The 120,800-nt window shown below is 62.9% G+C and overlaps 10 protein-coding genes across 12 annotated transcripts in view; 7 read left to right on the top strand and 3 right to left on the bottom strand.

Annotated features, from left to right (window-relative positions):
• Positions 1-6,703: 6,703 nt before the first annotated feature.
• CABIN1 (calcineurin binding protein 1) lies at positions 6,704-44,614 on the bottom strand. Its single transcript, XM_056821164.1, is given in 36 exon segments — positions 6,704-6,903; positions 6,990-7,192; positions 7,290-7,439; positions 8,164-8,377; positions 10,181-10,255; positions 10,348-10,833; positions 11,039-11,135; positions 11,216-11,379; positions 17,171-17,284; positions 17,462-17,829; positions 18,008-18,186; positions 18,415-18,566; positions 18,650-18,910; positions 19,428-19,689; positions 20,825-20,970; positions 21,059-21,265; positions 21,352-21,513; positions 22,394-22,509; positions 22,935-23,094; positions 25,562-25,798; positions 26,199-26,393; positions 27,359-27,493; positions 28,020-28,207; positions 29,055-29,133; positions 29,481-29,698; positions 29,848-29,987; positions 31,110-31,281; positions 31,360-31,502; positions 31,504-31,617; positions 31,810-31,959; positions 32,332-32,461; positions 32,532-32,712; positions 33,016-33,150; positions 42,974-43,087; positions 43,164-43,256; positions 43,352-44,614. Coding segments are annotated over 36 exon segments (6,087 nt in total). The 5' UTR covers positions 43,355-44,614; the 3' UTR covers positions 6,704-6,759.
• A 150-nt stretch (positions 44,615-44,764) lies between these two features.
• DDT (D-dopachrome tautomerase) lies at positions 44,765-46,050 on the bottom strand. The gene is made up of 3 exons (XM_056821171.1): positions 45,345-46,050; positions 45,091-45,266; positions 44,765-44,876 (listed from the first exon to the last, which is right to left on the bottom strand). Exons 1-3 carry the CDS (start codon positions 45,450-45,452, stop codon positions 44,804-44,806), a joined length of 357 nt encoding a protein of 118 aa, XP_056677149.1. The 5' UTR covers positions 45,453-46,050; the 3' UTR covers positions 44,765-44,803.
• Positions 46,051-46,381: 331 nt separating this feature from the next.
• MIF (macrophage migration inhibitory factor) lies at positions 46,382-47,417 on the bottom strand. The gene is made up of 3 exons (XM_003342241.3): positions 46,909-47,417; positions 46,602-46,774; positions 46,382-46,514 (listed from the first exon to the last, which is right to left on the bottom strand). The coding sequence occupies exons 1-3, from the start codon at positions 47,014-47,016 to the stop codon at positions 46,448-46,450; spliced, it is 348 nt and encodes a 115-aa protein (XP_003342289.2). The 5' UTR covers positions 47,017-47,417; the 3' UTR covers positions 46,382-46,447.
• Positions 47,418-47,501: 84 nt separating this feature from the next.
• LOC103106824 (uncharacterized) lies at positions 47,502-50,790 on the top strand. Its single transcript, XM_056821169.1, has 2 exons — positions 47,502-50,372; positions 50,659-50,790. Exon 1 carries the CDS (start codon positions 47,823-47,825, stop codon positions 48,729-48,731), a length of 909 nt encoding a protein of 302 aa, XP_056677147.1. The 5' UTR covers positions 47,502-47,822; the 3' UTR covers positions 48,732-50,372; positions 50,659-50,790.
• On the top strand, positions 50,088-53,066 carry VPREB3 (V-set pre-B cell surrogate light chain 3). The gene is made up of 3 exons (XM_007506710.3): positions 50,088-50,334; positions 50,635-51,288; positions 51,907-53,066. Exons 1-2 carry the CDS (start codon positions 50,088-50,090, stop codon positions 50,964-50,966), a joined length of 579 nt encoding a protein of 192 aa, XP_007506772.2. The 3' UTR covers positions 50,967-51,288; positions 51,907-53,066.
• Positions 51,213-67,307, top strand: RAB36 (RAB36, member RAS oncogene family). Its single transcript, XM_056821170.1, has 11 exons — positions 51,213-51,288; positions 55,973-56,053; positions 56,603-56,694; positions 63,450-63,515; positions 64,248-64,349; positions 64,430-64,494; positions 64,652-64,703; positions 64,787-64,868; positions 64,990-65,080; positions 65,397-65,522; positions 67,083-67,307. Exons 2-11 carry the CDS (start codon positions 55,985-55,987, stop codon positions 67,145-67,147), a joined length of 810 nt encoding a protein of 269 aa, XP_056677148.1. The 5' UTR covers positions 51,213-51,288; positions 55,973-55,984; the 3' UTR covers positions 67,148-67,307.
• Positions 67,308-68,995: 1,688 nt separating this feature from the next.
• Positions 68,996-86,178, top strand: BCR (BCR activator of RhoGEF and GTPase). 2 transcript variants are annotated; one of them, XM_056821165.1, is made up of 23 exons: positions 68,996-70,547; positions 76,197-76,354; positions 76,680-76,784; positions 77,411-77,596; positions 78,173-78,280; positions 78,385-78,445; positions 78,924-78,976; positions 79,061-79,201; positions 79,277-79,401; positions 79,488-79,656; positions 80,167-80,286; positions 80,589-80,664; positions 81,067-81,171; positions 81,262-81,336; positions 82,543-82,640; positions 82,787-82,918; positions 84,086-84,145; positions 84,227-84,336; positions 84,433-84,572; positions 84,811-84,945; positions 85,033-85,138; positions 85,221-85,383; positions 85,547-86,178. In XM_056821165.1, the coding sequence occupies exons 1-23, from the start codon at positions 69,488-69,490 to the stop codon at positions 85,634-85,636; spliced, it is 3,576 nt and encodes a 1,191-aa protein (XP_056677143.1). In that variant the 5' UTR covers positions 68,996-69,487; the 3' UTR covers positions 85,637-86,178. The 2 variants fall into 2 exon arrangements, with proteins under 2 accessions (XP_056677143.1, XP_056677144.1); XM_056821166.1 differs by having other exon boundaries at positions 69,002-70,547; positions 79,280-79,401.
• Positions 86,179-87,724: 1,546 nt separating this feature from the next.
• Positions 87,725-103,040, top strand: SPECC1L (sperm antigen with calponin homology and coiled-coil domains 1 like). The gene is made up of 15 exons (XM_056821167.1): positions 87,725-88,455; positions 88,547-88,697; positions 88,821-90,265; positions 92,092-92,299; positions 94,938-95,011; positions 95,197-95,372; positions 95,944-96,113; positions 96,243-96,337; positions 96,430-96,520; positions 96,643-96,726; positions 97,049-97,205; positions 97,971-98,073; positions 100,777-100,893; positions 101,158-101,217; positions 101,303-103,040. The coding sequence occupies exons 1-15, from the start codon at positions 88,336-88,338 to the stop codon at positions 101,390-101,392; spliced, it is 3,141 nt and encodes a 1,046-aa protein (XP_056677145.1). The 5' UTR covers positions 87,725-88,335; the 3' UTR covers positions 101,393-103,040.
• A 12,185-nt stretch (positions 103,041-115,225) lies between these two features.
• Positions 115,226-119,886, top strand: ADORA2A (adenosine A2a receptor). Of its 2 annotated transcripts, XM_056821163.1 has the most exons (3): positions 115,226-115,313; positions 118,185-118,697; positions 119,205-119,886. In XM_056821163.1, the coding sequence occupies exons 2-3, from the start codon at positions 118,366-118,368 to the stop codon at positions 119,863-119,865; spliced, it is 993 nt and encodes a 330-aa protein (XP_056677141.1). In that variant the 5' UTR covers positions 115,226-115,313; positions 118,185-118,365; the 3' UTR covers positions 119,866-119,886. The 2 variants fall into 2 exon arrangements, with proteins under 2 accessions (XP_056677141.1, XP_001379347.1); XM_001379310.4 differs by lacking the exon at positions 115,226-115,313 and having other exon boundaries at positions 115,343-118,697.
• Positions 119,887-119,930: 44 nt separating this feature from the next.
• UPB1 (beta-ureidopropionase 1) overlaps positions 119,931-120,800 on the top strand; it is a 3,463-nt gene continuing 2,593 nt past the window's right edge. The window contains exon 1 of the mRNA XM_001362364.4: positions 119,931-120,371. Coding sequence (XP_001362401.1) covers positions 120,268-120,371 — 104 coding nt within the window. The 5' untranslated portion in view covers positions 119,931-120,267. The remainder of the gene's footprint in view (positions 120,372-120,800) is intronic.

Raw genomic sequence — 120,800 nt, 5'->3', positions numbered from 1 at the left:
CACCCTTCGAGGCTTCCCAGGCAGCCTGTGGCTCCCACTGGCAGCGAGAAGGTGACTCTTGTTCCAGGGACAATCTCGAGGTCATCCCAGGCAGCTGCGGGTGAAGCAGAAGAGTGGCTTCGCGGAGTAGCCCGGGGCGAAGTGGGCCACAGACAGGCAGCGTGGAAAGACTCCCCAGCCTCCCACCCACACCGGGGTGCGCTCAGAATGAGCACAAGAGGCCAGAAGGCTTCCTGGAGGAGTTGGGCTGCAGGGAAGAAGCTGAGAGCACTGTGTTGGCCCGTCTTTGTTGGAAGGAAACTAACAGAAGCAAGATGGCAGGAAGGAGGGCACAAGTTTGGCAGGGTCGGACAAGGGCCCCATTTCTCCAGGACCCCAAGAACTAAGGCCAAGTATCAGGGTCGAGGGGCACCAGACGCAGCTGGAAGTGTAGAGAAGAAATCCTTGGGGTTAGGGAAAACCAGCCCCAGGGGCCGCCTCCCCCCCCAGCAGTGAGATATGGGAGGGGGGAAGCAGCACAATCCTGCGCTGATGCATTGTTGGTGGAGCTGCGGAGGGAACTCTGCCCAAAGGACTTTCCAAGACTGCCTGCCCCTTTGGCCCAGCCGGGCCACTGCTGCGTCTGTGCCCGAGACCTGCACCAAGCACTCGTAGGGCTCTTTGTGGGGGTGAACTGGGGGGCCTTGGTCGGGGAGCAGCTGGACAAGCTGTGGCCGGGGTAGGAGGGAGTGAGGAAGTGCGAGCCTGGCGTGGGGGACTCGGCGGCTCTCCTGTTCCCCAGAGAGGACGGCGCTGCCCGCCCTCCAGTTTCATTGAGGGAGACAGTTTGGGAGGTGCCCCATCCCACCCGCAGAGGACAATGCGGAGGCCGGCTCGGCAGAGGGCCTGGGGGGGCCCCTCTGGATCCCCCAATGGGGGCAACGAGTGACTGTGGAAGCTCTTCGCACTCTGCCCCCCCTTGGCAGAGCCCGATCTGTTGGAAGGGAAGCAGCAATAGCGTGCTGCCTGCCTGGTGGCCCTCCCCTCCCTCCTCCAACTGCTCCTAGGCCCACAGGGTGCAGTGACTTGGCCAGGGTCACACAGCCAGATCTGAACTCCAGCCCTCCCTGCTGCGGGTTCCAAGCCTGCTCTCTGCCCATGGTGCAGCCTGGGAATGGGAGAGCTCCTCCTCCAGGTCCAGAGTCTCCTCATTGGCTCTTCTCCAGCAGGGGGCAACCAATGAGGAGCCGGGCCAGGGCAGGGAGCTGAGGGGGACGTTCCAGTATCCAGGCTTGAGAGCTGAAAGGTTAGGAGACCCCTTCAGGGTCACACGGCCAGGAAACGTGGGCCGGGCTCCCGGGGCACAGCATGACAGGGTGACCCTGGGTGGGTCACTTCCCGCCAGCAGCGGCAACTTCGCTGTTCTCTGCACAGGGTGTTCCCCGCACCCACTAACAGAGGGGGCTCCTCTAAGGGGTTTAGGGGGAGACAGAGGCCCAGAGGGATAGTGGGGTGAAGGTCTGGGGTCAAACTTGAATTCAGGACCTCCTGGCTGCTGCCCTGGGCTCCTCCCCCTGTTGCTGTGGGCCCTCAGGGCTCCTCTTGGGGTGGGGCCTCTCCACAGGCCCCAGCCGAGCCAGGGGAAGTGACTTGTCCAGAGTCACACAGCCAGATGCTCCTGGCTCTGCTTCCCCCATCCCCCCCGCTCTGCCCTGGCTGGCAGTGGCACTCATCTCTGCCTGTCTCTGGCTGCCCGGGGCAGCCACCTTCTCTTTCTCAGCCTGCTGTACGGATTCCCAGCCGCTTTGGGCTACTGTCCATGGTTGGGTCGGCCCACGCCTCCCTTTGCTCCCCCCATGGCTGCTCAGCTGCTGCTCTGCTCTCTCGTCCTCCTGGACCAATCGGGTTCTTCTCTCCCAGTGTGGCCGCTGAGGCCGGGAGAGGCAACCTGGCCGGGGAGGAGGAGCCTTTCTGAGTGCTGGCTCGGCCTGCCCATGAGCAATGAGGACTGCCCGGCTGTTAGAGCTCTTTGTGGCCTTTTTCTACTTCCAGGCCCTGTTTGGGCCTCTGCAGGTCTCCCTTCTGTCCTGCAGCTGTGCTTGCTGAGCCAGGGCTCCGGCCGCCCAAGGCAGCCCTTCCGCCTCCTCGTTGGCTCTCCCCTACTGCATCACCTCGTTGTCCCCCCATCTCAGCGCGGAGGCTTCTGGGAAAGTCCCAGCACAGATCATCCTGGACGGAGGCTTTGGCCCGACGCTCTTCCTCGCGGGAGAACATTTGCTTGTTTCGCAGCAGCCGGCGGGATGACGCTCCTGCCTTCATCGCGGGTGTCCTGAGCAGCACCCCGAGGTAGGGAGCCGCCTCGCACCTCCAGCGCAGACCCTCCGCCCAGGAGCCTGCAAGGCTTCCTCTGCCCCTTCCTGCGTCCACTTGGCGGCGGATCAGAGTCCGCCCTTTCCCGCTGGCCTCTTCAGTGTTCCATTTCCCCTGGAGGTAGCTCCCAGCAGTCCCGTTCTCATCTGAAGTAGCAGCCGGGCACTCGGTCCCTTTTTGCAAATCAAATTCCTCAGTGGTTTAGCCATTCCATTGGTTGTTTCCATGAAACCAGAATTTCTAGTCTGGTGTGTAACTGGGATTTCCTACGCCTTCTTTGGTGGGATGTTTTGGGGGCGCGCTCGCGTGCTCCGCGCTCAGCTTCCCCCAAGCACTGCTTCGACGAGGGTCCACACATTTTGGCATTTCAGTGTGTTCTCTTCATCTTTCATGAAATTATTCATTGTTTCTGATTCCCTCTTTGGGGTTAGATCGTTTAATATTAGTCTAATCATTGCAGTCTCTGCTTCCAATATCTTTTATTGAACATCATTTTCATGGCATCGTGGGCCCAAAAGGGTGCAACCATATTAGGTTTTATGCCCTGATACAGGGTCCCCTTTGGCGAAGGTGCCACGTGCTGCTGAGGAAAAGGCACACTCCTCTATTCCCATTCAGCTTTCCTCAGAGGTCGATCATACCCAACGTCTCCAAAGCTCTACTCATCTCTTCGCTTCCTCTCGTTTACTTTAGGGCGAGATGTATCTAGTCCTGAGGGGGAGAGGGGGGCCCTGACTAGTCGAGCCTGCTCTCGTTCCTTCTGTAACTCAGGTAACGTTTCCTTCAAGAACTTGGATGGGGTGCCATTTGTCACGTCGTGTTGCTCTCGCTTCATCAGCGAAGTGTCGTTTCCCTGACGGTCCCTTTGAATTTGGTCTCCTTTTGCTTTGCTTTTGTCTGACGTCATCATTGCTCTCCTGTAGGCCGAATACATTCTGCTCCAGCGCCCTGCTTGAACTCTGTGTGTGGGTGAAGGTGTTCTGGTTGCGGTTGCCTTTTCCGGGTGAGTTTATGCCATTCACATCACAGTTACGCTTCCTCTGTCCCTCCTCCAGCGTGCGTTTTGCCACTTCCAGCCGCTGCCGGTTGTCCCGGTTGGGACTCCGTCACCAGTGCTCGTCCCCCTTTGCTCCCCGTCTCTGGTGGGTCACGCCCGGGGGAGTGTGTGTGGATTCTCCCCCTTTGAGCTTTGGATGAGGGAAGCGCAGTCGATTCTGCCCTTTGTTAGGGAGCAACCTCGCTGCCTCGCCCTTCAGGTGGTGGATTCAGGACACAAGCGGAGGCTGAAAGCGGGAGCCTCCGTGTTCCTTGTAAACTTGCTCGTAATGATGCACTCGAAACAGTGGCTCTGGAAACCAGGGCGGAACCGGGGGAGTCTGGGACACCGCAAAGACCCTCCATTCTCGCCACAAGCTTGAAGCCGCTTTGGACAGCTCACGGCTCCGTGGCTGGACCTGCGTTCAAATCCGGCCTCAGACAGTGCCTAGCTGTGTGACCCTGGACAAGTCACTTCACCCCAATTTAACCCTTCCCGCTCCTCCGCCTCAGACCAATATCGTGTCGATCATCAGGCAGATGGGAAGCGTTTAAAAAAGATTCCTTTCCAGACGTGCTGTAGTTCACAACTGACTGATTTGGGTGGGTTTTGGTCATTTCATCAGTCACGTTCACCTTCTGTGACCCCATTTCTTGACAGACATACTGACGGGGCTGGCCATCGCCTTGGCCAGATGAGGGAACTGAGGCAGAGGGACACGCTTTGCCCAGGGTCACGCAGTTAGAAAGCACCTGAGGTCACATTCGAACCCAGGACCTCCCTGCTCCCGGCCCGGCGCTCTATCGGCTGACCTACCAAGCTGCCCCCGACCTGACTTTTAAAGGGTGACACTGAGGAGATGGATGCGAGGCCAGGTTGGATGGCGAGCAGAGCTCGACCCAGGCTGCGGACCGTCAGGGATGCTGAGCGGCCGAGCGACGATCCCAGGACAGCGGAGGAGCCACGGGACGAGCGGAGAGGGGAGCCTCGAGGCGGAGCGGGCAAGAACGGGACAAGAACGGCTCGCGGGCTGCCCAGCCCCGAGAAGAGAGCACGAGAGACTCGGCGGGTCCTGGCAAATGGAGCTGGCGGACGGGGCCCTTTCACCCCACGGGAGAGGCCACGGGACGGACAGACGTCGGCCCAGTTCTCGGAGGAGGAGGCCGGGGGCTCGTTCCTGGGGAAATTCTCGAGCAGCGCCGAGCCTTGAAAAGATGGCGGGGGCCACGGCGACGAGGAAGTACGATCCGGGCCCAAGAATGGCACGACACGCATCGGACGGAATCCTGAAAGGGAGGCCGAGGGAAACCCCAGCGAGGCAGCACGGCGAGCCAGTGAGATCCCCCTGGGCGCTGGGCACGGCGCGCTGCCGGCTGGCATTCCAGGGAGTGGCAGTCCCAGGCCCCAGGCCGGGTCCTGAGCAGCAGCAGAGTAAGTCCAGACCTGGCAGCCCCCTTCAGTGACCCGGAACGGACAGCGTTGGCGGTGGCCGAGCCCAGAAGGGGTCCGCCCGGTCTCCAAAGGGGCCTTTCTCGGCGGCAGAACCCAGGCGGGGGGAGCAGGGACCAACGTTGCCCCGGAATGAAAGAGCAGCAGGGGCCGGGCCTGGCTCTGACGGGCAGACCGAAGCCAGGAAGGCGGCCGGAAGAGCGGCCACGGAGAAGCCGAATCCCACCATGGTGGCGGCAAGGCTCACGGCCGGACCCAGAGAGGGAGACGCCTCCGGACGGCAAGCACGGCCTCGGCACAGACGACGAGCCCGAGAAGCCGATGACGTTTGCCAAGTCTGGGCGAGGGAAACGAGGGTGCCGGGGGAGAGCCTGAGCAAGGAAATGAGAACTATGGGAGAGCAACTGAAGAAGGAATCCCCGGCCGGGGACAGGAAGCACAAAGCAAACTGGACCGCAGAGAAGCCCCCGCTATGCAAACAGCCAAACGGTGGTCCGAAGAGGAGACGAGGTGAGGGCCCTGCGCAAAGCCGTCGCTGCGCCACGGGGGCCCCCGAGCGAGCCGGCCCCGATCTCGCCCGTCCCCACTCGCGCCCTCAGGAACTCCGCAGCCCAAATCCGGAGCTTCTCAGTCAGGAAGACGCCGCCCCACAGCTAGCGTTAGCATCGACAGAGCCTGGAAGGGAGCACTGCAGAAGGGAGGGGCGCCCGCAGAGCTGGGTCCAGTGCTCGGGGGGGCAGCTAAAGAGGACGTCCCAGAAGGCCTGGGGCGGGAGGGAGTGCAGGCTGGGCTGCACACGCTTGCTGCCGGGGCGGAGCTCGCGGCTCAGGCCCGTGGCCGCGGCTGTCCCCAGAGCTCCTGTTCCAAATGGCTGGAAGCCCCCAGTGGGAGGGCACCAAGGTGTGCCCGGGGCGGACCCCACTGTGGAACACTTTAGCCAGGCTGGAGCCTTTGGGGAAGAAGCGGAGACGTGGCAGGAGTAAAAGTCGATCCCCGGATACGTGATGGAGGGTGAACGGCTCGCAGAGGCGGAGAGTGACTGAGCCGCGGGAGCCTGAGGCCGGGGTCCCGCGGTGGGGAAGGTCCCAGGCCCGGCAGGCTCCATCTCTCTCCCGGAAGGGGCTTTCTCCCGAGACCGCCAGAGGAGCGTCTCTTGGAGCCGGCCGCCGTGACTCGAGAAGGCTGAGGGGGCCGAGGATCCCGGCCCGGACTCCTGGCTACGGGGACTCGCCGCCTAGCGACGGATCCCAGGACAACACGGCCAAGTCCCCTGGCCCGCGCCCCTCCCCGCCAGGGGATCTGCATCATTTCCGTGCTGCTTCCTCGCCCCAAACCAGAAGGTCTGGGAGCCCGAGTGGCCTGCGTCGGGAGGGAGCGGGCAGCGGCGGGCTTCAGAGGGCCACCGAGCAGCTCGAATGGGCCGTCTGCAGCCCCAGAGCCGCGGGGTCGGGCTTGTATCGTTTGGCCCTCCTCTCCGGGAAAGCTGGCCTGGCTGCTTGGGAGGGAGGGAGTTCCCCATCCTGGCAGCGGCTGCGAGTGCAGATTTCTCCTGGGATTAAAGCAGTTCAGAAGACCCTCTGGGCCCCTCCGGCCTTTTCTCGGGAAGGATAACCTGATTTTACAAAGGAGGAGACCGAGTCCCAGAGAGGAGAATGGGTGCCCGAAGGGCACCTGGGTTCAAATCTGGCCTCAGACACGTGCTGGCTGTGTGACCCTGGGCAAGTCACTTCATCCCGTTTGCCTAGCCTGCCCCCTTGTGTCTTAGGGCTGTTATCGGGCCAGAAGGGGAAGATGTTTAGGGGGCCCTCTGGCCCCCAGACCAGCAGCCCCCCCAGAACGGAGCCCGAGAGGCACAACCCGGAGGTCAGGTGACGCCGGCACGCGGCCACATGCTCGCGCTTTATTACAAACAGGCTGCAGCGCCGTCAGATGTCCATGTAGTCGTCTTCGTCGTCGCTCTCGCTCTCCAGGGACGACTCCTGGCTGGACAGCTCGAGGATCTCCAGGGCCGGCTGGCAGAGGCTCTCCTTCTTCACGGTGGCGGCGGACTGCGCGCTCAGGATGGCCGACTGCGGGAGGGAGCCGGCGGGCGGGTGAGGCCGGGCCGGGGGGGCCGGCGGGGAGCCCCCCCCCCCCCCGCGCCCGCTTCACTCACCTTCAGCTTCTGCTTGGTCTCCTCCGAGACGCTGCCCTTGGGGGACAGGAGCGTCGGGGTCGGGGGGGTGACGGTGATCTCGGGGGGGAACTTGGCCGCGGCCGAGGGGATGACGAGCCTGGGCATGGCGGGCGGCGGGCGGCCCTTTACCCGGGGGGGCTCTGCGCGGGGGGCCGGGCTTCCCGAAGGCCTGGAGCTGGAGGCTGGGGACAGAGTGCGGGGTGAGGCGCCGCCGGAGGCCGGGAGGCCCCGAGCTCGAAGCCGTCCGCGTCTGGGGTCCCCCCGCCGGGGCCCCCTTACCCTGGCCACAGGCGCGTCCCGTGACGGGGCCGGTCCCAGGCTCGGCGGGCCCCGGCTCGGGGCGGTTGGCGGTGACGGCGTCCACCTGCGGCCCGAGGAGGCTCTCCGGCGGCCGAGGTCCCGAGTGGCCGCCCGCTGCCAGCTCCTCCCCTGACGGCAAAGAGGGCGTCAGGGCGTCCCCCGGCCTCGGACACACAGGAGTCCGGATGCCTCCCCCTCGGGGGGGCCAAATGCCCCGGAGCCAGCACGGGCCCACGGAGAGGCACACACCAGGCGAGAGGAAATGGGCGGCTCTGCTGGCAGACAACGGCGCAGCCCCGCGAGGTCGGGCCGTGGGCACGGGTGGACGGCCAGGGACGGGGCTCTGGGGCTGGGCCTCCCGGAAACCGAGCCTGGGGTGACTCAAGTCCTGGGTTCGAATGCTGGTTCTGTCCCTCTCTAGCTGAGGGCTTCTCACCTCTCTGGGCCCTCGAGCCCACTGCCTGCCCTCCCGGGGGAAGGGGGAGGGGGGAGGCCCTCTGTGCGCTCCCCGGGAGCCTCCGTCTGGGGGAGAAGGCCGGGCGCCCTGCCCGGACCGTGCTCCTCGGCCCCGCACAGGCTTCCCCACGAGGGCAGGCCCGGTGCTGGGGGGGGCCAGGAAGAGCCCCCAGATGCTCGCAGGCTCGGCCCAGGGTGGGTTCAAGCTGAGCTCCCCCAGCCTCACGGCGACACCTGGGCCAACGCCCAAGTTCTGTGGTCCCGGCGGGCCCCTCGGACGCCCGCCCAATCGGAGGCCGTTTCCTCGGGCCTCCCTCGGGCTTCGCTGTCATCTCTGCAGCAGGGACGGCCCATGTGGGCTCATCGGCCCCCCCCCCCCCGCCCGGCTCCTCCTCACCTGGGGCCGGACAGGCCACGCTCGGAGGCGCCTCGGGGTCCTTGGAGGCCGCGGCCGGCTTGGCCTTGGGCGTCGCGTCGCTGGGCCGCGGCAGCACATCGGGAGGGGCCGCGTCGGGGTTCGAGGCCGCGGGCTGGGGGGCCGGCGAGGCCCAGAAGCAGCTCTCCCTGCCGTCCTTCGGGGGCTTGGGCGTGGTGGGGGCGTCTCCTGTGGCCTGCGGACCGAGGAAGGAGGTCAGAGGGGGGCCCTGGCTAGTCCCGTCCCCCCACCGAGGCGCCGCCCGGGCTCGTCGGCCTCCTCTGCTGGCCTCTGCCGGGTCTGCGCTCCGGGCCTCACTGCACCAGCCCAGGTCTCTGGGATCCCGGCAGGGCGCAGGAGTCCCCCAGACGCCCGGGCCCACCCTCAGGGCCCACAAAGGCAAACAGGAGGCCTCTGGGAAAACCCCGGGCACGCCTGTGGGGGGAGGGGCCGATGCCAGTCTGGAAGCAGGCCTGGGGGAGGCCAAAGGCCAAACAGCGCATTTCCTGTTGGGTCCTGGAAGCCCTAGGAGCCAAGGAGGGTTATGGAGCAGGGGTGACACGGGCCAAACCCACATCTTAGGATCGTCTGGAGCCGGACCCACTAGCCCCCGTAGGAGGGGATGAGAGCGAAGGGAGAGCACCGGAGAGATGCTGGAGGGGTGAAATCGACCAGGGGGGGCCAGAGGGGTGAAATCGACGGGGGGGCAGAGGGGTGAAATCGACCAGGGGGGCCTGAGGGGTGAAATCGACCAGAGGCTCTCAGGTGAAATCCATTAGAGCCACAGAGATGACACTGACCGGAGGTCACGGCAGGGTGAACTCTACAGGTCGGGGCTCCCATCGGTTGGGGATGAGCCTCGGGCTGGAAGCCTGAGGCCCGGAGCAGGGTTGGGGCTGGCAACCATCCAAGCAGCTGGACGGTTCAGGGGCATCACCTAGGACTGACCCAGCAGGCTGAGGGGTGGTCGGAGAGGGAGGAGGAGGAGGAGGAGTTGAGGCCAGGAGCCCCTCAGGAGAGAGCAGTTTGGGAGCCACGGTGCATCGGCCTCCAGGCCGCCAAAGGCGGTGCCCCTTTGTGCCTCGGTTTCCCTGGTGGAAGCAGCACTCTGCTGCTATGGAGGGGTCATCCGTCCGCACGTCCCCCGACCCGGTCCTGGTCACTCTGGGGCCGCCACTCCCCGAGGTGCAGCCCCGGAGGAAAGGTCTTTGTGCGGAGCCTCTAGCCCGGGGCACAGCAGTCGGGGGCTGTGGGCTGGCCATGCTCTTCAGGTCACAGGAGAGGATGGCGGAAATCTGGGCTCCTCGTTACCCCCGTTTTGCAGATGAGGAGACTGAGGCGGGCGGAGAGGCGGGTCTTCCTGAGGCCGTCGTACTGGACGTTTCTGCACCTCCTTGATGGAGGCCGGAAGCCAAGGACGTCGCACGTGCCGCGCCAGTCCTCCGGGGGCCCGACAGAGCCGGGTCTGGGTAGAGACTCTCGCAGGCTCTCGTGCTCTCGGCCCTCCTTTCTGCCCGCCTCTGGCAGACGCCTGGACTCGTCCTCCCTGCTCGGCGCGGTGGGGAAGGGCGGGGGAGGCGGGGAAGCGGCCGCCGGGCAGAGGGAAAGCGGCTCGGGGTGCCGGGGCAGGGCAGGGAGCCCAGAGGCGGCCGGGGGCTCCCGCTTCCTCCTCCACCCGATGCCCCTCCGAGCCCATCGCTGCGCGGGGTCGGAGGAACCTGCCTGGCCTCCCGGGTTTGAGCCCCTTCAGAGCACGGTGCTGGGCTCGGGGTCGGGAAAGAACCAGCTTCAAATCCTGCCTCAGACACGCCTCGGCTCGTAGTGACCCGGGCAAGTCCTGCCACCGTAGCTTGCCTCGGTTTCCCCAGATGTAACAGGGGGACCCCAAGAAGCCCCCGGGGCCAAGGCTCGGCTCGGCTGAGATCCTGGCGGAGCCCCGAACGCCCCGGAGAGGAGGGCGGCCCGGCCGGGGGCGCCGAGAGCGGGGGGAGGCCCTTACCTGTCTCTGGGCCGACGTCCCCAGCTGGACCTGACAGAACTTGACGGCCTGTTCCAGGGCTGCCCCCTCATCCACCTGGGCAAAGGGAGGGAGGAGCGGCTGAGAGAGCCGCTGGGCTTGGCCTGGCCCGGGCTAGGAGGGCTGCCACTGGCCGCTCCGGCAGGTACCTGCTTGATCAGCATGTAGGTGTCGGCCATGATCTTCTCAATCCGCCCCAGGTCGTAGGCCATGACCTTCTGGCCGTGCTGCCACACGCGGTAGGCGTCCAGCAGGAGGTTCTTCCCACACTCGGGGTCGTCCAGTAACTTCCTCTTGCGGCTGGGCCTCTGGCCGGCCTCCCCGACAGGCGCCTGGGCCGGGCCCTTGGCCGGGGGCGGCTGCGGGGACGGCGGGGGCTGCCGGGAGCTGATGCTCAGGTCCTCCAGGGAGAGCTCGGCCGGCCGGCCGGGCGGGGGCCTCTCGGGCTCCAGCTCCATGGGATCGGCGGGGCTCGGCCGGGGCCCCTCCTTCGGGGCGCCGGGCTCGGCCGGGTCCGGGGGGGGCGGCCCGTGGCCGGGAGCCACCCCCCCGCTCCCTCCGTCGCAGGCCTCGCTCCCATCCTCGGCGCCCGGCTTGCTGGACACGTCGGTGGTCATCCCGTGGCCTTCGGACCCCTGGGGAGGGGCGGAGGACGGTCGGGGCGGCGGGGACGGGAGCTGGGGGTGCCGAAGGGGGCGTGTACCCGAGGCCCGGCTGCAGGGGATCCCGCCGCACCCACAGAGAGACAGAAGGAGCTGTGGAGGGCACGGACGAGGGGAGGCCCTTCAGGGGCAAAGGCCTGGAGAGGGGAAATGAGGCGGAGGCGGCGCCAAGGCCTACCTCGGTCAGCTCGCTCAGCGTCTCCTCCAGCACCTTCACCGTGAGGACGAAGGCCCGCTGGGCCAGGACCTGGCGGTCGGCATCCCGCAAGTATTTCCTGGGGCGGACACGGAGTGTGTGTGTGTGGGGGGGCCGGCCGGGTCTGAGCCCCCCTTCCCCCCGGGGGCGGCCACTTACTTGCCCTGGTCGGGCGTCCTCTGCAGCATGGAGGACACCCTGAGCAGCGTGCCGTAGTCCTTGAGCTGCGACAGCACCTGCAGCAGCAGCACGATGGAGCGGTTCATGTGAGACGCGAAGCTGCCCGGCCGGTCGATCTCGTCCACGGGGATGCGCCAGATGCCCTGCGGAGGAAGCGAGCCCGAGGCTGCGGCAGGGACGGCCCGCGCGCTCCCATCTGGCCTCTGCCTGCCTCAGTTTCCCCAACAGTAAAGCGGGGATAAGAGCAGCCGCCTGTGAGGAGGGCAGAGCTCAGCAGGAAAGACAAGGGTGGGTGAGCGGAGCAACGGAGGCGGGAGCCGAGGGCCGCCCAGAGGGGCCTCGACACAGACCGGCCGAAAGCCGAGGGGAGGGCAGCACCCAGGGGGCGCCCCGGGCACAGGACCAGAGTGAACTCTTGGGGCTAAGAAAGGGCCCACCATGGACAGGGGCAGACGGAGAGAGACAGGCAGGTGGGTCCACAGCCAGCCAAGCAGAGGCCTTTGAGGGTCCCCTCGAGGGCTCACAAGGGCGCAGTCCCAGGCTCGGGCGGGCGGCCAGTAAACGCACGACTTAAAGGCCCGAGCAGAAGGGGAGAAGCGCCGGCAGGGACGAGAGCTCTGCCACTGGCAGCTCCCCACGAGGCCTGGCCTGGGCTTTCTGCTCGGGCCAGAGGAAGCCAGGGCGGGTTGGACTCCTAGGCGGCCGGAAGCTCTCCTTCCCCGTCTGGCCTCTCCTCTCCTCCGAGGGGGCATCACACGGCCATGACTCCCCTCCCCTGGCCCTGCCAACCCCGTCTTCCCCTTCCAATGGCCACTGATGATTAGTAGTAGTAATAGCCACCTTTCTACCCCCCTTCACAAGTGCTCCCTTGAGCTTGCAATAACCCTGTTCTCCGGGTGTTCCGGGCATCGGACTCCCCATGACCCCATTTGGGGTTTCTATGGCAGATACTGGAGTGCTTTGCCCTTTCCTTCTCCAGCTCATTACAGAGAAGGAAACAGGCAAAGAGGGTTAAGTGACTTAACCAGAGTCACACAGCTAGGAAGTCTCTGAGACTGGATTAGGAAGAGGAATCTTTCTGACTCCAGGCTTAGAGTTCTATCCACTAGATCAGCACTTCCCTCCATCTCTGGTCAGTTTCCCCTCTCCTCCATCTCTGGTCAGTTTCCCCTCTCCTCCATCTCTGGTCAGTTTCCCATCTCCATCTCTGGTCAGTTTCCCCCTCTCCTCCATCTCTGGTCAGTTTCCCCTCTCCTCCATCTCTGATCAGTTTCCCCTCTCCTCCATCTCTGGTCAGTTTCCCCTCTCCTCCATCTCTGGTCAGTTTCCCCTCTCCACCATCTCTGGTCAGTTTCCCCCTCTCCACCATCTCTGGTCAGTTTCCCCCTCTCCACCATCTCTGGTCAGTTTCCCCCTCTCCACCATCTCTGGTCAGTTTCCCCCTCTCCACCATCTCTGGTCAGTTTCCGGCTCCTCCATCTCTGGTCAGTTTCCCCCTCTCCTCCATCTCTGGTCAGTTTCCCCCTCTCCTCCATCTCTGGTCAGTTTCCCCTCTCCTCCATCTCTGGTCAGTTTCCCCCTCTCCTCCATCTCTGGTCAGTTTCCGGCTCCTCCATCTCTGGTCAGTTTCCCCCTCTCCACCATCTCTGGTCAGTTTCCCCTCTCCTCCATCTCTGGTCAGTTTCCCCTCTCCTCCATCTCTGGTCAGTTTCCCCTCTCCTCCATCTCTGGTCAGTTTCCCCTCTCCTCCATCTCTGGTCAGTTTCCCCTCTCCTCCATCTCTGGTCAGTTTCCCCTCTCCTCCATCTCTGGTCAGTTTCCCCTCTCCTCCATCTCTGGTCAGTTTCCCCTCTCCTCCATCTCTGGTCAGTTTCCCCTCTCCTCCATCTCTGGTCAGTTTCCCCTCTCCTCCATCTCTGGTCAGTTTCCCCTCTCCTCCATCTCTGGTCAGTTTCCCCTCTCCTCCATCTCTGGTCAGTTTCCCCTCTCCTCCATCTCTGGTCAGTTTCACCTCTCCACATCTTTTAAATATACCCCCTTCTCTCTTATGCGTTGTCACTCCCCTGGGGCAAACCCTCATCACCTGTTAGAGAAGTTGCTGGGAAAATCTGCCCACTTCTCTCCCCTGCCTCCATCTTCCATTCAGTGACTAAAGTGGTTTTCCTAGAAGGAGGGATTGGCCCTCTCACCCCCTTCCTACTCAGTAAACTGCAGTGGCTTCCCATCGTCTCCAGCACCAAACACACACTCCTCTGTTTGGCATTCAAAGTCCTTCGTAACCGGCTCGCTCCCACCTCTGCAGTCTTCACAGACCTCACATCTCCCACAGTATCCTCCATCTCCAGACTGCTTGCTTTTGCACTGGCTGTGTCTTCCTGGGTAGAAGGCACCCCCTCCCTCCTCCCTTTCGCCTCCTGGCTCCCTTCTAGACTCGGGGGAACTTCAGCAGGAAGCTTTCCCTCTCCCCAAACTACCTGGCAGGCATTTTAAAACCATTTGGCACGCACACACATGTGCATCCACGGGGCCTTCCCGCCCTCTTTGGTTCCCCACCAGCCAGCACAGTGCCCAGGAGACTCGACCTCAGAAGAGCCTCTTCACAAGGGCGAGAGGGAGGCCAGGGGGAGAAGGGCATCCCCAGACTGAAAAAGACTCCAAGGTTTCAGTGAACCCCAAGCCAAAGAGGATTCCACAGGGTAGAGTACGTGGCAGCCAGAAAAGCTGGGGCATTATGGGATGGGTCCCCCCCCTCTGCCCGTGCACACAGGTGCCCCGCAACAGCAGCTTCGCAGGTTACCATCTCCCCTTCCTCTGTCTCACTGGGCAGACGGACATGGGCGTACTCGACATGGAGGAAATTCATTTCAGCAGGAACAAGTGGCTGCCGTGCTTCTCGCAGCCTCCCCACAGGGAGAACTAACGTCCCTGTCTCTACTCCCACCCGGTGGACATCCAATTAGTCACTGAGCACCTACTGGGTGCCAGGCACTATGCTGGTACGTTCCAGAATCGTCCCATTTGACCCTCCCAGATACGATCCCCATTTTACACTTGGGGACACTGAGGCAGAGATGAAGTGATTCGTCCAGGGTCACCCAGCTAGGCGGGTGTGAGGACAGATTAGAACTCGGCTCTTCCTGCCTCCAAGCCCATGGAACTGCCCAACAGGAAACCCTGACCAGCCGCCAGCACTCATGAAGCCCTACTGGGTGCCTGTGCCCTGGAGCACAAAGAGGATGGGGGAGCCCTGGCCCGCCAGAGCCTCTGTCCCTCCCGAAGCCACAAGGCCTGCCTCCCTCGGGCCCAGCTCTGTCCCCTTCCTCCCAGGCTCCCTGGCCTGGCAGAACTCACCATCACAGGAGGCAGCTCCTTCCTGGCCCAAGTCCCCCCCGCTCTGGGGGCCCCGCTGGGGGGGCAGGGGCTCCCCCTCCCCTCCCAGCCGCGGCCTGGGAGGCTGCTTCCTCCTCTGGCTCTGCTCCGCTCCGCTCCGCTCCTCTCTGGCTGCCTCTTTTCTTTCAGGCCGCCCAGGGGCCGGCGGCGGCCAATCAGGAGAGGGGAGACATCCACCCGCCCACGGGCCGCCCCCGCAGAGGCAGCAGCGGCAGCAGCAGGATGGGGAGCCGGAGGAGGGAGAGGCAGCAGCAGAGGCGGCGGTAGCGCCTCTGAACTCGGCTTCCTGCCCCCCCTAGCCTGGACCAGGATGCGGCGGAGGGAGCCTCCCCCTTGGCCAGCAGCCCATCCATCTCCAGCCGCCAGACCTTTGCAGCCCCTCCCAGCCTGTGTGGCAGAGCTAGAAAATGGAGGCCCAGAAAAGGGCCTCAAAGGCCTCCTCTGGGAGCCGGCCCTTCCCAAGTGGCCCTCAGTGTAGGGCTCTGGGGCCGGGAGTGTGGCCGAGCCCCCCCAATCGTCCCACCTGACCCCCACTTTCTGCTCTCCTGGAAGCCTCAGCCATCCCCCATCAATGCTCGGCCTGTCCCCAGGTGGGGCCCCCCATTCCAAAGAAAAGGATCTGGGGGTCATGGGGGGCTCCGTCGGACCCTCTCCCCCCAGCATGGCAGTGGCAAAGGGAGCCTGGCCAGACGGGGCAGTGTAGACGCCGTCTGGGAGAGGCGCCTCTCCTGGAGCCCCCCTTTCCACCCTCCTGGCCCTCCTCCAGGCCTTCGCCCCCCCTCCCTGCCCCAGGAAACGTCTGAGGGCAGAGATGGCTCCTGGGACAGTCCTGGGGAGGCCGAGGCCGCCTCGGTTTCCTCCCCTGTAAAATGGGGCCCCGACACACAGCTGTCTGCAGAGCTCCCGGGAGATGCCGCCATGGGTGGACTGCAGGGCCTGGAGGCAGGGAGGCCCGAGTTCAAATCCAGCCCAGGGCACTCGGCGGTCACTTGGCCCTGTTTGCCTCAGTCTCCCCTGTGTGAAATGGGGCTCTGACAGCTCCCCCTCCCGGGGCCGCAATCAGGATCAAACAAGGTGGAAACGCACGTCCTCACCCCAGTCTGGGCTCCTCCTGGCAAACTTTCGGCTGTACCCGTCACGGCGAGGGTGTGCAGCCTCCTCCTCCAGGAAGCCCTCAAGGCACGCACATGTGACTCAGGTCAGGCGCCGTCAGGGAGGGGCCAGCGCAAGCCCCATGTTACAGCAGGGGGAACGGAGGCAGGTGGTGGGGAAGTGATTCGTTCTGACTGAATTTGAACTCGGGGCCTCCAGTCTGCAGGAGATGCTGCGGCCACCGAGAAAGAAATTTGGGCAAACGGAAGCGACCTTGACGCGGGAGACGAGGAAACGGGGGGTCCTTCGGCCAGACGGTCCCAGAGGAGGCCCACGCTGGGGCGGAGGCGCGGGGAGCAGGGAGGGCACGGCCTGGGCAAAGGCAGGGAGGTGGGAGATGGCAAACGGGTGGACGTGAGGCTGGGACGGCCCCGGCACACTCGGGCACGAGCAGCCTCGCCGCGGAGGCCGAGCAGAGAGGAGAGGCTGCTCCGCCCCAGGTTTGAGGCCCCCCACCGGGTGCCGGAGAGACCAGGGGCCACAAAGGGCCGAGCAGGACGGGCTGCCTCGTGAGGTGGTGAGCTCCCCGACCTCGGAGGTCTTCAAGCATAAGCAGGGCCGCCACCCCGGCAGCCAGCAGGCAGGAGGTCCCCCGGGATCCCCCCCCGCTGGGCCCCGAGACCGAGATCCGCTGCCAGAAAAGAGGCCCGAAACGAGCCCCGGCCGGGACGCCCCCAGGAGCTCGCTTGTTCCGGGGAGGGACGAGAGCCCGGCACGCGGCGGGCAGGCAACGGGCACCCCGACAGGCCACCCTTCCCCGCCGGCCCCCGTGGAGGAGGCCGGGACACCCGAGTTCGAATCCTACCTTGGACGAGGGCCGGTCCCTGGGGGCCACCTCCGGCCCTCCTTCTCCCCCTTCCCCCACGCGTGCTGCAACCCCCAGAAGCGACGAGGCTTTGGGGGGGAAACGGCCGCCTCCGTCCCCAAAGGCGCCCCCCGAGGCTCCCCCCTTCCTCCGCTCGGCCCTCACTTCCCAGAAGAGACAGAAGTTCATGCGGAAACGATTCCCACCGAGCGGGGGTGGGGGAGCCCCCCAGGCAGCAGAGCCATGCCCGGCCTCCCCAGCTCGAACCCGGGACCCAACGCAGGGGTGCTCACCGGGGAGAGCCTGGGCTGAGTGAAGGGAATGAAAATGGCGCCGCCGCCCCCACCAGGATCCACGTGCGGGGGAGGGGGAGGGGAGGGGGGGAGGGAGGGGGAGGGGAGGGGAGGGGAGGGGGAGGGAGGGGGGAGGGGGAGGGAGGGGAGGGGGAGGGGGAGGAGAGGGGAGGGGAGGGAGGGGGAACGAGCCACCGGACTCCGTGGATGGCCGTCAGGCCGCAGGGCGCCTCGGGGACCCTTCCCGGAGGGCCACTTCACAGGCGGGGAGGCCGAGGCAGGGCCGCTACTCACGTTGAAGAAGTTGGTCTTGTTCCTCTCGCAGAAGAGGCCCTGCGCGGGCATGTGCGGCAGCTGCTGCCACGGGATGCCGCTGCCCAGCAGCACGTCTCGGGCCCAGTGGAGGTTCTGTGGGGGAGGGGCCTGTGAGCGCGAGCAGGGGGGGCAGGGCTGGCAGGGGGGTCCAGTGGGGGGGGCAGGGCCGGCGGGGGGGGGCAGGAGGGGGGGGTCCAGTGGGGGGGGGCAGGGCCGGCGGGGGGGCAGGGCCGGCGGGGGGGGGGCGGGTGGGGGGGGGGCAGGGCCTACCTTGTGCGTGTCGCTGTGGGCGTAGAGGAAGGCCAGCCGGTAGAGGCTCTTGTAGTGCTGCGGGAAGCGGCTCAGGCACAGGCGGAAGGCGGCCACGCAGCGCTCGGTCAGGAAGTCGCGCCGGCCCTCGGGGTCGGCGGGCAGCCGCTGGCACGGCTCGGCCCTCCTCCTGCCCGGAGACTCGGCGGCCTCCGGGGACTCATCGCTCCTCCCCGGAGGGCGGCGCCGCTCGGCGTCCGCGCCCGGCTCGGGCCGCTTGTCCGGGGGGGGCCTCCGCACGCTCTCCTGGGGGCCGCCGGCCTCGCCGAACACGTCCTGGGTGGAGCTCGAGTCGGACAGCGCCACGGCCGAGCCGTCCTGGCTCCTCTCTGCGGGGGGGGAGGCCCGTGAGGCGCCCGAGGCCCGACAAGCTGCGGGCGGCCTCCTCCTCCGCCAGCCCCTGCGCCCGCCCCGGGGAGCCCCCGCACGATGCCCGGCCGTCTCCCAGGAAGGCCTGCGCGGCCCCCCCAGCCTCCCCGTTTCCGGGCGGCTCCCGGCCCGGCCTACCGTCCGGCGGGGGCTGCTGCCGGGGCGTCTTGCACTTGATGTAGTCGTGGTCCAGCGGGGTGGCCGTGTAGGGCGGGGAGGTCAGGCCGGGGCCGGAGGAGGCGGGGAGGGCGGGCCCCGGGCCGGGCAGCGTCCCCGCCGAAGAGTGCGAATCCTCGTCCATCGCGCAGCTCTTCTCCCTGTCAAAGCAGGGCAGCGGCGTGACGGGGGGCGGCCGGGGCTCCCCGAGGCTTCGCCGGCTGCTGCCTCAGTTTCCCCGCCATAGGGTGGGGTCGTGGCGGCACATCCTCCCTGGGGCAGCCCGAGGCCCCAAAGAGGGGAGCGGTGGGCGGGGGAGGGGGTGCTGCGGCTGCCCATCGCGTGGGACGAGGCCCGTCTCGAGGCGCCGGAGCCCCCCCGGCACTCACTTCTCCGAAGCTCTGGGGGCGTTCTTCTCCTCGCCCCTGGCGAAGGGCCCCTCGGCCGCCTCCTTCATGAAGGCCGCCAGGCTCTCGGCGTCGATGCCGCTGCCGGCCCGGCCCGCCAGCTTCAGGATGGACGCGTGCAGGCGGAAGTAGACCTGGCGGGCCGAGGCCGGGCGTCAGGCCCGCGTGCTGGGGGGCCCCTCCCGCCGCCCCGCCCCGGGCCGCCCCCCGAGCCGACCTCCAGCGCCTCCATGGCCAGCTCCGGCGGGTTGTGGTAGTGGATCTTCTTGGGGTAGCGGGCGGCCTCCTCGTGCAGGTAGTGAGCGGCGCGCTGGTAGTGCTGCAGGTAGACGGCCGGCGGCTGCTTCTGCTTCTCGGCCACCTTGCCCAGCATGTAGTGCAGGAGCCACTCCTCCTCGTCGCCGTCGCCCTCGCAGCGCGCCGCCGACGTGAAGCACAGCTTGGCCGTCTCCAGCATGCTGTCGCGGCGCTCCTCCATCTGCGACGGGCCACACGCCGAGCTGCCCGTCTGCCCGCCCGAGCCCGGCGCCCGCCCGCCCACAGGAGGAGCCCGGCGCCCGCCCGGGAGGGCCCGGTGCCCGCCCACAGGAGGGTCCGGCGCCCGCCCACAGGAGGAGCCCGGCGCCCGCCCAGGAGGGCCCGGTGCCCGCCCACAGGAGGGTCCGGCGCCCGCCCACAGGAGGAGCCCGGCGCCCGCCCAGGAGGAGCCCGGTGCCCGCCCACAGGAGGAGCCCGGTGCCCGCCCGCCCACAGGAGGAGCCCGGTGCCCACCCGCCCACAGGAGGGTCCGGCGCCCACCCAGGAGGAGCCCGGTGCCCGCCCACAGGAGGAGCCCGGTGCCCGCCCGCCCACAGGAGGAGCCCGGTGCCCGCCCGCCCACAGGAGGAGCCCGGTGCCCGCCCGCCCACAGGAGGGTCCGGCGCCCACCCAGGAGGAGCCCGGTGCCCGCCCAGGAGGAGCCCGGTGCCCGCCCACAGGAGGAGCCCGGTGCCCACCTGCTGGACCACCTCGGCCGGCAGCTCGGCCCTCCACTGCTTGAGCTGGCGCGAGGCGAAGGAGTGCAGGGCGTACGACATGGTGCCGTACTCGATCCACAGCGACAGGTTGGAGGCGTCGATCTCCAGCGCGCGGCGGAAGCAGTTGAGCACCGGCAGCGAGTGCCGCCACACGGGCCCATCGCTCTTGAGCTCGTTGGAGTTCAGCTTGTCCTGGATGCGGCTCGCCCTGGCCAGGGCCATGCCCGCCCACGAGTCGAACCTGGATGCGGGAGGGGGCCGGGTGAGCAGGAGATTGCCGCGGGGCCTGGCACACCCCCGAGGGCACACACACTGGCACATCCCGGCACGCACACACTGGCACACCCCGAGGGCACACAGTGGCACACCCCCGAGGGCACACACTGGCACACCCCGAGGGCACACAGTGGCACACCCCGAGGGCACACAGTGGCACACCCCGAGGGCACACACTGGCACACCCCGAGGGCAAACACTGGCACACCCCTGAGGGCACACACTGGCACACCCCGAGGGCACACACTGGCACACCCCGAGGGCACACACTGGCACACCCCGAGGGCACACAGTGGCACACGCCCGAGGGCACACAGTGGCACACCCCCGAGGGCACACACTGGCACACGCCCGAGGGCACACAGTGGCACACCCCCGAGGGCACACACACTGGCACACCCCCGAGGGCACACACTGGCACACCCCGAGGGCACACAGTGGCACACCCTGAGGGCACACAGTGGCACACCCCGAGGGCACACACTGGCACACCCCGAGGGCACACACTGGCACACCCCTGAGGGCACACACTGGCACACCCCGAGGGCACACACTGGCACACCCCGAGGGCACACACTGGCACACCCCGAGGGCACACACTGGCACACCCCGAGGGCACACAGTGGCACACCCCCGAGGGCACACTGGCACACCCCGAGGGCACACTGGCACACCCCGAGGGCACACACTGGCACACCCCCGAGGGCACACAGTGGCACACCCTGAGGGCACACACTGGCACACCCCTGAGGGCACACACTGGCACACCCCGAGGGCACACAGTGGCACATCCCCGAGGGCACACACTGGCACACCCCGAGGGCACACACTGGCACCCCCCGAGGGCACACAGTGGCACACCCCCGAGGGCACACAGTGGCACACCCCCGAGGGCACACACACTGGCACACCCCCGAGGGCACACAGTGGCACACCCCGAGGGCACACAGTGGCACACCCCGAAGGCACACAGTGGCACACCCCGAGGGCACACACTGGCACACCCCGAAGGCACACAGTGGCACACCCCGAGGGCACACACTGGCACACCCCGAGGGCACACCCCGAGGGCACACACATGGCCCGGCCCAGCGGGGCACCTGGTGGGGCAGAAGCAGATGTCGTGCATGTAGAACTTGATGGCCTTGGACTGCTCCTTGTTCTTGAAGTGGTAGTCGGCCAGGAGGTAGTAGAGCTCATTCACGGCGGGGGCCGAGGGAGCGGCGCCGTCGGGGAGGGCGGGCACCTGAGGGGGCAGGGAGCGGTCAGAGGTCAGAGCCGGGGCGGGGCTTAGCGGGGGGGGGGGGGGGGGGGGGGGGGCCGCGCAGGCGCACCTGGCTCAGCGTGCCCTCGATGTAGGCCGCCACGCTGTCCAGGCTGAGCGCCGGCCGCTCGCTGCGCGGCACGATGGTGGCCACCTTCTTGAGCAGGTTGGCCAGGTCGGCCGACACCGTGCTGGTCTTGTAGCTGTCGAACTCGGGCAGGCTCTTGGGCTTGAAGTAGTCCAGCATGAAGAGCGCGTCCTCCCACACCAGCTCCACCTGGGGGCGGGGCCAGGGTGAGGGGGCGGGGCCTCCCGAAGCCCCGCCCCGCCCGCCCCGCCCCGCCCGCCGCCCGGCCGGCCCACCTGCTGCACGGAGTGCTCCTCCAGGTAGCGCGCTTTGCTCTTCTTGCTGGGGAAGCTGTACAGGCAGTAGAAGCACTGCTCCAGGGCCGTCTCCAGCTCCTCCTTGTACGGGTGCGTGTCCTCCGCCGCCGAGGCCGCCAGCTCCTTCTGCAGGACTCGCACCTGCGACCAGGGGACGGACCGCCTGGGCCTCTCACCCCCCATTCAATTACACACCCGAGCACGCTCACTAGAAGCGCAGGAGGGCCCACACTCGCTTGCACACTTGCTCACACAGGGCACTCACTTGCACACTCACGTAGAAGAGCAGGAGGGCCCGGGCCCGCCGCTCGCTCACACGCTCGCTTGCACACTTGCTTGCACACTTGCTCACACAGGGCACTCGCTCACACGCTCACGTAGAAGCGCAGGAGGGCCCGGGCCCACCGCTCGCTCACACGCTCGCTCACACGCTCACTCACACACTTGCTCACACAGGGCACTCACTCGCACACTCACGTAGAAGCGCAGGAGGGCCCGGGCCCGCCGCTCGCTCACACGCTCGCTTGCACACTTGCTTGCATACTTGCTCACACAGGGTACTCACTCGCACGCTCACGTAGAAGCGCAGGAGGGCCCGGGCCCGCCGCTCGCTCACACGCTCACTCACACACTTGCTCACACAGGGCACTCACTCGCACACTCACGTAGAAGAGCAGGAGGGCCCGGGCCCGCCGCTCGCTCACACGCTCACTCACACACTTGCTCACACAGGGCACTCACTTGCACACTCACGTAGAAGAGCAGGAGGGCCCGGGCCCGCCGCTCGCTCACACGCTCACTCACATACTTGCTCACACAGGGTACTCACTCGCACACTCACGTAGAAGCGCAGGAGGGCCCAGGCCCACCGCTCGCTCACACGCTCACTCACACACTTGCTTGCACACTTGCTCACACAGGGCACTCGCTCACACGCTCACGTAGAAGCACAGGAGGGCCCGGGCCCGCCGCTCGCTCACACGCTCACTTGCTCACACAGGGCACTCGCTCGCACACTCACGTAGAAGCGCAGGAGGGCTCCGTTGGAGTTGCAGCACCAGGACCTCCTGCCCAAGTACTCGTGCGCCGTGTTGAGTAACATGAGGGAGGACGGGAGCAGGGGGGTGTCTGGTCTCCCTGGAGGGAGGGAGGAGAGGCGACAGGAAGTGAAGGCCCGGCGGCCAGCTCCCACCCTCGAGCCAGGGGCACCCCCGCCCCGCCAGGCCCCGCCGAGTCGGGACACGGAACTGAGGGCAAAATCTTTGCCGCCCAGAGCGCCCACGCCGAGGGCGGCTGTGCCCGGAGGTGCCGTGGCCACAGATCCCTCTGCCAGTGTCCCCAATGGATGAAGGAGGAGCGGGTGGATGCCACGCCGGCACAGTCGAGGCTCCCTCCCAAAGGCTCCTCCCCTTTCCTGCCCGTCACTGCCAGTGGGCACAGCCAGTGCCCACGTACAGGTCTGGTCGGGGGTCTTGTTCAAAGTGCCCACTAGAGAGAGCTCCCACATGGTCGGGGAGGCCACTGGGCAGTGCCCGGGGTAGGGACGGGGAGACGAGCCCCACCTTCGCCATCGTCGGGGCTGCGCGGCGGCGGCGGGGGGCAGCGGGCACGGAAGCCGCCCTCCTCGTGCCGGATGATGCGGTGCAGGATGACCCAGGGCAGGACCGACGCCACGTATGGCTCCTTGGGCTCCTCCTGGACCGACATGCTGGAGTCGATGACCTGGTCCGGGGGAAAACCGGAGGCCGTGAGGCAGGGGCCGAGGGGTGGCAGTGCCCGGCTCCGACCCCCCGGGGCACACCACGCTCTGCTCCGGGTCTGCCCTCGGGTACCCTCCCCAGCAGAGCGTCTCCGGGCCGGGCAGACCCCACTCCTGGGGGCCCTGACCTCATCCTTCCTAAAAACTCTCGAAAGCGGCCTGAGGCCCTCCCCGGAGGCTGGTGGTCTACTAAGACCTTCTGTCTTTGCTCCTGCCCCACTCCTGGTCCTGCTGTCCAGAGGCCTCACTTCACAACTCCCACAAGGTAGCAGCAGCTCTTCCTTGTCACCATTTCCCTGGATGTTCCGGAGCTTGTTTCCCCAAATGACTGCCTCCACTTTATCAAGCTGTGCCCAAACAGAGCCTCTTGGCAGTCCGACAGGTCGAGTGGCATTAAAAGCACAGGGTCGCCGCGGTGATGTTGGCCCAGACTGGCCGTGAGCACGGACGAGCCGTCCCCCTCGCTGCGGTGTTCTTCTGATCTTGACCCTGCACGAGGCCTAGATGAGCTTTAGGCAGTGGCTGTGAACACCGGAGTGGCCCGCGACGCTGTCAAAGCCTTCGACGGGCGTCTCGGCTCGGCCAATGCTCTTTAGCGAGTGCTTGTGTCCCACAAAGGTTGGCGTTCTGCATGGTGCCAGGTGTGGTCCAGATGGCAGCATTTTAGGCGATTTTACAGTCCTGGCACATTGGCTTCGGCACTGCTCTCAGCCACCTGAGGCACCCATGTGGGTCTGGAGAGCTTGGCCCAGCCCTCCGTGAAGTGCTGAGTGTCTTCCCATCATGGAGTCACCCGGGATGAATCTCATGTGACCATACCATAATGGAGGACTGCCTGGATAAGTCACTGGAGTCTAAGGTTCACGAATGCCATTGCTCTCTAGTTTTCTTGCCTCATTTCCTCTCTGCTGTAGGTCTCGGGCCCCCATTTTTCTCTTAAAAGAATTCTGGAAGGGTGCCTTCTAAACACGGGGGGATGATCTGGGAACAGAATTCCCTTTGAAATGCATCAGGTCGGCTTTGTTTGGGGCTCCCCCCGGCCCCAGTAGTTCTTTGGCAGCTGGTTCTAGTTCCTTCTCCAAGATCAGGTTCTTCAAGACGTCCTTCCGGTCTTCGGGTAATTTGGGTGTTTTCGGTTTTGGAAGGCATTCCTCTGCTTCTTTTGTGCGCTCACTTTTGTTAGCACGGCCCTGTGCAGAATAGGCTCCACTTAGTCTTTCTGAGTCCTTTGGATTCTGAGGTGAATTTGCCTTGGAGTTTACGTGCTCTTTTAGTTTCTGTTCAATCAAATTAGCTAAGGATTTCTCAATTTGGTTCAGAGCCAACTTTTACCTTTATAGCAATCTGTTGTCCTCCAGTTTGTAGTAGCTCCTCTTTGCTCCTGATTTTAGGGATATTTGCTGATTTTCTCATTTTGGAAATGCATATTCAGCTCATTAATCTTCTCTTTCTCTGATTTATTAACGCTCGATTGTCCCACTGAGGACTGCTTCCACTGCATCCCAGAAATTTCAGTGTGTCGTTTCAACATGATCATTTTCTTTCAGTTACCGTTTCTATGGTCTGTTCCTTGACCCATTCGTTATTTTTGATTGTCAAGGCTCCATTCGGATCTGCTGCACCTTTGTTTGGGGCCCCTGAACCAATTTCTGCTCTTGTGGCTTCATGGTCTAGAAATGATGTATTGGCTAGTTCTGTCGCTTTACGTTTCTGTGCAAAAGGCCATGGTCAGTTTTTGTAGAAGTTCCAGGTGGTGCAGGGAAATATGTATATTCTGTTGCTGTCCCATTTAGAAGAGAAGATGCTCCAGAAATCTGGTCAGTTTTTCTTTTGTTTCTCTGCCATGTCACTTTGGTGCTACTGGTTAGTTTCTTGCAGCTTAAGTGGTGCTTCTTTTCGGAATCTGGAGCACATCCATTGATTCCTGGCTTTTGGCTTCTTTCCCTTTTGTTTCTGGAGGGCTTCTTTTGGCTTTGGCTGAGAGCACGGTGGCAATTCATGCTGTCTTGGACTCAACTTGAGGAAGACTACATTTTTTTTCCGTTCCTTTGGTTGTATTTTGGGTGTGCCTTTGTTGTTGTTGTTTAAACCCTTGCTTTCTTTTCCTAGGATACTAAGTAGGGCTTTCAAGGCAGAAGAGCAGCAAGAGCCAGGAAATGAGTCCTAAGGGACTTGCCCAAGGTCACCTGGCGAGGAAATGTCTAATGCCAGACTTGAACCCAGGACCTCCCAACTCCAGGCCTGGCTCCCTCTCTGCTGAGCCACTCAACTGCTCCACAGCTTTGTTTTCTGGATTATTAATCATCTTTGCCCATTGCAAATGAGGGTTGTGTTTTCTTCCATCTCTGTCTCCAGTTGAGTTTCTCCCCAGTCCTTTCCAGTGCTAGACAGACAGACAGACGGACAGCCTGTATACATCCCCCCCCATACCTGGATGAGGTTGCTGGTGAGCCGGATGAGGCTGGGGGTCCTCAGGGTCTCCTCTAGGATGCTGCTGTCCGCAGACAGGGCCTGCTCGATGCCCAGGAGGAGCTGAGTGACCGTGGCTACCCACTCCTCCTTGGCAGCCGTCTCCGTCAGGTTCATCATCTGCTGGATGGCTTCGTGGAGGGCGACTTCAGAGCACTCAAAGCAACGGCTGTAATCCTTGAGTTTGAGAAGGGAATCCTGGGCAAGAGGGAGGGAGGACAGAGTTGTGGGGGCCCGGCTCGGCCTCTGGCCAGGCACCAGACGGCCCATGCTGCCCCGAGGGGTGCCAGTCCCCACACACCAGCCTCCACAACGCCCTGGCGACGGGCCTCGAGACCCTCGGATTCCCCCAAAGCCCCTGTGGGCCGGCGGTGAGGTCCTGTGGGCAAACAGAGGCCGGCTCAATGGGCCTGGGAGCCACCTCCTGTGGGAGGGAGGGAAGCGACTTCCTATTCTCTCCCTCGGAGCAGATGGCTCTCGGGCCCGGAGGTCCTCCCGAGCGGCCTCGTCCACCCCCGCCAAAGAGGAAGAGAGGCCGAGGACGGGTTGGGGCAGGGTGGGAGCTCGAGGCTCCTGACCGAGATGTGGGTGGCCTCACCTGAAGCAGGAGCAGCTGGGCGGGACGCTCAGGGATCGAGGTGACAAACTCGAGGTGCTTCGTGCGGTCATACCCGCTCAGGCACAAGGTGGGCCGCAGCAGGTGGGTCACGGCCTGGTAGTCGCCCCCCTCATAGAGCCTCTGCAGCTCCTCCAAGGACTGGCACCTTTCCAGGGACTTCAGGTTCTTCTCGATCTGAAAAGGCCACAGCCCAAGGAGGGGTTGGGAGGTGGCCCCTACCCCGGCCAGAGAGCCTCCCGGTGTGAATTTCAAAACTCCTCCACCCTGTTCAGACCATTCTTTAGAGGATGGGATTTGGCTATTTCCTGATCAATAACAACAGAGATACTGACAGAATCAGGTCTTGGAAACTACAATCTCCACCCTACGCAGGGCAGCAGGATTTAGGAAGGGCTGCAGTAAAGCTCAAGATTTAATTATTTGAGACTATGACCTTCAACAGACATGTGCAAAGGGGCAGACCTCTGGGTGGTCCTGGGTTAAGCTAGAGCCACCATTGGCACAGGGGAGACACAGGAAGTGAGGTAGAGGACAGCTGAAGAGGCTGGGATTTGTGGTGTGGAGGGAGAGTGTGGTGGTTGGAGCCTGGTGCTTGGAGTGGAGGCCCTCAGACTGTTTCTCCATTTTGGTTACGTGAGTGATAGGGACTGATCTCTTTTCTTTGCCTCAGCTATCCAAGGCTTTGGGCCTTTGGCTCAGCCTAAGCAGAGGGGGTATTTAAGCCCTATTCCGTCTCCCCTTTCTCTTTCTCTCTCTCTCTCTCATACTTTTCTTCCTCCTGTTTGTAATTAAACTCTATAAAAGGTTGACGGCTGACTTGAGTTTTCATTTAGGAATTACATAGCTGAATTCCTTGGCGACCTTAAATTAATATATATCAGTCTTTTAAAGTGATTTCCTTGTCACACCGGAGGCCCGGGAGCCTGGCGGACAGAGCGCCGTGCTGGGAGTCCCGAGGCCCTCAGCTCAGACCTGGCCTCGGGCGCTCCCTAGCTGGGAGACCCCGGCAGGTCGCTTCCCTGAGGCAGCTGTGGCCCCTCTTGGAGCCTTCTGTGAAAGGGCCCCCACCAAAGAAGGAGGACCCCCCAGGGTGTCTGGGCGACCGGAGGGGAGCCAGGGAGCGCCCGGGATGTGCCCACCTCCTCCAGAGAAACCACGGAGTCCAGGTGAAGGTTGGGGAGCCGGAAGAGCGGGCTCTTGGCCTCGTGCTGGCCACCAGCTTGGAGCAGCTCCGTGCAGATGTCGTAATTCTCCAGGGCCTGCTCCGTGTCTCCCTGGTGAGGCACCATGATGGCGTCAGGCCGACGTCCCCATTTGTGATGTCTGGGCCGGCTCTAGGGGACGTCCGACCGACACCCAAGGCCCTCCGTGCCTGGGACGCAGCTCCCCATATTCCTCCCTCCCCGTCGCCATCCGGGCGCCCCCAGGCCCATCTGTTCCCCTCACGCCTCCCCCTCCAGCCCTTCCTCCGTTTGAACGCTGAAGCGGGCTCCCAGGGCTGGCTGGGTCCCCTCGTTCCCCCCATCAAGCTCAGGGGCTCCCAATGGCCTCGCGGGCCAAAGCCACAAAGTGCTCCACCTGACCACGCCTCTCCCACCCCGACTCCAGGAGAGCATCCCTCCTCTGCTCCACTGGCTGATGGCCCTGGCCTACCCCCACCTCCTCCAGGAAGCCCTCCCGCTCAGGGAGTGGGACCTCCCCCATGGCCTCTGCCTCGGCTCGGAGCATCCGCGCCCCTTTCCTGGAGGGGGCCCATGAGGCTGGAAGTCTCGTGGCCCCCCCAACCCGGCCCGGACGCACCTGCAGGGCCAGAAAGCGGGCCTTGAGCCAGTACACGCGCACGATGAACTCCAGCCAGCCTTCCTGGAAGAGGTCCCGCTGGGCCGAGGCCAAGGACAGCTGCAGCAGGTCCCCCAGGAAGTGGGTCCCCGGGAAGTCGGGTCCGAAGCGGCCATTCAGCGCTCCGGCTGGGCAGTGCCGCGGGGACACTGCAATGAATGGGAGGGGTCACGCCGGGGGGGGGGGGCACTCGGGGGACGGCCCGGCCAGGCAAGCAGCCGCGTCCTTGTGCCTCCACCCCCCCCGCCGCGGGGATCCCCAGAATCGGGTGGCCGGCTTGGGACTCCCACTTCCTGCTCCCGAAGGTCGGGGGCCCTGAGGGGATGGCCCGGGCGCAGCCGAGGAGCCGGCGGGGTTTCCCGGGAGGACGTGCCAGGCCTGCCAGGTGACGGCAAAGGGACTCCTTGGAAGAGACGCGTCCGGCGGCCCCTCTCCTCGCGCTCGCGTGGCCTTCGCTCCAGAAGAAGAGCCGAGCCCCCGGCAGCCCCCGGGGCGGGCGCTCCTGGAGGGCTCCCGAGGCCCGCCGGGCAGAAGTCAGCCGTGACTGCGCTGGAGAGGCAGCCCTCGCGTCTTCCGTGCCAGGCAGAGGCTGCCCGGGCGGCACAACCGCGGTCTAAGAGAGGGTCCCGGCAGATGGGAGAAGGCCTGGCCGAGGGCGGCAAAGAGGGCCGCCAGGCGCTCGAGCGAGCCGATGGCGGGGAGGGGAGGGGAGGCCAGTCTGGCGGGGAAGGTTGAGGGCTGCGCCGGGCCGTCTCGCAGCGGGAAGGGCCGAGGCTGGCACCCGGCCAGGGCCTGCTCGGAGGGACTCGTCCCGGCCCAAGCAGGCGTGCGGGCGAGGGCGGGGCTCCCTCTGAGCCTGCCAGCGCCCGCTCGCAGCGCCCTTCCCCCGGCGGCCCCGGCGAGGGGGGGGCCCCAGCTGTGGCCGTCCTGGCTCAGGGAGGGCCTGCGCGGCCTCCTCGGCTCGCCACGGGAGCAGCCGCCGTCCCCGGGACTCACCTGCACAGCTTTTGCCTTTGGCCAGCAGCCACTGGTCCAGCTGCAGCTCCATGCACGACAGGCCCACGAGCATCATGTCCTGGCGGGAGAAGCCCGGCAAGGCCTCGTCAGAGGCGGGGCCAGGCCGGAGCCGGCTTCTCCCCTCCTTGGTGGGACACCCCGGCTGCGTCTGCCCGCCGAGCGCCCCCCCGCGCCGCGCCACAGAGGCGCGGGCTGCTCGCGAAGCCTCCCGCTCAGCGGACTGGCAAAAGCACCAAAGGCAGCGCGCGGCCCACGGGGGCCGGCGAGACGAGAAGGGGGAGAGGGAGCCGGAGGGCCCAGTGGAGGCAGGCGGGAGAGGCTGGGGAGGGGCGGCCCGGAGAAGGCGGAGACGGGCTCAGGCCCCAAGCCCGGGCGCCGGCGGCAGAGCCAGGCCGGCCGGCCTACCTTGATGTGCTGCTGGCCGCAGTCCCGGAGCAGAGGGTTGGGCAGGCCGCTGCTGTGCCTCCGCCAGCTGCTGTAGATGCTGAGGACCACCTGGCCCAGGCCCGGCGGCCACTTGACCAGGAACTGCAGGCTCATCACCTTCAGGTACCTCATCATGAGCTCCAGGAGGCCGCCGTTGTGCACGTTGTCCAGCAGGAAGGCGTGCACGTCCTGTTGCTCTGAGGACAAAGCGGGTCCCCTCCGATGAGAGGGGTGTCCGAGCCCGGCCGCGGCCGGAGGCCCCCCGGCGGCAGGCTCGAGGGGGAGAGGCCAGCCCGGCCGGAAGAGGCCGAAGGGACGCGGCGCCCGGAGGAGCCCCTACTCCTACCCGTCTCCATGAACGTGGTGGCGTCGAAGGACAGCCTGGGGGCGCCCGCGCTGGCAAAGCTCTCCGGCTTGGCGTCCGACTGGACGTCATAGTTGCCGAAGCCGTCGTCCTCCTCCTCCTCGGGGTCCAGTTTCCGTAACCTACGCAGGAGCCGCCCAGGACAGCGAGTGAGCCAAGAGGACGTCGGCCCCGCCGTGCGGCCCCGGCCAGCGCCCGCGCCTGGACTGCTGGGGCCGCCGGAGCCTGCCTGTCCCCCCGACGTGCCTCTGCTTGAGGCGAGGCCGGCGCACGCTGTCCAGGGGCGCCTCCCGCCCTTCGCAGCCACAAAGAGGAGCTCGTCTCCCCCCTGCCCAGAGCGGACCCACTTCCCTGCCAAGTCCTGGGCTCGGGGAAGGGGGGACCCCGGGACCCCAAACCCAGGAAAACAAGTCGAAATCCTCGTGCAGGGTGGCCGCTTCTCTCTTCCCACATTCACCCTTGGGTGCCTTCTGGCCGCCTCTGCTTGGCTGGCCCTCCGAGCCCCGGGAGGACCCCGGCCTCCCGCACGCCTCGGGGGCTCGGCACGGGCTCCTAAGACACCCCGCCGCTCCCCGCGAGCCCGCGTTGTCCGGGGCCGGCCGGTCAGGAAGGGGCCTTTGGCTTCCAAGGCCGGGCCGCCCGCGCGGGCCACGACACCGTGCGGGGATTCCGCTCCGCAGGCTGGGCGGCTTTCACGGGCGTTTCCGTGCTCCGCTTGCCCGGCACCATCGCAGCGTCCTGTGGCCTCCAGCCGTGCCCGGCGAGTCCCGCCTTCTGTCCCGCGAATGGTCCGGATCCGCCGGGCCGGCCCTCCTCCCCGGGAGAAAGCCCGGTCTGGGGGTCCCTTTCCAAAGGGGCGCCGATGTCGGGGACGTGGCGATGCGGCGCGCCCGGCCCGGAGTAGCCTTCGCCGGCCGCTCCGCGGAGCCGGGCCAGACGCCCGCGTGGGCCTGTATCGGGGTCTCCGCGTCCGGCCGCCGGGGAGGTGGGGGGGGGGCCGCGGTCCCTCGGCGTCTCTCCGCCTCGGTCAGCACGCGGGACGTCGCCAGGGCCGGCGCTCCTTCCGGCAGAGACAAGCCGGCCTTCTCCAGCGAGGACCAGCTCAGGCCGGCCCAGACGGGGAGCCCCGGACAGACCGCTCTGGCTCGGGCCGCCCTTCCTGTCTGTGGGCGCCCGGCCTCCCCGAGCTCCTCCCGCCCCACCGCGGAGGGGAGCCCCGGGGTGGCCCCCCGCCGGCCCCCTACCTGGGCGGCAGGAACTTCAGCAGCAGCTCCTGGAAGTCGACCTTCTCCTCCTTCTTGCACTTGGTGTTGCGGACGCGGGCCGAGCGCCTCTTGGCCGTCTCGCCGCTCTCCTCCGGCGCCGGCCTCTTCCTCTTGACGCCCTTCTTGCACTTGTCGCCCCCGGAGGCGTCCCCTGCGCGGCCAGGCACGAGTCGAGCCGCGGCTCCTCCGGCCCCCCCCCGGGGCCCCCCCCCCGGCCGGGGAGACTCACCGAGAGGGGCCGCGGCCTCCAGCAGGCTCTGGCTCGGGAGGGAGAAGCCGGGCGCTGCGGCGGCGTAGGGGAAGGGTGGCTCGGGCGCTGGGGGGAGGGGCACGCTGGGGGCGGCCGGCGGGGAGCGCGGGGACAGCGCGCGGGGCGGGGTCCCGGTACTCAGAGAGCTCGATCCTCCGGCCCAGGCTGGGCTGCGGGGCGTCGCACGACGTGAAGTGGCCGTAGGTGGCCAGCAAGCTCTCGCCGAGGCACTTCCACCTGGAGCACGAGAGGGCGCAGCGATGCCCGCGGCGCCTCCCCCTGCCGCTGGCCGTCTTCCCTCCCGGGGACCCTCCCCGCCCCCAGCCAGGCCCCCGAACCACTTCGGGAGCTTCCCAGAGCGCCCCGCCTCTCCCCGAAGAATGGGGGCTCGGGGCCCCCTCGGGCGCCCCCCCATCCTGCAGGACCTACGTGAAGTAGGGGATGGGCTGGGCGAGCCGCAGGTCGGCCTCCTTCTCGCGCACCAGCAGGGCCCGCCTCTTCCTGCGCAGCTCCAGCGCCTCGTCCAGGATGGCCTGCGTCTCGGCGGCGCCGACACTCGCGTCGTGGATCGACATGTCGCTGAGACCCGGGCGGAGAGAGGGAGGAGCGCGGTCAGAGGGGGGCAGAGCTGAGAGACGCCCCGGCCCCTTCCAAGCCCCGCTGGGCAGCCCCAGGAGGGAGGGCCCAGCAAGTCGGGGGGCCGGGCGGAGGCTCCGGCCTGAGGCGCCACAAGCAAGCCCATGAAGGGGGCAGCGCCGGGGCGGAGACAGGGGACCCCGAGGAGGGAGGCCGTGGGGAGGCTGCGGGGGGGGCCTGGGGGAGGGAACGGGGGGGGGGGGGGACCTGGGGGAGGCTGCGGGGGGGACCTGGGGGAGGCCGCGGGGGGGACCTGGGGGAGGCCGCGGGGGGCCTGGGGGAGGCCGCGGTGGGGGGAGGCGGGCGGGGGCGCACCAGCGGAGGAACATGCGCAGCGAGTCCTGGCGCAGGCAGGGCTGCTCCTGGAAGATGCGCTCCTTCAGCACCAGCCCCTTGCTGTAGCGGCAGTCCTTCTCCAGCGCTTTGCAGATGAAGTACAGGCCGGCTGCGGGGCACACGGGGGGGCCGTCAGGACCGGCAGGGCCCCCGCGCCCCCCCCCCCGGGCCGCACTCACTGGTGTAGTCGCTGAGCGTGTACAGGACGGTGATGAGGTTGTCCAGGCAGGGCCAGTGGTCGGGGTTGCAGCGCAGGCCCTCCTCGAAGGCGTGCCGAGCCAGCGGCACGCGCACCAGCCGCAGCGCCAGGCGGCCGATCTTGTACCACAGGTTGACGTCGGTCGAGTCCAGCATCACCGCCTGGAGAGGTGGCAAGCGCAGGGCCCACGTGACCGCACCGCAGGGGGCCGCTGGGGGAGCGTGGGGGGGTGAGGGGGGGAATGAGGGGGAGAGCGAGGGGGGGGACAAGGGGGGGACGGGGGGGGGGGGACGTCAGGCCCCCGCGGGCTCTTCCTAAAAGGAGCTCCGGGTCCTCCAGGCACGACCGAGACAGCTGCAGCGTCGTGCCGGGACCCTCCCCAAAGGCCCCCGCTCTGTCCCAGGGAGGGCCGCGAGGGCCCCCAGCCTTCTTCAGCGGCAGGACCCCCACCCGCGGGCCGCTACCTCCAAGTAGAAGTCCATGGCGGTGTCCAGGTCCTCGCGCTGCGCCGCCAGCTGGGCCAGGTTTTTGTAGGTGGAGTACTTGAGCATCAGGCCGGGATGCTTCAAGCCCTCTCGCTCATCCCCGGACAAGACGGCCTGGAAAGACAAGCGCCGCCGTCCAAAGAGCGCCCGGCCCGGTCAGCCGGGCCCTCCTCGAGAGGGCCGCAGGGTGCGGCAAGCCCTCTCCGTGCGTGCGTGCGTCCGTCCGTCTGTCCGTGCGTGCGTCCGTGCGTCCAGGCTCTCTCTGGCCCGTCCGGGCGCCCCCGAACGAGGAAGGGAGGGCGCCGCCCGGAGCTCGGCCGAGGCCCGCGCGCTGGTTCAGACGAGGCGCACGGCCGGCCCGGCTTCCGAGGGCAAAGGCCGCTGCTCGGACAGGAGGAGCCCCTCTCGGGGCGGCGACTCAAGCTCTGGGGCAGGTGAACGAAGGCTCCAGCTCGCTGGGAATGGCGGAAGCGGACGCCGCCTCCGGCCCCTCCAGGGGGCCAAGCTGGGGGGACAGACGCGGCCGAGGGGCCCCTCCTCGTCCAGAGGGACAGCCGCCACGGGGACCACATCCCCACACCCGGGCCTCGTGGCAGGAGCAAGACCGGGTTCGTCCCAGCCTCAGCTTCTTCCGGGGCAGAATGCCAATCGCGAGCGCCGCCCAGGGGGCTGGACCAAATGAGGCCTCGCGTCAAGGCGCAGCATCGGGTGAGCCTGTGGGAGCCTCGAAGGTCCCTGGGACCCTCCTTTCTTTCCTCTTCCTGATCAGTCCCGTGTGCTGGCTCCCAGGCAGAAGAGCAGGAAGGGCTGGGCCACGGGGCTCAAGGACTCGCCCAGGGTCGCCCGGCTGGGAAGGGCCCGAGGCCAGACGCGCACCCAGCACCTCCCAGCTCCAGGCCTGGCTCTCCGTCCTGCCACCCAGCTGCCCCCGGGGCCTCGTCTCCTAGGAGGGGTTTGTTTTCCTCGTTCGGGGGCAGGGCAGCTCGGCGAGCAGAGCCAGGCCCGGAGACGGGAGGTCCCAAGTTCCGATCTAGCTGGGTGACCCTGACCAAACCACTTAGACTCCATGGCAAAGCCTTCCCACTCTTCTGTCGGGGAACCCATGGGCAGGAGTGGCTCTGAGGACAACCTCCAAAGAGCCTCCATGAGGGAGAATCCGGGGCTTGTTTCCCCACGTCAGGTGAAGCCACAAAGGACGCATCAGGGCATCTGGCCCATCAGGGGCAGGAGGGAGCAAGAGCCCCACTCAGCGCACACCACCCAGGGGATGAGTTCCAGAAATGGCGCTGGTGGCTCTCAGGGCTGGCCTCGAGCCCCACGCCGTGACCGGTACGCACGAACCAGGCCAAGGCTCTCCGACCAAAGAGGACCTGCCAGGTCCGACGCTCGAGAGGGCTGATGGAGGCCAAAAACGCCCCCCAGGGGCAAGTCGAGAGGCTCTGAGTGGCTCTGCGCCACCATGGAGGAGCAGACAGTCTGAACACAGACGGAAGCACGCCACCCTTCGCTTTGTTTCCTCCAGAACAGCAGGACGAACATGGAAACATGGCTGCCTCAGATTGGCTAACATGACAGCAAGGGAAAGTAATGAATGCGGGAGGGGACATTAATGCTGGTGGAGTTGTGAACTGATCCAACCACTCTGGAGGGCAATTTGGAACTATGCCCAAAAGACTGTCTGCCCTTTGATCCAGCCATAGCACTGCGGGGTCTGTACCCCAAAGAGATAATAAGGAAAAAGACTTGTGCAAGAACATTCATAGCTGCTCTCTTTGTGGTGGCAAAAAAATTGGAAGATGAGGGGCTGCCCTTCAATTGGGGAATGGCTGAACACATTGTGGTATCTGTTGGGGACAGATAATAAGCTGGAGGGACTCCATGTGAATTGGGACGACCTCCTGGAATTGATGCAGAGTGAAAGGAGCAGAACCAGGAGAACATTGTATACAGAGATGGATACATTGTGGCACAATTGAATGTAACTGACTTCTCTATTAGCAGCAATGCAATGACCCAGGACAATCCAGAGGGACTTATGAGAAAGATGCTCTCCACATCCAGAGGAAGAACTGTGGGAGCAGAAATGCAGAAGAAAAACAACTGCTTGATCACATGGGTGGAAGGGACAGGATTGGGGATGTAGACTCTAAGCAATCACCCTACTGCAAATAACAATATGGAAATAGGTCTTGATCAATGACACACGTAAAAAGCCAGAGGAATTGCTCATTGGCTATGGGACAGGGGTGGGAGGAGTGGAGGGAAAGAACATGAATCTTGTAACCATGGAAAAACATTCCAAATTAATTAATTAAATAAAATTTTTCAAATAAAAAATAAAAATTTTAATACAGAAAAAATAAAATAGAATCCCAGGGGTAAAAAAAAAAACTGGCTATCTCATCCTACCAGCCATCATGGGGAAGGCCTGGGAGGGAGAGAGGAAGAGAACACAGATTGCAAAAACATCAGAAGGCAACTGAAACCTGCACCAATGTGAGATCTAGAAAATGAAATGGAATTAGAAAAAGAAGGCAGGGAGCTGACAGCATCTGAAGTCTCACCACTTCCTAGCTGTGTGACCCTGGGCAAATCACTTAACCCCCATTGCCTAGCCCTTTTACCACTCTTCTGCCTTGGAATTAATACACAGGAATTAATACACAGTATGGATTCTAAGATAAGAGAGAGAGAGAGAGAGAGAGAGAGAGAGAGAGAGAGAGAGAGAGAGAGAGAGAGAGAGAGAAAGAGAGAGAGAGAGAGAGAGAGAGAGAGAGAGAAAGAGGCTGGAAGAATGAGCAAACACCAAAAAAGGAACCTGGCTCCCAAGAGCTTGAGACCCAAATTCCACAGAAAACAACACCACAAAAACAGCTACCAGCAAAGTCACAAAGAGAAATGCAGACTGGACACCGACCTCACAAGAATTCTCAAAAAACCTAACGAAAGAATTTTTAAAGGACTGAAAAAAATGAGAACTGAAGAACAAAGTTAGGAAAAGAGAATCAATTAAAAGCTTAGAAAAAGAAGAACAAAACTTTCTGAAGAAAATAACTACCTGAGGCAAGCAAGGTGCCTCAGGACATAGAGCCAGGCCTAGAGAAGAGAGATCTTTGGTTCCATTCTGGTCTCAGATATTTTCTGGCTGGGTGACCCTGGGCAAGTCATTTAACCCCCATTGCCTAGCCCTTAGCACTCTTCTGCCTCAGAATCAATACTTAGTATTAATTCCCAGATGGAAGACAAGGACTTTTTAACTACTTGTAAATTATAATTGGCCAAACAGAAGCCAATGAGTCCATGAGACATCAAGAAAGAGTAAAACAAAGTCAAAAGACTGAAAATATAGATAAAGATGTAAAATATTTCATGAGAAAAACAATTGACCTGGAAAATGAAAAATCTAGGATTTCAGACCATTTAATTTGGACCCAAAACGCCACAACAAAAAGAAAGAAGAGCCTACCTATCCCATTTCAAGAAATCATCAAGGAAGACAGCCCTGCTCTCCCAGAACCAGAGTAGGGAGAAAGGCTCTGCTCTGTTCAAGATATCAATCACTATTGATCGACCATTTCTATCCCAGAGAATTTCCCATCTAATCTAGGTTGGCAAGTTTAAGGGGCTTCCAGGGGGACAGCAATCAGCTACTTCTCTTGAACAATCAATCCCACACACATGGAGATGTGCCAGGCAGTCAGCGAGCAAGTGATCTGTTCCAAAGGAATCAGGCACTTTCCTCTCATGGAACAGGGCTCTCGCCCTGTCAGAATAACTTGCAAGGTTGCAGAAAGACACTTTCATGCTGGGCCTGAACATGGAGAGGCTGCATGAAGATGTCATGGGTTTCAGGGAAAAGCTCCTCCACCAGACATCACCAGATTTGGGGGCAGCCTAAGAGTTTGGAACCACTGCTGAAAGGCCTTAATGGGTCCTAATGCTGTCTGGACTCTGTAGGCACAAAGAAGTTGGGGAGCCTCCTGGAGAAAAGGGGCTAATCCAGAGAGCTGGTGGCCTGGAGGACTTTCCCACTCCCAAAGAATCCACCAACCACTTCATGAAAGAGAACCCCAAAGAGAAAAGACCCAGGAATGTGACAGCCAAACTCCAGAGCTCCCAGGGCAGAAAGAGACTGTTCCAATACCATGGAGTCATAGTCAGGATCACACAACATAAGGACTGGCAGCTGCCATGGTAAAGGAATGAAGGGCTCAGAAAATGAGGTTCTGGAATGGAAAAGAGCTGGGATCACAAGCAAAAATGACCCACCCAGTTTGTACCTCAAAGAGATAGTGAGGAAAAAGACTTGTACAAGAATATTCATAGCTGCGCTCTTTGTGGTGGCCAAAAATTGGAAAAGGAGGGGATGCCCTATGGTTGGGGAATAGCTGAACAAATTGTGGTATATGTTGGTGATGGAATACTATTGTGCTCAAAGGAATAATGAACTGGAGGAATTCCATGGAGACTGGAACAACCTCCAGGAAGTGATGCAGAGGAAGAGGAGCAGAACCAGGAGAACCTTATACATAAGAGATGGATACACTGTGGTACAATGGAACGTAATGGACTTCTCTACTAGCAGCAATGCAATGATCCAGGACAACCCTGAGGGACTTATGAGAACACTATTCACATCCAGAGAATAGAACTGTGGGAGTGGAAACACAGAAGAAAAACAGCTGCTTGATCACATGGGTCGAGGGGGCTATGGCTGGGGATGGAGACTCTAAATGAACATCCCAGTGCAAACACCAACAACATGGAAATGGGTTCTGATCAAGGTCACATGTACTACCCAGCGGAATTGCACATCAGCTATGGGAGGGGACTTGGGGGAGGGCAGGGAAAGAACATGAATCTTGTAGCCATGGGAAAATATTCTAAATTAATTGAATAAAATTTTACAAAAAGAAAAGAAGAAGATCCTACCCAGGGGAGGGGAGGGGTAGCTAGACAGCTCGGTGTGGATACAGTGCCAGGCCTGGAGTAGGGAAGACCTGAAGTCAAATATGGTCTCCGATACTTCCTAGTTGTGTGACCCTGGGCAAGTCACTTAACCCCAAATGCACTTCCGCCTTAGAAGCGATATACAGAATCAATTCTAAGACTGAAATATGGGTTTAAAATTTTTTTTAAAAGAATTACCCAAGGGGGCAGCTAGGTGGCTCAGTGGATTGAGAGCCAGGCCTAGAGATGGGAGGTCCTAGGTTCAAATCTGGCCTCAGCCACTTCCTAGCTGTGTGACCTTGGGCAAGTCACTTGACCCCCATTGCCTAGCCCTTACCACTCTTCTGCCTTGGAGCCAATACACAGTAATGACTCTAAGACAGAAGGTAAGGGTTTATTAAAAAAAAAAAAAGAATTACCCAACCAGCAAAACTGAGTATAATCCCTGAAGGGGGAAAAATGGATATTTAGTGAAAAAGAGAACTGTTAAACATTCCTGATAAAAAGCCTAAATAGAAAACCTGACGTTCAAACACAAGGCTCAAGAGAAACACCAAAAGGAAGAGAAATTACAAAGAAACACGATTAGGTTAAACTGTTCACATGCTTACATGAAAATGATACGTGTCACCTACCAGAACGGGTCTTAGGAGGAATCAACCCATCTCAGCAGCAAGAGTTACAAAGAGAAATTCCATTTAAAATCACCCGAGACAATACCAATACTTGGGAATCTATCTGCCGAGACAAACACAGGAACTATATGAACACAACTACAAAACACTCTCCACACAGCTAAAACTAGACCTAAACAATTGGAGAAACTTTGATTGCTCATGGGTGGGACAAGCTAACATAATAAAAATGATAAGTCTGACCAAATTAATTTACTTATTTAGTGCCATACCCATTGAAGTACCAAAAAACTTCTTTACGGGATTAGAAAAAACCATAAGTTCCTTTGGAAGGACAAAAGATCAAGGGTATCCAGGGAAATCATGGAAAAAATGCAAAAGAAGGAGGACTTGCAGTCCCAGATGTCAAACTATACTATAAAGCAGTGGTCATCAAAACAATTTGGTACTGGCTAAGAGACAGAAAGGAGGATCAGTGGAATAGACTTGGGGTAAATGACCTCAGCAAGACAGTCTATGACAAACCCAAAGGTCCCAGCTTTGGGGACCAAAATCCACTATTTGATACAAACTGCTGGGAAAACTGGAAGACAGTGTGGGAGAGATTAGGTTTGGATCAACACCTCACACCCCACACCAAGATAAACTCAGAAGGGGCACATGATTTAGATATAAAGAGCGATGCCATGACTAAATTAGGGGAACACAGAATAGTTTACCTGTAGATCTTTGGGAAGGGGGAAGAATTGATGACCAAGCAAGAGATAGAGAGCATTAGAAGATGTAAAATGAATCATTTGGATTATTTTAAATTAAGAGGCTTTTGTACGAAGAAAACCAATGCAACCAAGGGAAACAACAAACTGGGAAAATTTTTTCTAACAAATGTCTCTGATAAAAGTCTAATTTCTCAAATTCACAAAGAATTAAGTTAAACTCATAAGAATACAAGCCATTTCCCAATTGACAAATAGTCACAGGATATGAATAGGCGTTTTCAGATGAAGAATTCAAAGCCATCAATAATAGAAAAATGTTCAGAATCCCTTTTGATCAAAGAAGTTCAAATTAAAACTATTCTGAGGTGCCACCTCACACCTAGCAGATTGGCCAATATGACAGGAAAGGAAAGGGATAAATGTTGGAAGGGATGTAGACACTGGTGCATGGTCGGTGGAGCTGTGAACTGATCCAACCATTCTGGAGGGCAATTTGGAACTCTGCCCAAAGGGCTGTAAAAGAATGCAGACCAGGCATACTACAGAGGTCTGGAACCCAGAGAGACCAAATAAAATGGGAAAGGACCAACTTGTACAGAGATCTTTCTAGCTGCTCTTTTTGTGCTGGCAAAGAATTGGACATGGAGGGGACATCCATTGGGGACTGGCTAAAGAAATTGTGGTACTTTTCGATGGCGGAATACTATTGTGCTCTAAGGAATGATGAACAGGATGATTTCAGGAAGAGCTGGAAAGATCTACAGGAACCTATGCAGAGCAAGAACATCATACACAGGAACAGCAACCTTGGACGATGATTACCTGCATAAACGTGGCTCCTCTCAGCAGTGCAATGATCTGGGACAAGCCTGAAGGACTTATGCCAGGGAAGGCTCTCCACCCCCAGGAAGAGAACTACTGCAGCCTTCTTTCCCATCAGAGTATCTTTGGTTTTATTTGGGAGTTCTGGTTATGTCTGACTTTGCTTTAACAACAATGACCAATACAGAAGTGTGTTTTGCATGACAATAAAAATGAAATTTAAAAAACCCTGAAGGGCAGTTTATGGCTTAGTGGATAGAGAGCCAGGCCTAGAGGCAGGAGGTCCTCAATTCAAAGCTAGCCTCAGACACTTGCTAGCTATGTGACCCTGAGCAAGTCACTGAACCCCCACTGCCTAGGCCTAACCACTCTTCTGCCTTAGAACCAATACTTTAGTTTTTATCACACAGAAGGGCAAAAAAATTAACTGGAAACTAAAGAGTGGGTTGAAGAACAAATCACTGAAACAATGAAGACTTTCATTAATGCTAATGACAACCGTGAGACAACTTACGAAAATGTATGGGACAGCCTAAAAGCAATACTTTGGGCAAAGGAATTTGCCTGGATATTTCTGTCACTAAACAAGAGAAAGACTAGACCAGCTAAAAGAAACCAACATGTTTTCAGTCTCCATCGTCAAATTCCCAGGCATCAAAGAGTCCAAATGCCAGGAGAGAGGAATAAAATTCAGTGAAAAAAAGTCATTGGATTCATAACTAAATCTAGGAGTTGGGTTTGGGGGGGAGGGGGGGAAGACAAACTGTTGGCTAATTTGGTTTTTTAAAGGAAGGAAATCAAGGTATCAGTATCAAAAATGAAAAGGGGGAATGCACCACCAAGGAAGAAGCAAGTAAATAAATTAATTATCAGGAGTCATTTTAGGAGCAGCTGAGTGGCACCAGATCTAGAGTTGGAAAGACCTGGGTTCAACACAGACACCGACACTTCTGACCTCTGTGACCCTGACAAGTCACATAACCTCTATGTTAGAGTTGTTGGTAAGACAGAAAGGAAGAGTTGTTGGGGTTTTTTAATGGGGGAGGGTTGCCCAAAAACAATCTAAGTGAAAGGGATATTCTCAGAAATAGAAATTGCCCAGATTAACAAAAAAGAAATTAGAACTTTTGAATAATCCTCTCTTAGAAAAAGAAGCCTTAAATGAGCCCCCAAAGCTGAAATTCTCAGGACCAGCTGAATTTACCTGTGAATTCTACTGAGCATTTGAGGAATGATTAATCCCAATATTTTATAAACTATTTGAAAAGACAGTTAAGGCATCCTGCCACATTCCATCTGTGACCTATTAGTGCAGTGCTGACACCCAAATCAGGAAGAGCTAAGTCAGAGAAAGAAAACTGGAGGCCCATTCCCTCCCTAACAAATCCTGAGGCAAACATTTTAAATCAAGGCCATTACCACGATGCGCCTCAAAGGTTCCACAAGCTAACCAGGAAGGATTTAGAGCAGAAATGCAGGGCTGGTTTGATATTCAGAAAACAATGACAAAAACAACACTGATTAGCTGAATGATACAGAAAAAGCTTTTGATAAAATCCAGCACTTGTTCCCATTCAAACCAATGGCCCCTTTCTTCAAGTCAGGGGCAGCATCTCTGTAAAAGCAAGAGCAGGCCATATCTTTAAATGCCAAGGCCTTCCAGTAAGAACAGGGGGCAAGCACGGGGCCTACGATCACCACTGTCATTCGAGATCATACCAGAAGTGCTAGCAATAGGGAGAAGCAAAAGAAAGTGAAGGGAATAAAAATAGGGGATGGGGTGAGCTAAGCCTTTGCAGCCGCTGTGAGAATCCACTAAAAAATCAGCAAGTGCAATAAAAACCAGAAATCATCAGCATTTCCTTCTACTGCCATCAAAACCCAGCCGGAAGAGATAGCGAGAGAAAGTAGAGTTAAAGCCACCCTAGATCGCAACGGAAAAGCGCTGCCCGTGCCAAGACTGCCCCAGAACCACAGGAAAACAAGTACAAAACGTTCTTCCTGCAAAACAAGTTGAGAAATTGGAATTGTTCATGGGTAGGCTGAGCCAACGTACTAAAAGTGACAATTCTACCAAAGCGAACTAGCTTACTACTCACTTACAGCACGCACTAAACTCCCCAACAGAGCTAGGAAAGATCATTAGCGAATTCACCTGGAAGAACAAAAGGTCAAGCACACCCAGGGCCTCAAGGAGAAAAGCGGCCCGTGTCACCCAGAGGAAATCACGCAAATGATCTGGGACGGGGCAGCTACAGGCTCACACCACACAGCAAGACGACACAGTGTGGCCGCCTGGTCTAGACCACAGGGAAGACGTGACCGGCAGCAGTGGAGGAGGGAAGAAGGCAGACGAGAGGTCTGGAGGATCCCAGGAGGGAAACGGGATCATTTTAATAACAAAAATGTACGTTTATGCCAACAAGACAAGTGCAAGGAAAGCACGTAGAGGACCAGGCGCTGGGGGAAGCCTCTTGGGCCACCTGTTTCTCTGCTACAGGTCTCGCTGCTCCTGTTTTCTTTGAAACGCTTCCCTTCGGTCTGCAATCTATACGGGCATTGGCTCTAAGGCAGCAGAGGCCTGGCCAGTGATGGTGAACCTTTGAGATGTGGCGTGCTGGGCACAGGGGCAGGGGGAAAGAGGAAAGTCCTTGGCTAGGGTAGAGAGGGGGAGCGGAGTGGCCCACTGCGGAGGGGAGGGAGCAGCTGTGCTGGGCCCCCTGCCTCGCCAGTACCAAACTCTGCCATAGGGGTGAAGTGACTTGGCCAGGGTCACACAGCTGGGAAGTGTCTGAGGGCTGCGGGTCTCACCTCCCGCAGCAGGCGAGTGTCCAGCAGCTCCTGGTAGGCTCTCTCAGACTCCTCGCAGCGGTCGTGCTTCTGCAGGTCCAGGGCTTTGTGGTACAGGGAGAAAGCCTCGGCCTCCTGCCAAGCCACAGACAGAGGCTGGGAGCGGCCCAGCAGGCAGCCGCCCCCCGAGCCCCGCCCCCGCCCGCCTTACCTGGGCCTCCTTGGTCTGGGACTTGTGGCTTTTGAAGGTGCCCTCGTGGTCATCCTCCACAGTGGAGCTGGCGTTCAAGGCCGCGATGCGGATCTGGGGAGAGCAGAGCCAGTGGCGGGCCAGGCCAGAGACCCGCCCCCCGCCCCCCGCCCCGTCACTAGGGCAGCCGCTGCGGCGGCGGGACTCACCATCTTCTCGGGCTGGGCCGAGCCCCCGCTCCAGCCGGAGGTCACACCCGAGAGCCTGAGCCGGGCATTGCCTGCTAAGGGCTCCGGAAGCCACGCCCCCGCCCGAGCCCCAGAGAAGAGGGGCCTGACACACCGACCGCCGCTCGGACCTGCTTTCCCGGGGCCAAGACACTGCCGCGAGGAGAAACTGGGGGGCAGGGCTGCGGGCTCCGGTGACTGGAACAGAGCAGGGGCGGGGCCCCGTGAGACTCCGGAGGAAACTGAGGTCTACCGGGGGACCCCGGGCCCTGGCACTCCCACCCACCCACCCACCCGGCTTTCTTGACAACCGCTAGATCGGGCCCTTCCGCTCGCGCAGGCGCAGAAGGGAGAGCAAAGGCGGCCGCGGGAGCCTGTCAACAAGGCCGGCGTTCATTGGCTACTGCGCCAGCGCCTTCGGCCAGTAGTGTAGGGAGGGGCGGGACTTCCTCTGGTGACGTTCTACTGCGCCGGCCGGGAAGGCGGGACCATACGTTCATGGGTCCCAGGTGGAAGGGGGTTACTTCCCATGAGCCTCTGCACAGGAGGCGGGGGCGGAGCTCGCTGACGTCCCAGGAGTGGGCGTGCACGGAGGGAGGAGCCGGGCAGGAGCCGGGTATTTCGGGCTGGCGCTGCCTGCGGGACCTGGGCGCCTGCGCTTTACCCGGGCTGTAGCCCCTCGGAAGGCCCTCCCTGACCCATTTCGATTCGCCGCTCGCGCCGGGCGTGGTCTCACTTGCAGATGCTGTGATTTCCCCCATTTTAGAGCCGAGTAAACTGAGGCAGGCTGGCAGGTCGCCTGGCTAGGACCGATCTAGGGCTGGCCGCAGTGTGTGCGGCCTCAGGAGCCCCCTTTGGGCGCCTGCGTTGAGCCCTGGGTTTCTCCACCGGCTGGGTTTGCATGGGAGCAGGGGGTGATGGAGGCCGAAGGTCTCGGGGTCGTCGGTGGAGACACTCCCAACCCCCTCCGCACTAGCGGCAGCCATGGGGACGCTTTACCATTTCCACCCCCGGCCCATTTTGCAGATGGGGAAACTGAGGCCGGATTCGAGGCCCATCTTCCCTCCTCCAGCCTCAGAGGTGGGTTCCCCTGGCCTTCCTAACACAAGTCATGGCTCTGTTCTGGGCCCAGGGGCCGGGATTTTCCGCACACTCCTGGGCGCAGGCTCAAGGGAGGACCGCAGGGCCCGCGGGAGCCAAGACGAAGACAAGGGGGAACGGCGAAGGCCCGGGACGCAGCCAGTCTGTGCCAGCCCCAGCCCCAGCCCGAGCCACAGCCCGAGCCCCAGCCCGAGCCCGAGCCCGAGCCCCAGCCCGAGCCCCAGCCCCAGCCCCGGCCCCGGCCCCGGCCCCGGCCCCGGCCCCGGCCCCGGCACGGAAAAAGGAGTCGGGAGAGCCAGGCGGGCCGGGCCTTTTAATGTGCCAGGGCGCCCCTCACAGGAACGTCATCACCGTGCCCATCTTGCCGATCTGCCAGGGCTCCAGGGGGTAGAACCGGATGGTGATCCTGCGGGAAGAGAGGCACCGTCAGCCCTGCCGCCCAGGCCCGGCCCAAGCAGTCGGGATTAGAGCCGGGCTCCCGCCACCAGCAGAGGGATCGGGAATCGGGACCCCCCCATCCCCCACAGGGGTCGGGAAGCGCGACTGCCAATCTGCCTCAGTTTCCTCATTTGGGAATGGGGGCAGTGCTTGGGAAAGGCTGCCCCGGGGAGGGGACCTACCGCTCCTGGCTCAGCCCCAGCTCCTTGGTGAGGAACTCGAAGAACTTGGCGCTGTGCTCGCGGTTCTGCTCGGCCGTGCCCACCACCCCGATGGAGGCGACGACCAGCTGCGCGCAGGGGGCGGCCGAGCCGCTCAGGACCATGGACAGCGCCGGCCGCACCGTCACGTTCACTCTCTGCGGGGGGAGGAGCCAAGTCAGCCGGGGCTGGGGTGGGGGCGGGGCGCGGAGGGGCGCCGCAGGGCTCGCACTCACCTCCTCGGGCTTGGCCAGCACGGCCGCCGCCACGGCGCACAGGCGCTGGCTCAGGTCCTTGGGCAGCCGCTCAGCCGGCAGGCTCGTGTCCAGCTCCACGAAGGGCATGGCGGCGGCGGCGCGGCGTGAGCTCCGGGGAACGGACAGCGGCTAGTCGGGGTTCACCGAGCCTCAGCTGACTGGGACGGCGGGTCAAAGTTCCTCGCAGCAGAGCAGCGGAAGAAGTCTGGACTCCGGCCGCGGGGCGGGCCAAGGCTGCGATTGGCTGGTCGCGACGCGGGCGGCTCCGATTGGGCGGGGCGGAGGGACCGACGGCCAATCCGCAGCGGCCCCACGTGCCCCTCCCGCTCCGAGCACTGATTGAGCACGTTGCCAGATTAGAGCGAGGAGGAGGGGCAGGCGCGGACGCCCCGGGCCAGGCTCCAGGGGCCCTCGGCGTCCCTCCCCCGGCTCGAGGGGCCCGCCGAAAGCCAGCTGGACTCCAGAAATGCCGCGCCTCTGGGCGGGGCCTCCGGAAAGCCGCCGTGATTGGCGCCCGGTGCCAGGGGTGGGGGGACCCATAGAGCAGGATCCCGCCAGGCCTCCAGCCATCGTGTGCGACTGTCAGTCTGCCCCGGGCGCGGTGGCCACCTCCTAGCCCGCTCCCTTCAAGGCACGCAATGCGGGACGCGTGCGGCGGGCATAGCGGCCAAAGCCCATCCCTAGCCTCGTGGGGCTCGGCGCCTGCGCAGACGGGATCACTGTTCTGAGCCACTTTTTACAGGGGAGGAAACCGAGGCAGACGGAGGCCAAGCCGCCCGGCGGCTGGCAGAGCCTACATCCGAGCTCTGGGGCAGCTCCGTAGTGCAGCGATCACTGGCCCCAGGGCAGCCATGCCTCAGTGTCCCTGATGGCGCTGGCCAGTTGGCCTCTTCTTGGGGTCCCCCCAGCCACTTGGGGCGCTTTCCCGTAGGCACGTGGCCGGTAGCCTTGCCGCCCTCCCCAGGTCCGATCCGGCGCTAGCCCCGCCCCTCCCCCAAGACACAGACAGAGCCCGCTCCGGTTCTGCAGCCTTTATTGTTCAGCAGCACCCCAGGGCCCGGGAGCGAGGGGGCGGGGACTCGTCAGGCGAAGGTGGTGCCGTTCCAGCCCACGTTGGCCGCATTCATGTCGTGGTAGTTGATGTAGATCCTGCGGGGAGGAAGGAGGAAGAAGCCGGGCACTCAGGCCTCGCCCCCCCCCAGGCGCCGCCCCCCCCCCCCGGCCGGCGGCCCTCACCTGTCCCCGGAGATCCGGAGGTGCTTGGTGAGCAGCTCGCACAGCTGCTTGGTGTAGGCCTTGTTCTGCGGGCCGCTGATCTTGCCGATGCTGTGCAGGCTGCAGAGGGCGCACGGCTCCGCGGAGCCCCCGAACGCCATGAGCTGATCCGTCGCGATGTGCACGGCGATGTACTGTGGCGCGTGAGGGCGGCAGGGTTAGCCCCCGCCTCCTCCGGGCCCCGCGCCCCCCCGGCCTCCCCGCGCCCCCCGGTCGCCCCCCCGGCCTCCCCCGCGCCCCCCGGTCGCCCCCCCGCCCCCCCGCGCACCTGCGGGGGCTTGCCGGTGGCCTTGGCCAGCTGCGAGGTGAGCTCGCTTAGCAGGGAGTCGGGCACGGCGGAGCGCGGCACGTTGGTGTGCACCACGAACATCGGCATGGCGGCGGCGCGAACGGAGCTGAGCACAGAGGAGCCGCTGCACGTCTGCACTGGCCGAGCACCGCGAAAGAAGCACGTGCCCAGGGGGCGGAGCGCCGACGCCCCGCGTGACTCTCTGGGGCCCGGCCCCGCCCGAAGCCCCGCCCCCTGGCAATAGCGTGGGCCTCGCCCCGGGCCACCCGCTGCTTCTTTCCGCCCTGTGGGGCTGCTGTGGTAGAGCGTAGCGCCCCAGAATGGAAGGGGCGGTGGCTCCCCGAACCCGGGCCCCCGAGGGCTCCCAGCCTGCTGCTCCTGAGGGAGGGGCGCCGCGGCGGCCCCATTTCCGTCCCCTCTGGGTCACTTGGTGGGGCCGCCGCCCCCACTTTAGTCCGCTTGTCCCCCATCCAGGCGCCCCTTGGCCCCGCCCCTCTCCTGGTAGCCATGGCGATGCACTAAGGGGGGGGGCATGGATGCCCTGCGCATCTGAGCCAGCCTCCAGGGGACAGCCTCCCCCCCTCCCATTTTTAAGCTCCCTTTCGGAGCCTGGGGGCTTCCTCTCGAGCCCCCCCCCCACAACGAGGGCGCCCACTCCCACCCCCGAGGATGGGGGTCCAAGGGGTGAGGGCCCAGGGCAGTCACTTCCTGGGGGCGGGGCGCTCCAGTCAGGGAGCCCCCGCCCCTCCCCCTCCTTCCAGAGGCAACAGAGCCCAGACCAGCTCGCCCAAGCTAGGCTCCCTCTAACTGCCTCCCTGGTGGCAGAGGGGGTGGGGCATCTGGGCCATCCTAACCTCTGGTTTAGCCACTCCTGCTGAGGGACCCCCAAAGCCATGGGGGCAATAAGAGGACCGGGGCTGGGTGGCAGAGCGAGATTCTGGGCTTTCTCTGCCTCCTTTGGCCCAGGCCCGGCTTTGTCGCCCCCCAGGCTGGCCAGACTGTGGCTTGGGCTCCCTCAGACAGTCCTGAGGCTGACTGGGACTACCTCCAGGGGTGGGCAGTGCCCCTCGCCAGGGCTCTCCCAAGGGTGGCAGAGTCTGCAGGGTAGCAGGAGGCCCAGCCCAAGCCCCCCAGTCCAACGGGGAAGGAAGGGCATAGCTCCTCTGGGCCAGGGAGTCTGGGGGCCTCCACAGAAAGGAGGGCTGCAGGAGCTTGTGCCCTCTGCTGCCACCCTCCTGGAGCTGCGAAGGGAATCTGTGCCCACCACCAAGGAGCCCCCCTGTCAAACCCTGGGGGCCCGACTTGTCCTCGGTGCAGAGCCCTCCCCTCGCTGGCATCGGGGAGATGGGCCTGGGGCTGGGTCTTGTCCTCTGCTGCCAGCCCTGTTCTCAAGGCTGCCCCTTCCTCTGTGCACTTTATTTCCTCAGGTTCGGACCCCTCGGGCAGCCACTCCCCCCGCCAGAGTCCCCAACACCAGGGGCGTCCGAGCCCTCGTCTTTCTGGGCCTGTCCTCCGCCGTCCCCCACCCTCGGCCCCCTCCAGGCTCAGTTCGTCTTCCCTGGGAAGCCTCACACTCCTTCCCGCAGGTGGTCATTTCATCACCCCCTGCAAAATCAGCCCCGGCAGCCATCATTCAGCAACCCAGCGTCCACCGAGGCTGGTGTGCGCCTCCTCCTGGCAGGGCAGCTCCTAAGTCTGCGGGCAGGAAGGAGTGCGATGGGCCTGGGTATCGGGCATGGCTTCCCAGATGTCAGGGTGACCTGCTGAGAGGCTCCGAGCGGGGTTCTGCCCCCTTGCGGTAGCTCCCGCCAGTGTTCCTTTCAGCCTCCTCCTAGCTCACCCGGCAGGAATCAGCACCCGCAGGCGGCCCCGGTCTGGACAAATGCTCGGAGGGCAGCAATGCCCCAGCGCCAGGCACGGGATTTCTGAATGGATCCCTTCTCCCATGAGGCACCCGGCCACGCTCTTTAGCTGCCACGGGCCACACTGGCTGGGTCGGAGCCCCCTTGGTGGTGCCCGGCAGTGCGATGGGTTTTCAAAGAGCATCAAGGTGTGACATCCTGGGCCTTAGAATCTGGGTCTCTCCCACTCGGGGTGCTTTCTTGACCTCTGGAGCCCTGAGCTGCTGCCCCAGGAGGGCTTGCTAAGCATCCGGCCATCAGCACCACGTCCGTGGTCCTTATCCTCGGTCCCTGGATCACCAAGAGGCACCACAGGGGAGGCCATGTCTCCTCTGGGCCCTTGGATCGGAGCGTTCTCTGGGAGAGAGCCACAGAAGACGGACCCCGGGGTGCTCTACACTCTGCTCCTGTGGCTCCCAGCGACGCCTCAGCCTCTCTCCTCACCGGTCACCCGTGGCATCTGGGGGGAGGCCGGTTCCCTGTGGGCTCCCCACGAGAAGTGCTGGAAAAGGTCACTGGGCTCCGGGACCCTCCCCTTCTCGCTGCGGGACCAGCGCCATGGGGTCCCCACTTTAGCCTCTGGCTCCTGGGGGCCTCTCTTGGACTCTGGCTCCTGGGGGCCCCCTTTGGTCTCTGGGTCCTGGGGGCCCCCTTTGGTCTCTGGGTCCTGGGGGCCCCCTTTGGTCTCTGGGTCCTGGGGGCCCCCTTTGGTATGTGGGTCCTGGGGGACCCCTTTGGTCTCTGGGTCCTGGGGCCCCACTTTAGCCTCTGGCCCCTGGGGCCCCCTTTGGTATGTGGGTCCTGGGGGCCCCCTTTGGTCTCTGGGTCCTGGGGGACCCCTTTGGTCTCTGGCCCCTGGGGCCCCCTTTGGTATGTGGGTCCTGGGGGCCCCCTTTGGTATGTGGGTCCTGGGGGACCCCTTTGGTCTCTGGGGCCCCTGGCAGTTGCAGCCCTCCCAGCTGGCTCTTATTTGCATGCATTGTGGGGGGCGGGCCCAGCTGCCCCGAGGCTCTGGGCGTCCCTGTCAGCCACTCTGCCTCCCTGACAGCCATGGCCCCCCACCTGCTGGTTCTGCTCTTGATTCCTGTCCTCCTGGCACGTGAGTGATCCTCCATCTCTTTGGCGAGCCAGGCGGGAGGGGCACCCTGGGGGCCACCCGCTGGCAGTGGCCCTTTCTCCTCCCCACCAGCGTGGGCTGTCTCCGAGGCTTGGGCAGAGACAGTAGCCAGGAGGGCCACCAGGTGACCTGGAAGAGGGATGGGGAGGGGAGGAGGGCCTTCTCAGGAGGCTGAGAAGAGGCTCCGCACCAGCGGGAGTGACCGGAGGAATGCCAAGGGGCCCCATCAGGGAGGAGGGCTGCCCACAGAGGAATGGGCTGGCTCGGGAAGCCTGGTACTGAGCTCCTCATCCCTGGCAGTGTTCAAGCAACGCACAGAGGCCCGGTGCCTGCTTGTTGGTGTGTGCTTGGACTCAGTGGCCACTGAGATCCCCAGCTGTGGCATGGGTACCCTTGATACAAGGACGATGGCATCAGGCTGGTGGGTGGGTAGGCCTTTGGGCCCTTGGGCGGGCTGTTGGGCTGGTGGGGGGCCAGCGGGCCTTTGGGCCCTTGGGCCGGTGGGCGGGTAAGTCGGTGGGCCTTTGGGCAGGCTGGTGGGGGGCCGTTGGACCGTTGGGCAGCCGTTGGCCCAGGAGCTCCGGGGAGCGGGGGGGGGGGAGGGGGGGGAGGCCCCTGTGGGCACTCAAGCTTCCCCACACCTGGGCTCCCCAGAGGGGGCCAGGAAGGAGGTGCTGCCAGCCTGAGGGCATTGGGGTGTGTCTCCCCCAGAGTCCCAGCGGGCACCCAGCCAGCCCGAAGCTCTGGTGGTGTTTCCGGGCCAGACGGCCAGGCTGCTGTGCTCCCTGCAGCCAGAAGTGGCCATCTCCGAGCGGGGCATCTCGTGGTTCCAGCAGTTCCCCGGCAGCGCCCCCCGCTTCCTGCTGTACTACTACAATGAAGAGGAGCAGGAGCGCCGGCCGGGGCTCCCAGAGCGCTTTGGGGCCTCCAAGGATGCCACCCACAATGCCTGCATCCTGACCATCTCCCCGGTGCAGCCAGAGGACGAAGCTGACTACTACTGCTCCTTGGCCTACTAGGGCCCTCCTCTCTTCTTTCCCAGCTTCCCCCCTCCCTTTCCCAGCCCTGCCCAGAGCTCCCTGGCCTCTGGCTGGGTGACCCTGGGCCAGTCTCTTGCCCCAGCCCGGACCCACACAACCAGTTTGGGACATTCTCACCCCTGGGCACCCCCCCAGACCTATCCCCTCTGGGTCTTCCTCCTGCCTGGCCAGCTCCCCTGGGGCCCCTCCCTGCTGCTTCCTGCCCCTCCCCTCCAAGTGTGTAGGCTTGCCTCAGCCCCGCCTCTTCCTGCGCGTCATCCCATTGCTATGGTGATGCTGAGCTTCTGGAGCGGCTGCCCGGGTGAGTCAGGGTGGAAGGGGCTGCGCGCCTGGGGGGAGGGGAGGCAGGCTCTGGCCTACCTTGGTCCAGGAAGGCCAGGATAAGGGATATCCTGGACTGGGCTAGATGGGGGAGGGGAGAGATCCAGCTTCTTGGGGTTGGATCCATCCACTGGCCACCAAGCAGGAGTGCCCCAGGAGCAGAGTATGCTCCCTGCACATCCCACCAGTGTTGGGGAAACTGAGGCAGGCCTGGAGCCACTGCTGCCAAAGGAGAAGAGAGCTGGGTGGAAGGGGCAGAGGAAGCAAAGCCAGGCGCCTGCCTCTCTGACATACAGTGACCTGCCCAGGGTCACACAGCCACCCGGAAAGGCAGATGGGATGTCAGAGCCAGAGAGAGTAAGGCTGACAGGGAGGGCTGTGGATGAGCAGTGAGCTCTCCAGCCCGGAAGTGAAAAAGGACACCCAGAGATGCCCAGGGACCGTAGGACAGCCCATCGTGACGACAGTGATCTTCCCAGATTGCCATTGCCTCATTTCCCCCTCACAAGGACCCGGGAGGAAGGGGGGCTATTATCATCCCCAGTGACTTGCCCAGGGTCACGCGGCCAGATTGAAACTCCGAGCTTCCCGGTTGTAGGCCCAAGACTCTATTCCGTGCTGCCAGGAGCACCAAAGCTCAGAATGAGCCGAGGCCCTTCGCTGGCGTGGCCGCCCATGAGTCGTGTCGGTGCCTGGAGTGTGGAAGGGGGCAGAGAGCAAGGGCTCAGGCCCAGGGGGGCTTCGCTTCCTGGGGCCTTGTCCGGAGCACAGTGGGAGGGAGCTGTGCCCGATGCCAGGAAACAAGGGAGGCAGCCCAGGATTGAGAGGGCACGGCTGGGGGGCTTGCTGGAGGCAGCCCAGTGGGCGTCATCAGCAAGAACACTGGCTCGGAGCCAGGCCACTGCCCAGAATGGGCTCAGGGCCCTGGCAAGAGCGCCGCAGTGTCGGCACGCTCCCTCTCTCTCCCCGGCCACGGGGATTCCAGGCTTGCACTTCCCGTCTCCCAGCAGCCTCCTCACTGGAAGAGGCGATGGCAGCGTCTGCACAGGGCCGCCGGGCATGGACTCAGGCTCCCAGGAGAGCGTGGAGCCGGGGGGCACGGTGCCCCAGGAGGACCCCCCGGCGAGCCTCTTGTGCCTGGGCTCCGGCCTGGGGAACGTGGGCGCTGGGCCGCCTCAGCAACACGACCCTCTCTAAAAGCTCGGTGTGGCCGACTTCCGCCAAGTGGCGACGGTCCCAGCCTGCGAGCAGCTCTCCGCCCGGCCTCCTGTCTCCTCGGGGACCCGCCGTGGGTCCTCTGAAAGCCCCAGAGGCTGTGTGTGCGGCCATCTTGGTCCTCAGGAAAGAGCCGCTGGAGCCGCTGGCCAAGCAGCCCCAAGACCTGCCTCCCGGCCTCAGGCACGCAGGAGCCCACGTTGAGCGCCAGCCTCGGCTGGCTCACCCAGACCGTTCTCAGAGCCGTGAGGGAGGCGCGTGGGTCACCCGCCGCCATCGTCCTCCGGGGCAACACCCCCATTCTCTTGCAGGCCTCTCCCACGTGGACCGGCCACTGGGGCGCCAGAGGAAGGCCACGAGCCTGCCGTGCTCCTCGGGCCCCCTCTGGATCGGGCCTGGGGGAAGGGGGCGCCTGCGAGAGCCGCTGTTCCACCAGCTCCACGGAGGCTGGTCCGGCCACCCGAGGCCCCCGAGGAGCCCCAGAAGGGTTGTTAGGCCCCCCGCGATCTCTTCTCCCAATAAAGTGCTTCGCTTTCTTCTGGACTGGACCGTTTGAGTCTCCAAACCTGGCTGGGCTTCCTCCACAGCCCCAGCCTGACTTTGGCTCCCAGCAGAATTCCCGGACTGTCCCGAAGGTGGGCGGCAGCTTGAAGGAGAGGAAAGTGGCGCCTCCCAAGCTGCCACCGGCCTCCTCAAGAACAGAGGGAGGGCCCCACCGGCTCCCCCATTTCCCTTCGGGTCCAAACAGGCGAGCTCGCCAAAGAGCTCAGTGCTTAGGCCGGCGCCCAGGCCTGGCAGGCTGTCGGCTGATGCAGGGGGAGCTGGACGGGATGGCTCAGGGCACAGCCTGACCCCAAGGGGCGATGAGAGTGGAGGGGGGTGCAGGGGCGGGGCTCTGGGATATGAGTTTGGCCTCCACGAACACCGAGGAGTTAGGCTCGAGCGTCAGGCTGACCCCCACAAGGCCGACATCCCTGAGCAGCCACAGAAAAGCTGGCGTGTGGCACAAACACTTGGTGCCACGCGTGCAACGTGGTGGCGGCCCAGCAGATGACAGTCCTGGTGACAAGTGCCAAGGGTGTTGGGTGAGTCGGGAGTGCAGCCAGGGTAGCGGGCGAGATCTGGGCATCCTGGCGAGGGACGGCTGCCAGGGCGCGGAGGACATAGTGGCCCACGCTGTGCCCTCCCCTTGCGTGTTGGGTCTGGATCCAGGCTCCTCGGAGGGCAGCAGGGCCCCGAGGCGCTGCCATGGGCTGAGGACAGGCACCCTGGGCATGGAGAGCTGCCTATTTGCCATCAGGGATTGCCCTGGGGCATGGGCCCATGGGCACCCGTAGAGCACCGCCTCTGCAGCACCCCAGGGCTGAAGCTGCTTCCCCATCAGCCCTCCAAAATCACGCCGGCTTCCACACTGCACCGAGGACGTCTCCCTGAGCCCCTGCCACAGACTTCTCGGCAGCCTGTATCCGCTGCTGCTGCTCGGGCTTCCTGGCTGGCCAAAACGAGGCCACAGAATTCCAGCGGCTGGGCCAGAGAGCCGCTTCCTGTGGCCTGTGGCAGCTCTCCCCAGAGCCTCTCTGATTGAAGAACAGAGGCCCCCCTCCTCCCTCCCAACGTGGCGGCCACCGGTGGACCTCGTCACCATATCCAGCCCTGCTCAGGAGCCCCTGGTTCATAGCCCATCCCTGGGGGCCAAAGAGCCACTTCTCCCTCAGATCCCAATTCAGTGTTATCTTCCACAGTGTCATCCATGGTGGTGCCCGGGGGGTGGGCAGCTTCCTTCCTGGGATGCCCACGTGGGTTGGTCTGTCTGGTGGCGCTTTGGGCTTCACCTTGGGCCCAAGCGAGCTCTTCCCCTGGTCTGAGAAGTGCCCCGATCCAATGTTCCCCCTTAGTGGATGCCTTTAGGCTTTCTTATTTCGTACCCAGAGCTTTGGACTTCTCATTTCCTCTGATGGCTGCTGTAAACCTTAAAATTTCACAGACTTATGAATTTTACTCCACATTGAGGAATCCTCTAATTCCCTGCTTGAAATAATTCCCTACCAGATAGTGAGAACTCTACTTGAATGTGAAAACTCCTTGCTATGGGAGGACCCCTACTCCACCCCTACTTAAGACTGCTTTAGGGGAGAAAACTCCTTGCTAAACAATGAAAGTACTTGAAAACCATACTTATAAAGGAAAGGAGTTCTTTGAGCCATGAATTGATACAATGGGATGCTAGGTACCTATAAAGGTGGGGCAACTTGTAAACTACTTAGACCTAAAAGGTGAAAACTTACTCAGAGGTTTTCTCTTAATGAAATTAGTCGACACAGCAGCATTTTTTTCTGACTTACTAAAGAGATTAATCTACTCAGCTGTGAATTCAAAATGGGCTGTCTTTTGGAAAACATCTACAGTGATTGGTAGATGGAAGAACTTAGGGGAGGTGACATAGGAGATTTTGCCCTTAAAAATTACAGCTCAGAGAAGAGCTGGAGGTCATTCTGAAACATTCAGATTGAGGAGGGAGCTGGTGAAAGCAGCTGAGATGATGCTGGCCTGGTGTCACTAGAATCCTTGCTTAGACAGATCTTGTGTTGAGTGTTAGAAGACTGACTGATCTCTCTCTTAAGACTCAGGTCTAGGCCATGTTGGCTTAAGGCCCTTCATACTTATTTCCTTTTTCTCTCTTTTCTTTAATTCCACATTTGTATTAATTAAAATCTCTATAAAACCCAGTTGACTTGGGTATTTGAATAATTGGGAATATTTCCCTGGCGACCACCTTATATTTGATTTCAAACCCAAGACACTGTAGTGAAACATATTTTCTGCGGTCAGATTTACTCACCCTCTCTTATATCTATCACAATTTATATCTTCCACCATTTTAACTCACTACAGTTTATGGGCTTCACTATTTTAAATCTCACACTGCTTCCTTTTGAAAGCCCCCTCCCCCCACCCCATCCTGTGCCATCTTCCCTGATCAGTTTTGCTTCACTTTGCCTGGGACCCAGAGCTCTGGGCTTGGAGTCAGGAGGACCTGTGTTCAAATCCAGCCTCGGGCACTTGCTAGCCAGGGGACCCTGTGTGTGCCTCAGTTTCCTCATCTATAATGGGATCCCTGAGAGCCCCTTCCCCGCTCCAGGGTTGTTGGGGGGTCAGATGAGGCTCACAGCACACAGTAGGCCTTCTGCAGCTCCTCCTTCACAGAGTCATTGGCAGGTCGAATCCCCAGGAGTCGGGTGAAAGATGGCACGAGGGGGGGGCAGGGAGGCCAGCTCTGAGGGCTGCCCCAGAAGCTCTGAGAGCCAGGGGAAGGCGAAGGCAGGGCAGATTGCAGCAGGACCTCTGGGGCGCAAGGCTCTGTGGGCGGCCCTCCCATGCGTGCCCACATCCTGCGTCCTGGTGGGGCCCTCGGCCTCTGGCGCCTCCACTCTCTGCCTTGTGTCTCTTAGGGCCGTGCCAGGATGAGAGCCGACCCGATGCCCCTGGGGCTGCCCGTCCGCCGAGGCCGAGTCATCTCCGACTTTCCCAAGGTAAGCCCCAGGGCAGCCCTCAGCCTCTGCCCTTCCCATCACCTGGGGGCCGGCCCCTTCCTAGGCATCCATGCCGCCTGCCCTCCCCCTGCCCGCTGCCCCCTCTGTGGCTGGGCAGGGGGGCCTTGTGCCCTCTCCCATGGGAAGACTCTCCTCCATGCCCTAACGCTGGACGACGGCCTCTCGCCCCCTCCGACCCATCTTCCTTTCAGGGGCCAAATAAGCCCATGCCGGCTGGCTCTGGGGCCCAGGCCGTGGGAGGCATGCAGGGATGTCCTTGGACTCAGGCCACGCCTGGGGCCACCAGAGTCCAGAGCTTTCTGAGCAATGGGGTGGATTTCTTCATTCCGCCTTGGAGCCGGTGGGGAGGACCGGATCAGGGAGAGCCTCCACCCCTGGCGGCGCCCAACCCCCTTGAGGGTCCCTGGCGATGACTCAGGGGACGATGGTCCACCCAGTCATCAGACGGGGCCACAGCGGGCAGAGCAAGACAGGCTGCCCGGCCTTCCTCTCATGACCCAGCCACAGCCCCGCGTCTGTGTCTTGCAGTGGTACACGCCCGAGGCCTGCCTTCAGCTCAAGGAGCATTTCCACGGGCAGGTGCAAGCTGCCTGCCGGGAGAGAAGGACGGGCACCGTGGGGTGAGTGATAGCGCCGTGGCCCGGGACAAGCACAGCCGTGGCCTTGTGGACAGCCCCGACTGAGGCAGGAGCGCCAGCTGGCTGAGCCCAGGGCTGGGAAGCCTGATGCCAGGGCCGTGCCCCATTAGCTATCCTCCCGAGAGGGAGGCTGAGCCTTCTTCTGCTGGCGGTCCAAGGCCCGGGGACATGGGCACCGCGTGTGCCTTGTGGCAGCCTGCCTCTCCTGTCCCCGGGGCTCATGAGGAGAGGACTGCCACAGAGGGGAAAGGCTGGCCTCTCTGCTCAAGCTCTGTGGCCAGCTTGCTTCCAGGCACCTTTGGGTGCACCAGGGAGAGGGAGGCAGGGCCGTCACTTCTCTGGCTCCTTCGCCCACCTGTGAAGTCAAGAGAGGGTGGGGCAGGCACACCCCGTACCCCTATGCTTGGTCAGGCCGCCACAATTGAAGAAGGGCTTGTGTGCACTGGGCCTCCTGCTCAGCACAGTCCCTGCCTTCATGGGGCGCCAGCAATGAAGGGATGGCGAGAGGGAGGGGACCTGGAGAGGGAGGCCGAGCTCCTTGGGGTGTAAGGAGGCTGGGGCTGGGCTCTGGACACCAAATGGGGGTCACGCCAGAGTGAGACCATCCCTGGAGCCCAGGAGAAGGGAGAAGCCGAAGCTCCCACAAAGGGCCACCCTCTATTCCAGAGAATGTGAGGCTGGCTCTCTGCTGAGGTGGAGGGGGTTTATAAAAGGGAACTGAGGAGGAAAGGAGGGCCCAGGAGACCAGCAGAGGCCAGGAGTGTCAGCCTGCTGTCAGGCCCACACAGCTTCCCTCCACCCAGGCACCTCTAGGCAGGTGGGCTTCCACAGGGACGGAGGGTTGGAGGTGAAGGGCTGGGGCCTGGGAGCCTCCAAGGCAGGCCTAGCAAGATTCCCTTGCCCTGTGGCCCAAGGTAGGGCCGCAGGACCAAGGCTAGCGACAGGCAGGAGGCCCTCCCAGCCTCAGCATTCACCAGCTGCCTGCTGTGTGCCAGGCATGTAAACCAGGCCCAGGCCTCAGGCTGCCCTCCCTGTGGGGCCTGGCCATGGAGAGGCATGAGCCAGTGGAAGGGGGTCCGAAACAGGAGAGGGTGCCGCCGCCCCATAGGGGCTCAGAGGAACAAGAGGAGGCTGCAGCCAGGAGCTGGAGGGGTGACGGTAGCCTCAAGGCAGTGGGGAGCAGCAGCAGATGTTAGGGCCCTGGATGAGAGCAGGAGCAGCAGAGCCTGAGAGGTAGATATTGGGCCCTGGCTACAAAGCAGACAAGTCTGCAGCACTGATGGGCCAGGCCCAGGGCTAAGCACCCCAGCGGTCAGCGGCACATCGGGAAGCTTTCATAAGGGCTCCTGAGTGCGAGCCATTGGGCAGCCTGTGAGCAAGGCCTGGGGGGCCATTTCTGGGGCCCCCCATGGCTTCATAACAGGCCTGGAAAGGAGGAAAAGAAGCTGGGCAGAGTCTCCCCCTTCCCTGGGCTCCGTCCTGCCCAGATGCTAAGGTCCGGCCACTTTCCATGCTCCCATTGCACAGAGCCCACAGCCGGCCCCAGAGAGCACTTTTCTGCTCGCAGTGCCACGGGGCGCTCTCCTGGGTAGGAAGAGCGGGCTGGAGCTTCACAACCCCTCGATGGGTGACCTCTGGGCTGCCTGGGTGTGGGCCAGGGCAGGGGGGCTGGCATGACTGCCCCCTGCCCCCTGGCTGCTGGCTTGGACCCTTTGAGAGAGGAGCGGGGTGGGGGGGGGAGGAACAGGCATTTAGGTAGCACCTACTGGATGCCAGGCCCTGGGCCAGCTCCTTTCTGGCTTGGTTTTTTTTTTTAACAAATAAGATCTCATCTGGTCCTTTTGAAGATTCTGGGAGGTATCCCCATTTTACAGCTGAGAAAACTGAGACAACAGAGGCAAAGTGACCCACCCGGAATCACTGAGTCCTTAGCATGAGGCTGGATTTGAGCTTGGGTCTTCTTGACTCCAGGCCCAGCGCTCCATCCCTGGCATCTCCAGCTGCCCCCAGAGAGACGCTTCAAGCCAGAAAGTCCCCTTCATGCCCTTTCTTTTTAAAAGCCCTTCCCTTCCGTCTTAGAATCGGTACCAAGGATTAGCTCCAAAGCAGAGCCGTAACAAGGTCTAGGCAATGGAGGTTGAGTGACTTGTCTAGGGGAATGCAGCCAGGAAGTGCCTGAAGCCAAATTCGAACCCAAGACTTCCTGTCTCCAGGTCGGGTGCTCTGGGCCCTTTCACACCTAAAAAGCATCACTTGTAAGCCATGACCTCTCCGAGGAGCGCAGGAGATCCATACAGCAGATTTCACTTCCAGGCCCTGCTGCAGTGGCCACCAGGGAGCATCCCCGGATGTGGCTTGTCCTCACACCCCTCTGGGCAGCCAGCCTGGGGGCCTCTCAGAGACTCCACAAGGCCAAGTGTGGGAAAGCCCATCTCTCAGGGTGACGCTTAGTGCCCAGGGAGACCCAGCCTCGGGCTCCCCTGAGGTCAGCACATGCTCCTAGGGTGCGTGAAGGGGGAGGAAAGAGAAGCCACATCCTGCCATCCTCCCTCAGCACTCTTCCAAGACTGCCCTCTCCAAGGTCCCCAGCCCCCCTCATTCTCCTTGGCCAGCAGGTCCCTGTCCCCTGATTGGCTCCTCCCTCTTCCCCGGGTGGCCCACCGAGATGTAGGATTTTCCCATCTGCCTTTCCTGCTGACCTTCTGTTGCCCACCTCCGACTGCCTCCCAGACATCTCTCACTGCACGTCCAGGAGCCATCTGAAACTCAGTGTCCCAAACTGATCTCATTCTCTTTCTCCCCAGCCCTTCCCCCTCCCACTTTCCCTGTCACTGGGGAGCCAACCTTATCCTTGCAGGACTCCATGCTCCCAACTTAGAGGCCACAGGTTTGTCAATTTCACCTCTGTAGGTCAGACCTCCCTGGTCAGTTTCCCCCTGTAGGCATCTCTGATCAGTTTCACCTCTGCCACCTCCCCCTGGTCAGTTTCCCCTCTGTAGGCATCTCTGATCAGTTTCTCCTCTGTCACCCTCCCCCTGGTCAGTTTCCCCTCTGTAGGCATCTCTGATCAGTTTCTCCTCTGCCACCTCCCCCTGGTCAGTTTCCCCTCTGTAGGCATCTCTGATCAGTTTCACCTCTGTCACCCTCCCCCTGGTCAGTTTCCCCTCTGTAGGCATCTCTGATCAGTTTCTCCTCTGCCACCTCCCCCTGGTCAGTTTCCCCTCTGTAGGCATCTCTGATCAGTTTCTCCTCTGCCACCCTCCCCCCCTCTGGTCAGTTTCTCCTCTGCCACCTGTTAGGAGGGCCATTTAGGGAAGGGGATCAAATGGATGTGTTTAGGTCAGTAGCAGAAGATTAACAAACCGGCTATCTTTTACTTTTTGATTTGCATCTTGTCATTGTCTCTTTCAATCTTCAACACTAGAATCTTTATGGCCTATGTCTGCTGCAAACCCCCAACAGCTTTCCTCTTGAATTCCTCCAGACTCACTTTCTCCCAGTGAGGACAGCTGTTTCTAACAATTTCTTCCTACAGTACAGGCACTCCTCAGAGAGCACACCAAGCCCCAGTGACAATTCAGCAGCTTCCGGCTGCAGGCGACTCCCCAACATCCTGCTTTATACAAAGCCCAAATTTCGACAGCTGTGTGTCAGGTCTCTCAGCATTCCTCTTCATTACTTCTATCAATGACTGCCCTGCCTGTTTTCATGCTCTGTAATTATGGACTGGATTCAAATCAAGTTCCTCCAAATCAGCTGGCCATGGTGTTAGAGCAGGATTAGTCTGGGCTTCTTCTACAAACCCTTCGCTCTCTCCTCATGAATAGCTCTTCCATCAGAAGAGAGAAATCTGCAAAATCAGGGTCACAAATCTTTATGGCCCTCTTATCCTCTCCGATCACAAAAAAATCTGTTCTTTTGATTGCCTCTCATTCTGCAGCTGAGAATTGCTTGTGTGATTTTAAATGAATGATTCCATTCTCTGGAGAAACAAAAGGCACATCTCTTAAAGGAAGCAGGTTTTGTGTTTAGTGCCTCTGTTTCCCTTTTTAGCCTACTGGGAATCTTTGGGGTTACATCACTTCCTTCTGCTAATTGCCCAATACCATTTCTAGCAACATGCTTACGATCAGTATTGATACATTTTCCATGGACAGCAGCATTAGCCAGAGCTGGATCATAACTTTTTTTGTTGTAATAACAACATCATGTACCTGTTTCATCTCAGAATCTCTAAACAACATAGTAGAAACACCCTCGATTGTATACAGAGTAGCCATGACGAGCCACCTAAATCTGTATGCCCAACCAAAAGCCAAACACACCATCTGCAGTGTAAATCTCACCTCAGGTCTTATTACACTCCAAGCTAACAATGGCCAAAAAAAAAAAAGATTCTGGGCTCCCAGTCAAATACCACATAAGGTATATACAGCACTTCCTTCCATGATCGACGTTAGTAATCAGGGAACAGAATCTTATACAAAAATATCTTTGTGACATTTCCAACCACTTTGAAAAGCCAAGCCTCTAGCAAAGATCTTAGGTGGCTTAAGTGCTGGACAGCAACAGCTAGCTTTGATTGACAGCCCTCTGTCAAAGGGCTAGTGGACTTGAGTGCTGAAGGGACAGCTCCTGCCAGTTAGTCTCTTAGAAGCTTACTTAGCTGCCAGCATTTGAGTGACAGGTGCCTGACTGGACAATGTGGTGTCATTACCTGACACCACTGACAACCAGGCTTGAAAACTCCCTTCAGGCCTTTCCCAAAACCACCCCAGACTGTGGGGAGGGTGATTTAGGGATGGGACCAGATGGAGAGGTTTGGGCCAGGAGCAGCAGATTTATCAGGCTTGGGAAGGCCAACAGAGCCTGGCTCAAAGATGACACACAAACCACTCAATGAAATACGAAAGTAGGTTTTAATTAAAAAAAAAAAAGAATGAGGTAGAAGGGCATGGGATAACCTAAACCCAATTTCCTGACTAATACCCCAGTGCCAGGGCCATCTACGGAGTCCCCAGAACGAAAGACGGACTGGAACATTATCAAAGAGGGATCATGAACGTTTATTGTGAGCAGCACCCAAGATTTAAGGCTCTCCTCAGAGGAACAACCTCCCCTCCCCAGAATGTGAACAGGGGAGCTGCCCGATCTCAGGAGTTCTTGGATCTGTTTATGCAGCCTCTAACTGAGATTTCTATGTTTTGGCGGACTCAGCAGGAACAGTATGTCACAAACACCTGGGAAGAGGAACTCTAGTCCATGAGGTCATGGAAGGTTCACTGCACCCCAGGATCTACTATCTCTTCAGAGATTTCTTCAGTGACTTTCCCCTACTCTAATCCTCCCTAACTGCCCAAACCCCCAGTCCCTGATCTTGGCTAAACTAACCCCCCCCCCCAGCTGGGTTTAAGGAAAGGGTCTGTGTGAGCCTCATAGAGCCCAGGGGAGGTCTAGATCCCAAAGGACCCAGGCCTGGTCTCACAATCAGATGCCAGATGGTTCAGGATCGCCAGGAACTGCAGTGGATAAAACAGATCAGCAGAGAAGCAGAGCAGGCAAGGCAGCCAGACAGCAAGACAGGACAGGGAATTCAGAGTGTGAGCCACTAAGGAAAAGCAGCCCGAATCTCTAGGTGAAAGCCTCTGGAATCATCTCTGGTCAGTTTCACCTCTGTAAGCAGCTCTGGTCAGTTTCGCCTCTGGAATCATCTCTGGTCAGTTTCACCTCTGTAAGCATCTCTGGTCAGTTTCACCTCTGTAAGCATCCCTGGTCAGTTTCACTCCTGCACCATCTCACTTAGAGTGGAGCCCCCTTCTCTCCTCTGACCCTTGCTGCTCCCTAGTAAAGACCCTAATTCCCCGAATCCTGAACCATGGCAGCAGTGCTGGGGCGGAGCTCTGCCTACAGATCTCCCCTCCAGTCTGTCCTCTCCTCAGAGGTGAAAGGCAGCATTTTCCCAAGCCTGGATCTGAGCATGTCCTAATGAATTCTGTGGCTCCCTATTTCCCTCAGGTGCAAATGTAAAATGCTCCATTTGGCCTATCTTACTCCCTGCCATGCACTTTTGGGTCCGTGACCCTGGCCTGGGGCATTCTCTCTGGCCATCCCCCACGCCAGGAATGCTCCCCTTAGTCTGCTCTGTTCTGCCAGCTTCACATCTCCATCGCGGCATCCCTGTCCTCTCCAGAGTCTGCATCTTGGTCGGCCCTGCTGCTTTCCAGAGCCAGGCTGTGCCTGCATGGTGAGGCTCGGCCGTGCTCCTGGGGCTTCCCCGGGTGCTGTGTGCACTGCATCGAGCCAGATGCCAGCTCCCTGGGCGTCTGCCGAGGGCTCCCCGGGCCGCTCCTCAGCACTCTGCTCCGCTCCCACGTTGCCGTGCGGTGGTCGCGGTCCGCTTCTTTGGCTGGTGGGAGGCGGGTTTGGGTGTGCTCAGAGCATTCCTTACTCCACCACCTTTGCGACCAGAAGCAGCTTCTCCCTCCTCCTCTCCGGCATTCTTCAAGTTCCTCTCCAGGAAGCCTTCCTCAGTTTCCCCAGCTGTCCTCTGTAGCTTGTTTGCAGCTCCCCCTCGCCCGCCCTGGGAGCTCCTTGAGGGAGTTCCTGGCACACAGCAGGGCCTGCGTCGGGGGCTCCTGGTGGGCAGAGGAGCCATCCAGCTCCAGGGCAGGGGCAGATGGCGGCGGGATGGTGGGCTGGCCGGCCACCTTCTCACCGGGCTCTCGCCGTGCCCCCAGGCTGAAGGTGTCCAAGGTGGTGGTCCTGGGAGACCTCTACGTCGGCAAGACCAGCCTCATCAACAGGTATCTCTCCCGGCTGCCCCACCGGCCTGGGCAGAGGGTGAGCTGCCAGGGCCGGGGCCCCATTCACGCTGCTGGGGCTTCCTGCCCCGTCGGCTCCCCTCTCCCATCCGGTACCCCCAAGGGGCTGTGTTCTGGTTCCGAAGCAGACGCATGGGTGAAGTGACTTGCCCAGGGTCATGCAGTTAGAGGTCTGAGGGCAAATTTGACCCAGGCCCTCCCTTCTTCAAGTCTGGCTCTCTGTCCACTGAGCCACCTGGCCGGGCCCCTCCAGCCTTCTGGGGCACTTCAGACCCCCCTTCTGCCCCCTGTGCTCTCAGCCCCTCGGGGCTGGGCTTGGCTTCACCCTGGCCCAATGGCTCGGGACTGGCCTCCCTCCTCCTTAGCCTTTGTCCTCAGCCCGACCCCCAGGTCATTTCTCCCTCCTCGGTCACTTCCGGAGACCAGAAGGGAGAGGCGTGTCCCATGGTGGCCTTTCTGAAACAGATCTGGGGGGGCCAAGTGGCCCCCAAGCACGGGAGAGGTCAGCCGTGGCAGGGAGCAGAGGCGGGGAGATCTCCCAGACCCTCGGGCCACCCTAAGTGGGGCGGGACTCCCTGGACAGGGGGAGGGGACGGGGTCCAGGAGGGAAGGGCCCGGACGTGGCCTATATCCACGTGGGTGTGGAGGCCAGTCCCCCTCGGTGCCCGCTGCTGGCACCGTGCCAGGCAGCTCGAAGCCCGGGCTCACCCCCAGGTTCTGCAAAGATGTGTTTGACCGTGACTACAAGGCCACCATCGGGGTGGACTTCGAGATGGAGAGGTTCGAGGTCTCGGGGGTCCCCTTCAGCCTCCAGATGTGAGTGGGCGGTGCAGGGAAGGGGAGGGGAGGTGCCCACGCAGCCCCTCCCCACCCAGGCACGCCTCGTCTCCCCACAGCTGGGACACGGCCGGCCAGGAGAAATTCAAGTGCATCGCCTCGGCCTACTACCGGGGTGCCCACGGTGAGCCTGGCACGGAGGGCACACCTCGGCCCAAGGACCTAAGGCTGGAGGCGGGCAGGGGCATGGGCAGAGTGGGCAGGGCGGGCAGGGCAGGCACGGGCACGGGCAGGGGCAGGGCCTCGGCCTCCCTCGAGCTCCCCCTCTGGTGCCCGGGCAGTGATCATCACCACGTTTGACCTGGCGGATGTCGAGACCCTGGGCCACACCAGGTGAGTGCCCGGCGCGCGGGGGGTCTCTGCGGGCCACGGGCCTCCTGGCTGGGCCCGGCTAGCTCCCCTGTCCCTGGTACCAGGCAGTGGCTGGCAGAGGCCCAGAGGGAGAACGAGCCGGGATCCAGCTTTGTCTTCCTAGTGGGGACCAAGAAGGACCTGCTGGTGAGCCACCGGGGGTCAGCGGGGGAGGGGGGTGGCCGGGCGGGGTCATCCTGGAGTCCCAGCAAGGGGCAGATCTGGGATTCGAACCCGGGTCCAGGGCCGGCCCCTTTCGCTCCCCCAGTCAGGTGCCGCCTGCGAGCAGACCGAGATGGACGCCATCCGCCTGGCCAAGGAGATGCGGGCCGAGTACTGGTCGGTGTCGGCCAAGACCGGTGAGATGCCGGCTCTCGTGCCTCGGTTTCTGGATCCGTAGCATGCGCGCCCGGCGCCAATCCTTGTAGACCCGAGTCAATGGGCCCCATGCCTGTGCCTGCCACCCACCGAGGGCCTCCACTGTGGGCCAGGAAGCTGAGGGGGGCGGGGAGCAACGTGCTGGGCAGGGGACAGAGGCCTGGTGTCGGGAAATGATGGAGGACGGGAGGCCCCTGGGGCTGGGCTCAGGCCAGGAGCGTCTCCCTCGATGGAGAGCTCGGGTGGTGGGTGCGAATCCTATGGGCCCCACTGGTCACTCCACCCGTGCCTGCGCAGGGGAGAACGTCAAGGCCTTTTTCACTCGAGTGGCCGCCCTGGCCTTTGAGCAGTCTGTGCTCCAGGAGCTGGAGAGGAAAGATGGCCGCCACTGCCAGATTGGAGCCGGCGCTGCCATCGTCATGCGTACGTGTCTGCAGACCCCTCTGGACCTGGCCTGAGCTCAGAGCCCACCAAGACCCCCAGATCTTCTTCAGAACCTCCCCATCTGCCCTGGTGCCCTGCTGGGCCACCACTTGGGGCGGCCCCGGCTATTCCAGACTCCATCTCTACTCTGTGGGTCCTGCCCAAGCAATAAGGGGGTAGTGAGGGCCTGACCTGGGGCCTCCTGGGGAAGGAAAGAGGGAAGGAAGGGAGGGAGGGAGGGAGGGAGGGAGGAAGGAAGGAAGGAAGGAAGGGAGGGAGGGAGGGAGGGAGGGAGGGAGGGAGGGAAGGAAGGAAGGAAGGAAGGAAGGAAGGAAGGAAGGAAGGAAGGAAGGAAGGAAGGAAGGAAGGAGGGAGGGAGGGAGGGAGGGAGGGAGGGAGGGAGGGAGGGAGGGAGGGAGGGAGGGAGGAAGGAAGGAAGGAAGGAGGGAAGGAAGGAAGGAAGGAAGGAAGGAAGGAAGGAGGGAAGGAAGGAAGGAAGGAGGGAAGGAAGGAAGGAAGGAAGGAAGGAAGGAAGGAAGGAAGGAAGGAAGGAAGGAGGGAAGGAAGGAGGAAGGAAGGAGGGAAGGAGGGAAGGAAGGAAGGAAGGAAGGAAGGAAGGAAGGAAGGAAGGAGGGAAGGAAGGAAGGAAGGAAGGAAGGAAGGAAGGAAGGAAGGAAGGAGGGAAGGAAGGAAGGAGGAAGGAAGGAGGGAAGGAGGGAAGGAAGGAAGGAAGGAGGGAAGGAAGGAAGGAAGGAGGGAAGGAAGGAAGGAAGGAAGGAAGGAAGGAAGGAAGGAAGGAAGGAAGGAAGGAAGGAAGGAAGGAAGAAAGGAAGGAAGGAAGGAGGAAGGAAGGAGGGAAGGAGGGAAGGAAGGAAGGAAGGAGGGAAGGAAGGAAGGAAGGAAGGAAGGAAGGAAGGAAGGAAGGAAGGAAGGAAGGAAGGAAGGAAGGAAGGAAGGAAGGAAGGAAGGAAGGAGGGAAGGAAGGAAGGAAGGAAGGAAGGAAGGAAGGAAGGAAGGAAGGAAGGAAGGAAGGAGGGAGGGAAGGAAGGAAGGAAGGAAGGAAGGAAGGAAGGAAGGAAGGAAGGAAGGAAGGAGGGAAGGAAGGAAGGAAGGAAGGAAGGAAGGAAGGAAGGAAGGAAGAAAGGAAGGAAGGAAGGAGGAAGGAAGGAGGGAAGGAGGGAAGGAAGGAAGGAAGGAGGGAAGGAAGGAAGGAAGGAAGGAAGGAAGGAAGGAAGGAAGGAAGGAAGGAGGGAAGGAAGGAAGGAAGGAAGGAAGGAAGGAAGGAAGGAAGGAGGGAGGGAAGGAAGGAAGGAGGGAGGGAAGGAAGGAAGGAAGGAAGGAAGGAAGGAAGGAAGGAAGGAAGGAAGGAAGGAAGGAAGGAAGGAAGGAAGGAAGGAAGGAAGAAAGGAAGGAGGGAAGGAAGGAAGGAAGGAAGGAAGGAAGGAAGGAAGGAGGGGGGAGGGAGGGAGGGAGGGGGGAAGCTTCCCAGGCCCCTCCCCCCTCCGGGCAGCTCCGAGGCGGGGCTCCAGCCCAGGCCGCTTTTTCCACCTTTGCTTCCAGGAATGGAGGCGAGCGCCGCGGCGGGCCGGGAAGCGGGGAGCCCGGGCCGCCTGCAATGCTGCTAGGCTGCTGCAATGCTGTGGGCGGAGCCTCTCCTGCGCGGACGCCCCTCAGCCGCGCCCTCCTCCCTCCTCGGCGACCTCCCAGGAGCCCCTGCGGCTCGCCCCTCCCCCACCCCGCCTCCCCGCCTCCCCTTCGGCGCCATTAAAGCGTCTCCTCCCCCGCGCCCGGTGGCCTGTGGAGCTTTGTCCGCGCCGAGTGCACGCACTGCCCCCGCGGCGTCTGGTCCGCATTTTGCAGGGGGTGAAATGACTCGTCCAGGGTCACCCAGCTGACGCTGCTCTCCCGAGGGGGCCAGGCTTCCTGGCTGTGCGGGGGAGGGAGCAGGGAGGCCTGTTCCATGGGGAGGGGAGCCCGGGGCCGCCTCTAGTCAAACTGACTGGGGGACGCTGCTGCCGCGCCAGGAGGACCGGGGGGCAGTCTGATTGGTCGGGAAGAGGGAAGGGGCGGGGCCTCCCTGTGTACACTCAGCCCTGCGGGCGGGGCACCGGCAGCCAGGAGCAGAGGCGTGGCCTGCCAGTGGTCGGCCCCGCCCCTGAGCCCCACCTACAGGTCCACCCTGGCCTCCAGCATCCTGGGGGTGGGGGCGCCTCCCTACCAGCCAGGCTCAGAAGGAAGAAAGCCTGGGGGCTCCCATGGCACAGGCTGGCACCTAGATGCCTCCCCCGGGCACAGAGCTTAGCGAGCCAGCTCTGGCAAAGGGAGACCAGGCTTCTGGTGGGCAAAGGCTTGGAGGTGGGAGATGGCACCCTGTCTCTCAGTGGGCCAAGGTGGACTGGGCAGCAGGGAGAGCCCAGAGGCACGTGCGAACTGGAGTGCCTGGCCAGAAGGGAGCGCTCTCGAGCCGTGCCAGGGTGAGGCCCCCTCATGGGAGGCAGGGTCAGAGGCCTTCCTCCAGGGACCTGATGGCCGAGGAGGACTCGCACTGGAGACCAAGCAGGCTCTCAGGAGAGAATGATTCGGCCCCTGGCAGGCCTCCCTCTGCTCTGTGGCCTCCTCTTCCTCCTCGGGGCTGACCATGAATCAGGAGGGGGAGCCTCCGGGCCTCATGGTGGGAGGGGCTAAGCAGGGGCACCCGAGGGGGCTTCCACCCCACCTGAGTGCCGAGGGGCCTCCCTGGCTCCTCTGGGAGGAGGGAAAGGGTGCGGAAGGGGCACCCAAAGGGGAAGGAATGGGCGGCCTCTGCACCACCAGGAGGGAGGATTCTGGGAAAAATTGAGGCTGCCCACGCCTGCCCCGCTGGAGGTGCTCAGAGGGGGCGGTTGGCACCGGATGACGCACCTTCCCGCCAGAGGTGGCTCAGGCCTGCGGCTGGGTGCCACAGAGGCCCCATCTAGCTTGGCTCACTGCCTCCCCTCCCCCGGCAAAGCCCAGGTCAGGGCACTGGGCCCCCTGGACTGGCGGCTTGGACAAGAGCAAGAGCCGGTTGTTGTGCCCTGCCTCAGTTTCCTCATCTGTAAAAGGAGCTGGAGAAGGGTCCCTGGGTCTCTGCCCAGAAACCCCTGGGACGGTGGAGAGTGGAGGCCACTGGGGAGCAGGGGGGGCAGGAGGCAGGGCATTAGAGTGTGCCCGCCGGGCCTCCATTTGTCTTCTGCTCCAGGAGGGGCTGGATGAAAAGAAGAAAACCTGCCTTCGGGAGGGCACGGCCCGGGATGCCATCCCACTCTTGCTTTACAGTAGAGAGAACAGGCAGAGACATGGTCACACATGCTTTGACAAGATTTGCACTCAGATCTTCCCGAGAGCGGCAGGGAGTCTGAGGCGCTATAAGCACCAGGGAAGGGTAGAGGAGGTGGTCGCAGGAGAGGCAGCATGGAGGCTCCTTTAAGAGCCCCGCCCCGCCCTGCCATGGCCCTGCCCCTTCCTGTGCTGGAGGCAGGCAGAGCTGAATGGGGCAGGAGAGGTTGGGGCGGGGACCAGGGAAGGAGAGGCCGGGAGGGAGGTCCAGGCAGGGAGCCCTAGCTGGGAGCCGAGCCGGATCCAGCCTGCAGCCCCAGGTTGGAGGAGGAGGAGGAGGAAGAGGAAGAGGAGCAGCATCGGCCTGCCCTGTCGGTGGTGGCAGCGCAGCAGCAGCAGCAGCAGCAGCAGCAGCAGCAGCCCTCCCCCCAGGTCCCCTCCCCCTCCCAGGGCATCCTCCTCTGCTGCTCAGCCCGTGGAAGCCTGTGCTCTTCATCCCCAGCTAGGCTCGCTCAGGGCCCTCCTCGCCCCTCCCCCGCCGGCTCCCAGCCGGGGGCATTGTTCCCTGGGCAGGGCGGGGCCATGGGGGTCTGGCCTGCGGCCCGGGGTTTGGGGGGGCCCCCAGGAGGCCTCTGAGCCCATCCTGCCCCGGCCTGCCTCCCGCGGCCATGGTGGACCCCGTGGGCTTCGCCGAGGCGTGGCGGGCACAGTTCCCAGCCTCGGAGCCTCCCCGGATGGAGCTGGGCTCGGTGAGCGCCATCGAGCAGGAGCTGAGGCGCTGCCAGGCATCCATCCGGAGGCTGGAGGTGGAGGTGAACCAGGAGCGCTTCCGGATGATCTACCTGCAGACGCTGCTGGCCAAGGAGCGCAAGAGCTATGACCAGCGGCGCTGGGGCTGCCCCGACCCCGGCCCGGCAGACAGGAAGCCCCAGGACGCCGAGGGCTCCCCGCAGCCGCAGCCGCCCCCTCGAAGCGGAGGCCGGGGCCAGCCGCCCAGCGTGGCCGCTCTCAGGTCCACCTTCGAGCGTGCCCGGGCTGGGGAGGAGAAGCCCTTCTATGTGAACGTGGAGTACCACCACGAGCGGGGCCTGGTGAAGGTCAACGACAGGGACGTGTCCGAGCGCATCAGCAGCCTGGGCAGCCAGGCCATGCAGCAGGAGCGCCGCAAGGCGGGCCCGGCCGCGGCCACCGACTACGAGGACGCTGAGCTGAACCCCCGCTTCCTGAGGGACAACCTGCTCAGCGCCCGGCCGCCCGCCGACCTCCAGCCCTACCAGAGCGTCTACGTCGGGGGCCCCGCGGCCTGGCGGGAGCAGGACAAGCCCCTGACGTGGCCCCGCGGTGCCTCCTCCCCCCGCAGCTTCGAGGAGCTCGGTGGGGGCGGCTACACCCCGGACTGCAGCTCCAACGAGAACCTGACCTCCAGCGAGGACGACGACGAGGACGACGACGAGGACGGCGACGGCTCCTCCAGCCGCGCGTCCCCCAGCCCGGGCGCCGGGGCCCCCAAGAGCCGCTCCCCCTCCCAGAACTCCCAGCAGTCCCTGGACAGCAGCAGCAGCCCCCCGACGCCCCAGGCCCAGAGGCGGCCCCGGCCGGGCCAGGTGGTCGTGGCCGAAGCCACCATCGTGGGCGTCCGCAGGACCGGCCAGATCTGGCCCGCAGGAGGTGGCGGCACCGGGGACGAGCCTGCCCGGGCCCAGGACGCCGCGTTCCCTGGAGACCCAGGTGGGTGGCGGCGGCTGTGGGCATGGGAGGGCGGAGCGCACACTCGGGACAGGGAGCCGTGTGCCCACCCACTGGGCCTGGGCTCGTGCTGCTGGGCACACGGGAGGTTGGCAGTGCCCATGGCGGGACACATGCCCGGGCCACCGAGAATGACTTGGGAGAGGCCACGGGCATGCGTGTGGCTGGAGACTTGCCCCCCTCGGCTCCGGGACGGCCCTCACGTGGGGGATCCAACCCTGCCCGGAGAGACTGTTGTTAGCCCTGTTTTGCAGATGAGGAAACCAAGGCAGACAGATGTGGAGTGATTTCCCAGTCTGAGGCTAGATTTGAACTCGGGTCTCCTTGACTTCCGAGTCAGCAGAAAGGAGGAAGGAGAGTGCCCAGGAAGGTGGGCCCCGAGGGCTCCGCGTCCCCCTCCTTTGTGTCCGCGTTCTGAGGGTCTCGGGGCAGGCCCACCTTCAGGGGCTCATCCAGGTGCCCACAGCCCAGCCAGGGTCCCCTTGGCCCCGGGGGCACCCCTCCAGGGAGGGACGTCCTCCGGGGGAGGCCCCTTCCCAGATGGCCCCGCGGCCCCGCCAAAGAACTGGCAGGGAGGGCAGCGCCCGGGCCATCGGCCGGACCTTGGAGACTCCGTGGGTACCGCCTGACCTCTGCGCTGGGTTCAGCCTGGCATCAGGAGGGAGCCAGAGGCCGAGGCCGAGCCACAGTTGGTACCCAGGGCCCGAAGCCCCTCCCTGCCCCTGCCCGGCAGCCTTCCCTGGCCCTGGAGGCGCCTGCCCAGGAAGGGCTTCAGGTCGCTGCGGACCCGGCCCCCACCCTGGAGAGGCTGCCCCCCCAGTGCCTTGTATCCCCCTCTGTCTCTCCCCATCTCTGTCTCTCTCCGTCTCTGTCTCTGTCTCTCCCCATCTCTGTCTCTCTCCGTCTCTGTCTCTGTCTCTGTCTCTCTCTCTCCCCGTCTGTCTCTCCCCATCTCTGTCTCTCCTCATCTCTCTCTCCATCTCTCTGTCTCTCCCCGTCTGTCTCTCTCCATCTCCGTCTCTGTCTCTTCCCGTCTCTCTCTCTCTCTGTCTCTGTCTCTCCCCGTCTCTGTCTCTTTCTCTCTGTCTCTCCCCGTCTCTGTCTCTCTCCATCTCCCTGGCCCAGTAGGCTGTGGTCATCTCCTCAGGCCCCCTCAGTCACCCCTGCTGGCCACCACTTGCCTGACACACTCTGACCCAAACCTCCTGCTTGGGGAAGATGCAGGAAGATGCTGTGTACAGCTCGTGGGCCTGGGTTCAGATTCTGCCTCTTCATTTGGCCACCCCCCCACATGACATGGGGTGAGTCGCCCATCCTGTGCTGCTGCCCCCCACCTCAGGGCTCCATGCACCATCTCTGCGGGTGCCTCGGTTTCCCTGGCGGTCTGGCTGTGCCGGGGCTCCCATTGCACTGTTCAGAGCGGGCAGTGCAGACCCGGCTCGGCCAGCATCCGTTCATGGCCCTCAGGGGCCTGGTGCCGGGGATGGAGACGGAGCCTGGTGGGACCTGGGGGTTCGCGGAGGGGCGAGCCTAGCCCGCCGCGTGCCTGGATGATGACTGCCCACCTCCAGCTCCCGCCTCGGCCTGCCTCCGTTCAGCCTCTGAAGCGACGGGCTTGATCGCGTCACCCCCTCCCTGCTGTGGAACCTCCAGCGGCTCCCTCTCCCCCGGGCCAGTGATGTCCTCAGGCATGCGGAGAGGGGGAGGGGAGCTGCCCAGCCCTGCATTCCTCACAGAGGGCCGCAAGCCCCCCCCCCCCCCCCCGGCACGTGTGCCATAGGTTCACCACCGCGACCCTAGAGGTGTCTCCAAATTCTTTTAATCAGATATCCCAGACAGTAAACATGGTGGGTGGGTGTGGCACAGTGGATGGAGCCGAGCAGTCCTGGGTTCCAGTCCAGCCTGAGACACTTCCCCACAGCCCAGCCAGGGTTCAAAAGCAGATGGCTGGGCTCCCCCACCAGCGCGTGCCACGCAGGGCCTTCGGGGTGACGCTGCCGGCCCTTGGACCCGCATTACCCCACGGGGTGCAGAGCACACACCTCCTGAGGCCCCCGGAAGGCTGACTCGCGCTCCAGTTTGGACTCCCTTTGCCCTTCCTGAAAATGGGCACGAGCAAGGCCCAGAGCCACTGGGGTCGGAGGGCCTCTGAAGTCAGGGCTCCAAAGCCTGGGGCCGGGCGCCTGAGGGGGGCTTCTCAGGAGCCGCCATTCGGCCGGGCCTGGGTGCGGATCCTGCGTGGGCCTGGCCGGGTGCAGCTTCCAGGACAGAGGCAGGAAGGGCGCCCCGCAGAGGCTGCCCGTAGTCTGGGGAGAGGCCGGAAGCCAGGCTGTGCCTGGAGAGGTGCACCCGGCCGCCCGCCCACCTGCCAGCCGGAGCCAAAGGCACAGCCTCCTTGGCAGAGCCAGGGTCGGTGGGTGAGCAGGAGGCCCCCGGGCCTGGGCAGGGGCACCCCGGCACTGGTTCAGATCGTTATCCCATTTCACTGGTGGGAAAACTGAGAGATGAAAGCCCTTCGCGGAGCCTGGAGCCGGGCCAGCTCTTTACGATGGGTTGGGTGCCGCCCTGTCACCAGCCATCTGGTCTCTGGGAAGAGTGGGGGAGGCCCGGGCAGTGCCCGCCGGGGATCCCCTGCGCCCGGCCGGACTAGCCAGATCCTGGCCCTCAGGAGGAGGAGGCCCCCCGTCCCCAGGCCTTGAGGCCGCTTCCTGCTCGGAGGAAGGCCGGGAGGCAGGCGCGGGGCCGGCCCTCGCCGCCCAGGACGCTCTCCAGCAGGCCCTCTGGCATCCGAGTGGAGCCCAGGACCGCAGGGAGGCCTGGGGAGGGCCGAGGCCAGCGGGATTCCCCTTCCCAGAAGGCCTGGCCTCCTCGAGCTTGTGCTCCACCCAGACCCCAGATCTCCCTGCGGCCTTCGCGTCTCTCGTGCTTAGGGTGCAGCAGGGGCTTTTGAGGCCAGCCCAGGAAGGAGGTGCCGTGGGGAAACCGAGGCAGGCCAGGGAAGTGGTTGCTCCACCACGTTCACATGCCCCCGGCTTTCCTCAGGCCCTGCGCCCGGCCTCTGGGGAGTCACCAATCAGGGCTCCGCCATCGGCCTTCTGCCACCCACCCTCGTTTGTCACCGTGGCTTCCGCAGGGAGGAGGGAGCTGGCTAATAGAGGGCTTTGGATGCCAAGCAGGACATTTTGTCTTTGCTCCTGGAGGCCCTAGGGAGGCACTGCAGTTTATAGAGTGAGGGAAGGGTGACGCAATCAAACCTGGACAAATTTAGGGAGATCACTTCAGTGGCTGAATGGAGGATGACCCGGAGGGGAGAGACAGAGGCAGGCACACCCTCGGGTCAGAGATGAGGGTCTGCACCAGAGAAGTAGCTTGTGTCAGAGAAGAGAAGGGCTCAGATGCTGGAGAAGCAGAGGTGAAATGGACCAGAGGTGGGAGAGGAAACTGACCAGAAGAGGAGACATTGACCAGAAGAGGAAACTGACCAGAAGAGGAGACACTGACCAGGAGAGGAGACACTGACCAGGAGAGGAGACATTGACCAGGAGAGGAAACTGACCAGAAGAGGAGACATTGACCAGAAGAGGAGACACTGACCAGGAGAGGAGACTGACCAGAAGAGGAGACTGACCAGAAGAGGAGACACTGACCAGGAGGGGAGACACTGACCAGGAGGGGAGACACTGACCAGGAGGGGAGACACTGACCAGGAGGGGAGACACTGACCAGGAGGGGAGAACTGACCAGGAGGGGAGACACTGACCAGGAGAGGAGACACTGACCAGGAGAGGAGACTGACCAGAAGACCAGAGGTGAAATGGACCAGAGGTGGGAGAGGAAACTGACCAGAAGAGGAGACTGACCAGAAGAGGAGACTGACCAGAAGAGGACCAGAGGTGGTGCAGAGATCAGCCAGAGGCAGATCTAGCCCTTGGCACCATATTGGATTGTGGGGGTTGAGAGATGGAGGAGGCCAGGATGACTCCTTGATTGGAGCCTGAGGAACTGGGAGGACGTTGGTGGAGAGTTGTGTGGGTGGCTCATGCCCGGATGAGCTTTGGGGGAAAAGATGACGAGTTTGATTCGAAAGCCAGGGTCCAGCTCTAAGAAGTGGCCTCGCCTGCCCTGAGGCCTTTGGAGAGCTGCTCTGCTCAACCCCCCAGACAGCTCTGGGCAATGGGACCGTGGGAGAGCCGGAGCCTCCCCTCGTGGCACGCTGCCCAGGGATGTGGGGACTCTGTTGAGACCTCCAGGCCAGCCTCCAAGCCCAGAGACTACCTGCCTGGATCTTGGCTCTGGAGAGCCCAGGTGCGGCCCACCTTGCTAGAGGCAGCTGGTGGCACCGGGCAGCAGAGTCCGGGGCCTGGAGTCAAGAAGGCCCGAGTTCAAATGTGGCCTCTGGCCCTTGCTAGCCGTGTGACCGTGATCGAGTCACTTGACCCTGTGGGCCTCAGTGTTCTCATCTGTAAAGCGGGCTGGAGAAGAAGGGATGGACTCCTCCAGGATCTTTGCCAGGAAAACCCCGAATGAGGTCCCAGAGAGCCAGACGTGACCAAGATGACTGAGCGGGGACCCGTCCGGCGGGAGGGACCGTGGCATCTCCTGGCCACAGACGGCCCCAGCCAGGATCTCCGACGTCCAGAGACCAAAGGTGCCCCGAGGAGGTTCCACTGCTCTCTTGGGCCCTCTGGAGCCGCAGGCTTTCCATACTCCACCCGGCGTCTGGCGTCCCGATGGAGAGAGGTCTGAGGCTGCCGCGGCCGTCTGTAAGAGGAAGTGCTGACCGGGGGCTGCCCTCGTGTTCCTTAGGCCGGGCTCTTGACCGTGAAGATCTCCCTAGATGCTGTCCTGGGAGGCATGTGACCATTTTACAGATGTGGAAACTGAGGTGGGCTGGCAGGAGCTACAACTAGGAAGCATCTGAGGTTGGATTTGAACTCAGGTCTTCCTGACTCCAGGACTGAGCCCCCTCGGCCAGCTCCTTCCACGTGCCCTGCATTGCAGAGCCCTGGCCAGCCCGCTCGCCTTCCTCTGGTAGCCGGGACGAGGACGCCCAGAAAGCCTGCCGGGGGATGCGCTGCTCCTGTCCGGCCCAGGGATTCGCGGCCAAGAGGGGGAGACGATGGTCAGAGCAGATGGATGGACAGCCGGCCGGAGGTCCCTGCTCTGGTCACTGGGCCGTAGTTGGGCCGTTGGGGAGCGAGGCTGGACAAGTGGACGGGCCTCCTTCCTCCCCCCTGGGGGCCCGAGAGGCCAGGCTGACCCCTGTGGGGAGGCCCCACCTTGCCGGCAGGCTTCGGTGCTCTCCAGCCGGAGCTGAAGGGGCTGCTGGGGGAAGTGACTGGCCCAGGGTCACACAGCTGGGGGGTCCTCAGCTTCCTCTCCTGTCCTGCAGGGAGGCCCCATTGGGGAGCAAGGAGAAGGTGGGGAGGGCCGAGGCAGAGAGGACGGGGCATCCCAACACCCTCTCTGCTTCTCCCTGGGCTCCCCCCACCTCCCTCCGAGTCCCCCTCAGGCACCACAGTCATTGTTGCCCATTGCAGGAGTTGGGGGGCTGCAACCAGCCCTGAGGGGGTGCCCGTGGGGGGAGGAGGGCACAGACGCCCCCCTGAGCTGCTCCTTCTCTGCCCACAGACACGTCCTTCGGCACGCCGCCGGGCTATGCCTATGACGCCGACCACGCGGAGCAGCAGCGGCGCTGGCAGGAGCCTCGAATGCCGTACATTGACGACTCACCCTCGTGCTCGCCCCGGCTCGGCGGCCAGAGCAGGGGCAGCCCAGCCTCGGGCACGGTGGGTGGCTCCTGTGCGGCGGAGGGAACGGAGATTGGAGGATTGGAACTCGGGGCTTCCCGCCCGCCTCCGGGGGCCTCCGTGCCAGGGGGCGTCGCCGTCTGCAGACTCGAGCCCACCCTCAGGGGAGGGAGGGGGAGAGGGTCTGGGGGGGCCGTCTCAGAGAGGAGGAGCGGCCGGTGTGCCCAGGACTGTGCTGAGGGCCGGGCGAGCCCAGGAAGTCTGGGGACCGTGAGAGCACCGGCCAGGGGGGAGGGGCGGCCCGCCCACTTGTACCAGGTGCTCGCAGCTGAGCGGCGTCTCCGCACGTCCATCTCTCCTGCAGAGCGAGCCGGACGCAGAGAAGGGCCTGGAGATGAGGCGGTGGGTGCTGTCGGCCATCCTGGACAGTGAGAAGACCTACCTGGGCCACCTGGAGGCTCTGCTGCTGGTGGGACGGCCAGGGCGGGGGCCATGCGGGCACCTGGGCATGGGGTAGTGCGGGCACCTGGGCACGGGGGCAGTGTGGGCACCTGGGCACGGGGGTAGTGCGGGCACCTGGGCACGGGGGCAGTGCGGGCACCTGGGGATGGGGGCAGTGTGGGCACTTGGGAATGGGGTAGTGCGGGCACCTGGGCACGGGGGTAGTGCGGGCACCTGGGCACGGGGGCAGTGTGGGCACCTGGGCATGGGGTAGTGCGGGCACCTGGGCACGGGGGTAGTGCGGGCACCTGGGCACGGGGGCAGTGTGGGCACCTGGGCATGGGGTAGTGCGGGCACCTGGGCATGGGGGTAGTGTGGGCACTTGGGAATGGGGTAGTGCAGGCACCTGAGCATGGGGTAGTGCAGGTACTTGGGAATGGGGTAGTGCGGGCACCTGGGCATGGGGGTAGTGCGGGCACCTGGGCATGGGGTAGTGCGGGCACTTGGGAATGGGGGTAGTGTGGGCACCTGGGCATGGGGGCAACACGGGCACCTGGGCACGGGGGCAGACCCTGGGCACTGCAACCCCTCAGAGTCCCCAGGAGGCTGGTGAGGCTGGTCAGGGGCCTGAGCACCGCCCTTGTGGCCCTGCAGCCCATGAAGCCTCTGAAGGCGGCCGCCACCACGTCGCAGCCGGTGCTGAGCGGGCAGCAGATCGACACCATCTTCTTCAAGGTGCCAGAGCTCTACGAGATCCACAAGGAGTTCTACGACGGGCTGGGCCCCCGCGTGGACTGCTGGAGTCAGCAGCAGCGTGTGGGCGACCTCTTCCAGAAGCTGGTGAGCGTGCCCGCTGCCCGCTGCCCAGTGCCCGCTGCCTTCATGGCTCTAGCCTGAGAACAGAAGCCGAGATTGGCGCAGGACTGGCGAGCCCAGACACGCTCCAGTGGGGCCTCCTTGAGGGCACTGAAGCTGCTTTGGGCTCCCCCCAGATCTGTTCATCCGTCTGTCTCTGTGTCTCCCTGTCTTCCCTCTCCTGGGCGTCCCCCACACACGTCCCGTGGCTGCCGAGCTCCCCGTGCCTTCTCGTCTCCCTCTCCGGCCAGTCGGCTTCCTTTGCCGCTGGGAGGCCCCTCTGGGCCACTTTCCAGGGCGGTGCCGTGGTGGCCAATCCTCGTGGCCAGAGTGGGTGCCCCCCGGCACGGGGCAGGGCCCTCCCCAGAGCAGCCTGGGGGCCTCGCCAAGGGAGCCTGCGGGCATGTGGGCCCGTGTGGACGGGGCCCCAGGGCCGCCCTGGCTTTGTGGGGTGTGCCGGGAGCCCCCTCTCTGGTCCCCCATCAGGGAAGCTCCCCCGGAGGGCGGTCTGAGGTGGAGACAACCGCCTCGGGGGTGCCTCACCCACTCTGCCACCTGCAGGCCAGCCAGCTCGGGGTTTACCGGGCCTTCGTGGACAACTACGAGGCCGCCATCGAGATGGCCGACAAGTGCTGCCAGGCCAACGCACAGTTCGCCGAGATCTCTGAGGTAGCTGCCGGCTGCGGCTCAGCCCCCTCCTACCCCCCCCCCCGCCCCCGGGCACCACCCTGTGCTGGGCCTGATCTGCTCGGCTTCGGCCTTTCCCATTTCAGAACCTGCAAGCCCGCGGCGCCAAGAGCTCCAAAGACCCGACACCCAAAAACTCTCTGGAAAGTGAGTGCAGGCAGCTGCCAGGGCTGGAGGGGGATGGAGGAGGTCAGACACAGGTTGGGCCAGGGTCAGGCAGGGGTCAGACACAGGTCGGGCCAGGGTCAGGCAGGGGTCAGACACAGGTCGGGCCAGGGTCAGGCAGGGGTTGGGCAGGGGTCAGACACAGGTCATGCCAGGGTCAGGCAGGGGTTGGGCAGGGGTCAGACACAGGTCATGCCAGGGTCAGTCGGGTCAGGTGGGTGTCAGGCAGGGGTCAGGCCTGGGCCCTGCTCTTCTGGCCTGGAGATGAAAGGGAGAAGCAGAGGCAGCCACAGCCAACAGCTCTGCCCGAGACCCCCGCACGCTGGCGGGCACCGTGGGCCGCCCGGGCCATGCTGGCCCAGGAAGGGCTGGCGGGGCTCGAGGCGATGTCCCGCCAGGGCTCCTGTCCGCCCTGGAGACTCCTGAGCCCCTCCCCCTGCTCCTGCCCCTCCGTCCCCAGCTCTGCTCTACAAGCCAGTGGACCGTGTGACCCGCAGTACCCTGGTGCTCCACGTGAGTGTGCGGGCACGGGGAGGGCACGGGGGGGGGGGTCCGCCCCCTCCTTGTCCAGGTGTCACCGAGATCTCCTCTGGGCAGGACCTGCTGAAGCACACGCCCGCTGGGCACCCCGACCACCCCCTGCTGCAGGACGCCCTCAGGATCTCCCAGAACTTCCTGTCCAGCATCAACGAGGAGATCACGCCGCGCCGGCAGTCCATGACAGTCAAGAAGGGCGAGGTAAGGCGGGCGTGGCAGGGGGGGTGTCTCGCGGGTGGCCCGGCGCGGCCACCCTCACCGGCTCCGTCCCCCCAGCAGCACCGGCAGCTCCTCAAGGACAGCTTCATGGTGGAGCTGGTGGAGGGGGCGCGCAAGCTGCGGCACGTCTTCCTCTTCACAGACCTCTTCCTGTGCGCCAAGCTCAAGAAGCAGACGGCAGGGTGAGTGCTGGCTGGCCGCAGGGTGCAGGCAGGGCTGCCGCCCAGCCCTCAGGGTCCCCCCTGACCCCGGCTTCTCCGCCTTCCAGCAAAAGTCAGCAGTACGACTGCAAGTGGTACATCCCGCTCACGGACCTGAGCTTCCAGACGCTGGACGAGGCCGACGCGGCACCCGCCATCCCGCTGGTGCCCGACGAGGAGCTGGACGCCATGAAGACGAAGATCTCCCAGATCAAGAGCGACATCCAACGCGAAAAGGTCAGCGCATGCGGCCCCCCTTCCTGCTCCCCCTCCCGCCCCGGCCCCGAGGACTCTGCGCAGACCTGTTGGGGCCCCCCCTTCCTGCTCCCCCTCTCGCCCCGGCCCTGAGCACTCCCCGCAGACCCGCTGGCCCCCCCCTTCCTGCTCCCCCTCCCGCCCCGGCCCCGAGGACTCTGCGCAGACCTGTTGGGGCCCCCCCTTCCTGCTCCCCCTCTCGCCCCGGCCCTGAGCACTCCCCGCAGACCCACCAGCCCCCCCCTTCCTGCTCCCCCACCCGCCCTGGCCCCGAGGACTCTGCGCAGACCCACCAGCCCCCCCCTTCCTGCTCCCCCACCCGCCCCGGCCCCGAGGACTCTGCGCAGACCCGCCGGCCCCCCCCTTCCTGCTCCCCCTCCTGCCCCGGCCCTGAGCACTCCCCACAGACCCGCCGGCCCCCCCCTTCCTGCTCCCCCTCCCGCCCCGGCCCTGAGCACTCCCCGCAGACCCGCCGGCCCCTTTCCTTGGCAGAGGGCCCACAAGGGTGGCCGAGCCCTGGAGCGGCTGAAGAAGAAGCTCTCGGAACAAGAGTCTCTGCTCCTGCTCATGTCGCCCAGCATGGCCTTCAGGGTCCACAACCGCCACGGCAAGGTGGGCCCCGGGGGCGGGCGGGAGTCCTCACAAAGCCTCACCCCTGCAGGCCCTTCCTAGCACAGTGACCCTGGGCCCATCCTTCACCCTGTGGGCCTCGGTTCCCCCATTTGCCAAACGGTAGCAGCAGGACACAGCCAGCCCCTCCGGCATCTCTGCCGGGCTCCGGATGCCCAATAGGGAAGACTTCCAGGAGGAGGAGGGATCTCGGGGAGGACATCAGGGGTTGGAACAGAGCGCCAAGAGCTCCCCGCGCCCCTCCCCCTGGGGTGACAGCGCTGGGTTCGGGCGTCTCGTTCTAGAGCTACACCTTCCTCATCTCCTCCGACTACGAGCGCGCCGAGTGGAGGGAGCACGTGCGGGAGCAGCAGAAGAAATGTGAGCAGCCGGCGGCGCTGCCCTTCCGGGGCTGGAGAGAGGGACGGGGACTCTGAGGGCGAGCCGGGCTGGCGCCGCCCCATCCTGGCCCTGCCTTCTGTCCAGAGCTCTGAGTTCTAGGGAAGCCTTTGGTCCATCCAGCCATCCGTCCAGGCACACATTCATCTGCCCGTCCACCTCGTCATCCGCCCCCGTGTGAATGAATGGACGGATGGATGGATGGATGGATGAGGGGATAGAGGTTCAGCCTCCTCCTCTCCTCCAAGAAGTCCTCCCTGATCTCCCACCTGGAGCCACAGCCCCTCTCGGCTCCCCACTCTGGCCACGCCGGGCGGCCTCCATGCGGGCTGGGGGTCCAGTGGCTCCATCTGCGCATCCCAGCATGCCCTTCTCCCCTCCCAGGCTTTAAGAGCTTCTCGCTAACCTCGGTGGAGATTCAAATGCTGACCAACTCGTGCGTCAAGCTGCAGACGGTCCACCACATCCCCCTGACCATCAACAAGGAGGGTAGGATGGGCCGGGGCCTGGGCTGCCCGCGCTCTCGGACCCTCCCCCTCCCCCTCCCCCTCCCCCTGACCGTGCCCCTCTCTGGCCCAGATGACGAAGCGGCCGGCCTCTACGGGTTCCTGAACGTCATCGTCCACTCGGCCACGGGCTTCAAGCAGAGCTCGAGTAAGTGAGGGCCCCGCCAGGCGGCTTCCTCAGTGCCCAGGGGATGAGAGCGAGCATGCCCGGGGCCCGGAGGGGATGCGGGCACCCCTGCCCTTCACCGGGGCGAGGAGGCCGTGCCTTCCAGGTACGGGGTCACCTGTGCAAACACTTGGAGGAGGGAGATGGCTGTCACATGGGGGGAACTGCTTAGCCTGGACCCAGAGCTCATAAAACGGGCCTGCAGATGGAGGAGGGGGCCGGGGAGTGGAAGGCTCTGGGCAGTGAGCGGCGCATTTCGCATTCGGCCCTGGAGAGTAGAGGGTGGCGTGGCCAGGCCTGGGCTTTGGGGCGATGACTCTGGTGGCCGAGGGGGAGAGACCGAGGCAGCTGCCGCCCCGAGGAGGCCCGGCGCCATACCAGATTGGGGAGGAAGCCAGGATGGCGCGAGGGGGGCTCCCGTAGCGGAACACGGAAGCTCGTAGAGCCGTTCCAGGTACCTGGGCAGGGATGGCAGGCCAGAAGATGGTCGGGATGTCCCCAGGAGCTGCTGCAGTCACCCAGGGGAGCAGAGGACTCGGAGGAGGAGTGGCCTGGGGGGAGGGGTCCCGGGTCTGGCACTTCCGGGCCAGGTGACCCTGGGTGAGTCACCCACCCCCACCGTGTAGCCCCCAGGGCCCTTCCGCCTTGGGTGCGTGGTCCAGCATTGGCTCTGAGACCGAAGAGAAGGCGTAGAAAAGCTCAGCCACAGGGCGGGTGGCCAGCCAGGGTCGGGCCGGCCGAGGCCGCCTCCTCTTTGGAGTGGGCGCCTCTCCCGTCCCGCGCCCCCAACTCGAGGCCCGCCGGGGTCCCGGGCTTCCCAGGCCAGCATCGACGAAGGCGAGCGGGACAGCCTGGACTGCTGGGTCCGGGGGAGGCCCCAGGAACAGTGTGTTCCTCTGCCCCTCCTGCCTCTTCTGTTGCCTCCTCTGCTGGCCTCCTGGCTTTCCTCGTTCTCTTTCTTGGGGCAGTAGCACATGGGGGGTGCCATTCGTCTGTCTGCCTCGGTTTCCTCTTCTGTAAAACTTCTCCCCCGAGACTGTCACGAGGCGTCCGTGGAGTGCTTCGGCACCCTGCCACTGCCCTCGTTGGGGTTCTCGCCCCAGCCAGGGTCCCAGTGTTGGGCTGGAGGCCCCCGCGGGTGGCTCCAGGCAGAGCAGGGAGGGCCTCTGATCGCTGGGCTCCCCTCAGATCTCTACTGCACTCTGGAGGTGGACTCCTTCGGCTACTTCGTGAACAAGGCCAAGACGCGCGTCTACAGGGACACGACGGAGCCCAACTGGAATGAGGTGGGGGGGCAGAGGGAGCCCCTCCCAAACGGCACCCTGCCCCCCTCCCCCCAAGAGGCTGCCTGTGCCTGCCAATGCCCCCTCGAGCCCTTCTCCTGGGCCCAGGGCAGCGTCACCGATGCCAGGCTTCTCCTCCCGGCTGGCAGGAGTTCGAGATCGAGCTGGAGGGCTCCCAGACCTTACGGATTCTGTGCTATGAGAAGTGCCACCACAAGGCCAAGCTTCCCAAGGACGACGGGGAGCCCACGGACCGCATGATGGGCAAAGGGCAGATGCAGGTGAGGAGCTCCCCGGCTGGGGCAGAGCCTTGGGGGGCAGGAGGAGACAGTGAGTGGAGAGGCCTAGGGAAAGGCCTGGGGGTGACCGAGCCTCTGCCTGGGGAGGCACTTCTAATCCCTGCAGCCGGCCTCCTAGCTTGGTGATGTTAGCACAGGTGCTGGAGGGGATGGCAGGGTCACGGGCAGGCTAAAGGAGGGAGGCCCGAGCTCGAGCTCCTTTGTGGCAGCGAGTGCAAGGATCGGACTACATTGCTGAGGAATGTGGTCGCCTGAAAGGATTCCTCAGGCCACAGTGACTTTGATGGCAGACAGGAAGGAAAGCAGAGCCACTCCAATGCGCCGGGCAGGCTGGGGGGTTCCTTTGGAGCGGGGGAGGGTGGGGGTGAGAGGACCCACCCCAGGATCCGGGACCCCCCAAAATCTGACTGAAGGAAGGCAAAGCCTAGGACCGGGCAGGGAAGGGCCGCCCCCATCTGCTCTACGGGGGCCCCAAGTTCCCTCTGAGCGGCTGCCAGTGGGGACAAACACTCAGAAAGGAGGGGAAGACTGGGGGAGAACGGGTGATGAGGGGAAAGGAGAGGGAAAGCCGCCAAGGCAGAACGACTTGACCCCCCAGGCCCCAGCGTGCTGCTCCTCTGGCACTGCTGAGAGAGGGCTACACGTGCCCAAGAGGCGCCCAGACCAGAGAGCTGCAGCAGAGGCGGGGACAGAGCCTCCCTGGGTTCAGACACCCCCTTTTCTTGGGCTTACAAAGAGGAAGGGGGGACCAATCACCCTGCCAGACCCCAGGTGTGGCTACGGTCCAGGCACCCGAGCTTATCTCACATGGACGCCAACCGATCCTCATTGGCAAAGCACAGAGACTGAGCCGGGCCGGGAGGAATGGGACAAGGCTCCAGACATGGGTTATTGGCAGCTTTTGGAGCAGCCCTGAAATAAGACCCAGCGTAGCCTGTGCCCTCGGGGGATGGAGCCCCCTGGGCAGCAACGGGCAGACTCTTCTGGGCCTCGGTTTCCTCATCCGCAAGATAGAAGGGTCGGTCCGGAGGGCTCCAAAGCACTCTGGGTGCGAGGCTCGAGTCAGCGTCACTCCAGCCTCTTTCCTTTCGGCGTCCCGGACTCGGCCCTCCACCTGATCCCCGACTCACTGGGGCTGCTTGTTTTCAGCTGGACCCCCAGGCCCTGCAGGACAAAGACTGGCAGCGAACTGTCATCGCCATGAACGGGGTAAGGTGGGGGGAGAATGGGGGGATGGAGTGCTGGGGGGGCCGGGGCCACCCTTGCTCACCCGGCCACCCGTCCCCCCAGATTGAGGCCAAGCTCTCTGTGAGGTTCAGCAGCCGCGAGTTCAGCCTGAAGAGGATGCCGTCCCGCAAGCAGACGGGTGTCTTCGGGGTCCAGATCTCCGTCGTCACCAAGTAAGGGCCAGGGGGTGGGGGGGCTGGGGCTCCTGCCACAGGACTGGGGTGCCCTGGGGTAGCCCCACACGCCCAGCCCGGCTTGTGTCCCCCCAGGCGGGAGAGGTCCAAGGTACCCTACATCGTGCGTCAGTGTGTGGAGGAGATCGAGCGCCGCGGCATGGAGGAAGTGGGCATCTACCGTGTGTCCGGGGTGGCCACCGACATCCAGGCCTTGAAGGCTGCTTTCGACGTCAGTGAGTCCTGGGTTTGGGGGGGTGTCGGGCACTGCCGAGCGAGTGACGGGGCCAATCCGGAGCTGGAGAACACAGGGGGTCACTCGCACTTGCTGCTCTCCGCTGGCCCCCTGGGATGGGAGGTGCCCCCGAGCCGGGCCTTCCGTGCTCTCCGGGTGCCGGGTGGGTGGCATGCGAGGCTCGGCGCGGGGGTGCTTCAGAGCTTGGGCCCAGCCCGCCCCATCCCGGGCCATTTCAGACAACAAAGACGTGTCGGTGATGATGAGCGACATGGACGTCAATGCCATCGCCGGCACGCTAAAGCTGTACTTCAGGGAGCTGCCTGAACCCCTCTTCACAGACGCACTGTACCCCAGCTTCGCAGAGGGCATCGGTACGTGCCGGGGCGTCTCCGGGGGGCCCCCTTCCCGCCTCCGCCCAAGGGCGGCCCTGGAGACCCCCCCTCTGGCTCTCCCCGCAGCGCTTTCGGACCCTGTGGCCAAGGAGAGCTGCATGCTGAACCTGTTGCTGTCCCTGCCTGAGCCCAGCCTCCTCACCTTCCTCTTCCTCCTGGACCACCTAAAAAGGTACCACCCGCCAGCTTGGCCCTGGCCTTGACCTCTGACCCCCGACCTCTCCCAGCCCAGACACAGCTCACCTTTCCCCCAGGGTGGCGGAGAAGGAGACCCTCAACAAGATGTCCCTCCACAACCTGGCCACCGTCTTCGGGCCAACCCTGCTCCGGCCCTCCGACAAGGAGAGCAAAGTCCTACCGACCCCGAGCCAGCCCATCAGCATGGCCGACAGCTGGTCCCTGGAGGTCATGGCCCAGGTAGGGCTGCAGCACGGGGACGGGCACCAGGCTGCTGCCAGGGTTCTTGGGAAGTCAGCTTGTGGCCACTCTGGAAAGCCTTGTCTCTTCCTCTCCTCCTCCTCCTCTTCTTCCTCTCCTCTTTCCTCCCTTCCTCCTCCTCCTCCTCTTCCTCTCCCCACAGGTCCAGGTGCTGCTCTACTTCCTGCAGCTAGAGACGCTCCCAGCCCCCGATGCCAAGAGGCAGAGCGTCCTTTTTTCCACCGAAGTGTGATGGCTGTAGGATGCCGGCATCCACGGGCCGGGCGGCCCCTGGGTCAGGAGGCAGGGATGCCGGGGCAGCAGAGCTCTTACCAACCAGGGGTCCCTGGCCTGGGCAGGAAGGGCTGCTGGTTCCTGTCCTCTCACCTCAGAGGCCCCAAGGCCTCCCCTCTCTTTGCTGGGGGAAAGGCTTGCAAGTGGAGCTGGGCCCCCCCAAGGAGGACCCTCAGGAAGTCTGGTGGAGAACACCCCGTGCTGCCCCCTCTCCTGCTGGCTCTCTGCAAGGCCCCCGACGCCCTCTGGAGTTCGCTCGCTCGCCCCAACCTTCCTGTTCGCCTCGTGCCCAAAGAGACTCAGCTCCAGGATGCTCGAGGCCTCTCTCAAGGCTGGCCGTGTCCAGAAGGGGCCGGACTCTCGGGGACGAGGGCTGGGCTGCCCTACAGGGAACATGTCCTTCCGTCCATGTGGGCCTGTTCCTGCCCCCTTGCTCTTATTTATGGGGGACGTGGAATATTGAATATTAAATGCCACATTCTAGGGTGTGTTGGCACGTGACTAGAGTCCCAATGCTTTGCCCTGGCCAGAGGCGGCTGCTGGCAGGTGCCCGTGGGGCTTGCCGGGGGGGCAGGGTGAGGCTCCTTTCAGCAGTGGGACCCCAGGGTAGCAAGAGGAGGAGGAGGAGCCATTGGGGGGAGACCCAGGAGGCAACAGGCCCCCCCCAGCTTCTCTTCACCCCCTCTCCCGCCCCTGCCCAGAAGCCGCAGCCACCCCCACTGGGCTTGGTGCAGCAGGAGGGGGCAGGGAGGAGGCCCAGAGCAGTTGGCAATCTCCCCAGGGTCCCTAGCAGAGCCAGCGCCCGTCGCCCGTCTGTGGTAGAGTCGGGGTTCGTGCCGGGCCTTCCCCCAGGCACCAGGGTGCTCCTGCCCCTGCGGCCCCCTGGCCGTGCCCCAGCAACCCCACCACGCTGCTATTGGGCACAAGAACCCTGCCTGAGCCATGGCAGGGGCTTCCTCCTTGGGGAGGGTCCCGGGGCATCTGCCCTGCAGCCTGGAGCTCCCTTTGCTAGTCAGCTGTAGCTAGGAGGAGGGGAGTGAATCTGCGGCCCATGACCCTCCTCTGGTTCCAAGGTGCCCGGGCTCCCCCGGTGCCCGCGTCTCCGCTTCCTGGAGACCTTCGGACGCCTCGCTCCGGGGCCCGGCCGCTCTCTGGGGCCTCTCCCAGCGGAGGCCAGCCGTCGGCGTCGCGGGGACTCCATTCCCCCGCCCAAAGGAAGAAGGGTGCAGCCGGCCGGGGGACCGGGTGGGCCGAGGAGCCCTGCGAAGCCTATTTCAGGAAGGGCTGGAGAAGGGGGGGGCAGCCGCAGGAGGGAGGCCATCTGGGGGCTCCCACGCCCCAAAGCTAGAGTGCTGCCCCCAGCCTCCAGGAGGCCGCCTGCTCCCTCACTTCCTCTGGCCTCTTCGGGAGGGGGCGGCTGAGCCGCTGCCCTGGGCCTAGTCCCAAAGGGCTGGGCGCTGCCATCCTGCCTAGTAAGCGTGGGCCCCGCCCCCTTCTGTGGGCCGGTGGCTGGCTTAGCTCCGAGCCCCCAGCTCCCTTTGGCGAGCCAGGCTGCCCGCCTCGGCCCGGGGGCCCTTCCCTTTCCCTAAATGGCTGGGGCTGGGGGAGGGGCCCCCGGGGGTGTGCTGAGCCCCGAGCCCCTGCCTGGCCCTGGACACCGGAGGACGCGGCCTTTGGGGGGGGCCGAGTGTGCCCCTGATGCGGGGGGAGCCCAGTGCTGAAGAGCCGGAAGAGAGGCCCTGGGAGGGAGGGGGCAGACTCCTTAGGGGTGGGAAAGCGCACCAAGACCGAGGGCTGGGGGCGCCCGAGATTAGGGGGGAGGGCGGGGTCGAGGGATGAGAAAGAAGAGCCAGTGGGGGCAGGGCCGAGACCGGCACTAAAGGAGGGCTGCTGTGGAGAAGGGGCTCGGAGGAGAAGCGCATGCGTAAAAGCCTGGCTCCATCGGCAAAGCGCAGAGACGCACGCGCGAGGGTTAGGCCCAAGGCTCTCGCGAGAACCCGCGGCCCCTCGCGCATGCTCCCTCCCCTGCCCGGTTGAGGCGCGTCCCCGCGGGCCCCCGCGCTTGCGCCCCGGCCTCCTTGCAGGCCCGGCGCGCGCCCCTCGCCTCGCGCCCTCCGTCGCCGGCGGGGCTCGGGCTCCGGTCCGAGGTGAGGCCGCCGCCCGCGCCCTGTCACCGGCCCCCCCACCGCGGCGGCGGCCCGGGAGGAGGAGGAGTTGGAAGAGGAGGAGACGGCCTGAGGTGAGGGGAGGGGAAGAGGGTAGGGCGGGGCGCCCATCTCTGGCCGCTGCGCCTCTCCGTACTGCCAGCGGCCTGGGGGAGCTCGGGCCGAGGCCGGCCTCGGCGTTCAGCGCTCCTAGACCCGCGGGGGCGCGGGGAGACTCGTTCCTGGGGTCGGCCTAGGGCGCCCCGCCCCCTGGCGCCTCGGCCTGACCTTTGGCCTCGCGACCCCTGGGGGCGGGGCCATTGCCGCCCCGCCCCGTCCCGAGGGCCCGCTGGGCTCCTTCTCCTTGGCGCAGCCCCCCTCTGCAGCTGGACTCCCGGCACAAAGGAGGAGCCGCCCCTCTGCTTTTCCGGGGCCGAGACCCGGGTTCGAGTCCTCCCCTTGAGCCTCCTCTCCCCAGGCCCGCCGTCCATGCATCAGCGCCAGGCCTCCCAGAATGAAGAAGGCGAGCAGGACGTCCGTCTCAGCGCCCAAAGTGCCGGCCGCAGCTAAGAGCAAGCCGGACAGCCCGACGGGGGCCCGGCTCTCCAGGCCCGGCTCGGCCCCCTTAGCCAAGGTAGGGCGGGACACCCAGCCTTTGGGCTTCCGCCGGGGTCGGCGGCGCTCCTCGCACCCGGCCCCGCTCGCACGGCTCTGCTCTCTTGCAGGCCAAAAGCAACGACGACCTCCTGGCTGGCATGGCCGGCGGGGCCCCCGGGGCCAACAGCATGAAAGGGAAGAAGACGTGTCCGGTGACGGCCTCCACCTCGAGCCTCTCCGTGGCCAGCGCCTCGGACAGCAAGACCAAGACCGGCCCAGGTGGGCCCCTCCCCGCCCCCACCCCTGGAAGTGTGGCTGGGTGGAGCAGCCCCTGGGGGGCGGCGGGGGCCCGCCCGGCAGCTCAGAGGTCGCCCATGGGTGACGCGCGCTCTCCCCCTGCAGGGACCATCTCCAAAAGAAACCCGTCCGTGGGGAGCCGAGACTTGGGCTCCAGCTGCTCCCGGGAGCGGCTGCGGGAGCGCTCCCGGCCCAGCCTGGGCAGGAGGGTGCCGGCGGCGGGCCAGAACCCCGGCGACCCGACGGCGGCCTCGACCAAGCGCTCGCGCAGCCGCGGAGGCCGGGACACGGACGTGCGCATGAGCAAGTCCAAGTCGGACAACCAGATCAGCGACCGGGTGGCCCTGGAGACCAGAGTGCAGGAGCTGCTGCGGCTGGCCCAGGCCAAGGAGGAGGAGATCGTCCACCTGCGGGACCAGCTGCACGCGCTGCGGCTGCGGCTGGGACTGCCCGAGGAGGAGCCACCCGAGGCCGTGTTGCCGCCGGACCGGGACGCCGACGTCCGCCAGAAGCTGGGCCGGCTGAAGAGCGAGAACCGCATGCTGCGGGACCGGCTGGACGCCCTGGGCTTCTCGCCCGACGACGGGCCCTTGCCCATGGTGGCGGTGGCAGGCGGCAGCCCCGGCGATGGGGGAGTGCTGGGCTCCTCAACCGAGGGCTCGGCCCTGGGCTCCCTGGAGGACCTGCTGAACCCGGACGAGCCGGCGCCCATGGACACCCCGGGCAGCGGCGAGGAGGGCCCGGGGCCGTGGCGCTCGCCCTCGCCGCCCACCGAGGCCGTGTCAGCCGTGGCCTGCCTGACCGAGCGCCTGCAGCAGATGGAAGAGAACCAGCACAGCACCTCGGAGGAGCTGCAGGCCACGCTGCAGGAGCTGGCCGACCTGCAGCAGATCTCGCAGGAGCTGGGCGGCGAGAACGAGCGGCTGGGCGAGGAGCGGCTGCTGCTGCTGCAGTCGCTGGGCCAGCAGAGCGAGCGCCTCGAGCTCCTGGGCCGCCAGGTGGAGTACCTGCGCTCGCTGCTGGACGAGCACCACGTGGCCTATGTCCTGGACGAGGACGTGCGCAGCGGCCGCTACCTGGAGCTGGAGCAGCGCTTCCTGGAGCTGGCCGAGAATGCGCGATTCGAGCGCGAGCAGCTGCTGGGTGTGCAGCAGCACCTCAGTGCCGCCCTGCACCTGGCCGAGCAGGATGCCCAGGACGGGCAGGAGCTCATCCGCGCCCTCAAGGAGCGCAACCTGCACATGGAACGGGCTCTGGAGGCTGAGCAGAAGAACGCCGCCTCCCTGGCGGCTGCCCTCGAGCAGCAGCAGGCCACCGTGGCCAGCGACCAGCTTGAACTGGGCCGCCTGCGCACCCAGCTGGAGAGCGAGAAGCAGCGTGTGGCCGAGCTCTACTCCCTCCACAGCGCCGGGGACAAGTCTGACATCCAGGACCTTCTGGACAGCGTGCGTCAGGAGAAGGACAAGGCCGAGGCCCTGGCCGGCAGCCTGCAGGAGGACCTGACCCATGCCCGTGCTGATGTCACCCGGCTGCAGGACACCATCACCAAGGTAGGTCACAGAGAGGGAGGGAGGGAGGGAGGACCCTGGATGTCCAGGAAGCCCTAGTGGTCAGTCAGAGCAGAAGAGGGAGAACACTTCAGGGGCACAGCCAGAGAGAAGGCCTGGAGCCAAAGATGGATGAAGCAGGAAGGCCTGGTCACTGGATGGGGGCCGCAAGGGATGGAGTGTCAGAAGACGGGGAGGACAGGAGGGGCCAAGTAGCAAAGGGCCTTGTTTGATTCTGGGGGCCATAGGGAGCCCCTGCAGCACATAGAGTAGGAGCGGACATGGTCAGACCTAGTCAGGTCGGGGTCAGATGCAGTCAGGTTTTAGGGAGCTCCCTTTGGTGTCTGAATGGAGGATGGATCTGAGGGGATAGACTGAGGTAGGAAGACTCCTAGAAGCTGCTGCTCTACTCTAGGAACAAGTCATTAGGGTCTGTATGCTGGGGGGTGACAGGGGCAGAGGAAAGATGAGGGTGTACTGGGGAGGTGATGGAGCAAGGAGATGGCCCAGAGAATGGTTGTGTGATTCTGGGCAAGTCACTTAACCCTTATTACCTAGACTTTGCTCTCTTTCTGTCTTGAAACTGATGCTTATTATCAATTCTGACAGAAGGTAAAATTGAAAAAAGAAAGAAGTGACCAGAGATCAGTGGTATAGGAGTGAAATCCACCAGAGATCAGTGCCATAGGAGTGAAATCCACCAGAGATCAGTGGTATAGGAGTGAAATCCACCAGAGATCAGTGCCATAGGAGTGAAATCCACCAGAGATCAGTGCCATAGGAGTGAAATCCACCAGAGATCAGTGCCATAGGAGTGAAATCCACCAGAGATCAGTGGTATAGGAGTGAAATCCACCAGAGATCAGTGTTATAGGAGTGAAATTCACCAGAGATCAGTGCTACAAGAGTGAAATCCACCAGAGATCAGTGCCATAGGAGTGAAATCCACCAGAGATCAGTGCCATAGGAGTGAAATCCACCAGAGATCAGTGCTATAGGAGTGAAATCCACCAGAGATCAGTGTTATAGGAGTGAAATCCACCAGAGATCAGTGGTATAGGAGTGAAATCCACCAGAGATCAGTGCAGGGGGGAAATGACCGGAGATGAAACAATCACCCTGGTGCAAATATCAGTAACATGGAAAAAGGTCTTGATAAGTGACCCATGTAAAACCCAGTGGAATTGTGGGGTGGCTGCAGGAGGGAGAGAAAGAACAGGAATCTTGTAGCCATGGGAAACTTCTCTTAAATACTCACTAAAATAAAATGAGCAGACATGGGTTTGGGGTGAAATTGATCGCGGCACGTCATTGGATGACTCCTAGATGGGCAGCCCGGGGCCTGCGGGGGGGAAGAGCTGCCCACTGCCCAGTCCAGTTGGAGGTGTGAGAGGTGGTTGGGGTTAGAGACTGGAGGCCGGAGGAGAGTTTGGGGCAGGAAAGGCAGTGGGGAGAATCATCCACCGTGAAATCCAGGCCGTGCCAATGAGGGGCGCCTCTGCTTAGCCTGTCCCAGACTCCTCATTTCCTGACTCTGGCTCTTGTCGGCAGCGCTGACCATTGTACAGTTCCATCAAGCTGCCCTGCTTACCCAGCTCTGAGACTGATGGCTCAGCTCCCCCTTGCCATGGCAGTGCTCCCAGCCTGGGCCTGCTGGGGTGGGGGATGCTCTTCCTTGGATTTGGGCTTCCTTATCCTCACCTCCTGGGACTTTTAAGAGTTGAACCTCACAAGGGAATCCCTGAGGTCACCCGGCCGGCCCCTTGCCCCATTGAGGCCTTCCCACCCCCGTCCCACTGCCCCTTCCTCCCAGTGCTTCTTCATTGTAGATCCAGGACGAATCACGAGGTTTCCAAGAGGAGGCCCAGAAAAAGATGGGCGAGCTGAACGTGCAGTTAGAGAAATTGAGGTCTGAGCTGGAGGAGAAAGAGACGGAGCGAGGAGACATGAAGGAGACCATCTTCGAGCTGGAGGATGAGGTGGAGCAGCACCGGGCTGTGAAGCTGCATGACAATCTCGTCATCTCGGATTTGGAGAGTGAGCGCCTGCCCGGGGACAGAGGAGGGGGCAGGGACGGTGGCGGCGATGGCTGCCTTGGCCGAGGGGCCAGCAGGGGAGCACAGCTGCCCTTCAGCCACGGGCCAGGCTTGGATCTCCCTGTCGGCCAGGGGTGTGGGTTGGGGTCCTCGCCTTCGTGTCAGGGGCTTGCTTGCCCCACCAGCCCCTTTTAGCTGCTTGGCCATTTCGCGTGTGCCGTCACTTCATGACCTGTCCGGGTCTTCTTGGCAAAGGTTCTGGAATAGTTCGTCGTTTCCTTCTCTAGTGAATTAAGACAGTCAGGGTCAAATGACTTGCCCAGGGTCACACACCTAATATGTGTCTGGGGCCAGATTTGAATTCAGGGCTTCTAGACTCCACGCCTATCCACTGTCCTAGCCAACTGTCCCCTCACAGCTATAGTCTAGAAGTAGTCATAGTAGTAGCAGGAAATAGTAGTGGCAGTAGCATTTATTGAGCACTTGCTGTATGCCAGCCACTAGGCTAAACCCCTTACAATTATCATCTCATTTGAACCTCCCTACAGCCTTAGGAAGAAGGTGCTATCGCTTTATCACCTCACTTAACAGTTCAGGAAACTGAGGCAAAGCAGGATTAAGTGACTGGGCCAGCCACCCAGCCAGTAAAGATTCTGAGGCCCAGCACTCTGTGCACTCTGGAGGCCCGTGGTGATCACACAAGGAATTGGCCCTTATCTCCGGGGCCAGAGCTTTGTGCTGCCCCCTTGTGGCCCCAGGGCTAAAAATGAGCCACTTTTCCTTGACACCCTGTCCTGGGCTGCCTGTGTCCACGCTGCTCCTCAAAGCCGAGAGGCTCCCGATGGCACTCTTGGAGGCTGGGCCCCTGTGGAGGAGGCCTCAGGACTCCTGGAGTTGGGGTAGGATTATGACGTGCGCTCTCCACATCTCAGACAACAGAGAAGAGCTAAGGGATCCCTGGAGAGAGGGCTGGGCTTGGGTCTTGTGTCAGACACCAGCGTAACAACCCTGGCTCAGGGCGGGCTCCCTCCTCCAGCCCTGCTGCCAAAGGCCAGCAGGATGGCAAGGAAGGACGCAGGACTTTGGCTTCTAGTCTCTGGATTGGATGACCTCAGGCCAGCCCCGGCCCTTTTCTAAGGGGAAGGGCTAGCCTCGGCAATTAGTTGTCTTGCTTCGCACATTACCTTGGAAGCTGAGGTAGCCAGACCCAGGAGCTCAGGGTCAGGGACTCGGGGTGCCAGGTGGGCATGGGTAGACGACCCTGGCTTGAGAAGGGAAGCGGTATAGATGAGCTTATTCCTCTTCCCCCGAGTTGAAACGGAGGCTTACAATAGTGAGTAACCGGCCCAGCGTCACTTGGTGATCGTCTGAGGTGGGATTGGAACCCACGTCCAGTGGTCTGTCCTGGTTCTCACACTTGGCTATGTGAGCTTGGCTGAATGCTCTTATCTTGCTTTGCCCCTTTGCTTGTGTGGTGGCCTTCTCAGCACAAGAGCAGTGGGCTTCTTTGGCCAGATGCAGAAATGGCAGGTAGGGAGGTGATGCCCAGGATCAGTGAGAAAGGGACTCTCAGATAAGAGCTGGCCTGGCCCTGACGCAGGACCCCCTGGGCCTGGAAAGACCTGGTAGATGGTTGTCCCTAGCCATCGTTGGCATCAAAGCTCCCAGAACCAGCATCAGGAGAATGCCAGTGTCTTGGATTTCACCAAAATAAAAAGAACTGAATCTGTAGCCCGTAGGCCAGTGACTGTGACTTGGCATCCTGAGAAGATTTTTCCAGTGGCTGGTGGACCTCTGAGAAAGGTGGCAGTAACTGCCGAGAGCCAGCCTACCTGGCTCAGCAAGCACAGGCTATGGTAGGCTCTCCTCACAGACTGGCTGTTCCAGGCACTTCCTACACTGGCCCTTCTCTGTTAAAGCAAAATTTGCATGTTTATTTCTGATCTGATCCTAACCACACATCTTTCCCCGTGGCTAGCTCTGGGCCACGGTCCTCTGCCACCTCTGTCCAAGGAATAATTCCTGGGAGCTCTCGTTTATTTGCTTCTTTGGGTTCCCAGTCACATGCCTAGGATTCTTCACCTGCGACCTCTGTTCGGAGCATCATGTCACGTCTGGCCACATGAGGCGGAGGAGGGAGTTCCACTCCACAGTCCTCCCAACTGGCTTTGCTTTTCCTCACCTGTGCTAGTAGATCTCTGGGTTCCGTGCTTTTGCAGCCAAAGATCCTGTGTTTTGTGTTGTGTGTCCAGGTCAAGTGGTGGCTGCTTGAGGGCATGGAGTGGTGCGTGTCCGCTTCTCCTCCATCCAGGCCCCTTGAATCGTAGAAAGCTCTTTGGCGAGCTTGCTTCCTTTATAATCCTGGATCTTACTTCACGCCTTTGGTCTTTCTCGTGGAGAGGATGGAGAGCTCCTCGTCCAGTCAGGCGGACTTCGCCCTGTTAGGACGGCCATGGGCAAGTGTGCCTGGCCCTCTTCAGCCAACTGTAGGGTGATGGAGTCACTGAAAGAATGGCGTGACCAGGGACTGTGAGCCAGGGGCCCAGTGGTGGGCCCAAGGGCTCAGGGCCCCACGGCTTAGGAAGCATGCCGGGTTCCCTCCCAGGTGGGCGAATGCCTTCCCTGTTCTTGTCTCGCAGACACCGTCAAGAAGCTCCAGGATCAAAAGCACGACATGGACCGAGAAGTCAAGACGCTTCACCGACGGCTACGGGTAGGGAGGGGCCTTGCTGTCTGGGCAGAGGGCCCACCGAGATGGGAGCCCTGGGTCCTGCCTCAGCTGTACCAGGTGCCTCTGGGCAGAGATGATCCCCGTGAGGGCCCCGCATTACTCCCCCAGGAGGATACTCGGGGCACACGGGGCCCTCCCCACCCCGACGTGCTCCCTTTTCTCTTCAGGAGGAGTCTGCTGAGTGGCGGCAGTTTCAGGCAGACCTGCAGACGGCTGTGGTCATAGCGAACGACATCAAGTCCGAGGCCCAGGAGGAAGTCGGGGACCTAAAGCGCCGGCTCCAGGAGGCCCAGGAGAAGAACGAGAAGCTCTCCAAGGAGCTGGACGAGGTCAAGTCCAGGAAGTAGGTGCCGGCTGGCTCGCCATCACCTGAGGGTGCGCCGAGCCCCCGGGCAAGGGGCCGCCTGGCGTCAGTGCGGAGGAAGGCAGCTAGCTGGGTGTTGAGCCCCAAACCGTGCACTAGGCCTTCCGATCCCCCTTCCTGCTTCAGTCAAGTCTGAAGGCATCTGCTGTGTGCCGGGCATGGGGGGCATGAGGGAGGCAAAGGGCCACAAAAGCTGGTCCCCAGCCAGCGGCCAAGGATGAGGAAGTGGTAGCGGGAGGCAGGATTTCAGGGGGGACTTGCTGGAGGCCACGTAGTCAGAGCAGAGGAGAAGACCGGGCGGGGGTGGGGGGGCCTCGAGCGTCACACGGAGGTGCTGGTGACCCAGTCGCATGTGGACCTCCGGGAGGCCCCTTTGGGGTCTGTCGGGGGAGACTGAGGCAGACGGGCAGCCCCTGCTGTAGCCAGGAGGGAGGGGACGAGGACGGGGGGAGGGTTGAGGGGGTTCAGGAGTCTCCTCTGGGGGACTGGGGGGGGGGCTGAGAAGAGGGGGCGTCCCGGGCCCAGGCAGACGCGCCGCCTCGGCCCGCAGGCAGGAGGAGGAGCGCGGCCGGGTGTACAACTACATGAACACGGTGGAGAGAGATCTGGCCGCCCTGCGGCAGGGCATGGGCCTGGGCAGACGCTCGTCGGCGTCCTCCGAGCCCGCCCCGACCGTCAAGACCCTCATCAAGTCCTTTGACAGCGCGTCGTCCCCCCAAGGTGCCGGGCCCGCGGGGGGGGGGGGGGGGCGGGGGAGGCGGGGAAGGGCGGGGGGGGCGGGGGGGGCGGGGGGGGGCGGGGGGCGCGGCTCCCGCTCGGGGCCTGACGCCGTCCCGCTCGTCCCGCCAGTGACTTCCTCGGCCCAGGCCGCCGCGATGCCTCGAACCCCGCTGAGCCCGAGTCCCCTGAAGACGCCCCCGGCGGCCGCCGTGTCCCCGATGCAGGTGAGGGTCGTCCCTCCCAGGGTGAGGGGGGCCTCCGTCCCTTGGGAGCCCCCCGGCGGGCGCTGAGCCGCCCCGTGTGTTGGGTCTTTCAGAGACACTCCATCGGGGGCGCCCTGGCCTCCACCAAGTCCCTGACCACCCTGTCGGACAAGAGGCCCGCCTACGGGGACCTCCCCTGCCAAGGTGAGCCCGAGGGGGCCCCGAGCAAAGGTGTGGCGGTGGGAGAGCGGGGGCTCGACGTCAGGACTGGCCCCCGCGTGCGCCGGTGACCTCCGGCCGCCCCGCCTTTGTCCTTCTCTGTGCAGAGCGCCTGCTGCGGGCCGGCTCGGTCAGCAGGCCGGCGCCGTTACTGAGAGTCCCGGCCATGGAGGGCGCCAAGGCCATCTCAGGTAACCTCAGCGCCCGGCGTCCACGAAGCACCTTCTGGGTGCTCAGTCCTCCCCGGAGGCCCGGGACGGAGGGGCCCCCGTTCCACAGCTGGGGAAACTGAGGCAGGCCACAAGCATCCGGGGCTGGGTGTGCACTCAGGCCTTTCTGACTCCCCACCAGCTATCAGCCCTTCCTGGCGCCCCGAGTGTCCCCTCTGGGGGCTGGGCGAACCCCAAAGGGTTCATCGCTTCGAACCGGGGGGGCCCCGAGTGCCCGCAGGGCGGGGGACGTCGCCTCTCGGGCAGCTCTTCATGCCAGCGGCTTCCTCCTCCCCACCTTCAGCGCCGCCGCGTCGAAGCAGTGAGGACGTCAAGCGGGACATGACGGCGTCGGACGGCCCGTCCACGGCCTCCCTCATGGCGATGGGGCCCTCGTCCCCCCAGCTGGCGCACCCCTCCCCCACCGCCTCCGTCACCCCCACGGCCCGGAGCCGGATCCGGTACGGCAGCCCCGGCAGCGTTCTCTGGGGCGGGCGCAGGGTGGCATCCCCGGGTGCAGGGTGGCATCCCCGGGCATGGGCGGGCATCCCTGGGTGTGGGCGGGCATCCCCGGGCGCAGGGTGGCATCCCGGGCGTGGGCGGGCATCCCCGGGCGCAGGGTGGCATCCCCGGGTGTGGGCGGGCATCCCCGGGCGCAGGGTGGCATCCCCAGGTGTGGGTGGGCATCCCCAGGCGCAGGGTGGCATCCCCGGGCACAGGGTGGCATCCCAGGTGTGGGCGGGCATCCCTGGGTGTGGGCGGGCATCCCCGGGCACAGGGTGGCATCCCCGGGTGCAGGGTGGCATCCCCGGGCGTGGGCGGGCATCCCGGGCGCAGGGTGGCATCCCCGGGCGTGGGCGGGCATCCCGGGCGCAGGGTGGCATCCCCGGGTGTGGGCGGGCATCCCCGGGCGCAGGGTGGCATCCCCAGGTGCGGGTGGCATCCCCGGGCACAGGGTGGCATCCCGGGTATGGGCGGGCATCCCCGGGCGCAGGGTGGCATCCTGGGCGTGGGCGGGCATCCCCGGGCGCAGGGTGGCATCCCGGGTGTGGGCGGGCATCCCCAGGCGCAGGGTGGCATCCCCAGGCGTGGGTGGCATCCCCGGGCACAGGGTGGCATCCCGGGTGTGGGCGGGCATCCCCGGGCACAGGAGGGCGTCCCCGGGCACAGGAGGGCGTCCCTGGCAGTGGGGCCCCGGGTGAGAGGGTCCCGCTGCCCCGCGCCAGGGAGGAGAGGAAGGACCCGCTGTCGGCCCTGGCCCGAGAGTACGGAGGCTCCAAGAGGAACGCCCTGCTGAAGTGGTGCCAGAAGAAGACGGAAGGCTACCAGGTGGGGCCGCCCGTGGGGGGAGGGCCGGGCTCGGCTTGGGGGGCTTCACGTGGGGCCCGGAGCACCCCTCCCCCTCCTGCTCTCCAACGGGGCGGCCCAGCGGCTGCTTCGGGTCCCTTCTGCGGGGAGCCCGTTGGGGTCTCTGCTCGGCCCTCTCTGCCCGCCCTGGCCCCGGCGCCGGGCCCGAGCCGGGCTCTGACGCTCCGGGGAGCTTCCTCCGGAGCGACTCCCTTTGGGCGGTCCGTTAGCTTCTTTCCGACCCCCCTTTTCTCGCCGTCTGGCACTCGGGGCGCCGTCCGGGGAGCCCCGCGGCTTGGGGGCCACTTGGAGGCCGTCCCGAGCATCAGTTGAGCCTCCCTCCCTGCGGCCCTCGCGGACAGGAAGCAGCCCGGCCCGGCCGAGGGTCCCAGAGAGCAGCCCAGGCTCTCGGTCTGAGCCCCGCCGGGGGCCCGGGCGGCCTAGACACGGCGTGCCCGGCCCGTGCTGGGGGCCGGTCGGGGCCTCCTCTGCGGCCAGAATCCTGCCGCGGCCATCCATGGCCGAAGCGGGCGGCTCGCGGGAGGCCGTCCCCGAGGAGGCACCGGGGAAAGGAGAGGCTGCACGAGGGCCGGGCCTGGCGCGTCTCTCCCTGGGGAGGGACGGAAGATCCAGTCGGACCCATTCGATCCCGGAGGCGGCGGGAGAGGCAGAGCCCGGAAGGACGAGAATCTCGGTGAGGCCCCGAGAGGCCGGCCGGCCGCCGTCCTTCCCGCTTCCGCCCTCGCCGAGCCCGACCTCCCGCCTCCAACCAGCTCCAGAGGGGGACGGGCTGGAGGTCCCCATCGCCGCGCCGCCATCCGGAACGCTGGCCACCCCGACGGCTCCACGGAGCTGCCAATGGCGGGGCTCTTCCTCCGGGCTCTGAGGGTCCGGGACGGGGGCCTTCGAGAGCCCAGAAACTGTCTAAGGAGGCTTCCGCCGGCCTCACTGTGCAAACTGACCGGGATTCTGCAGCGGCCTCCAACGAGGTTCTCCCTGCCCCGCCTCTTGTCTCTCTGTCTCTCTCTCTCCGTCTCTCTCTTCCTGTCTCTGTCTCTTTCTCTGTCTCTGTCTCTCTGTCTCTCCGTCTCTCTCTCTGTCTCTCTCTCTCTGTCTCTCTCTGTCTCTCTCTTTCTCTCTCTCTCTGTCTCTCTCTCTCTCTCTCTCTCTCTCTCTCTCTCTCTCTGTCTCTCTCTGTCTCTCTCTCTGTCTCTCTGTCTCTCTCGCTCTCTCTCTCTCTCTCTGTCTCTCTCGCTCTCTCTCTCTCTCTCTCTCTCTCTTTCTCTCTGTCTCTCTCCCTGTCTCTCTCTCTCTCTGTCTCTCTCGCTCTCTCTCTCGCTCTCTCTCTCTCTCTCTCTGTCTCTCTCTCTTTCTCTCTGTCTCTCTCCCTGTCTCTCTCTCTTATTTATTCCTGAATTCTTCTCGTTTCTTTAGCTCTCACAGGTTCCGCTGCTGCTCCGGTTCACCCGAGAGCTCCTTCGTGCCCAGGCCCGGGGGGTGCCTCGGTTCTCTCCAGGTATCCCAACAGTGTGGACCAAGCGCTGATGTTCACCTTCAGCACACCCAGGGCAGTCGTGCTCTGTTGCCAGTTCCGGGTAGTGCCTGGCTTGTCACAGGGTTTAAGGCCTGGAGCTGCTCCCCCTCCTCTTCCTCTTGTCATTCGTCCACTTGACATCCTCAACCTGTTTTTCTTCCAAGAGCGTCTGCTCTGTGTTCCTGACTCGGTGAAGTCCTTTCTGGTGGCTTCATCGGGGTGTCATCAAACAAGGAAGTCGACGCCTTTAGAATCGCGTTGGCTCAGCCCGTCCATGAACAGTGACTGTTTCTCCGGCAGTTTAACCCGACCTTATTTGTACAGAAAGTGTCTCTAGTTGTGTCCGTGTGTTCTCGGCTCGGCGCTTCGCGCGCTCGGCCACCTCACGCGGGGCTTGGTTGGTGATCGTCGGAGCGCTGACGGTCGAGGCGGGTTCGCTCGCCGTCCTGCAGCTTTGCTCAGCTTCTGCTTCCCCGATTTCCAGCAGAATCTCGAGGGTTTTGTGTCCGCGTCATCCCTCGACTCCTGCCTCGGCCCAGGCGCCGCTGCTCGAGGGTCCGTTTTTGAGCCGGCAGACCTCGCGGGGTCCCGGGGCCGGCGTTGGGCTTTGTGCCTCCGCGGTCCTCAGGGAGTCCATCTCGCCTCTCCTCGGCAGATTGTGCTCTTCTGGGTTTGGCCTTTCATGGAGCCCTGGGCTGTGGGTGCGAGGTTCTGCCCGCTCCGGCTTCCCCTCGGGGGTGAAGTCAGAGTGGCCCGAAGCGGGTTTTCCCCCTTCCGGGCTGTCGGCATAGGGGGAGGGGGGGTGCTCGGAGCCTCGGGGCTCCGCCTCGTCCGCTCTCCTCGGGAGGCCGGCCCGCCCCACGCCACCTTCTCTCCCTGCCGGTCCTGCTGGGGGTTAGCGGCTGCGTCGGGCCAGCTGCTCTCGGGGTCTCGCCGGTGGCCCAGCCCAGCCCCCCGTAGGGCAGGAGAGGCTCCCGGGGTGGGAGGGTGGGGGAGGTCCCGAGCACTGTGCGGAGGGGGAGGGGCAGCCAGAAGAGGGCGCTCGAGAGGGACCGTGGCGGGAAAGGGGGGGCCGGTTTCCATGGAGACGCCCGCCCGGTCCCGCCTCCGGGAACCCCCGCGACTGAGCGCCTCTGACCGTGTCTCCCCAGAACATCGACATCACCAACTTCAGCAGCAGCTGGAACGACGGGCTGGCCTTCTGCGCCCTCCTGCACACCTACCTGCCCGCCCACATCCCCTACCAGGAGCTCAGCGGCCTGGACAAGGTGGGGGCCGGCCACGGGGGGGGGGGGCGGCCAGGGAGGGGGTGGCCACGGGGGGGCGGCCAGGGCGGGGGGGGGCCCACGGGGGGGGCGGCCAGGGCGGGGGTGACCACGGGGGGGGCGGCCAGGGCAGGGCGGCCACGGGGGGGCCACGGGGGGGGGCCACGGGGGGGCGGCCAGGGCGGGGGGGCATCACCCCCCTGCCACCTGCCAGGGGCTCAGCAGCCTGGAGCAGGTGCCCCTCACCCAGGCCGCTCTTTTTTGCAGAAAAGGAACTTCTCACTGGCCTTCCAGGCGGCCGAGAGTGTCGGCATCAAGTCCACTCTGGTAAGGGGGGGGCTGGGGGGGCTCCGGGGGGGCCCGGCTGGGGCGGCGGCAGGGCCGGTGACGCCTCCCGTCTCCCCTGTGGCAGAACATCAGCGAGATGGCGCGCACCGAGCGGCCGGACTGGCAGAGCGTCATGCAGTACGTGACGGCCATTTACAAGTACTTCGAAACCTGACCCGCCCCGCCAGGGTCCCGCCCGCACACGCGTGCCTTCCCGGAGCCGGGCAGGGCGTGTTCCGTGCCGTCCGGCCAGCCCGGAGCTCTTAGCGGTACCAAAGCGACGCGACGCTCCGATAGGCCCAGGCGGACGCCGGGAAGGAAGAAGGGGGAGAGGCCGGGCCGGGGGCTCCCCCCACCCTGGGCAGGAGCTCAGGCAAGTGCCTTGGCTGTCCCGGGCAGGCCGAGCCCGGCTCCCGGGAGACGGCGCCCTCTGAGTCGGCCCTCTTCGTTCTCTGAATGCATTAAAAGGTTCCCCCGGCGGGCGGCTGGTCGCCTTTCCTTCCCGCGGCTCGCCTGCTCCCGGGCACGGACGACGTCGGGCCGGCCGGTTCTCTGTACGTGCTTCCTTCCGGCCCCCGAGCTCCGTCCTCTTCCCGTCGTGCCCTGCCTTCCCCGGCACGTCATCTCCCACCAGCGCGCCTTTGCCCAGCCTTACGCGGCAGGGCCACCTCCTAAATGGTCCCCGCGGCTCCTGCGCGGCCCCGATTTACAGGTGAAGAAACTGAGGCCCGAGGACTGGACGGGGGCTTTCCAGCTCCACCTGTTGCCCGGCCAGCCTTCAGATCGCTGCACAAGACCTCGGCTGCGGCCCCCCAAGGATGATGGCGGGAGAAAGGCCGGGGGGGGGCCGGGGAGACGTCGTGCGGCCCCAGAGGGGTGACCGTCCGGGGCCGCCTTCCCAGACCCCCGTGGGAGAACGCGGGCGGCATGCTGGAAGGCGACGGCCTTCCCTAAGCAGCTCCCTCCGAGCCTTACACGGTCACTCCCTTCCCTGGCGACACTCTCTCCGCGGAGGCTTCTCCTACCCCCGACTGCTGCCGGCCAGCCTCCCGTCTACACCGCACGTCTCAAACCGGCCCTCCGGGGGTCTGTCCCCCACCTTCCTTGTCAGTGTGGACGACGGCCATCTTCCCTGACCTGAGTCACCCCCCAATCCCATGCAGCTCTGCACAAGTCTGGTTGATTTCACCTCCTCTCCATTTTGGCTGGTCATTTTCACCTCTGCAGCTGCTGGTAGATTTCACTTCAATAACTCCCATCAGTTTCACTCCTCGCCCCACCCCTTTTCCAACAGGTCGGATCAGGGGCTTCTGCCCGCCTCAGTCAGCCGCTTCTCCATCTAGTCAGTCGTCTTCCGTTCAGACACCAAAGGATCTCCCTGAAGCCCAGGCCTGACCATGCCATCCCCTACTTAGGCTCCAGGGACTTCCGATTTCCTCTGGGATTACGTATAAAATCCGAGCCCCCTTCTACCTCTCCAGTCTCCTCACACCTGGCGCCCCAACAGGGACTCTGAGCCAGTCCACCTGCTCTTGGTTCTTGTTCTGGCCGGGATCCCTTCCTGGAACCCTCTTCCTCCTCTGTTCCTGCTCCTGCTCTCCCTGGTTTCCCTTAAGGCCCACCTTACGTCCCCCCTCCTCCTGGAAGCCCACCATCTGTTCATGACTTCCTGTTCATCCTGTACAGAGCTTGTTTTGTATATGTTTGCATGTGGCCTCCCCCATAGACTGTGAGCTCCTTGAGGGCACAGACTGGTTTTTGCCTTCGCTCTTAGCACAGTACCTGGCACACAGTAGGTGCTTAATAAATGTTTACGGACGGGAGATTTGTGCTGCTCCAGGCCTGCAGGGCCTCTCCTCTCCCATCCTCCACCCTCTTTCCATGGTCTTTAATCTGAGCTGGGCCTCCCCAGCCCCAGCCCTGGGGAAGACCCGAACGGCGTTGGGCAAGAAGCTGTGAGCCTCCTTGCCAAAGGGACGAAGTGCAGCCTTGGCTCAGGGACGCTGCTCACTCGCTGGCTCCAAACTGCCTGGCCAGGCACCTTCCCTCCCGGCTCCTCAGTGTCTTGGGCCAGCCAGCCCCCCTCCCCCCTTGACTTTGTTCAGGTAAAGGGTCCCAAAAGGATAAGGGAGCTAGGTGGCGGCATGGTGGCTGGAGTCTGAGGCCGAGTTCAAATCTGACCTCAGACGCTTCCTAGCTGGCTGGAGGAAACAGGCAAACCACTTGAGGGTCTTTGCCAAGATAACCCAAAACAGGTTCTCAAGGAGTTGGTGAAGGGGCAAGCCGGATTTGAACCAAGCCAGTGCCCAGGCCCATCCATTGGGGGGGGGGGCCTGCCGTGCCCCCCAGTGGGCCAGGGGGAACGGCCCAGCTGAAGGCCCTCAGCCCCCCCCTCGCACTGTGAGCCCTTCTCTGACACACTGCCGGAGCGGGGAATTGTGAGGGAGGGAGCTCGGCCGCTCAGCCTCAAGCTCTCGGGGGGCCACATTGCCCAGGGATAGCTAGGAAGGCTGCCGAACGAACCAGGATGCAGGTGCCTGGGAGAGGGCTTCTGTTTTCTCCTGGCTCCCACTGGGGAGGTTGGGCGACCCGCAGGGCAGGGGGTAGCCGTGAAGCGGGGAGTGTTGCTTGCCAGCTTGGTCTCCCAACCCTGAGATGTCCAGGATGGCCTAGGCCCCTGCACCCAGAAGGGTGGCTTCCCACTGAGGAGGGGAAGGAGGGAAGAGCCCTGACCATGGGGACACAGGAGGGCCTCCCTTCTGTGTGTCACCACTGGAGGAAGCGCTCAGAAGAGGAGAGCCAGGCCCGCCCAGCCCATGGGAGAAAGGGAGGGAGCCCTTCCACACGGCCCAGTCCGACTCCCTTGGGTGGACCCTCTCGCTCACTGGGCTGGGGGCAGTGCCTTGAGGGGAGCTAGGAGATTTGTTCAGCACCCACAACAGCCCAGGAGGACTTTGAGGCCTCCGGGTCAAGAAGCCGACAGTCTGGTGGGGATGGAACGAGGTCGGGAGCCGCGTAACCCGGGGCCCAAACCAGGGGCTCTGTGGACCAAGTTCCGGCTTCTCTAGCTCATGGCCGGGCCAAGGTCTTCCGACGGGCTCCACAGAGAAGCCGCATTCAGCCCAAGAGGGCATCAAGGACCTAAGTCAGCCGCCTCCAAGAAGACCAATGCGGCCAGCACTGGGTCTCTGACGAAGGCCCATGAACAAACGCTCCAAACCTCTGGTTCAAGAAAGGCAGGCCGAGGCACCACCTCGCCCCTCCCAGATGGGCCCCTTTGGCCCGGCAATAGTGCTCTGGAGGCTGGAGCTCGGACCCCAGAACCGATGGGCCGCCCACCACTGGGGCACGGCACGGCTTACCAGGCTGAGGGAATACCATGGTACCACAGCTCCCGAAGGAAGGAGCCCTGAAAACCCGCTGCAGAGTGACGTGAGCAGCGCAGACTGGCCCGGAAATACGATGGTCGCCTGGGAAGGACTCCACTCACTCGGCCAGCCACCAGGAACCCTGAGAAATCTGCTCCCCACAGCCAAAAAGGGAACTGCTGGAGCCCGAGGCCCGTCGAAGCACGCCACCTCCACTGGATTTCCTGGGCGAGGCTGCTAGTGCGGGTGGCATTCGTGACTTCTGGCTGGATGCTGGGGAAATGTGGATTGCATGAAGGCCAGGTCCAAACCGGCACCAGACTGTTTACAGCCTGGGGGGTGGGGAAGGGAGGGCCGGGACTGGAACCCAAAGCATCTCTGCCGGAAGGAATGCAGCCAGCAGCCACGCAGCCCCTCCAGGAGTTGGACACTGGCATCTGCCTGCCCCGGGGAAGCCCACAGGCTCATGGGAAAGACAACAGGCCAAGTGTCTGCAAAGCCAGATGTGAAATGGCCGGAGTCAAGTCTCGTCATGTCCATGGCAGCTCCTTATCCCCTTCTGCCTCGAGGCTCCCCCACTAGAGGCCCTAGACAGCTGCCCCGAAGGTGCGGGCCCCTTCTCTCCTCCAATGCTGTGGACCTCACTGCCCCACATTTGGACTATCCCAGGACCTCCAGGTGCTCAGCCCCTCCTCACTAAACTGCGGCAGCTCCCTCTTCCCTTCCCAATGTGTTTGGCATCCCAAGGCCTTCCTAGCCTGTGCTCCTCTTCCCCTGGTAGTCTTCTCACCTCTCACTCCCTAACGTACTCTGATTGAGCCCCACCAGCCTCCTGGCTGTCCCCAGATCCCAGCATCCTCTCCAAATGTCTCCTGGGCCTGGAACTCCAAGCTCTCCGCCTGCTGACCTCCCTGGCTTCCTTCCGATCCCTCCTGTCCCTTATTGACATGTTTCCTTCCCCATCAGACCGCCTTTGCCTTAGCTCTTAGCACTGCGCCTGGCACATAGTAGGTGCTTCATCAGTGTGAGCAGGGCTCCTCCTGCTGCTGCCAGGCATGGAGGGGCCATTTGGCTAGGCCCCAGGCCGAGCTAAGGTTGCCTGGCAAAGAGAGCTCTCCCAGTGCGGGATGGATGGAGTGGGAGGTTGCGTTCCGCTCTAACCGTGGTGGAAGTGCCTCTGGACCGTGCCCAAGTGGAGCTGCCCAGCCTGGAGCTCAGCAGAGAGATGGGAGGGGTGGATAGTATGTGTCGGGAGCCACAATTCCCAGCAAATGTTCACCGAATCTACCAGAGGTGCTGGTATTACCGAGAAGAGAGAGATTATGGAGAATCTGGCAGAGATACCCAAGAAGGAGCAGTCGGAGAGGTGGGAGGAGAAACAAAAAGCTTGGCCGGAAAGCCCCAAGGGGAGCCCAGTGCCCCAGCTGCAAGCCCCTGGCCTCTCGCCAGCTGCCCAACATCTTGGGCTCTGCTAAGCCTCCAGAGGGGCTTCCTACCTCAAGGGAAGCAACAGCTTTGTCCTTGACCCTTTCCAAATCTGCCTCCATTCTCCCAGATAGCAAACGGGCCTCTCCCTCTATACCATGTGTGCTGGGGGAACCTTCCGTGTTCGACTTACCAACAACTCATGCCCCACCAGTAGTTCGGAGGTTCTGTGCTTTGAGCTCCCTCCCAGCTCTCTAGGCTGTGTTCTGAGTTCTTGCCTAGTGCTGATGTTCTAGGTTTGGGGTTCTAAGGATGACTGGCTCCAGCATCCTGAGTTCCACATTCCAAGGGCCTCCCTGGCTCTGACACCCCAAAGCACTTCTGAGCTCCGACATTCCCTGCTTGGTGATCCCAGATTCCCCCAAGCTGCCTCGCTGTCCCCAGTGCATGGCCCCTCACACCCGCCTCCAAAATGCTAGCCTGAGTTCACATTGCTGGGATGCGTTTCAGATTTTCTAAAGAGCAGCTGGTGGCCAGGTCCTCCTTGGCTCGCCATCACTGGGGTGTCTCTACCTTCAGTTTTCTCTTGCCAGCGGCTTAATCGGATGCCCATAAAGACACAGAAAATGGGGTCACCAAGAATAGCACTGCTCTCCTCTCCACCCTGGCCTCTGAGGACGGCCTTCCCAAAGATGGCTGTGCCCTAGCGTGTGCAAGAACCCGCCCAGCCACACCCTGGCTGCCAGTAGCCCGCCGCCACCTCTATGTGACCGTCCCTTGAGCCACATGTTTCTGACCATTCGGAAGTTCTTCCTGTTAGCCAGCCCGAGTCCAGTGCCTCTTGGCAGCTTCTCCATTGGCCCTGGTGCCAAGCAGAGCAACCCTTGCTCCTCCGCTTCCTCCTTTGGTCAGTTGGACACTGACCGTCTCCTTCCACTTCCCCAACAGCCCCAAGGTGAGCCTTGGCAGGGCAGGATCTTCTTCCTCTTTGGGGAATGTTTTCATGTATTGGGACTCTTTCCACATTGTAAATGTCAAAGCAATTTTTACTTTCATTTTTTAAAACCTGGAATCCCTCCCTCCTCTCATCCCTTCCTGATACCACAAGCAGTTAGATGGACACGATACCTGTGCCACCACCGAAAACCCGTTTCCATATCAGCCAGTTGCAGAAGAAAGCACACGCCAAAAGGGCAAACCAAGAAAAGTCAAGTTAAAAGGGGGAGGCTCTGCCTCCATCTGCATTCGTGGTCACCATTTTCCTTCATGAATCTTTGGGGATCGTCTCGGACCTTGCTGAAGAGAGCCACATCATCCACAGTAGAGCATCCTACAATATTGTCGGGTGGTTCTGCTCATTTCACTTTGCATCAGTTTCCAGAAATCTTCTCAGCTTTTTCTGAAATCATTCAGCTCATCATTTCTTATGGCACAGTGGCATTCCATCACCATCACATAGCACAACTTGTGCAGCCATTCCCCAAGTGATGGGCATTCCCTCAGTTTCCAATTCTTTGCCACCACCAAGAGAGCTGCTAGAAATATTTTGATACAAGTAGGTCCTTTTCCCTTTTTCCTTTTTTTCCCTCCTTGGAATACAGAGCTAGTAGTAAAATTGATGGGCCAAAGGATATGCACCCTTTTAGAGCCCTTTGAGCACAATTCCAAATTACTCTTTAGAACAGTTGGATCATTTTGCAGCTCCACCAGCAATGCATTCGTTTCCCTGTTTTTCCACATGCCCTCCAACATTGGTCATTTACCTTTTTTGTATATTAGCTCATCCAGTAGGTGTGAAGTGGTGCCTCAGAGTTCTTTTAATTTGCCTGTTCCCAAACAAGATTGATTTAGTATATTTTCATATGACTATAGATAGCTTTGATTTCTTTGTCTGGACATTGTCTTTTCATATCGCTTGACCATTTAGCAATTGGGGAATGACTCATATTCTTATAAATTTGGCTCAGTTCTCTATAAATTTCAGAAATGAGGGGGCAGCAGGGTGGCTCAGTGGATTGTGAGCCAGGCCTAGAGATGGGAGGTCCTAGGTTCAAATCTGGCCTTGGACACTTCCTAACTGTGTGATCCTGGGCAAGTCACTTAACCCCCATTGCCTAGCCTGTACCACTCTTCTGCCTTGGAGCCAATACACAGTTTTGATTCTAAGGTAGAAGGTAAGAATATAAAAAAAAATATTTCAGAAATGAGGCTTTATCAGAGAAATTGATTGTAAAACATTTCCCCCAGTTTTCTGCTTTCTTTCTAACCTTGACTGCATTGATTTTGTTTGTTCAGAACCTTTTAAATTTAATCCAATCAAAATTGGGAACAGCTAGGTGGCATAGTGGATAGAGTGCAGGGCCAGGAGTCTGTGAGTTCAAATCTGGCCTCAGATACACACTAGTTATGTGAGCCTGAACAAGTCCTTTCACCCCATTTGCCCCAGTTCCCTCATCTGTAAAATGAACTGGAGAAACTAGCATCTGTGCCAGGAAAACCCCTAAAGAAGATCATGAAGAGTTGGATATGACTGAAGCGGCTGAACCATAAGTCAAAATGGTCCATTTTACATTTTGTAATGCTCTCTCCCTTTCCCTGTCTCTGTGTTCCTCTTCCATTTCTCCATCTGTATCTGCCTCTCTTTCAGTCTCCTTGCCTCCATCCCTTCCCCCGCCTCTCTCCCCCTCTGTCTATTTGTCTCTCACTTCTTCCTAAATTCTTCTCTAACCCACAGAATTGACAGGTAAAATTGTCCACACTTCCCTGATTTGCTCGTGGTATCACCCTTCATGTCCAAATCACGTGTCCATTTGGCCCTGTCTCCATATGAGGTGTGAGGTGTTGGACTTTCCTGCTTTCCTGTCCTGGATAGTGAATTGTTGCCCCAAAGCGTAGATGTTGGGTTTATCTAGCACTGGAGTGCTATGGCCGCTTCCTACCACATATTGCACCAATCCGCACAGATTGTTTTGCTGATTTTTGCCTTGTAATATGCTTTGAGATCTGGCATTCCAAGACCACCTTCCTTCACACTTATTGTCATTGACTCCCTGGCCATTCTTGAGTCTCTGTGGTGATGGAATACTGGGGTGCTGTATGAAACGAAGCACAGGCGAGTTTCAGCAACCCTGGGAAGACTTGCATGAACTGATGCAGAGTGAAGGGGACAGAACCAGGAGAACATTGTCCCCAGCAGTGCAGCATCAGATCATGAACAACTGTGGAACACTTTGCCATTCTCAGCAACACAGCGATCCAGGACAATTCCAAAGGGTCTATGGCGACGATTCGCCCCCTCCAGAGAGAATGGTGAACTCTGGAAGCACCCTTTGGTAAACTATTTTCCTTATTTTCTTCTGAAACATTGCTCCTCTGCAAATATGCTTTGCATGGTTTCACATGTCTAACTGATACCTTGCTTGCCTTTTCAGTGGGGGTGGGGGTAGGACTAGAGAGGAAGAGAATGTAGAACCCCAAATTTATTTTTTAAAAGAATGTTAAAACTCAATAAAAAATGATGTGAAGAAGTAGAAACCTGTCGACAGCCACATGAAGGAATGCCAGCACGTGGCAAACTGGCAGCTGGCAAAAGATGAGCTTAATTCATTTTCAAGGGGTTACGCTGTTGATGGAGCGACCATTTTGGAAGTACGTAAAGAAAACCATTAATTACAATGGGGTGGGGAACCTGCAAATCTTCGTTGGCTTTTTAGTTTGTGGTTGGTTCTGGGGCCAGATCCCAAGTCCATACACCAAGAAGTCGGGCAGGCCTGGGGTATCCTGGAGACAGCACAGAACAGGATCCCTAGCTCTGGAGGTGGGCACAAGGCCTGTGGAGGGCAGCACCCCTGGGATCCTGGGTCCCCTTAAAGGCCGGAACACCCTCCCAGGCCAGCTTTTGCTTCTCTTTTTTCTTTCTGACAGAGCCCACATGCATAGCCCTCACTCCCTGTTAGATTGGAGGGAGTCCCCGAGCGATTGGAGGAGATTCACGGATGCCCTGGAATTCGGTCCTGACCAGGGGTGCTCCCTCCTGTACCTTCTGGGTTATCAGGAGCCATTTCAGGAAGCTTTTAGAAAGAGCCATTTACGGAGGTAGTGCAGAAAGAGCCATTGACACAAAACGTCCTCCCCAGGCACCCAGTTCAGGGTGAGAAGGTGCCAGCTAGGGCAGACGGGAGACAAAGGGTGACTCCCAGCACCTGTGTCTCCACCCTGAGGCACGATGGAGCTTCTCCTGGGAGACCTCATCCCTTCACGTCTCTCTGTGACCTTCGCGTCCATGATAGATGTTCCCAGAACCTAGGCCAGCGGTGAGGTGAGTCTATTCCTCCAGCAGCCCCCTTGAGAGCACCTGGAGGCCTCTTCTGGCCTGAAGGGTAGGTGGGGTGAGAGCAAGAGGCCCAGACCAAAGCTGAAGCCATACTGGCAGGATTCCTGGAGCAGTCCTCAGCTGGGCGCCAAAGTCAAGTCTTCTTGGCCTCCCCCAAGTCTTGCTCCAGGTGTGGGGCCCTCCACTTCCAAGGCCTATCCTCACTGAACCCAAGCCTTGGATTAAGTTCCAGAGGGACCAGTGAACTCCCCAGGCTGCCCGCCCTGCTCTCTGGTAACCGGGACAGTTGGGACCCACCAGGACCCACAAGGCAACCCAGACCCAGAGTTCAAACCACCTGCTCTTCGCTCCCATCTCTGGGTTAGGCCAGTCACTTCCGCTCTGTGTGATTCTGCCTCAGTCTTCCCTTCTGGAAGATGCATGGATAGTAATAAGAGCAAAGTGCTAGCCTGAGCTAAGCTGAAAGAGCCTAGAGATGGAAATGCTGCTATAGGGCACTGAACCCAAGTTCAAAACCTGGCTCAGACATTTGCCTACAGGTTAAGCTTTTGCAATGGACTCATGTCGATCTCAGTTTCCACATTTGTTAGATGAAGCTAGTAACAGCATCTGCCCCCCAAGGTTGTTGTGAGGACCAGAAAAGATAAGATCTGAAAAGGGTTTGATAAAGCATGAGGGTGTGTGTGAATGCTCCATGTTCTTATAGCCATTTACCCACAATGCCTCAGAACCAAATCAATACATGTCCATTCAAGATCTGACATTGAATTTAGCAAAAAGAGAGTACCAGAGGGCAGTTGGCAGTCTCAGTGGGTTGGAAGCCAGGTTTGGATAGAGAAGGTCCTGGGTTCAAATTTGACTTTGGATGCTTCCTAACTGGGTGATCTGGGGCAAGTCACTGAAGCCCCAGCGCCTAGTCCTTAACTGCTTTTCTGCTTCAGAACCAATACAGAGCATTGATTCTAGACCAAAGGTAAGGGTTTAGTAAAAGGAAATCCTAGTACGACATACATTTGCTTAGTCCGCACCGGTGAAGAGTTGGCCAGCCTGATCCCTTGGCTGCCACCAGGTCCCAAGAGTGCCCTCTGGGCCTTCCTTTTGGAACTGTCCAACCATGGAATGGTTCCTTTTGGATCAGCTAGGTAGTGAGTTGCTCGTTCCTGGCAGTGCCCAAACAGAGGCTGACCCTGCATCTCCAGGCCCTCTCTTTTCCGGAGCAGCAACCACCTCTCCTCCTTCCCTGGGTAGGCTCCAGACTCCGGCCGGTTTGGGGAAGGAGGGGCCCTTCCGCCCCAGCCCCAGCAGCCTCAGGAGTGAGTTGATGCCAGAGAGAAAGCAGGCATCAGGTCTGGGCAACTCTTTGGCCCTCTGGCAGGAGGCCACACTTGGCAAGCACCTCCTGGGCCCTTCCCTTGGAACCTCTGATCCAGAGGGGAAAGCAGCATGGAGACAATCCGGAAGGGAGTGACCTGGGGAAGGAGCAAATCCGGGCCATGTCTCAGCCGGGGAAGCCGGGAGGGAGAGGGGAGAGGAATGGGCCTTCCAGGAGCCACCGGGAGGCCACCATCTCTGAATCGAGTCAGGGGGGCGGGCAGCTCGATAGCTTAGTGCATGGAGAGCCAGGCCTAGAGATGGGAGGTCCTGGCTTCCAATCTCGCCTCACACCCTTCCCAGCTGGGTGACCCTGGACAAATCACTTCATGCCCATTGCCTAGCCCTGCCCACTCTTCTGCCTTGGAGCCAGTACACAGTATTAATTCTAAGAGGGAAGGGAAGGGGTTAAAAGAGTGAGGAGGGAACAGCGAGGCCACAGAGATCTCTGACTTGTCCTTGGCCCGAGGTGGCGGGGAGGGGGGGGGGAGGGGGGCAAACATGCTCAGGCCGCCCTTCAGCCGAGCTTTGGCCCCTGCAGGAGATGAGGGCCAGCGGGCAGCCCTTCTTCCATCTCCATTCAAGCCCTTCCCTTCCAGGCTAGAATCGGTACCATGTTAGTGCCAGGGCAGAAGAGCAGGAAAGGCTGCACCATGGGGGAGGGGCTCATCTGGGGCCACATTGGAACCCAGGACCGCCCGTCTCTGGGACTGACTGTCCATGCACTGAGCTATCGAGCTAGGAAGAGAGATGGAGAGACAGAGAGAGATGGAGAGGGGGAGACACAGAGAGAGAGAGTCAGAGAGGAGAGAGGGAGACAGAGACACAGAAAGAGAGACAGAGAGTGAGACAGAGATAGAGGGGGAGGGAGAGAGAGGAAAAGAGAGAGTGAGACAGAGATAGAGGGGGAGGGAGAGAGAGGAAAAGAGAGAGAGAGACAGAGAGGGAAAGAGAGAGAGACAGAGAGAGGGAGACAGAGAGACAGAGGGGGTGGGAGAGAGACAGAGAGAGAGAGATGGAGAGACAGAGACACACAGAGAGGTAGTGAGACAGAGAGGAAGAAACAGAGAGACAGAGATGGAGAGGGAGAGAGAGAGGAAAAGAGAGAGATGGAGAGATAGAGAAAGAGAGAAAGACAGAGACAGAGAGACAGTGAGAAGGAGACAGAGGGGGAGGGAGAGAGAGACAGAGAGGGAGGGAGGGAGAAAGAGATTGCGTGAGAGCAGCTCTTCTGTTACCAAAGAACTCACACAGTAGGGCCCAAATTAGGTATAGACCAGCATCTCACACTACCCAGAGATAAGAGCAGGTCAGAATGGGCAAACAATTTACACTTAGAAGTAAATTAGGGGACCAAAAGCAGCTTACTGGCAAGCGGGGAACTCCAAACAAAGCCTGGCTTCTCGTTCTCGGCTGCCACGGACAAAGTGAGCTCGATCTGGATCTGTATGTCCGCCATGTTTTGGGCCTGGGGAATCCCTGGCCCATCTCTCTCCCGGTCCGTGGCCTACGGGATCGCTCGCTCTAGTAGGACGAATGGATTTCCCATCCAGACCTCTGCACTGTGACTGGACCGTCAGCTGCCCACAGTTCTGGCTCGCCTGGCCAGAACAGTAGCAGTGCAGCAGCATCACTGCAGAGGACTCCCTTGCTTTACTCGCGACGTGCCTGGCAAGACTTCGAGGCTGTGCGGCCTCTGCTGGTCGTGGCTCCAGGACAGCTTTTCTCCCGCAAGTAGAACTGGGCAAACCCAAGAAGGGGCGCTTTTGCCCAAAGAGGAGCCAGCCAGGCCCAGGGACGGGGCATGAGGTCCCCTGCAGGAAGGGGAGGTCCCTGGCCCCAGGCACTGAAAGAAAAGCAAGGGGGCTGATGGAAAGAACAAAATCACTCCCGCCCCGCCCTCTGCCCCCTCCCTGGTGGCTTGGGGGTCCCCCGGAGCCCGGCGAGAGCTAGAACAAGGGCCACAGCCCAGGCAGCCCTGTGTGAGCCCCCATGGAAGGAACAGGCTCAGCCGCCATCAGCGGTAGAGCAGGAAACGAGCCTCCAGGCTGGAGTCCAGTCCCGGCACCCCAGCTGAAGGGGGCCACTGGGAAGCCAGTCAGGATCCATAGGATTTGGGTTCAAGTCCCCCATCTGAAGCTCCACTTCCTCCCAGCAATTGGTGTCCCCTCCTAGCAGACCTCTGCGTAGGGGCTGGAAGGAGTGGGAAGGCCTCGAGTCCCTTCCTGTGCAGGCCTGGAGGTAGACCAGAGAAGGAGGCCGTAGCTGGGAGGGAGGGAAAGAAATGGCAGCCAAGAATTTCTGAAGCACCTACTATGTGCCAAAAGGAAAAGCTCTTCCCTCCCCTCAAGGGGCTTCCAGGCTAAGGGGAAGAAGCAGGTGGGCCTCTCGGCTCACACAGGCAGGCAGCAGCTTCTTGGGACCTCACCCGGGACTTGCAGGGGGCTGGGAAGCTGAGCTGAAGCAGGAGAGCATTTTGGGAATGGGGCCGGTCGGAGGAGCCACCCGGAGCGGGGATGGAGGCTCTTGTGAGAGGCCAGAGTCTGCGGGGCAGGGACGAGAGCCTTCCCTGAGCCCCGGTGGCCATGGCAGCCTGGACGGTGGGCAGGAAGGGACACTGAGGTTTCTTTGCTTGGTCCTGTGGGTCCCTGAAGGAAGGCTCTGTGGAGAGCCTGGAGGGGTGGAGGGCCCGGTCAGGAGTGGGGAGGGATGGTCTAGGGGGAGAAGGCACTCAGCCTGGTTTTGAACTCAGAGCAGCTTAGAGGCAGGCCCTGGGGAGCAAGGGGGCTGGAGAAGTCAGGGCTGCAAATACAGGTTGGGGTGCTGTCCAGAGCCCCGGAGGGAGATGGGTGGGAAATGGAGGCAGCCCGGGCTGGAGCCTTGTCCCTTCATCAGGCAGGTGTGACGGGGTGGGCATGACCGTTCCAGCTCCACCAACTATGCATGAGCGTCATCATTGTTCCTGCTCAGCCCCTCCTCCCGGGCGGGCAGAGGATGCTTCCCGGTTAAGTGGGTGACTACGGAGATGGGGGAGTAGATGGGAGGGGGGGGACGGCTAGATCCCCGACAGGGAGGCTGGAGGACCTTGGTTCAAATCCTGCCTTAGACCCTCATTTTCCCGCATCTGTGAAATGGGGCTAAAGAAGAGGAGCGCAAGTTGACTCGAGGGGGGCCGGCGCATCCCCTGGGGCACCTCCTTAAGCTCCCCTCCTCCGGCTGTGGGGGGAGCAGCGCGGGGGCGGCTCCGAGCAGCCTCCCTGCGCTCACCCCCGGAGCCTGCTCCGGAAGGTGGTTGGGAACCAAGGAAGGAGCGAACTAATGACTGGGCTCTTGAGGAGGTCCGACCTCACCCTGGGGGATTAAGCGGCCGGGACCTAAAGCTCCCCCGTGCCTCAGTTTCCCCTCCGGGCTGACGGAGGATCCCTAAGCGGCTCCACCCTCTGGGACGCCCGGGGCGGGGCGGGGCGGGGCGGGGCCGGGGCTCGGGGTCCGCAGGGGGCGCCCGAGGGCAGCGCGGGCTCGGCTCCGGGCGCGGCAGCGGTGGTGGTGGAGGCTCGCTGGGGGCTGTCAGCCGGTGGAGGCGGAGGTCCCCGGCTCAGGTGAGTGCGGGAGGGGCCCCGCGCCACAGCTGGGAAGGACGGGCAGACGGGCGGGATGCGCCCCCCAGGCTGCCCGCGCCCCCGCCGTCGGGGCCCTCCAGGCCGGCCATATGGGGGCTTGGAGCTAAGGGCAGCGGCGCTGGGGCGGGAGGGGCCGCGGGGCGAAGAGCGGGCAGCCTTGCGTTATCTGCACTCCCCAAGTGGGAAACTGAGGCCCGCCGCTCCCCCCCCCCCACCTTCCCAGAGCGCTGGCAGGAGAGCCCAGTGAGCAGCCGCTCCCTGGGGAGGGGGAGCAGGAAGTCGGCCGCGGGGGGGGGGGGGGGCGCCTGTCCGGGCGCCGAACAAAGCCCCTTCCGGCCCCCTCGGCGCATCCCCAGACCGAGCCCGATCTCCTGCGGGCGGGGCGATTTCTCTTCTAGAGCTGGCCCGGGCCTTTGGGGATCTCCGGCCACACCGGCCACCTCTGCCGTCTGCCGGGGCTCGGGGCAGAGGGAAAGCCGGACCAGAGCCCTGGCCTCGGGGAGGGTGGGAGGGAGGGAGCCCGGCTCCCGGGACGGGGAGGGAAAGAACTGAGGCGGCTGCATGGATCCTGGAGGCCAGAGGGAGCATGGCAGGTATGCGGGAGGGGCTCACCGGCTTTGGAGACCAATGAAGGATGGCTGGAGGGAGAGACCAGAGCCAGGCCCACCCTCTTGGCAGCTATCGCAGGAATGGGGGAGGAGGCAATGAGGGACTTGGATCAGGGTGGGGGCAGTCAGAAGAGAGGCGCTGGGGTTGGAGAGGGGAAACTGACCAGAGATGAAATAGACTGGAGATGCCAGAGGGGAAACTGACCAGAGATGAAATAGACTGGAGATGCTAGAGGGGAAACTGACCAGAGATGAAATAGACTGGAGATGCTAGAGGGGAAACTGACCAGAGATGCTAGAGCGGAAATGGACTAGAGAGGTGAAACTGACAGGCCTGGGTGCCAGGCTACATCGGGGATGAGAGGTGGGGGTGCTCATACTGCCATAGTTCACCAGCTCACTCAGCCCTTTCTTTCCTGATGAGCTCATCTAATTCGGATCACCGAAGAGGATCATTTGCCCAGCACCTGGCACACCGGAGCTGGCTCTTACTGCCCAATCTGCCCAGGCCACTTCTTCCCCCTGCTGATGCTGGGGATTGGTGGAGGAAGGAAGGTGTTGGCTTGGAGCAGGATTGGAGCAGGCCCCTGAGGGTGAGGGCGGCTCGGGAAGGCCATGCTGGGCCTGGAGACTCCAGTGAAGGCTGCTCTGGGCCAGGCTGGGAGTGAGTGGGGACGAGGCCTCGCTGCCTGCTTGAGGGCAGCCCCTCTAGCTTAGTGCTTTGCTTCTGCCCTGGTGTGTGGGAAGGGGCTCAGGCGGGTGCAGGAGGCCCTCTGGAGAGGACCCCCAGCGGAGGCCAGCAGGCACCGCAGCTCTGCCTCCCTTCACCCAGCACCAGAGGTAGACAGGGCAGGCCACGAATGGGGGCCAAAGAGGCTGGAGGGAGGCCCCTGGGAAGCGCAGATCCCCAGCCCTCCGCCCAGGCCGGAAGTGTCCAGTGGCCCAGCTCCGTGTCTCTTTCCCACCCTCCCCCCACATCCTGCCCCAGCCTGGGCCCCAGCATCGGCTTCCCGTTCGGAGAAGAGGCTGCCTCAGTCTCCTCGGAGAGGTGGGCTCGTGGCTCCTCCTCTGAGCCCAGAGATGCCAGGGAAGGGGAAGGGGTGGTGGAGCGAGGGGGCCAGCTTGGGGGTGCGAAGGCAGGAAGAGGAGGAGGCAGCCGGGCCAATCCAGAGCCCAGAAAGGTGGCATCCTGGGCAGAGTGCCTGGGGGCCACTGGGTGGGCTCGTTCCTCCTTGGGCTCCTCAGTGACCACGGAGGCCCATGAAGTTTGATGTGGGTGGCACAGGGACGAGGAGGAGCTGGGCTCTCCCTAGAAGCAGGCCAGGGTTCAAGCTGGGCAATGCTCACCAGGGGTCCTCTCTGGGGGGTGGGCAGGGCTCCAGGAAGAAAAGGCAGAGCCTTCTGGGGACAGTGCTGCAGGCTGCCTCAGTTTCCCCCGTGAGATGGAGAGGGCAGGGCTGGGTGGATGCCACAGGGGTTTCCCCCGGCCCAGAGTCTCTGAGCTGTGTCGTGGGGCCCGTCCGGGAGCATTCGGGGTTGCCTGTGGAGGGCAGCCAGCCTGGGGGAATCACGGGGAGTGCCAGGGTGCCAGGAGAGGAGGCTGAGGCTGTGGCGTCCCCGGGATGGGGCAGCGGCAAGGGCAGAGCAGTGAGGTCAGGTGGGCGGCCACTCCCTGCCCCCTCCTGGAAGCCCTGGGCAGTGCCAGGCAACAGCTGCACAGAGCCAGCAGGGCAGGAAGCTGCCTCCTCCCCCCTCCCTCCACCCACCTGCCCTGGAAAGCTCCTGCTTTCGGCAGCCGCCCCCTCCCTTCCCCATGCCTCGGTTGCTAGGGGCGATGCTGCGGGCGGGGGGGCGAGCCCCCATCGGTGTGCCTCCTCTTGACACTGAGCTGGAGGTGCCAATTAGCCTTTCAGAGAAAGCCTTTCCTGGCCACAAAGGGACAAGAGGGGGTGTGAGAGGAGAATGGCAGGCCGTGGGGGCCCGAGGCATTGTCTCCATGTGCCAGGCCCTGTGCTCAGCACCCGCGGGTAGGATCTCATTTGGTCCTCCCAACCCTGCTGGAATTAGCCTCCTTTGGCAGGTGAGGAAACTGAGGCAGGCACAAGGGAGGTCCCACAGCTAGGCCCTGGAGCTGAGGGCAGATGCCAGATGAGGGCCGTGGGTGCCCTTTGCTGGCCTTTCCCGACCCCGCGCTGGGATGGGCTTCTCTGCTGTGCCCCCAGCCCATGGCTCTCATTTCTAGGTTCCGGGAGCCCAGGCAGCGTGGGGGCCTCCCTTCCTTCTCCCCCTTGATGCTGGCCCTTTGGGCCCCGGGCTGCGGCCCAGGGGAGCCCCCCCCGAGCCTGTGCCTCCCCTCCCCCCGGCGGCCATGGGCCCTGAGCCCCCCCTGGCTGTGAGTCGGGGCCCCAGCCACGCCCGGCGCCATGGCGGTCTCCTGGGACGTGGTCTACATCGCCGTGGAGGTGGCCATCGCCGTGCTGGCGGTCCTGGGCAACGTGCTGGTGTGCTGGGCCGTGTTCACGAACACCAACCTGCAGAACGTCACCAACTACTTCGTGGTGTCGCTGGCGGCGGCCGACATCGCCGTGGGGCTGCTGGCCATCCCCTTCGCCATCAGCATCAGCACCGGCTTCTGCGCCGCCTTCCACGGCTGCCTGTTCATCGCCTGCTTCGTGCTGGTCCTCACCCAGAGCTCCATCTTCAGCCTGCTGGCCATCGCCATCGACCGCTACATCGCCATCCGCATCCCGCTCAGGTGAGGGTCCCGGGGAGGGGCGCCGGGCGGCCTGGGGGGCCCCTCAGCTTAAGGAGCCAGTGTGGGTCTGGCCCCGGGGCATTGGCCTCTGCCGAGAGCCAGGCCACAGCCCCCAGCGCAGCCCGGGCACCAGAGGGCCAGCGGCAAGCCCTCCGGGGCTGGCCGCTGGGACCACTGTGCGTCCTTGGGCCACGGGCTGGCCTGACGCTCCCCAAGAACCTCGGGAGGAAGCTCTGCTCGGGCTCCCTCGGCCCTGTCTGGCAGTGACTCATCCTGGCCCGTGAGGAAGCGGGTGGTGAGTGTGGCACAAGCTGTGCTGGGGAGCCGGCCACCACAGGCAGCCCAGCGGCTCCCTAGAGTTCCAGCACTGACACAACAGCCCTTCCCCAAGGGCTGCCCATCCTACCAGAGCCCGCGATGCCCATTTTACAGGCGTAGCAAACTGAGCTGAGCGCCCTGTAATGGCGGCAGAATTCCGCCTCAGGCTCACGGCTCCTTCCTGCACAGGTACAACGGGCTGGTGACGGGCGCCCGGGCCAAGGGCGTCATCGCGGTGTGCTGGGTGCTGTCCTTCGTCATCGGCCTGACGCCCATGCTGGGCTGGAGCCACTGCGCCTCCGCGGCTGGCAACAGCTCGGAGGCGCGGGGCTGCGGCGGCGGGCGCGTGCCGTGCCTCTTCGAGGCCGTCGTCCCCATGGACTACATGGTCTACTACAACTTCTTGGCGTGCGTGCTGCTGCCGCTGCTGCTCATGCTGGCCATCTACCTGCGCATCTTCCTGGCAGCGCGGCGGCAGCTCCAGCAGATGGGCGGCGGCGGCGGCGGCGGGCTGCCCGCGTCCACGCTGCAGAAGGAGGTGCACGCCGCCAAGTCTCTGGCCATCATCGTGGGGCTCTTCGCCGTGTGCTGGCTGCCGCTGCACATCATCAACTGCTTCACGCTCTTCTGTGACAGGTGCCCCCACGCGCCGCCCTGGCTCATGTACCTGGCCATCGTGCTCTCGCACACCAACTCCGTGGTGAACCCGCTCATCTACGCCTACCGCATCCGCGAGTTCCGCCACACCTTCCGCAAGATCCTCCGCAGCCACCGGCCGCCCCCCGAGCTGGGCCGGGCAGGCCCCGGGCTGGCCCTGGAGCTCCCGGGCGTCTCGGGGGGGCGCTATTAAAGGGGCTCTGTGTGTCTGTGCCCGCCTGCCTCAGTTTGCGCGTCTGTACCGCGGGGCTGCGCACGCGCCGCCGCCCCCGCCGCCGCCGCCCCCAAATTGGCAGCAATTTTCCACTTAACTTGTTGTCAGCGCTGTCGGCTCCTTGGGGGGCCGCCCCCTCGCCGCTGCGGAGCGGGGGAGGGGCGGGGAGGGCCAGACCTGCCTTGGCTCAGGCTATTTGTGGCAGGCAGCGGAGCTGATTCAATTACCCATTAGGCGGCCTGGCCTTCCTGCCTGCAGCCCGGGACGCCCCCTCCCCCTCCGGGGTCACGTGGCAGCCGAGCGAAGGGGGCGGGGCGGCTCTGGGCCTGAGCTCCGGGGCCAAGGTCCAGTCGCCGGGTGCCCTCGTCCCTGCCAGGCGCCATGGCGAGCCCCGAGTTCCCCTCTCTGGAGAGGAGCCTGGAGGAGCACCTGCCCCCCGACGAGCTCCGGAACGTCCGCAGGATCCTGCTGGGGGGAGAGCCCAGGTGTGTGCCCGAGCGGGGCCCTGGCCCCTGCGGCCGCGCCCCCGCAAAGGGCTGGAGGCTGGAGATGGGAAGGCCCGCGCGCGCGGGCACCTTGCCGCCTCGCCCCATCTGGGAGGGCGGCAAACAGGTGAAATGACTGGCCTGGCTCCCACCGCGGGAGGGGGTGCCCGCGAGCCCCCCCACTTCTCGTCTTCCTCGTTTCCTGGGGAAGGGGGGCCCCCTGGGGTGCGTGAAGGTCTGCAGGGGGATGGGGCAGGCCCATCTCAGCAGGGGCGGGGGCGGGCTCGGCCCTCAGCTGGGAAGGGGGCGGGGCTCAGCCCTCAGCTGCGGAGGGGAGGGGCTCAGCCACTGTCCGCTGAAGGGATGGGGAGGAGCCCAGCTCTAAACGGGGGCGGGGCTCAGCCCCTGTCAGCTGCGGAGGGGGCGGCG

Source organism: Monodelphis domestica, chromosome 3 (genome assembly GCF_027887165.1).
Source record: "Monodelphis domestica isolate mMonDom1 chromosome 3, mMonDom1.pri, whole genome shotgun sequence".
Lineage (NCBI taxonomy): Eukaryota > Metazoa > Chordata > Mammalia > Didelphimorphia > Didelphidae > Monodelphis > Monodelphis domestica.
The sequence above is the reverse complement of the archived record's forward strand: the minus strand, read 5'-3'. Positions and strand labels throughout refer to the sequence as shown.

Excerpts from the sequence above, each read along its gene's own strand:
- BCR (XM_056821165.1), top strand. The coding sequence starts at position 69,488 with ATGGTGGACCCCGTGGGCTTCGCCGAGGCGTGGCGGGCACAGTTCCCA. Across the intron at positions 78,446-78,923 it reads ACCCAAAAACTCTCTGGAAA|CTCTGCTCTACAAGCCAGTG; the intron begins GTGAGTGCAGGC and ends CTCCGTCCCCAG. Across the intron at positions 79,657-80,166 it reads GCGACATCCAACGCGAAAAG|AGGGCCCACAAGGGTGGCCG; the intron begins GTCAGCGCATGC and ends TTTCCTTGGCAG.
- MIF (XM_003342241.3), bottom strand. The coding sequence starts at position 47,016 with ATGCCGATGTTCGTGGTGCACACCAACGTGCCGCGCTCCGCCGTGCCC. Across the intron at positions 46,775-46,908 it reads CCACCGGCAAGCCCCCGCAG|TACATCGCCGTGCACATCGC; the intron begins GTGCGCGGGGGG and ends CACGCGCCACAG. Across the intron at positions 46,515-46,601 it reads CTCCGGATCTCCGGGGACAG|GATCTACATCAACTACCACG; the intron begins GTGAGGGCCGCC and ends TCCTCCCCGCAG.
- VPREB3 (XM_007506710.3), top strand. The coding sequence starts at position 50,088 with ATGGGGAGGGGAGGAGGGCCTTCTCAGGAGGCTGAGAAGAGGCTCCGC. Across the intron at positions 50,335-50,634 it reads GATCCCCAGCTGTGGCATGG|GGCATTGGGGTGTGTCTCCC; the intron begins GTACCCTTGATA and ends TGCCAGCCTGAG.
- RAB36 (XM_056821170.1), top strand. The coding sequence starts at position 55,985 with ATGAGAGCCGACCCGATGCCCCTGGGGCTGCCCGTCCGCCGAGGCCGA. Across the intron at positions 63,516-64,247 it reads AAGACCAGCCTCATCAACAG|GTTCTGCAAAGATGTGTTTG; the intron begins GTATCTCTCCCG and ends GCTCACCCCCAG. Across the intron at positions 65,081-65,396 it reads GTCGGTGTCGGCCAAGACCG|GGGAGAACGTCAAGGCCTTT; the intron begins GTGAGATGCCGG and ends GTGCCTGCGCAG.
- LOC103106824 (XM_056821169.1), top strand. The coding sequence starts at position 47,823 with ATGGGGGCAATAAGAGGACCGGGGCTGGGTGGCAGAGCGAGATTCTGG.
- ADORA2A (XM_056821163.1), top strand. The coding sequence starts at position 118,366 with ATGGCGGTCTCCTGGGACGTGGTCTACATCGCCGTGGAGGTGGCCATC. Across the intron at positions 118,698-119,204 it reads GCCATCCGCATCCCGCTCAG|GTACAACGGGCTGGTGACGG; the intron begins GTGAGGGTCCCG and ends CTTCCTGCACAG.
- SPECC1L (XM_056821167.1), top strand. The coding sequence starts at position 88,336 with ATGAAGAAGGCGAGCAGGACGTCCGTCTCAGCGCCCAAAGTGCCGGCC. Across the intron at positions 98,074-100,776 it reads AGAAGACGGAAGGCTACCAG|AACATCGACATCACCAACTT; the intron begins GTGGGGCCGCCC and ends GTGTCTCCCCAG. Across the intron at positions 100,894-101,157 it reads AGCTCAGCGGCCTGGACAAG|AAAAGGAACTTCTCACTGGC; the intron begins GTGGGGGCCGGC and ends TCTTTTTTGCAG.
- DDT (XM_056821171.1), bottom strand. The coding sequence starts at position 45,452 with ATGCCCTTCGTGGAGCTGGACACGAGCCTGCCGGCTGAGCGGCTGCCC. Across the intron at positions 45,267-45,344 it reads TGCTGGCCAAGCCCGAGGAG|AGAGTGAACGTGACGGTGCG; the intron begins GTGAGTGCGAGC and ends CTCCCCCCGCAG. Across the intron at positions 44,877-45,090 it reads CTGGGGCTGAGCCAGGAGCG|GATCACCATCCGGTTCTACC; the intron begins GTAGGTCCCCTC and ends CTCTTCCCGCAG.